Raw genomic sequence first — 133,939 nt, 5'->3', positions numbered from 1 at the left:
ATAGGATTATTCCACGCAAATACTGACAAACAATTCAGAAAATATCAATCGTCTTTTTGACAACAAGAACAGCTACACAAATCAATTCCATGTCGCCTGCTTCGTAGTTGTCCGCTTCGACACTTTCCATTTCCTCATCGGAAATTTTTCGGCGGAATCGCACCCTGTTCTTATTTTGGTAGTCATCTGGAAACAGTCCAGGTAAAAGGTGAGAATCACTATTGCTTGTGTGCTCCCTGACACAAAACAATGTAGTACAACGTCTTAAATGTACAATAAGATTAAAGTGGTGCATTATTTTTATAAATTAGTTTGTTCATATGTTACAGGATGGGTTTACTAGGAATTTACAATATAGGTAATTAGGCAGGTAGATAGGCAGGTAAGTATGCATGCATCGGTATACACAGGTAAATAGGGTAAATAAAAAACGATAAAATATTTGACGGACTGTAGTATCTGACAGCTCGGTAGTGCATAAAAATAAAAAGGTGACTTACATTTGCGAAGGTCGTCTATGAGGGACTGTATTGATAGAATAATCAATGTAACAGAGAGCAATCTTTCGTAAGTCTTATCTTCGTGTGTCTCGTATGCTGTCGCTGATTGGTAATCCATCTTGTCGATTTGCGGTATCGCTTAATTGCCTGTTGTTATAGATGGTGCAAGAAGTGGAAGTTTTTTGTTTAAATCGAAAAACTGTAGGTACTGGAAATTTAAAAGGAAAGGTATTACGAAAGAAATAAACAATCAAAAGCGACTCCGGCAACTCGATGTACGATTTTGGAATCTGAGCCCGGCAAAGCACGTTTAATAATTAGGAACCACCGATTTAGGAAACCGTTTTTCTTCATTGATTTAAAATTAAAGGAAGAACTTACGGCATTTTCCAGCTTTCTGCGCCAAGGAGCTGAGCGAGCGCGGAACGGGTCTTGTCTATACACCGGAAATAGTCCTGCTACTCATCTAACTACCTAATGAGCAGCCTAGTCTTTCTCAACCCAAACTGTGGGCAAATGCCTTTGAGCTGTTATTTCTTCGCAAATCTCCGTTTGGCAAACGGTCTTCTCGGTTTGGAGGTACGATTGTCATCCTTTGAACCTCTAAATGGTCTACTGTTGATGTGTTTTGGTGACCGTCATACGTACCGCCCACATGCTTTGCTACGTTTGTCAAACTGGTCAAAGCTTGAGTACATTGTATTTTGCCAATGACTGAGCGTGTACTACGCTGAGTCTTAGCCCCATCGGTGGGCACCCACCGGACGATGTATTTTCATGTGTCGCCATTGAGTTTCTTCTCTTTCATCTGTAGAACATCTTGAACGATTGGTTCAAAGCGGGCACACTACATATACCCGATACCGGCTATGTTGACGTGGTTCATCACGCAGAACTCACAGGCCTTGGTATGCGAGTACGCATGTGCTTGTGCATAGCCCACTAACTACGCACTCTCACGATGGTAGTTCCAGAGACGAAATTCTTAAAAACTTGCCTTTCCCTGGTAGAAGCATTCGGCTTGCTTCAGGATGTTTGTTAAAAAAGTTATAAGGCATTGATAATTATCATTTAAATTTTATGATCAGCTTCCTAAGTAGGTACTTTTGATCGATGGCAGTGAAATATTATGTGAGATCAAGTGAACATTCAGTTATCTACTTCATGTGACTCAATGTAGGAAACTATAGGTTTACCGACTGTATTCACATTATTACAAGCGGTCAGAAAGAATGTAGATGGCAAATTATGTTTCTTGCCTATAATCAAACCGCACTGATTTGTTGATCAGCAATCGTAATTAATCAGGATTATTTTAGGATCTTTATGACCCGGGTCTTCACCGATTTAACCACTAACAAGCAGTAGGTTCGCATACGGCTCGGAACAATTTTTCCTATCGTTAACTGCAAACATGGCAGACCATCACTTTTTTACATTCCGCGTCCTTGTCGCCAAACTAATCCCGGCTGTTTTCCTGACTGCGGTCAATCGAACACGTTTTGGGGACGGGCCTGGCGCTCTATTGGCGGAGCGCCGAGGGGGCGGAGTCTGCGATGCCACGAGTGTGGCGGCTTAGGGCGCAGATAAGGCGACTCCCGTTTAATACGACACGGGCCGAGTGATAGGGCCATCACTCAAATCCCACCGGGCGCGCCGGCGCCGAGCGGCGGGCCTCGGCTGCGGTCGCTGAGACTGACAGCTGAATCGGCGGCGGCCGCCCGCACCGGCCGGATAATACCCCCCCCCTACCAGACCCCCCCTGCACCACGGCTCGGACAGATCCATCACATGGAGCCGCGGCCGGGCCGCTAGCGTCGGCTCTTTTCGCCGGCAGCCCGTCGGCTTTTCGCCCCCAGCCGGCGCAATTTGTCAGCGCGCCGGATAATCGACCATTGATGCGTTGTCGCAGTGTCTCGGGTGCTTACAAGTGCCCTCGCCGCTACACAGATCGACGTCCAAACTAAGAATGAAGGTTTATTTTGCGCATGATGAAAGACAGAGGATATCTTTGGCTGTCCTCATAAGCATGCGTTGTTTGCTGCAGACCGATGTCATGAAAGACGTAATTTATTAGAATATTTTTGTTTTTGCAATGACTGCAGTCATTTATGTGGGCCCAGCCTATTGCAGCACCCTAAAAAAGTCCCTTTCCGACCTGAATGCCTCCGACTGTAGCGATATGTCCGTCATTATTTAGTCTTCCTGCTGCACTTCTATTTCTCGTCTAACTTAGGTATGTACCGGCTCGGTGCACCCGGTACAGTCGTGTACAGGTTGATGGTCCCCTACTCTTTATCCACCGGGTTCCTATGGCTCAGCATTGGCAGCAGCCGCCTGGTACCGGTAGGCTGTGCCGCATGACCCGAGAGTGAAGCGGCACAGTCTACCCACGCTGTTTGACATCGGCTCGGGTCGCCGGGTGGAGCGCTTTGTAGACCAGCTGTCGCGTCAGACCAGCGCGGGGGAGGGGCTCGTCTCGGTGGTTGGTGTGGGCTGGCGAGTGGTGTGGGGCGTGTTGGTGGACCATGGGGGCTGGGCGGGTGTGTGTGGTCACTTGCTGCATTGCACATTTTGCGTCGCTTAACAATTGCATTCCTGTTTTTGCTAAGCACAATGCACGGAAGACCCAGCTAATATAATTTACTTGTGCATTGTGCAAAACGTGATTTGGAACGGTATCAAGGCAACCATAGGTCTTGTGCCACATGCATGATATTTAGGCATACGCTTATGAAAATGGTAGATTGATCGGATTGATCCTGGATGTCAATTCGTATGCTAAATGTCGACATGTATTAAATGAACGAATGAATGAATCAATCAATCAATCGACAATCGACATGTAGATATAACACCGTATAAATGGCTCGCAACCACTAAAATCAAACCAGATCCTAACTCGGAAAAGTAGCCGGAGCCCCGATGAGGCTCGAACCGGGACTCCACGTTGAAAGTTTTGCCAATGATCCATCATCATTCCACCAAGCTAGAGCGACCGGCACCCGAAACCACAAAAAAAACATTCATTGACTTTGCTGCCGACCTCCCGGCCCCGCCGCCCGCCCGGCCAGACTTTGCCCCGGCCGTGGCCACCATCCGGTGTAGCTCAGCGTAGGAGTGCTAGACTGGCAAACTGACTGGTAGTGAGAGGCCCGGTTCGAGACGCTTCGCATGCTGGATGTTTATTTCTGTGTCCGAGGCTATGCGATTAGTCCACTTTTCAGAAAGATTATCTGCTGACAGGTCTGTTTTCTTTCTTTGCTGCAATTCATGAGGAGACCGTATGGACCCTTACCTGTCCTTCCGCACCCCACTTGGGAGATGGGTGTTTGAACCCCCCCCCCCTGGGTTTTGTGAATATCTCTAAAGCGAATTTTTGGAGGGTGGATTACGATCGGTTCTACGCGACAAGTGACCACTCACACCCAGCCCCAGGTCCGCTCACTCCCTCCCCACATCACCCCCGCCCCACACCACACTCCCAGCCCGCCTCATCCACCGAGCCGAGCCAAATAGACAGGCCTGACCCTTACCCCCCCCCCCCCCCCCCCCAGCCGGTGTAACGCAGCGTCCGGTCAAATCGCTCTACCAGGCGACCCGAGCCGGTGTCATACAGTGTGGGTAGGCTGTGCCGCTTCACTCTCGGGTCATGCGGCACAGCCTACCGGTACCAGGCGGCTGCTGCCAATGCTGAGCCATAGGAACCCGTGGATAAAGAGTAGGGACCATCAACCTGTACACGACTGTACCCGGTCAGATAGTGCACTAGCAGACCGGGTGCGCCGAGCCACAATGACCCAACTATAGTGCCGTTGGGGAGCCTTATAGCCCCCAAGGTCAAATGGATTCGTGTACTTAGGACTGTCTTCTGTCTTCTGCCTTCAATTGTCTTCTTCTGAATGAAAACGAGGAACTCTGTCGGGAATACACGCTTGCAATCACAGCAAACCCGAAACTGTGGCCGAAGACTGTTACGGTGGCGGAGAAGAGCGGAGCACTGGGGATACTGCCTAGGACATCTTGCCTAGGACGACTCGTCAGGACCGCGACCTGTATGTGCCCTGGTCACGTGCCGAAAGGGGTAAAGCGTCCCTTGTTATTCCTAAGAATAAAAATGTTAATGGCCGTTTAACGATTCCCTGGAAACTGTGATTCAGGGGGTTCAGGGGGTGCCGAAGAGAAACCTTTAGTTGGTCCTGATTGCATTTGCTAAGATAATGGATGTTTGCATGATATTTATTTAAATAATGATGCATGCACTATGCATTGAATGAGCGAAACCGCCCTAATATACCAGCGTTCAGCCGGTTAGGGTGGGCCCCGCCCAACATGATAGGTAGTGCTTCCAATTCCATCAGATAACTGAAGCAGACATGACTTGTGACAGAGCAGGCGTTTTATTGATAAGCACTCGCAAAAACAAGCCATGACAGGATAAGAGACGGCTAACAAAAAGCGCTAATTAAACAGAGGCTGGCGCGACGCGTCTTATCAGCTGATGGCACCGGTTATGCCTCAGTGGTGACGGGCAGTCGACCGGCAACGGTGACCTTGCCTGAAAGGTGACCTCCCCCAGTTGGATGGTGGTGAGTAATAGGTGGAAATGTCCGCCGATCGAGGTGAAAAAATTATTCAACGCAAACGTCAAACGAAATCAAACTTAAAACAATTTTGATTTGTATGCCATCAGAACCGCTTTTTGCTGCAGAACACAGCGACCACAGGGAAGTCGTCAGCCAGAGCTGGGAATGTTGAACGACAGTTAGGCAATGAGATTTCAAGCTTTACATAGTGTTTCACACATACATTCGCGCTGTCTTTCTCCCTGTCTAGTCTTTCCCTTTTTCTATTTTTGTCTGGCTTCCTCTGGGTCACCAAATTATTAGCTTAGCTGTTAGCTCAGCTGCTCCATAAGTCGTCTTTTTATCTAACGGTGAACACTGAATGCCTCGGAAACCGTGGATGGTGAGTAAAACCATCCACAACAGTCTGCCTTTGTGACACACTCATAGAAGAACACGCTCTCAGTCGTGCCATTTCGCCATTTTTCCATCCGCTCGGCAGCCTGTTTACATCCAATCCGACAGGGCTCTCGGCACCGGTCAACATTCTTATGCTAATCAAATTATGCATATTTCCGATTAACTACGTCCGTATAGGCAGTGGATGTGCACATGTGCCTGCTAAGGGCGCGTTTACGCCTATGGACGGGGTAGTTGGTCAGCCGTACGTCGTCCGGCACTGCAGTCGGGCTTTCTTCAGGTTTACTTAATGACGTCATTGGCCCATTAGTTACGGGCGTCGCCTTCTGAACGAGATGGAGAATGGGTCCTTTGGGCTTTTCAATTACCTGGCTCCTACCGGCGTAAATTGTCGATATGGTCCCCGGCACACACTCTGCTTAATTATGATGCCCTCCAACGGAGCGGTCCCGCTGCACATGCATGGATATCTAGCCAGGCTGCCGCTGCCGCCGCCGCCGCCGCTGCTGGTGAGCTGCTGCTGCTGCTGCTGCTGGTGCTGCTGCTGGTGCTGGTGCTGCTGCTGGTGCTGGTGCTGCTGCTGCCAGGGCATATTTTAACAAATTTTTACTGCGTCCCAAAGTTGAGCAGAGTGCAGGTGCTACGACTAAGGGCACAGGGCAAGGAACAGAGTAGGGCACTGAGGAGGGCAGAAAGTAGGGTACGGCAGGTTACAGGGCATGGCACAGGACATTTTAGAGGGAAGGGTACAGGTCAGGGCACAGCAGGGCACAGGTCAGGGAACCGGATAGGGCACTGGGCAGGGATGCAGTGGGTCAGATCAGCAGGGGGTTACGTCCCAAGGCGAGGGGCTGTGTCCCAGAATGGGACGCAGTAAGTGCCTTAAAATATGCCCTGGCTGCTGCTGCTGGTGCTGGTGCTGCTGGAGTTTCCGTTGGTGGATATCAAACGTATCACTGTTGAATACAGATCAACTTTTGAGCTCTGAAAAAGTATATAAGAAGTCTGCTTTAGACTAAGCAAAGTTTTCAAATAATTGCGAATGAAGCATATAGGCTCAATTAACATGCTTAAACCTTAATCATACGCAGGCACCGCATACCAATGCTGCTTAATTTTAATGGTATCCCAGGCACACAGGATCTGTGGCTAAGCATTATTTGTGTATGAGACTATTTATTTCCCACGCTGCCATTCAACATCATAAGGTATCCACTACCCAGTACCCACACTGTCAACTGACCTAAGCTATGGCTAAACCATACTATACTTTCACCGAATCCAGCACTACATACATTCATACTCGCAAAGTGCAGCTGGGGTGCTAGTGTCTTGTGCGGGAACGCAGTCACCGGTATCCGCCTGCGGTGGTATGTTGTACCGCCGTACACGAGACTGCGTGAAAAGCACGGGAGACTGCATTACAGCGTAGGACACTATCCCTTCTTTACCGCCCTTGATCCCAAACTGGTGATATACGTACAGGAAGTTCGACGTTATTTGTCATCATGGGAGGAGGATGAAAGGTGAATTTGTAAAACCATGCCCAAAGTAACCTTATTCTTAGGCGTTTTTACGGTTCAGATAGCACATTTGTCGAGGCACGGCAACATATCTGGAAGTGGAGACGAATCTTTGCCCGTATTTATGTGGCTCTGGTGTCCACTTATCAGACTTGGATGGCCAGTTCATTACTTCCATGTGCCCTGGGAGGCTAAGTAATCGCAAGTACTGTGTCTAACAAGGTACTCAGTGAGGTACTACCAGCAACTGCGGGCGACATCGACACTGGCCGTGTAATGTTCTCCCACGAACACCAACAGCACACCCTATCTCCCATATCCGATGAACCTCGCCAGAGCTATGCACGTTTGCGGTGCATAATTAATTGCGATCTCTCACAAAACACGGTGACGTCATCGCCTTTGGGATGCGGACCATGCGGACAATGAAGCCATCAGGCGGTCGGATGGTGCACTCTGGTACACTCGCTGACAAAGTGCCCCGTGATCGGGACGGCGCATTTTGTTGTAACCCGGTACGCTCTTCTATGTCAGAGGTTGTACCTTATCATCAGTGTTATTGGCTACCAAACGTCTGGTGATAGCTTCTGTTGCACTGCAAGCCCGGATGAGTCGGTATATTCAATGGAAAATATCATGGAGCTTGACCGGACGTTATGCTTAGGGCCCTGCCATGCACAACGTAATTCGCCTGCATCGCTGCTGTCCATAAGGCGGCTTGCTAAAAGACGAACATTTGTCACCAGAATAAAAGGCAGACACGAGTGTCGAGTCGTGAAGGAGCTTCGTTTTACGATCGCGACTTCATATGCCACGAATATCCTTCCCTCGCCTGATCTCTGAAGCATCATTTGTCACTTATTTAAAGCCGGCTATCGCTGCGACTTCTGAGCACTCGTCCTGTCTGCTGGCGCCGGCAATGGAGCCACCGTTTGATCATAGTGTTTAATGGCCGCGGCCTCTGGGTGCATATAGGGACCAGTGTGGCGACGGCAGTCGCAGCGGGGGTGTCACCGCATCGGGGTTTTATGACACGGTGATTTTTGCCTCCTTATGCCGTTTGATGGCACGCGATGAATAGGATTCCTGTTAAAGATAGTCATAACATAAAATTCACTCAAAGTTTACTGTTGCAATAAATTGAAATCAAAGAAGTGCACATAACCCAACAATAAAACGCATCGGAGCTTGTCACGGAGTTCATTTTAGCCTGCAATTTGACAAGAGCCGGTCGGCCGGTTAACAAACAATCATACGTGAATGAGATTAAAGGTGTGATGTGGCATGCGGCACTGTCCACCCAGGCATCAACAACTCTTTGGTCGAAGGCAGCGTCAGTCGCAGGACAGTCGACAGTGCCGACAGTGCCGACAGTGCAGTGGTAGTCGACAATGCGACAGTGCCGGTCCTGGCAAACCTGGCTGTCCCAAATCCAAACACCAGATGCAGACGTCAGATAGTGAAGCTGGTACTTAAAATATTTCCTAGGACAGTTTCATCCATCCAGGGAAATAATAGAAGGCGAAACCATTCCGATCAAGAGATGTTTGAAAATATTTTTGTTGTTCGTGTTGTTACTGATGTTCGTCACTAATGTGTAACTGTAAACAGTACATTTTCCCACTATTGTTTAGCGTCAAAGTACACATATTTATTTGATGGTGTAACGAGGCGCCAGGAAAAAATGACTCTGTGCGCTCTTTTGCCATGTGTTACATTAAGGATAACAGTTTCATGCAAATATTAAAGCACACATTATCGCCCATGCAAGAGTTTTGAAAAGTGGCAAGCTCATAACTGTGCAGCGTGCACCAATCACAACAGACAATTTGCTAGTTGACAGGATAGAAAAAAGTTGGAGGAGTAACTTTCCGGTGTTTTTTTCAGTTTCGTAAAGCACATATTACTACTGTACATTACTGAACCATGCGCTGCTTTAAATGCATTATTAAATTTTCCAGCTCTTTTCAATTTCCATATAATGCCTTAGTTTATTAAATTTATCGCGTGCAAACTTCATACAACAAGCTAGAGTGTTGGTACCAAATTGAATAAAGTCGGTATTAAAAATGGAAGTGTCTAAACGTTGCTTATATTCCTTCCGATACTGGAGCACTATTCTAACAATCTGTTAAATGCCTTATGTTACCTTTAGTGGAATTTTGTCCTTCCCTCACGACACCTGACACATACCTAGATAGTCCATAACCGTCTGACAAATTGTGATTATTGTAAACGTATGTCAGCATGATAAGGAATCTACCAAATTAACGTTGCACCACCATCAGCACGCGAACGTGCTGATACAAATGCCAAGCAAACATATCAGGCCTGTAACAGTTAGATGCTAATGTGTCCTGGTGTGCTGTTGATGCATCGCTCAAACATTTCAACATCTTTCGTTGAATTAGCCAGAAACAAGTGTACCGATAGCTGTCCCTGGCACCAAATGTCTAGCCATCGACCCATCTGAGACCCTTTTTTTAGGGATCTCGCTTACTGCCGCCCCCATCTCCTCACGCTATATGAACGGATGTGTCCCCACCTCGGACACCGATACGCCAACTGTGGACGGCCGGCCGTTGAATCATTCATACTAGCCTATCGCCGTTTCATTAGGCGCCAACAGGTGCTCACGCCGGGGCCGGACAGGTAGGCTCCTGTCGCGTCCGTCGCGTGAGACCGGCGCGACGATAGGCTCATTTACACGGTCCCGCTCCGCGCCGGCGACCGGCCGAAAAACGCCTGTCGCCGCGCGGCGTCAGCGGTTATGTCGGATGGCGCGGCCATTGTGGCTGGCGTGCTGTCTTTCCTGGTGTGCATGCATGCTGAATAGGTGTTCTTACCTGTGTCAGATCTCGACCTTGGGATGCATTAGGGGTGGCGTCTGATCGACGACACGCAACTGCTTCGAACACGGTCCGGCCATAGCGTGGACATTGACGATTAATGTCGGCTGAAATTTTGAAGAGGTGACTACATAATAATCGTTTGTCAAACTTGCGTGAGACAAATCTGTTCACGGTCTTGTTTTCTGTTCTCGTGCATGTGAGTTCTATTGGTTCCATGTAGTTGCAGACCTTGATAACATTGTCTTTAGTTCAGAAAGGGTGTTGGCAGCCGGGCAATGAAGTGTCGCTGTGCTGATCGTTCAAGCGACGTTGTTGAGCTTGCAGCCTAACTACCTGCTACCCTGTGTATCAATGAGGTAGTGACTAATGCCCACCAATCTAATAAACACTTTAAAAACATGGTATACCGGCATGGAAGTCATGCAATTTGATTTTAAAATGATCTGTAATGCTGTGCTGTTATTCACTTTTGAATAAAAACCTAGCTATTGGCGCCTTTATTTATCAGGATCGGGTTATCGTAGCCCGTGTTTGCGCTTGATCCGTCTTCACGCCTATAAAATATAATTTGATCAATGAATTGCGCCCGGGAATATCTTTTAACCCTCACGTCAGCAGTTCTATGGATTTATTCAATTTTTGCAGAACATTATACCTATGCATCTTGGTGATCAATGATATTGATCACCAATTGATCAATGTCATTGATCTCACCCCAGTCATCCCAGATGATGACTTCAGGTATATAAGGAGAGAGAGAGAGAGAGAGAGAGAGAGAGAGAGAGAGAGAGAGAGAGAGAGAGAGAGAGAGAGAGAGAGAGAGAGAGAGAGAGAGAGAGAGAGAGAGAGAGAGAGAGAGAGAGAGAAATGTTTTTTTTAATTAACATTCGCATTGGTAGGTACAGCATAACACACACGCAATGACGTAAAAGCGCGTTGAGTGCTTAACATGCGCCGTGCTGGTGGCAAAAATTGACCTCAGGTCCGGCAAGGTTCATGCTGCATATCAGTCGATCCGTATCGTCGAGCTGAATACATCTGACATGTTTTCGCCGCTCTAGCACGTCTCTATCAAAAGTTATAGTAACAAAAACTGCTGGTGACCTTTCATGACCTGAGATGACCTCAGGGGCACACAGAGGAGTCACAGATGATATTTTATGATTCAGTGTGTCATATTTACCCATGAACCGACGTTTGAGAGGGTTTAGAACGACATTTGTCCAAAAGAGGTGGATTTCAATTTTCACACATTGATTTGGAGAGGTCGCAAATATGACCTGACCTTAGGTCACAGATATCAAAAATGTGAGGTAAACATTTTATGCATACTCTTACCAATCGCTGAAAGTTTCAAAGTGATCATTCAGTCGGTGTAGCTACAGCCAGCCTTTGAACTTTTTCTGAGGTAAAGTTACCTGACATGATTTGGTGACCTGACCTTGAACGACCCGGGTCTGATATTACGACATGTGCGGAAAAAATGCATAAACAGGTAACCAAAACGGTGGTGCTGCGCTCCGCCGTTTTTTTCCCCCCAGCACGGCGCGGGCGAATATAAGACGCCGTTTGCTACCCTATAGGCAGAGGCACACATTATAACACAAACTATAAACTACGCTTCACACACCAAAAGACGCACCACCGTGACATAGGTGTCAAACAAAGTTAATCGGACTCTCACCTCTTACCACTTGAAGACATTTTTAAGAAGGAATCGAAATTTATGAAGCTTCGACATAAGCACGACTGCAACATACCAATCAACATAGCTATAAGGAAGTTTCCAAAATTTCCAAAATTAAATGTTTGATGTCAGAAGCAGCAAGCCGCATAATTTGTCACGATAACCACTAACCAGGCATCATTCCGGCATGCAGATCATGTCATAAACATTTGGTAAATGACTCGCTGTTACACCATTCCTGCACATTCGTTTCCTTCGTGACATGAACCACGAGCATTCTTCCACTGTCCGTGCGGTTTGACATTTACTGCTGAGCTTGTGTTTGTGCTAATGCTGGTTCATCAATGTCGCTTAAAATGCTCTCGGAGCAGGAACATTTTCCTTTACAAAACGTTTTTACGGCTGTAAGTTCGCTTAAGCATAGGCACTCCATAGTCTCCTAAAGTATGCATGCTTGGAAAGCAGCAATAAATTATGGGAAGACCACGACTTTGCCGGATGAGTGTTTCGTTGGTACCTACAGTTACCATGAATAGCAAAGGATACCTACTCGTTATATAACACAATATACTGAACTAATTGCTTTAATTAACTGTTTATGATTTCGACAAAAACAGAGCATACTCGTATGCCCGTCTAGACAGCCTCTACTCCATACTAACTCAATTTCGAAAGTAAATACATCAAATGGATACGCCTCGGGTTTGGTAACTGATGACTGCTAGCAACTTGTTTGCTCGATACCGTATTTCTCCGCTACCGTGCGCACCAATGCTACGAATACGCCCCATACCACAGACACCGTTAACGGCGCTCCCTGTCGGCCATCTTCACCGACTATCAAATCTCCAGCATCTCAACCCATTCCTAAATCCGTGCGTGCCGCCGACGGCCGTCCCACCGTCCCTGTTGGCTCACACCGGAGCGACTGGGGAGCGGGTTTTGCAGGGACTACCCGGCTCGGAATGTCAGTCGGCCCGCCGTCTGCCGGGGATCCGCCGACGGACGAGCCGTCGCCTCCGCCGCGCGGCGGCCGGTGACTTTTTACCTGCCTGGCGGTGCTGCCACCTGTAGACCGCCGCCGCCGCCGAGCCGGGCCGGTCGGCAGTGGGGCGGCGGGACCTGCAGTCTGCCGGCGATCAGCGGTGGGGAGGTGCAGGTGTGCAGTGACCGGCAGTAGCGTGGAGTGACCGACCCGGTGACTGAGAGAGCGAGACAGGGCCGCGGGGAGGGGAGTGAGGTGACAGTGGGAGCCGACATGCGAAGGCTGCGGCTGTGATGCGTTCATCACGGAGACACAGGATCCTGGCAATGGTGAGTGACCGTACGAGCTGACCCGTCGAGCGCGGCAGGGGGTGGGCGGGCGGCAGCGGCACGAAAGGCCGGCGCATCGGGACTAGCGGCCACCGGCCGGGCCGTGGCCGGGCGCCCTGTTGCTCGCTCTATTGGGGGTCAGATTTGTTCGCGTGCCGTGTCAACTTTAAACAATCATAATTTTCACTTGTTTATTTGTTTTTAGTTTTTGTCCGAAAAGTCAAATTGTTACACAAATAGTATGAGTGACTATCAGGAGTCAACTTCTTATAGCTTCTGACTGACTTGGAAAAGGCAATAGCGAAATTTCTCAGTGAAATTCGCGACTTGTCTAGTGAAGAAGCGCGGAGGCGACACGGATACCTCGCCGACTGTGCTCTTACCCCATAGCCGTTATCGAATGCTCGGCACGAAGGAAGGGATTAAAAATGCATTAATTTGAAACATAAAACCCAACTTTCAGAGTCCCACTATGTCGGAACCCGGATGTCGTTAAATGCCGCGATCATTTGCTTGTCCATAACGGTATGTAAATGCAACATCACCGGCTTGTTTTTGCTGAAGCGTTGTTGGACCTGCGATACGCAAGGTCAGCTACATTCACAACGATATACCTACCCCGGCTGAGTATGTTAATGGGCATAGTACTTTCCCACGGATGCTTGAAGACAAATTAAGTAAACCGTTCATAATACGCGTAAAAATTTCAAGCAGTGCGACTAATGAGAATATCTACAATATACATTCAAGAAAAATATCAATCTTATTCAAGGAGGCATGTAACGACTTTCTCTGGTAATGGGAGGAAATCAGAACAAATTATTCAGCTTTTTATGCAATCAACAGCATGACTAGAGAGCCGACAAATGGCGATGGCCGGCATGTCACCGCGCACCATAACCGCATCCAAACTCTGGCTTGCTGACAGGTTGCAATTATATTTCGCTACATTACCGGTGTTTCTTAGTAAGTAAACATGCCATGCAAACAAAAGAATACAGCCTCCTTGAAAATAGGTGGAAACTCTGACACATTGGACAGCTGAATACTGCTATGGATGTTGCAATATGTTACACCTCTCTTGTTTGTCAGCAGCGATAGAAGTACACCCGCCATGGGAGTATTTTCTGCTGCAGTATATCCGGGACACTGGCGGTCGCTCGGGCCGGACCGGCTGTCTGTCCGTGAGACGTCAGACGGCTGTAATTATTTATCGCCACGGCATGACTGCAGCCGGCACCGGTGGAGGGAGCACGACCCTCGTCGGCCGAGAGGCGGCCGGTCGAGACACGGTCCCGATACGGGGCGGGGGGCTAGCAGACCACAGCGGCCGATCGGTGGATCAGAGCGGCCGATCAGAGGATCACAGCAGCGGATCAGAGCGAACGATTAACGGATCAGCGGATCACAACGGCTGATCAGTGGATCGAAGCGGCTAATCAGAGGCTCACAGCGGCCGATTAGCAAATCGGTGGATCTCAGCTGTAGCGCAGGGCGCAGCGTGCAATACGGCATATCCCAGCTGCCGGGTTCGGTTGAGCTGACAGTGCTCGCCCGGGCATATAGGGCCTTGCTCGCCTGGGTGGGTGGCTCGGCAGTTCGGCTCGGATGACCGAATAGATGGTTGGTATCATCACATTAGTTAACAGCCCACTGCATCAGGCCTAAGATGGAAAGTTGGGAAGGTCGGCCGAAGTTTGTCTCTTACATGGTGATTGTTGGTGCTATAAAAAGCTGCCGCGACGAACAGAGTGGCTGTTCCTGACCAGCTGATGTGAGCCCACCATCCGCAGACCGCCCCCTGCCGATCCATGTTGTCAGGGACGGCTCGGCAGAGCGTCCGCACGACCTTCACAGCCTGCAGAGGCGGCAGATCTCCGCGGCCGGGGGATGGAGGGGAACGTCAGCCGGTATCGGCTCCGTCTGAGCCGAGAATAGCATCTCTGGGCACTACCGATATGGTCACTGAATGACAGAAAAGCTTGGTAGTGGGTACGAAGAACTAAAAAGCTTGATTTGGGGCTCGAATAGAGTGAGCGGAGGATGGCCAGCACGAGGAGGGAGGGAGGGGCAGAGGGGTGGGAGGAGACCCGAGTCGTGGCGCGCGGTTTGACGGCCCGGGTCCAGGGACGGGGAGGGGACCGGGCCGCGGCCGAGGCGAGATAAGGCACACACAGTAGGTACACACGGGGAGGGAGGGATCTGCCGCAAAACAGGTCAGGCAGTCAAAGACGCGAGCTCAGAGGCGGCGGACAGTGCAGAAGGGTGGAAACCAAGCGACAGGCTGTGGAAAATGGTCGTGGTCTCGGAGGCAACGGGCAGTCGAGAGAGTGGAAATCGAGCGAATGACTGTGTGATATGAGCGAGCAGTGGGCGAGGACGGGAGACAGGTTTGTGGCACGACAAAGTAGCTGGTGCTCAGCAGAGGGAGCACAAGGGAAACATACATGGCCGGTAAGTCAGGCTAGCGTGCTAGCGAGACTAGTGATAAGGGACCTGCATGGTTGACCCGCTCAAGAGTCAAACGAATGGAATATGCCGTGAACGAACCCAGACCATTGTGCAGAGACGCACTTGGCAAGTGAGTGTACGTATGTATGTATATGTTAACAGGAAAGCCGCAAGGCACATACGAGACTCTAGGCATCAGGAAAATAACGAATCGGCTCGGCTGATATGACATGTGCAGCGATGATACGCACTCTGGCTGGCAGAGTGCGCCGGGGTAGAGCGAGCTCAGCTGGCTATGTGTGCCGAGTTGATCGTATTTTAAGTGTCGAGAGAGAGAGAGAGAGAGAGAGAGAGAGAGAGAGAGAGAGAGAGAGAGAGAGAGAGAGAGAGAGAGAGAGAGGGAGAGAGAGAGAGAAAACATAGTGGCCCTCGGCTGGGTGTGTTCGCCGGGGTAGGATCGCGATCGGCTGGCTAGGTGAGCCGAGTAGATTGACATGGTATCCCGGCTAGCTGTGTTCGCCGGGTGGTCCCGCTCGGCTGGATGTGTTCGCCGAGTGGTTAGATTTCGTGGGTTTCCCGGCTTGCTGTGTGCGCCGGGTGGTCCCGCTCGGCTGGATGTGTTCGCTGAGTGGTTATTTCTCGTGGGTCTCCCGGCTAGCTGTGTGCGCCGGGTGATCCCGCTCGGCTGGATGTGTTCGCCGAGTAGTTAGATCTCGTGAGTACCCAGGCTGGCTGTGTGCGCCGGGTGGTCCCGCTCGGCTGGATGTGTTCGCTGAGTGGTTAGATTTCGTGGGTTTCCCGGCTTGCTGTGTGCGCCGGGTGGTCCCGCTCGGCTGGATGTGTTCGCCGAGTGGTTAGATTTCGTGGGTTTCCCGGCTAGCTGTGTGCGCCGGGTGGTCCCGCTCGGCTGGATGTGTTCGCTGAGTGGTTAGTTCTCGTGGGTCTCCCGGCTGGATGTGTTCGCCGGGTGGTCCCGCTCGGCTGGATGTGTTCGCCGAGTGGTTAGATTTCGTGGGTTTCCCGGCTTGCTGTGTGCGCCGGGTGGTCCCGCTCGGCTGGATGTGTTCGCTGAGTGGTAAGTTTTCGTGGGTTTCCCGGCTAGCTGTGTGCGCCGGGTGATCCCGCTCGGCTGGATGTGTTCGCCGAGTAGTTAGACCTCGTGAGTACCCAGGCTGGCTGTGTGCGCCGGGTGGTCCCGCTCGGCTGGATGTGTTCGCCGAATGGTTAGATTTCGTGGGTTTCCCGGCTTGCTGTGTGCGCCGGGTGGTCCCGCTCGGCTGGATGTGTTCGCTGAGTGGTAAGTTTTCGTGGGTTTCCCGGCTTGCTGTGTGCGCCGGGTGGTCCGGCTCGGCTGGATGTGTTCGCTGAGTGGTAAGTTTTCGTGGGTTTCCCGGCTAGCTGTGTGCGCCGGGTGGTCCCGCTCGGCTGGATGTGTTCGCTGAGTGGTAAGTTTTCGTGGGTTTCCCGGCTTGCTGTGTGCGCCGGGTGGTCCCGCTCGGCTGGATGTGTTCGCTGAGTGGTAAGTTTTCGTGGGTTTCCCGGCTAGCTGTGTGCGCCGGGTGGTCCCGCTCGGCTGGATGTGTTCGCCGAGTAGTTAGATCGCGTGAGTACCCAGGCTGGCTGTGTGCGCCGGGTGGTCCCGCTCGGCTGGATGTGTTCGCCGAGTGGTTAGATTTCGTGGGTTTCCCGGCTTGCTGTGTGCGCCGGGTGGTCCCGCTCGGCTGGATGTGTTCGCTGAGTGGTTATTTCTCGTGGGTTTCCCGGCTAGCTGTGTGCGCCGGGTGGTCCCGCTCGGCTGGATGTGTTCGCCGAGTAGTTAGATCGCGTGAGTACCCAGGCTGGCTGTGTGCGCCGGGTGGTCCCGCTCGGTTGGATGTGTTCGCCGAGTGGTTAGATTTCGTGGGTTTTCCGGCTTGCCGTGTGCGCCGAATTCCGGTCGGCTGAATGTGTTCGCTGAGTGGTTATTTCTCGTGGGTCTCCCGGCTAGCTGTGTGCGCCGGGTGATCCCGCTCGGCTGGATGTGTTCGCCGAGTAGTTAGATCTCGTGAGTACCCAGGCTGGCTGTGTGCGCCAGGTGGTCCCGCTCGGCTGGATGTGTTCGCTGAGTGGTTAGATTTCGTGGGTTTCCCGGCTTGCTGTGTGCGCCGGGTGGTCCCGCTCGGCTGGATGTGTTCGCTGAGTGGTAAGTATTCGTGGGTTTCCCGGCTAGCTGTGTGCGCCGGGTGGTCCCGCTCGGCTGGCTGTGGGCGCCGAGTAGATAGATCTCGTGGGTATCCCGGCCGGTTGTGTGCGCCGGCCGGGTGGTTCCGCTCGGCTGGATGTGTTCGCCGAGTGGTTAGATCTCGTGGGTCTCCCGGCTAGCTGTGTGCGCCAGGTGGTCCCGCTCGGCTGGATGTGTTAGCCGAGTGATTAGTTCTCGTGGGTACCTCGGCCGGCTGTGTGGTTCAGGTAGTCCCGCTCGGCTGGATGTGTTCGCCGAGTGGTTAGACCTCGTGGATCACCCGGCTAGCTGTGTGCGCCGGGTGAGGGAAGCACATCTGCTTTCGGCTGGTTGTGTGCGCCGGGGTAGATCGAGCTCGGCTGGCTATGTGTGCCGAATAGATAAAGCTAGCAAGTGTCACACTGTCGTGCGGCTATGGTATCCCGGCTGGTTGTGTGCGCCGGGTTGATCGAGCTCGGCTGGCTATGGGTGCCGAATAGAAAAAGCTAGTAAGTGTCACACTGTCGTACCGTGCGGCGATGGTATCCCGGCTGGTTGTGTGCGCCGGGGTAGATCGGATAGTCAGCGTCACGCTGATGTGAAGCCGGAAGCGTCATAGTTCATTAACTAAGTTCAATAAGTTTATCGTTAGTTCATCAAATGCATCATACTGCAAACCCTCCGACTCGGCTGATCGCAGGGAGCGCTGTGGCACCATTTTGAAGCCATTTTGAAGCGCACACACAGTCTTATTGCGTGCAAAGTTATTGGTTGAAAAAAAAAATGTAGTCTGACCTCATTTGACCCGACCTTAGTGGTTGAAGCATAGGTACAAATCACGTGTTGATGTAACTGAGGTGGTGCAACATAGAAGAGCTGAATTGGAACATATATCTTTCATATGTATAATTTGCAACATTCTTGCAAAATTTCTTCGAATGCGTCAGGTCGCTGGATGACCTCAGGTCAACCGAATTTGGAAAGTGGAATGCATGTAACGGCACTCGAGGAATTTAGTGTGTCCTGGGAGTTTGAATCAAATCGATGAACAACTCTGGTTTTCATGGAAATGGTGTTTTCAGTGCCATTTTGACGATGTACCGTTTTGTGAACTGAGGCCTCTTGCACCAAAATCCTCTTGCACCAATGCTTGGATTATTTTGCATCGTATACCCAGTCCAAGTCTCAAATGTAACAATTAGCGTGCAAAATTTAGCAAGCACATGTAGGATTATGTATTGGGCTATTTCAAACAAATTTAACACCGTTAGATTAGCTTATTCGGAAACCGGTTTTTCGATTTTACCTAGCTAGGTAGTTTGGTGCAAGAGGCCTCTGGTGACCTGACCTGAGGCCAGCGGAACTCAAACTCCCAGGGCAAATGGCAAATGAATGCCCCTGAGTTGAGTCTCAATTTGGTGGCGCTGCGTGCCACGGCACTCGCGCTATTAACGGAAACTCTGTTATGCCGTTGCCGCTAAAACAGTCCAATTTTACCCTGAGTCCGGTTTTGGGACCGGGTGAGCTGACATGGATGACGGAGACCTGAATTTTCAGGAAGGGTGCCGGGAGGTGGCCACGGAGGATATGCAAATTTGGCGGCGCCTTTTTTGCGCTATTCGCAAAAGAAAACCCTTGGGGATGTATCAACCCCTTCTCCGGTCGAGGTCTAAGAATGGCTGACTGTGTACGACGAGTAATTCGACCAAGAAAGTGTCACGCTGCTGTGCAGAGACGTTTGCCGGCTGGCCGTGCGCTCTGGGCGTTTCGACCTGGGCTGGCAGATAGCGGGCTGTGAGCGCCAGGTAGTCGAACTTGGCTGGACATGTGCGTCGGGTAGATCGAAATAGTCAGTGTCACGCTGCGGTGCAGTGATGGATTCCAGGCTGGGTGTGTGCGCAGAACAGACCGCCCCAGTCAGTGTCACGCCGCTGTGCAGAGATGTATTGTATGCCGGCTAGCCGGGTGCGCTGGGCGCCCCGAGTTCGGCTGGCTTTGAGCGCTGGGCGGATTGACATGGTGAGTGTCACGCTGACGTGCCGCTGTGGTTCCCGGCTGGCTGTGTCGACTGCGGTCTTCCCCAGGACACGTATCAACAAGACGGTTCAGGTTAGACCGTTTCCAACGCTAAGTCGGAATGTATAACTGCACAACTGCAGGTCGTCACTGTCCCGTCGCGGCGGCGGCCGCCGCTTGTGATCCTGATGGGTCAGGCTTTCGAATGAGCCTGATCCGTCCACCTATCATATCCCTCGCCCGTGTGCGGCGTTCTGTTGTGTCTAACGTGTGGGTAGGGGGCCGGTTGGACCCCCTCCCCCTGCCGTTCGGCTCCTGATTGGGCTGGATATTTGCGGAGGGAGAGAGCGTGCTGCCCGTAACGAGAGACACCGATGACGTCATCAGAGTCCGTTAATGGTTAAGAGATAGGGACTAAGCTAGTCCCACTCTGCACCTGAAGGGAATAAATTTCTTCAACACCGAAGATGCGGGGGTTGCGACCATGATAGATGGTGGTTTCTTAACCTGGCCGCAAACTTGGCTAATTCAACTCAAACTAATGCTAAAGTGGGATGGTCATTTCAAAACTGCTTCGTGACTGTTCTTATTGATGCAAAATTCGACATCAGCTCCAAAACTACCCTGGAAGCATGTAAAACTCGTAAAGCGAACCCAGGTCATCAGACCAGTTTCGGTCGCCAATGGGACGTCATTAGGCTCCGCCCACGCGAGCCTCAGGGACGTCACCCCAAACGGCCGACTCGTCTCGTCTCGTCTCGGCCGACGCCGGCTCTCCCCCAGCAAGACATTGAACGCGACGGTTAGTGTATGCATAGGTTGGACCACCGGCTGGTTTGACTGGATCCGGTTATACTTTGACCACGTGGTGTGGGCGTCACATTTCTGTTGGTTTAGACCCGGCGTCGGCAAGGCGGTCTAGAGGACGTTAACAGGGTCAACATGTCGCCAACTGGTCGGTGCGTGTGCATGTCAGCGCGGCCTCGGTATGGTATCGATATATAACTGGCGCAATAGCGGCGCCTGCCAGTCATGCCAAGTTCCACACGTATAGCCCAGCAGAAAAGCAGCGCGGCAAACTCGCTGACTAGTGCTCGCGTCAAACGCGAAAGCCGGAGATGAGGGGAATCTGTGGACACAGTGGTGCTATTTGCTTACGGCCTGGACGGCCGTAGCGGTGAAACAAGCTACACCGCCGACAAACCGACAAACAAGGGACTAGGGAGGGACCATGGCCTGGGACGGACGGAGAGGAGAGGAGAAGAGAGGAGAGGACAGGAGAGGGAGACAGAGAGGAGAGGGAGGAAGAGAGAGAGAGAGAGAGGAGGGAGAGGAAGAGAGAGAGAGAGAGAAAGAGAGAGAAAGAGAGAGAGAGAGAGAGAGAGAGAGAGAGAGAGAGAGAGAGAGAGAGAGAGAGAGAGAGAGAGAGAGAGAGAGAGAGAGAGAGAGAGAGAGAGAGAGAGAGAGAGAGAGAGAGAGAGAGAGAGAGAAAGAGAGAGAGAGAGGGGGGTGCGGCGACATGGATAAGGGAACGTGCGGCCGAGCGGGCGGACGCGCGAAAAAAACGACCTGGCGTGGCTCATAACGCACACCGCGGCGCCGGCGCGGCGGCCCGGTCAGGCAAGTGCAAACAGCAGATAGCCCGGCACGGCAGGCTGTGGTACTGCGATTAAACAATCTTAGGCGTGACTTCGGGGGCGTATTCATAACTAGACTCGTACATGATCTTACGCAGTCATAGGCTCGAAACACCTATATAACCACATGTACGTACATTCTGCTCCGTTGGCGAGTTTGGCGTCTTGTTATCGATCGTGATATGAACGATAACACGATTTGGGTGCAGACGGCCATTAACAGCCAATACTGGACAACAGATTTGGGGAGCGAACGGTATGAGACACTCAAATCAGTAATAGGGTCCACCTATAAGCTTGATTTGGGGCTCGAATAGAGTGAGCGGAGGATGGCCAGCACGAGGAGGGAGGGAGGGGCAGAGGGGTGGGAGGAGACCCGAGTCGTGGCGCGCGGTTTGACGGCCCGGGTCCAGGGACGGGGAGGGGACCGGGCCGCGAGTTTCCTAAGTGTAGAACTATTCATACCGTCGCCCGTTCGAGTGACGTCATCACTCGGCGCTGGCGGCTAGGTGCATGGATTGGCGGGTCCTTAACTTGGCGAAGAGGCGGAGCCAGTTATCCTGCGTAAATATTTAGTCAGTCTTAATTTTAGCGAGTTCCCTAGCTAGAGAAGTAACTTGTTCTACGTGAATATATAACCGGTGTTATTTCAGTTATCGTTCGTGCATTCGCCCACCTTGGAAGCATATCTCCTACGAGGTGCTTGAGTTTTGACGGTGTGGTTTGTGCACTGCGTTCCGCTTCAGCATTGAGCAAATGTCTTCAGTATTACGGCTGGTGATACTGCCTATCGGCGTTGAATGATGTTTGACACCAATAGGACATAATTTAGCAGGTAGTGCGAATTTATTATTAGCATATTTATTAGCGAGATTATTAGCAGATTTATTAGCGGATTTATTATTTATTTTATTAGCAGGTAGTGCGGAACTATAGTGCGGATAGTGAGTGACGCCATCTGGACCGATGCTGGAGATGGTAGCGCCACCTGCCGCCACTTAACTGCTCGCTACTTGTAACAGTGCCTGGCTGGTGCTTTGTGTTGATTGTTTGAAGCGTAGTGTAGTACCTTATGACGCATAATATAAGGTCACTTTGCAAAATGTGAGGAGCATGGACGAATTAATTTTTGAGACGTTGACGCCTTAGTAATACATAATTGTTCCCAACACAAGCTATGCATTAGATTTTAATGTAATTGCTCAACTTCCCATAATAACACCAGGGGCGCTAGTGCCGCGCGCCGCTAGCCTATCATCGTGCAGCGATTGGTCAGCCGACTGTGAGCCATGACGTCACAGCCTGTAACGTCATCTCGGCGAAGCTTGCGCCAATCATGGACCTTAGGTATGGGCAGTTCCACACTTAGGAAACTCGCGACCGGGCCGCGGCCGAGGCGAGATAAGGCACACACAGTAGGTACACACGGGGAGGGAGGGATCTGCCGCAAAACAGGTCAGGCAGTCAAAGACGCGAGCTCAGAGGCGGCGGACAGTGCAGAAGGGTGGAAACCAAGCGACAGGCTGTGGAAAATGAGACCGCCCCCTGCCGATCCATGTTGTCAGGGACGGCTCGGCAGAGCGTCCGCACGACCTTCACAGCCTGCAGAGGCGGCAGATCTCCGCGGCCGGGGGATGGAGGGGAACGTCAGCCGGTATCGGCTCCGTCTGAGCCGAGAATAGCATCTCTGGGCACTACCGATATGGTCACTGAATGACAGAAAAGCTTGGTAGTGGGTACGAAGAACTAAAACAACCAACACGGAATGGGTAGCAACTGTAAATTATTTAAATGGAACGGCGGCATTGAAGCTGATCCATCACCCCTCGCGACGTCGACAGTTCATTCATCACGGCGCATTGCACCACAGCTGCGTCCTTTGCATGAATTCCTCCGGTGACGTCATTCGCCACTCATCCCCACCAGTGACGTCGGTTGCCGGCACTCGGGTCCGAGATCGAACATCGCACTGCTTTGCATTATCCGCGGCCGACCACAGGGCTCTCCTTCCGGGCGGGCGCTGCAGTCAGGAACGGTTCCCGGGCAACCGCGCGGCGACGCCCGCCATTGCATGCCGGCGGCGAGTTTGCAGGAACGAGGCGGTATCTTCTGCGGAAAGTCCAGGGCAGAGTGTACCATGTGAGAGCGCTAAGAGCCGCAGCGGCCGGCCGGATGAGGCGCCGTCTCATGGCGTGTGTATGTGTGTCTGTCTGTCGGGCAGGGAATTATCTTGCCGGCCTGTTTAGCTACCGCTCGCTCCCGCAGCGCCGAGGGAATTAGCAAACCAGGTCATCATGACAGATTGAGAGAGGAAGACCGACGCAAGCCTGCCTGTCCGAAAACACCAATTAGTAAACCAATTAGCGCGCTATTAGACACCAAATAGCCACCACCAGGGTGCCTTATGTCCGTCACATTAACCAACACGTTAGAGGCGCACTAAAGCATCAATCACCGTCGTTACCACACCCAATCAAGGGCCAGATGGCTGAGCCCCAGTGAGATTCAGATTCCAGACCCCGGCGCGGTGGTTTGGGACAGCTTTGCTTCCTCTCAAACCAAACACGGCAGACACGCTGTCGTTGACTGTCTATGGGTAGAGCCCTACACAGTAGCGGCGGAACACCTTCAATTAAGGGGTGGGGGGGGGGGGCACCGCCGACTTTTGGTCCCATTCTTTCCATGCAACGCCCATAGGGCTAATGTTAAAATGCCGAAATCAAAGGGGGCACGGTACCCCGGTGCCCTCTCCGTTCCGCCGCCTATGGCCCTACATCCCTTTCTAACGCGTGTGTCTATTCTGTTTCCGTCAGTTCTGTCCAGTCACGTTGTATGTGTCTCGTGGAGCGGAGGCCAATGTTTTCAGATAAGCCCTTGTCCTATTGCTGAAGGAATGATGTGGGAATAATGAAGAGCCAGAGCGACACATCACATGGGTGAGAGACGCCGTTGTGTGGCTAGCGGAACGGCGATGGCGTGCATGTGGTATGTCTAACTGAGGCGCTTTTAGTCAATGGTTGTGTCTGAAAGTGTTCTGAAAGAAATGACCTTCATAGCTCATTGAGCAGGCAACCGGTTTTCGTCCGACGGACGTCTCAATGTCGGACAGACACTCGGCCTAGCTGAGGGCCAGATGCGGCCACTGGGACAGTGTGCTGCAGTCAGAGCAGTCGAGATGGCGCTCTCCCGATACAGTGTCGTCATTCTGACGTCACTTGATCGGTGTAATTGTCCGTATTGCGCCAGTCACGATGCAAACAGACGGAAACTAAGGAACTTTTCCCTTGCTCTCGGGCTAAGCAGCGAGTGTTTCTGAAGACAGCACCTATGTAGAAAAGGTGAAATTTGTTGCCTCCTATTGTTCGGATATTGTCGACTAGGTCCACCAAATTGATAACTGTGCGAAATGATATCAAACCACTTGCGTCCGTCGGTCGCATTTAATGGCTTAATGATGCGTTAACTCGCGACAGATGACCGGGAAGGAACAATGCAGCACCCTGGCGCTGCAACCGTTGTTCGCATGCATGTTCGCATGCACTATATGACTTGCATGCGCGCGTATACCGGGCTGTTGCATACATCAGCATGGACACCCCGTCATGAGGCCCTTACACCGAGCTCCGCGCATGTAAACAAGCTTTTCATGCACCTCATAAACAATGTATTAGAATGCAGACCGCGTTTGATATCGGCCTTCAGTGTTTTGGCGATTTTATTGCACGGAATTTGAATTGGTAAGCGCGGCATTGGTCTTCACGAACCGGCGAGCACCGTTCGAGAAGATATACAGCCATCGGCAGACCAGCGGTCCGGGGCAGCGGGGTGGGGCGGGGCTGAGACGGGCGGCGGGGCGCAGGCCGAGGGGTGCAGGCAGCGGGCAGCGGACGCCGACCGGCCGGCCGGGCGGTGGCTGCTCGTCCCTCCCCTAAATATCGAGCCTGGCCGAGCACCTGCCGAACAGACAATGGGTGACACGACCGCCGCGGAGACGTCGCCTGCCGTAACTCCGGCCCGAGGCCGTCATATGACGCTCTCTGATCCGGTTGGAGGCTGCCGCTCCCTGCCTTCCGCCCTCCGCCTTCAACTGCACCACCCGCCGCTCCCTCCCGCCCGCTACCCTCCGTGGCCTGCTGCCGGACGTCCCAGCCAGCCCGACCCGGCCCGGCCCGCTGGGCTGCTCTCCAGCACTGTGCAGCGCGCCGCCCGGCCGAGCCGACTGGCTGAGCGGAGGTGGGGTCCGTCTACTGACCGCTGACCTGTGATTGACGACCGAGCCTCCCCAGCGCGGCGGGAGCAGAGCACGCGGATAAGCTGAACTGGGACGCCGGCTTACAGAGTGACCGCGGTCGAGACTGACACAGATGTTTGTTAACCAGAGCTGTCGATGGCATGTGATGGTTAGAGACGGTCCAATCACTGACTACAAAACATTACAATAAATGAATTTTCTGCTGCCCAAATGGGGTCCAGATGAGATCACTCCTTAGTTCACAGTTCAGCTACTCTTTGATAAAAAGTAGATGAAAAACGGCACCTGATACAGAGCCACTTCAGTTCAAGACATCGAAAGTGACAGTAAAGATTACACCTAACCGGTATTTCACATTTACACTTTTAACTTTGGCACTCCGTTAACTGTTCGAGTGGCATGTCCCGACCCAGCCGTGCAGGCCAGCCCGTCTTGGTGCCAAGGACGCGGCCCAAATCCTCCCCGATATATTGTGGCAGCCGGCTAGAAAGTCCGCGCAGTCCGGAGGTCCGAGAAAAGCTGACACTATTCTTTTTACACCTGACACCGGACAGCACTGCGGCGGGCGAAAAAGTTATTTTGCTGATGGGGCGGCAGCGACCAAGGGCAGCGGGTGTCTTTGGAAGGTGCCGCCGCTCACACAAACAATGCGGCAATAAAAATTGGCGGACATCTTTGTTCCTGTGTGCTCTTCTGAAGTTGGCCGTCATTATCTGGTGAGTCTTGGCGCAGCCGAGAAGCTAACTAGTCTTATTTATAGATCTCCGGTACAATTAGGTACAGGAAGAAGTTAATATGCAAAATACATTGTGTAATGCCATGGTGGAATATAACGTACGGTATGATTTGACCGCGGAACAAGCTAGTAGGACGCATAAATGATGCAACCAAATCGTCACAATCAAGAATGCGTGACATTTTATGTGGCCATTGTTTTGAAGGAAGACAGTTTTTTCTTTTATATAGCAAAGTTTATTCATCTACCATCAATAAACTAACAACACTTTTTTCATGAAAACAGCGTCGCAGTGTCGTTCCGTTGAATAATAGTTACTCCTCTTCATTCATTAAGCCCTGGATTTTGACCTACCACATTGCATAAACACATGTAAGAGCCAGCACCTGAGCATCTCGTGCTCAAAGGCCTGGTTATTTCTGCCAGTTTCGCCTTCAATGCTATCCCACTCCCACCAAACCACGGACAAGCCTGCATGGTGACACGGTCTCTCTTGTAATCTGACTCCGGGGTGAGCCCTAAGCCGCCGAGCAGGCCGCCCCGTCTCAGACCGTGAACAGAGCTGCGAACACAAGTGCCGCCACCATTGTCGGCGTGTAAACGGTGCCGACGACAGCGGGATCACGGACAGGCCGACTGGAGAGGCCTGTCACACGGGTCGCCGGTACCCCGAGCAGCACTCACGAGCCGAGGACGCGTGTTCCGGGAACGGTGACGCGTGAGCCGGGGCCGCCGCTCCGTCATGTAGCATTTATGTCGGCGGTGACAGCGCCGAGGGCGCAGTGAGCCTGCAATGGAAGGAAAACCGCGTGCTTCACACAGTTTTACATTGTTCTCGAGGGTGTCGGTTGACGGTTGTCACGTTGTTAGACCGTAAAGATGACAGTGACACAGAGGAATTCTAGAAGCGAACCGGACCCTTGAACTCTGCTGCTCGCGTGTTCACGTAGCCTCATCAAATTAGCACGGTTGGCCGGGCTCACCTTTTTTCTATAGCCCCGAGATCCCTGAGGAATAATTATCTGAAGCTGAATTTTTCACAAAACATGAAAGATATGTGGTGGATTCGTCTTCGTTATGATGAGTTTCTCGGATCAGCTGTATACTTTCAACTAGTCTAGATAGCTCCTATTTGGTCAGCATGAAATAACCAAACCATTTTCCATGTTTATTTCTGCACGGCATATTTCTCTAAGCCTAGCTGTTCCCTGAGGGCAAAACGTCAACGTATATTTTCAGTTTCTGATTGACAATGTGATCTTGTCGACCACCTCAGGGTTTGCAACTTTCACTAGTCACCACAAACGTCTTAGGTTGCACTTCACCTGCCCCTTCACTGTGGTCAGAACATCTTGCTTCTGCTGTTACACTGACAGAACTGTAAACAGCTTTCACCTGATATCTCAAAATATTTTGGCCACAGATTTCACTAGATTTTATCCAATATTTTCAACCCAACTTCTATGGAACTCACTGCGGAGCCACTTAACATATTTATGTAAAAAGCTCAACAGATATCAACGCTGGGTTGAAATATTTTGTCGGACATTCCCTTTCTCAGCTTAGCTGTCACGGGTTTGAAACTTTTATTGAGCCTAACGAGAGTTCCAAATCCTTATTTGTGTTGGATAAGGCTGGATTGAAGTGGATACTTTTGATATTGTTTCTGTATGAGTGGTAGCGACACTATTAGGGCCGCTGGAGCTTCGATCTAGACTTCGATCTAGACATAGATTGAGATTTTGTAGTTGACGAGCACTGCACAGTGCACATTCACACGAAGACATCCACTTCGGTCGTGAAGGAAACTGATAACAGCATAAGAATCGGATGGAATGCTGTTTACCCATTATAAACAACAATGACAACCGCAACAAAGGCAAATACTTATGTGTCACATTTAACCGAACAAAGAGAAGGACAATAGTTGTCATTTATTCATTATGTTTAGCAAGCTGTAAATTGCACTGAAGGGTCAAAAACGTGATTCCGTTTCTGTTTAATTATTGAGAGAACAAGTATTGTTCACATTTTTCGGCACAGACTATAAAGCACAGGTGCAGCAAACGACTACCCATCTACGTTCCATTCAAGTATTTGACCGGTTTGAATAATGAAGCTGAATCATTTGTTCTGTACGTGATGTGACCATGCTTGTGTGGTTTTATCCGCATAACTTTGGCTTGAAGCATGGCCGCGGCATGTTTGATCGCCAGACCAGCTAGATAAAACCGAGTGGAATTGCGAACGGATGAGAACAGGGATTATCATTGATACAAGCTCCCGCCAGGTTTCCGGCTGAAGGCGAGCGCAGCCAATGCTGCAGCGCGGTGCTATTCTACATCGTGATCTAGTTCTTTCCATACGAGACGGAGTCTGATTTTACCGGCGCTGGAACGCCACCGAACCCATCAACAGAGGCTTATGGAGAATACCGCGGCTCGCCGCGGAATGGGACGTGCTGGGGCCAGGCGCGGTCCGCGGCGCGGCGGTATTCTGTTCAGGTCAGACGAGGACCAGACAGCGGGGTTGGCCTGGATGGTTTCAGGTCCTTTTCCGACAGATCGACTCAGCTGAATATCCTCATCAGATAGACCTCGCTTAGTTTTTCAGTAGGGGGCAGTGAAAATTACGACATTGTGTTTATCAATGATTGTAACAATTTATATCAAGATGAGTAGGTACTCATTTCCTATGGGAAAGCTCATTTTGCTTCTTTTATCGATTTTCGTACATCTATAAACCTTTTACGAATATTAGTCATCAGCTGAAACAGCCCTTTTACCCAGGTTACGCACGCAGATGATTGCTGATAACCATCTTTTTATCTGTGTGTTATCTTTTATTGTTATTAGTGTTATCTTTTTTACGCTTTTTCTTATATAAACACACACTGGCAACCATTCTAATACGAATAAACGGCAGCATAGATAACATGATTCATGTTATCTATGACGGTAGTAATGCCATGCAGCTAATGAAATGCGGTACACCGGCTCACACGACCGAACTAATATTTCCACACGCTTTCAATGTCACATGGCATACAAACTGTCAAACGTTAGATACCTATTTGCGCATCACACATATCCACAGTGATGTTGCCATCATACATATCCCCAGTCATGTATATCCCCAGTGGTGTTGCCTGAGTAACAAACAATGCTCATAATCTACCGGCACGATATAACCTTTCCTGATCAGGCTGTCTGCTATGCGGAAAGTTGTATGCACCAGGGATAAAGCAAATCCTATTTAGGATGACTCCGTGCACGTGTTTAGAGACAAAGCATCAAATGCCCCTAGCAAATGATTTCTTGTGATGATCTGAACAAGTCAAATAGGCGGTATGGACGTTTTTATTTCTTTTCATCATCCACACCTGTCCTTATTTAGGCGCAGCGTCGGGCCCATGGACCCAAGACAATTTTCAACTCTGGGCGCCTTCCATGTCAATCGAAAGTCCGGTTCAAAATCATTCTATTCAAAACGGTCGAATTCGTCGGTATCAGCTGAACAAAACACGAGTAAAACAGGCGTCAGCTCCGTTTGGGCTGTCAGCAAACTGTCCCCACGAGCTGGCGTCACTGATCGGCGCCCCGGCGGGACTTTTTGACCGGACTGCTGTCGCATTATCGCCCCAGCGCATCTGTTTTCCTTGTGTTCTGGGCCTTACGGTATACCCTCAGTGCACGACGGCTGTTCGATACATTCCTGCTAGGGTTTGGGTAGGGGCTGTGGCTAGAGCACGGGTCTGTGATGGGTAATGGCTGGGGCGTGGGTCAGAGATGGGCTGATGATAAATTGACTGGCTTTGGTCAGACAGGGCTCAGGCAGGGACTTAGGGAGGGTTTTGCCTTGAAATGCCTAAAGACTGCAGCGTCAACCTTATAACCCCGCTTCACCGAATCAGCTGTGATTGACTGAGAAGTGCATAATATCCTGGCGTGTAGCTTATGTTTGTTTTGATTATTTTCGCTCAGAGTTGTGGTTGGTCTCCCCAGCCGCAGAGCTGTCGGCTCCAGATTCTCCTGTCGCTTAGTCGGTCTGAGCTCGGAGAAGCTGCGGCTCAGACCGCTACTGAGAGCAGCTCTCTGTGAGCTGGCTCAGTGCAGCTCTGTGAGCTGGCTCAGCACAGCTCTGTGTGCTGTCTCAGCCCGGCGCTCCCAGATCACTGCCGTTTTCCGGTGCAGTACCAGTAGCGGATGTGATCGCCCCAGTCACTGAGGGGTGCTCCGATACAGAGAACCAACGGCAGCCACGTGTGGTGCGCCGACCGACATAACGGTATCATCAACAGTGCACACGACTTCCTTATGTCGATTGGTGGTATATCGGGCCGGCGCCCTGCTCCGGGCGTCGCCGTTTGATTGGGTCTACACCCTGATCGCGTGCATCAAACATGTGTTCGATGTGCATTAAGTGCTGATTCTGACAGGCGAAGGCATGCCAAGGTTAAACAAGGGACTTGCCGATAAATTTGTCGCGATGACTGTGCTACATGGGCAACATGACCGCATTGCACGATTGGCATAGGCTTGCAAATGTCACACAATAATTTCAACTGGCAGCCGACTTGACACATCAAGCAACATTCCCACTCGAGTAGAGGACAAAGCTCCCACCAGAACGACACGCTTCCATGCCATCCTGTTAACCATTCCACCAAATAGACCAGCCACTGCACGATCCCCAATCTGCGATTTTTCGCCTCCAGATCGATATCACTGGCGTTCGCCGGCAGGACAACCGGTCATCGAGTTCTGTGGAAGAACTGCTGGAAGTCGCCCGCTCCATGGAGCCGATCATCCGCGGATCAGCCGTCCGAGGAATGCTGGCCCTCAGACCGCTTTTCCCCGTATATCGATGGGCGACTGAGCGCCGGACAATTTTTGGCGGCGTCACCGCACGTGAGCGTCGAGGAGGATTCGCAAACGATTCCCCACTTCCGGTTTGATAAGGGAGAGTCTCACAAGAAGAATACAGCTCAAGCCATTACCCTAAACGACTTGTGCTAAAAATATATAGAAAAATTATCCACATGCACTGAAGGTTATGTGCAAATTACGATGGTCAACTATCGGAATCTGCACAATGAGCTCCAAGTCTGCAAAAGCACATATCCAATTTGAAAACACTATTAGGTTTCGGTGTCTACATTTTGCTACATCATTACTGTATTTGACGACCTTGAATTCACCTCGTCACTGGATATTTCGACTCATCCTCAAAGGGTAGCTCGTACTGAGACTTGAGAGCCAGCAAATCGACTTTCACACTTCGGCTAGGCGTTCGGCAGGTGTGGTCAATGGTCATATCTAGCAGTTTTGGCAAAAATAAAAACACCGTGTGCCGTCGGACGCCCTGAGTGACCAATCGAACAGTGATGCTCCGATGAATGTTATCTTCGCTAGCACGCTGCACTGTTCGACCGGTCAGCAAAAATTGTCCGCGAACGTCTGATTTTGCAACTGTCTGTGTCTGTGTGCAGAAGCGCGGCTCGGCAGCCGGCCGGGTGGCGTGTTTTGACGCCGACTTTATAAATGCCGCCGCTCTAATCCGCCGTAACAAGGACTGCCCTACCGAGATGGCCGGCGAGATATCTCGGCAGACGCTGGGACTGAGGGCCGGACAGACTGCGGTCGCAGACTGCAGACTGAACAGACTGCGGTCACAGAATGCAGGCCGCTCAGACTGTGGTCAGACGGATAGACTGCGGTCTCAGACTGTAGACTGGTCAGACTGCAGCCTGAACAGACGGCAGACTGGACAGACTGCCAAATGCCAATACAAGATGTGCGTGCAATGTGTAACTGTACGTACAGAACGAATACCACTGCGGCTCGTCTCCTGACCCCTCACGTAGGCCTGAGGGTCCAACCGTGCCGTGACTCCCTCTCTGACCTGACCCCTCCCCTCCCCTCCCCCTCAGGGTCCGGCCGCGCTGTGGCTCGGCTCGCTGGCCGCCGCAGCCGCCGATGACGTCACCGGTGACCCCGATGACGTCACGGGCGGGTCGGCGGCGGCGGCGGCGTGCGCGGGCGACTGGAGCTGCGAGCCGCCGCCCGACTTCCGTCTGCTGGTACCGCCGCCGCCGGTACCGGAGTACATGCAGGAGTACGTGGAGCGGCTGCACCAGGCCAGTGGCGAGTGTCTGCTCTGCACGTGGGCGGCCGCCAACGACTCGGACCCGCTCACAGGACCCGGTGAGTCGCCCAGCTCAGCTCAGCGGGCGGGGATAGTAACACAACTAGTGAGTCGGAATGTGAGAAGGGAGCTAGTTATAGGATTTGGTGTTCAAAGTGTGTGGTGGCCCATGGAAGCATTACAAACCCAGCAGAATCGGCCTCACGTGACCATCGAACTAGTAGTCACAGAGTTGGTTCAGGGGGCCACGGAGTCAGTGAGTCATTTCCAGAACAAGACGGGTTTCCTTAGCTCGCCTTAAAGTATTCTAGATAATTCTCTCCAAATCAGTCAGGAGGATCATACCTCTCGTAATATGGAAGCTTTACTGCAGAACTCGCTTTCATGCCATATAAGCTACGTTTACCAAGCTCAGACCAGTGAAGATTCCTTTCTTTTTGTAGGAGGGGGAGTAGGATAAGCCGCTGACTCATTCGGATCTGGTGCTTTGCTGCTATTTTCATCTTTGGTCGTCTAGTGAGGTTTGTCCGTCCATTCGTGTCCGTAGGTCTAATCCGTACAACTGTCCAGCCGGGTCCAATCCGTCCAGCTGCCCAGCTGTGTCTAATCCGTCCAACTGTCCAGCCTTTCCAGCCATGCAGCTGTGTTTGCCGATCCGGCCGTCCAGCATAGTCTTTAGTTCAGGTATCCAGCCAAGTCCCACCGTGCTCGTCGGTACAGTCTTTTCAGCTACGTGGCCACCAGACCAACCTTCGAGCCTTGTCTGCGCCTTCGAGCCAGTGCCTGTGCTGAGTGTGCGGTCTGAGCTCTGGGCCGTCGTGCTGCCGTGTAGCGGCCCTCCAGTGCAGGGTTTGTCAGTCCAGCCGCCCGTCTACCGTGGGCCGTGTGCTGCCGTGTGACGGCCCTCCAGCGGGCAGGCTGCAGCACCATCGATCCTATCGGTGGCTACCAGGCAGCCGGCGGGCGGCTCCACCCCGGCGCGGCGCTGCCCCGACATGCACACCGCGCCGTCCCGACATGCACCCAGAAAACAGGCGAAAAATAGGCACCGCGCCGTGCCAGGTCCACCACCGGCCCACGCCCGCGCGGTAGCATGCCTCGCGTCGCCCCGGTAGGCACCTCGCGCCGCCCGCACAGCGCAGCGGGGCAGCTCACCGAACCCGACAGTGTCTCTGTGACAGTTTCGACGGCTGATGGCGATTGCGGTACGCCACTGTCGCTACTAACGGCTGCCGTTCAGATCGCAGCGCCAGATTGGCCGCGCGCCGCGACACTGCGGCGTGCATGGCGCTCTGGCGGCGGAGGTGGCAGGGCGCGCGTTGCACGGCGGGCGGCGGGCGGCGGGCGGCGGGCGGCAGGGCGGCGGGCGGCGGACTGCGGCTACTGTGCAGCTGGCCAGTGCGGTGCAGCACTGCCAGGTCAGACCGGCAGATGCCATCTGTGGCGGCCAGCGGTGGCACCGATCGAAATGCTGCTGCATTGCGACACATCGCCCGAGATGAGGGCCCGGCTCCCTATTAGATCTGGAGAATTTCGCACAAGTATACTGCCGCATCAATAGGGAAGGATATAAATTAAAGATAAAAATTCTAACCAGCTATTCAACTATTGTGTCACACCTCCTAATACTTCTCCCAAGGGTAAAAGTCGCATCATATTTGCGACCAGGCGAGGGCCCGGTGAGTTCTACCCGCTCACCAGTGCCTCCCTCGGCGGAGCGGGCCGCCGGGCCTCCATCCGCAGACACTGAGAGCTAGCCGGCTCCCCGCGCCTCCTGGCGCCGCCGGCCCTCGCCAGTCGTCGACAATTGCCGTGTAATTGTGCCGCTCGGCCATTGTTCATACATGCAGCCGGGCTCAAATGGTGGCGTTATTACAGCGCTGCATGCCGTGTCACAGTCTGACGGGACGCCCGGCTCGTCGGTGATGAAATGCTCATCTGGTGACGATTACACACCCCCGGCCGGGCCGCCAGCGGATCAGCCAGTGCGTGCGCGCCGGCACGCGCGCTACAAGACGGATGACGCTGCTTGATGCAGTCCTTAGAGGAAAGTGGGCGTCCACTACGGCGACAATTTGAATATTTATTTCAGCCGGGGATTAGCCGGACATGAGACTGATGTCATTGCACTACCAACACCGGAGCCTTTTAGTGGTGTTCCGCCTACAGGGCCCGGTCGGATTAGCGGCCTAGGTGAGAGCGAGCGTCCTCGCGTGTTGTGCAAGCATTCCTCCGACACCGCCGCGGCAGCTCGGCAGGCCGGCAGTCCGGTCCTCGTGAGGGTGAGACTGGCCCGCTGTGGTCTGTTCTGAGCTCACTCTCGGACCGGACCAGGCCACTGCTGGTCTTGAAATCCCCGGTCTAGAGAGACCAGCTGCTGTGGTCTGTTCTACCTCCATCTCTGGCCCCGGTTAAATCAGCCCGCTGGGGTCTGTTGGAACCGCGGTTTAGCCACGCTCCAGTCCAACACGGCGTGTCATACCACCCGACCACGCTGGCGTCGGCCCTGTGGACTGGTCCGTGCCGTATCAGCCTCAGACGACACTTTATTTGGACGGCGAGGAAAGTGAAAAGACACCGGTCCGGCTGGTCGGACGGTGACGAGCCGGGCCCGTCCGAGCGGTGGTGGTGTCGGTGGTAGTGGCACACTGTCCAGCATGGACGGTGGCTGACAGGTCTGGGGATGACTGTGGTTCTGGAGAAGGAGGAAGCTCTCGTTTTCACCCGAAAAAGCTGCAGATTGATGCTAGAACTCCGAGTCAAAGACTCAAATGTACTGTATACCGTTGTTATCTGTTGCTATCGCAAACGACCCAGGGTAACCTGGTAACATGCCTTACGGTGGACAAGACAAGATGGAAACTGAACAGTTCTTTAAAAGGATTGGCCACGGCCTGGTCCAATACCAAATTACCTCCCGTTCCAAACCCTTCAAAACGTGACCGGTGTCAGTCTTCTTCCTCAGCCCATCCGCTCCTCTGCGAGAATAAGCCACAGACAGACAGCGCCCACCTCAAAACAGGAAAACGACCACACATTTTTGGTGGCGGATTTTCGCCGAACCGCGGATGAATTCAAAGCGGACGCCTGTGGTGGCTTTCCGTGCCTCACCACCCAGTCCTACACCGGCACATCCGCGAAGGCCCGCCGGTGATTGGCAGCGGAGGAAAGACAGGCGACATCCCGGCGTCGGAGTCGACACCTCTGTCAGGAAAGTGACGGTGACGGCGCTCCGATGACTGTCCGACCGCCGGGGGTGCCGCCCCGCCCTCTGTGACGTCATACCTGTCACCGGGCGGACCAGGTGGTCATCCGCAGACGGGGACGGCACAGTGGAGGGGGGGGGGGGGAGGGGCAGTCGGTACGGATGACGAATCTGACCAGAGCAACCACAGCCAGCTCGTTAAATTTAATGACATATTTGTCCGGTTAGGCACCGTCTGGTGGACAGATTTTTGACAGTCCGACGCTGGAACATGTACTGATTGCTACTAAAAGGCACAAAGCACATGTGGTATTTTCTCACGAGTTTGTTTTAAAAAGAGAAAGCAAATTGTGTGATGTGCTTACACGGAGGCTGCCGTGGAAATGGCAGCAAAGTGGCACTACTTCAGGAGTATGGTGTCATGAATTTCATCTTAAGTTCGTCAGCGGAGCCTAATCCGATCAGGGGCCGGTAGATGCTGCAGCGATGGGCCATTCGTTTGAGAGTTATTACTGTCTGAAGGATGGCTTAACATTTTCTGATCCGCAGAAACGTGCATACAAAAGTGTTTGCAGCGTTCACTACTCAAAATAAATGTTCGTTTGTCCAATTAAGCGGCATTTAAATCTGACGGGAAAAGTGTAAGCTCCATTGATTACATTTTTCCCCAGATGCTATCAAAGGTGATTTATTGGGAAATTCTGGTGATTGATTATCCAAAACATCTTGAGACCCTCTCGGCCACACTGTTACGATGCAGCACGAGATAAGGAACTGACATCTTTACACCTGTACTGTCACGCACACAGCGTCACTGTCAGAATTACATTTCAATGCTCCTCTGCCGGCTGCACGTGTGCGGTGGGCGCGTGTTGCAGCGCTGGTCGCACGTTCCGCCCATCAATCAGGACTGGGGCCGATGGCCCGGTGTCTCGGGTCCTCGGTAAGACGCTGGAGACGGTGGGAGGTCCGGACGACCCGTGCTGGCGGCTCCCGCCCCCGACACCGTCCCCCGGACACCCACTGTCGTATGGGACATGGAGTGATCAGAGACTCACTACCAAGATACCGACCGGTGGCTAGGCTTGAACCACTATCATCTCAGTTTGATGGAACTGGTCAGATTTCGGGGCAGGTGACACTGCTGAAATCGGCTGGTCTTGTCTTGCGAAAGGAATATGCTGGGATCTGGAGAAATCACACTGATGGCTAATTTGAAACTCAGTTGAGTGAGACTACTCAAAATCCTGTCCAAGCGCAAACAGAAACAGTAAATGTACAGATTTGTGACGAAGACATCGCATCATCGCCAGCGTCTGAAGTAGCATCGTCAAGAAAACCGACTAGGGAGAGGTACGCTGCCTGCGCGTAACTCCAGACTCCAAAACAGTCGGCGTATCAGCTCCATCCTGCCGCAGATCTGCCTGTCTGTCACCACAGGCCGTCACACTGCGAGCAGCACCTCAGCTGTGTCCCACTGTGTGACAATGGCCGCCCGCCCGGCCGGAACTCGCTGCCACAAACCTGTATCGGGCGTCCCCGCAGCCGGTCCGGCGGCACAGATATGGCGGGCAGACTCTGTGCAGGGCAAACAGAGTGACACATTCCTTCGTAATAGGGTTTAGAATACAGCAGAGAGGTGTTGCACGTTGTCACAATGTGGCAAAGAGGCTGAGATGGACAGCAATGAGGGGATGGCGAGCTCTTCAGATGAATTTGGTTCGAAGCTACTCATCTTTCCATTTTTCCCGCACACAGAGAGGCATACGCGTGAATCAAGAAAGCTGGAAATCAACACAAAAGTTTAATAGGAACGATGGTATTAAGGGCACTATGTTTATTGATGGTCCCAACAGTACTCACCAAGTCCTGTTGCACAGTTTTGCACTATGCAATGCTTAAGTGAAATGGCTTACACACAGTTATGGTCCGGAGACTGCAATTTCGCATAACATCTAACACCAGAATCGGACAAAATTTGATCGTCCAACGATGGATTAATAGTTATAAGCACGGCGGAACGACGCTGAAAAACTAGAGTAGAAGATCTATCTCGTCAACTCAAGACATTTCTAAGCTCCTTTTATTACATGCTTCCGTATTTTGCTCCGCTCCCACCCACGGATCCTGGTGCAGCTGCAGCCCGCTCCTCCGCCGTCCGACCGATCGTCCGACCCCAGCGACCGGCCCGGCCCGGCCCGGCCCGGCCCGGCCCGGTCAGAACCGGCCCAATCGGCGGCCATCATCGGTCGCCGGGCCGATTTACCGACCGGCTGCTAACGAGCCGCGGTCACGTGACCCGCGGGTCAGGGGTCAACGATGCGCGGCGCACGGATTATAAACATCTTCATCAATACGGTGCGGGTCCGGAGCCGGGCTGGAGTCGGCGGCCGGGCGGCGGGGGGAGGGCGGCGGGCGGCGGTGTCTGTATCGTTAGCAAGGGGAGGCGGTTCGGACTTCTCTCGGAGTCTGTGATCGACATTCCGTGCTGCTATCGTTCCCACGGAATACTGGCACGATTTAACTTTCAGGCCCGTGCCGGTCTCTCTCGCAATGAGAAAACGACAATCGAGAGAAATGTTTTCGGGCCTCTCATTTGTCTCTGCTTGTAAGACCATTCGTCTGGTTGGCCTCTAATGTATTCAAACTTCGGTTAAGGATAATCATGTGATTTGATCTTACCGGCACACATGCTTGGCAATGCAATTTTGAAGCCGAGATTGCCGATGTTTACAAATTTTAAAAGCATATTAATATTATGTCTTAACCCTATTCCTGGCGGGCTCCGCCGGGACAAGAAACTGGCGGGGGGGGCCGATTCGGCCCCCCCCTGAGATCTCGAGAACGAAGCAAGATAGCGACAAGCGGTAAACGGCATCGGATACGCACGGCCAAGATCTACAATTTTTACTAAGGTCATTTTCAGGTCAGGTCAAAGATGACGTCACAGGGGTCGAAAAAGTCAAAATGGCGGCACTAGATATGGAGAGAGTTTTTTCTCGAATAACTTTCGAATTAGTCAAGATAGGAACAAACTAAGGGCATCATCGTGATCCTCTCGTCAATCCGCATCGAATGATATATATGTTGACCTCGAAAGGTCAAGGTCAAAGGTTGACCTCAGGTCACGTGACCTCGAGGTCATCATGTATATCATTCGATGCGTCTTGACGAGCTGAACACAATGAGACCATCCACGCGTCTGTATCTTGTTCCTGTACGGAGTTATTGGCCAAAACCCTTTGGTGACCTTTGATGACGTCACATGACCTCACAGCTGCCCAACAGCAAAACAGACCTCAAGGTAGTGAAGGTTGATCGTATATGAAGTCATGTATGGTATATGGGGCCATTCCGACCCGTTTTAGTGGTAAAAACAGGGAGTTGATTTTTCCCCCATTGACTTATAATGGGGAGGTCGCGAAATTGACCTGACCTTAGGTCACCGATATCAAAATTCCGAGATATATAAATTGCACATACTGGTACCCTAACTAAACCCTGAAGAGAAGAAATTGATCGGTCAAAAACTCTAGCTCTGGCGTGATTGCAAACTTTTCTGAGGTAGCGTCACCAAACCGCCTCTGGTGACCTGACCTGAGGTCAGATCAACTCAAAATTTTCAGACATGTTGCGTAGAAGCCTTTTAGGAAAAGTCAGAAAATTTGAGCTTCCTAGCTCAACGCGTTTGGGAGATATAACCAAAAAACCTCAGGGGGGGCTCCTGAGGCCCCCCCCCGCCAGGAATAGGGTTAAACAAAAGGAAATTTCATGTCTCGTATTTGGCTAGCTGAATTATCAACAAGCTGAAATATTTGGCGCTGTAATGGCCAATGTGCTTGGGAATCTCTTCACTTTGATATTTACATTGCTGGCTAGTGAACTCTGGGCAACCCACATGGGCGCAATAATAGATAATGGTATTGCTCTAATGCATTGCTAAGGAAGCCATATCACGTTTTATAGCCAATAGCTGAAATGTGTTCGCGCCCAGCTTGATCGCTCTCTGGCTGTTTTCCGGTCACTGGTTCCCTTTGCAATAGGTGCAATTTCATGGTTGATTGGTTTGATATTCGTATTTGTGGATAAAAGTTACACGAGACACGGCATCTAGGCACTTCGTCACGTCTGAGCAGAACACTGACATGAGGTAGTGTAGAATAGCTTCCGTAGTTAATCGTTCTTTACCCCCTCCACTTGACCCAAGGTGAGGTTGTTGGGTTCGGCCATCGAACTGCGAACAAGAGAATGCTCACCTGATTCCTGTGATAGCTTGCCTATTGTAAATTATTTTTGATCATTTATCATATACGTGCTTATCCCTTTTAGGGGATATTGTTGCATAGTGTTTTGCCCTGCAATCTTTGCAGATAAAACAAGAAATATCAGCCAAATCAAGTAAAACATTTTTGAGCGTTTTGTCATTTTGGCATTAGATGTAGGATAAAGGTAATAAAAAATGTCGGGCCAAGATTCGACAAACTGCTATCTGTTCCTAAGAAGCATATCATATTTCACATCACAAGAAACTAGCCTTCAAGTTGATTTTAATTCCAATCATATAATAATTTTTTATTTATGTTCACCTATGTTTTATTTGAGCAGATATTTCACTGTCCTATGTTACTTACACATGTGCGCAATAAAAAATAATAGAATTGTTGACAGTGTACCAAACATGCTCTTTTTGGCAATCGTATGTCAACCTTAACCATCTACTCTGCACACTTCTTGTACCACCACATCTCCCCGTTTCCAGCACACCACGAGACATCTCTATCCTCCTCAATTGCCCTGCCCGCGATCCGTGACCCGCCGGTCTCTCTGACAGATCCATTGGCCGCTCGCCGGACCGCTGACAGCCGCGGCGGCCCGCCGGACTCGGCGACACCCATCCTCTCATTGATGCCCGTTTTATCGTGTCGTTCGGCCGTCTGAGACGAGCCAGGTGCCAGCTGTGACCAGCCTGGCGGCCGTTCGCCAGCCTGCCAGCCGTTCGCTGCGCTCCAGCTGCTCCAGAGCTGACTGGTTAACTCACAGTAGCTCCAGGCAGTCTCCTATACCAGCTGTTCAGTGCTGAGTGTCTCTGAGGCCACAGCTCAATTCGCAACTCGGTGACAGGGCCGCTGGGGAGATTTTCACACCCTCGCTGCCCCGCGGGCAAAGTCATTCCACCGAGCTGGCTCAATGGACGGCTTAGCCGGCTGCCAGGCCGCACAATGGACCGCCTTGTCCGACCAAACGATGTGGCTCTTTACGAGGCCGTTTTTGGTCCTGAAGCGCCAGTAAAAACGGTAATCACTCGCTCTGCGGATGTGGAAATTACTCAATCTGTGTGTGCGCGCGCGCGGCGCCGGGTCGTAAAACACCGACTGTCTGCTCGGGGCTGTACTGACGGGCCGAGCCGCGTCTGAGCAGTGCGTGCTGTCGCCGGTGGCGATGGGGTCGGAGCGGGGGAGGTTTTTCTGCCGGCCGCCCGCCACCGCTGGCGTGTGACGCGCGTGCCACCGTGACCGCCGTGACCGTGACGTCTGCCACGACTGTCACACGTGACAGTCACGCGCCCACTGTTCCCACTCCTCCCATGTGTCAGATGCCAGTGTGACGCCCATCGTGTGGTGTGTGATGTCACATAACCTAACCACAGTCAGTGCTTGATGATGACCCCCAATGACCGCACATGCCACGTCACAATGCAGTCCCGGTATTCGGTTAATATTCGTGATAGCACTTGAATAATGCACATTATTCGTCCCATTACCGAGTCGGTATCGCTGATAGCTGTCCAGCTCGGACAGGAACATGGCGTACTCCACCGCCAAAGCGCTGGACAGACGATCGATTATTCAACGAGGTAAATTGATGAAAAATTCAGAAATGGTTCCTGTCAGAGGGGAGACGCATCCTGGATCGGAGGCCGGCGTCTGCTGTATCAGCATGGAGGCCAGCGTTTTTATTAGGTCTAACGTATACGTTCGTCTTGTGGGTCTGAGAAAGGGACACAACTTTATGCTCAATGACTCAAGCGTGTATTTCTTGTGGCCGTCACGAGCAAGTTACCATGGCAGCGCTACACTGAAAACTTTTTTACCATTTCCCGAAGGGTAAACCCGCCATAGCATGGTAGCTTGACACACAGACGTTTTTTACCACCTTCCAGATGGTAAATTTTACTCTTTCATGAAGAGTAAACTCGCCAGGGATGGGTAACATGACACACAGACGTTTTTTACCATCTTCTGAATGGTAAACTCTTTTGATTTACTCTTGTCTAGAGTGTAACATTTGTTGGGTTACACTCTTTGAAAGGGTAAATCTTTAACGGAACCCTTTTCTAGGGAGTATCGCATCATCTACTCTGTGCTTTACCCTCCTACAGAGAGTATATTATTGTGGCCTACCCTTTGTCACATGGTAATGTTTACTCTTTCCTTTAGTGTAAACCCCCCAGAGGATGGTAACAGACTCACAGACGCTTCCTTCAGAAGCTTCACGAAGCTTCTGTTAATCGGAGCTCACCAACTAAAAAAAAAAAACGTGCTTCAAGAGCAACAATGTATATTTGGCTTCCGTACAAACAATACGAGGGGCACACCAGCCATGAACGTTGTGAGACTCTTCACTTATTTATACGAATTTATACAAAGCGTTCAGCAATGCACAAGCGATAAATAAACACCACGATACAACTTGAATGCAATTTGAATATGAATACAAGACATTCAGCGCCCTCATATTGGATAAGGCACAGCGCACAATATTTGAAGTGAGCGACGGCATTCCTGGGTGGTCGTCCGTCTGCGTGAGATAATGAGACTGGATCACTACCTACAGTGCAAGGCTTTTTCAAAGTCATCAACAAAATGCATAAGCTTGTATACTTGTATAGCATCACAACAAAATTAATGTACGTACAACACTAGGCCACGTGGCCGTGCACGGGGTCCTGTTAACCAGGTCAAATTAGCACCACTCAACGGCACGCAATGCTCTAGCACATCGGTACTTACAATAAAATGTCCACAGAGGCTCTACAGGCGATGAACAACACACAAGCACAATCACCAACGGCCACGCCGCGCGGCACCGACACTGCTCACATCCTCTCTCGGAGACCAACGGCCGAAAACTGACAGATGCGCGCGGCCTTCAAACCGCAAACGGCCGATCTCGTTTCTGATTGGCTGATTGATTTCATTTCAAATATCATCTTCACGAGGGTAAACAAGATCCACGCATGAAGCGACTATCTGTACACGAGTCACGATACCCAGAAGGAAAGAGTTTTCGTGATGTTCTGGATCGCGAGAGTAATATTGATATTTACATGGTAATAATACTCTTCGCTGGCGAATAAGTTCATATTAACTACGTACCGTTACTATGCACATAATGGTAGCAGCGAGTTACCCTTTCAATATACTCTTATCTTGCGGGTTTGATGAAAATGAACCCTCCAGGAGGTAGTAAAAAAGTTTTGAGTGTAAATACAACTGAAAACTCCAGCTTCCTTTGAAGACTCTCAAGTGTAACACAACCGTCAGTTTGTTGCCAAGGCGACAGTGGCAGACAGTGGGCGCTGGACAATCACTCAGGCGTATGACCGGTGACAGTTATGGCCCGTTTCGGACGCGTCTGTCTCGTTCCGAGCAGATCACCTACATCACTTATACCACCGCTCCTCCCTCAGTATCGCACGACGGAGACGCCCCGGCCCTCTGAACTACGGCCACTTAATGCAAACGTGCGCGCCGGTTACACGCATATATTTCATGGCCGTGCTTTATTGCCGATAAGCGCGCCGCTGCGGCAGTTTTGACAACACTGCGCCGCTTAAATCACAGAGTTGGATGTTCCGTGGCGGAGGGACCGGGCCGAGGCCAAATCAGATGCAAGACGTCATCGGCTGTGCGCCGCGTCCGTGTGCAAAATGTAAATAGCCGCGGTACTAATCCATCGCAGTGTCCGGGTGACGCCGATAGTGTCTGGTCGACCGGGGCTCGTGCTTCAATTGACCAGAGAGAAGGGGCCGACCGCGGCACAGTGTGGCCGAAGACCAGTTTAGCGCGAATTTAATCCCAACGCCGCTCGGATCCACTGAAAATGGTTCTCTGGTTCCAAAACTGACATTTACCCCTCGCCGGACCTATTGGTTTTCAAAATACGCGCCGGCCGAAGGGGGGGGGGGGGTACGACCCCCGTCGCTGTTTCGCCCCTGATGAAACTAGAGCCTCGCGGAAAAAAACGAGCGTGTGTGCCGTTACGAGACGCAGCAACTGGTATCCGATTTTAAGGTCTCTGGTTAACATGTGACCTCTGAGGTCAGGTCAAGTGGCCCAAGGCATGGATTCGTTTTTTATTAATAACTTCGCAAAAAAATGCCGCAGAGCCGCAATTTTGGTATCATCGTGTTCGCCTCGCTCAGGTGCGTCGAATGGTATACTTTTTGTTCGGCTTAAGTCAACTTAAGGTGTTGACCTCGGGTCAAGGCCAGGTTAGATATCATATCCCCAGATCACGAAGTTGGTCGAAGCAGGTCATGGTGCATATCATTCGATTCGGCAGGTCTTCCTGAGTCCATTGGTGGCTTTCCCGACTCGCTAGCTCAATTTGATCGGGAGTTATTGACGAAAAACTCTTATTACCCTAGTGACGTCATAAATGACGTCACGTAAGGCCAATAATGCAAAAGTGAAGCATCGGACCTTGCAAGGAGTGCATGAAATCACGATTCCGTGTGCTTGAGATAGTTAATTAGACTGGAGCCTGTTCGGCCGCGCCGCCCCCGACCTTGGTCAGGTCACGCCGGGCGACCGACTAGACATGTTCAAAGCTGAATTGACGGCAAATAGGCAAAAAGTGGCAGCTGAAACTTGCTCGCTTATGTTCAGAAATGTGCGGAGAGTTCAGCCATGCCCTATTCGTCATATCCATTTTTATCCATTTTGACATTTTCCAACTTCTTTATGAAATACTATCGTGAGAACGATACACATGCAAGGCTCCTGTTCTAACTCATTAAACTCAGAAACCATTCTTTGAAAAGCTACCTTGATAGCAGAAACATCTTCATCATGAATTGTGCCATCCGGTGATATGCTATTTTCTCATATATCTTCTCGAAGCTTCCGTAAAATTTACATTAAAAACTGGACATATTTCTCAGTACCATAGCCCGATTTCAGTAACCGGAGCGTGGGTCTACTTTCGGCAGGGATATAAGTCCTCAAATGATAAAGTGGCTTAAAAATAAGGTTCAATCCGATAACTTTGGACAATTTCCTACCCATTGATAGGTATAAATAACGGTTTATCGAAAGTCGGGTTTTTGATTAAATTCGCGCTAATCTGGTATTCGGCAAGACCGTGCGCGGGGCTGGGGCTGATTAGTGGGTCCAAAATGTGCATCTCGACAACTTCCTGCGACACTCTGACGGCTGTGTAAATATACGGTCCGTTTTTATGGCCGACCCGACTCCAAATAAGCCGTGTGCCGCTGACGATCTAATAGTTCATGGCGACAAATGTGGAGACCGTTTACGATGCGTTGGTTTTATTATTCAAATTCAGCGCTTTTATGACTTATGATTCACAATTTAGCACACATCTAAATGGGACATGGATGTGTGCATTTCTCTATTTTGCATTTTCCTGATGTAAAATATTGTCAGAACAAAACCGGAATCACAACTATTTTTACTTGCAAAATAACATTTTAAAATTAAACTTTGATTTTATTGCAAAGTAATCGCGAAGGAAATGACACAATGAATTCATGTCCTACATACATGGCACCTTTCGATGGTGAACTGCTCGTTTCGTGTCAAGGACCAGGTACCAGGATCGCATGATTTTGTGCTATTTTACGATAAGTTCGTGATTATTGATTGATTTTTTTTTATGATAATCGATACCGATTTACCTGTTGACCTGGACTCTACCTACTGGATCAGTAAGGTCAAGACTGGAGTGATCTATGCTGTTGGGTCTGCGCAATTCCTTCATCCTGTTGGCACTTAAAAAGTTTCGCGCTGTCCCCAAGGAGTCTGACCATTATCTATTCGCTGGACGCTGAACTTGGTGCGCGGCAAGTTCGTAAAGTTCGCCAAAGTTTGCTCAAGTTTGCACCCCGTGCACCGGTTGCGGAAGCTGTGGTTGAGTGGTGGTTCTACGCAACACGCTTTGGATTGCAGATACCGCTGCAAACCATGCATTGGGCCGTTTTGGTAAAATGTCTTAAAATACTCGTATCTGCCACAATATGTACTCGCTTCTAGATTTTGTCATCTATTCATCAACATCATAAACTGTGGTTATTTTTGGAAGTGGTTCTACGTTCTGCAATCGTTTGGAGAGTTTGAGGGATTAAATTTCACCCAACCATAAACCACAAACAAACGACTAATTGGATTATGTCATTTTCCAAACACAATAGGTTCTTAACCTTTGTACTAAACAGGGCGATTGGTTTTCCTCATACCTACTGTTTTTTTTGTCAGCGATGCAATATGACATTCTGAAATTGGTACAAGGATAATAGCACTTATTTAGTATCATATCATATTGCTTAGATTACGTCATCAGTTTACGTACCTGACGGTAGACATACCTTCTGACTTTCTCAGCAGCATCATAGAGATCTTTACGACCGTCATGCCTTCATGTTATATGACCCTGGTCCTACCTCATCTAACATCCGTGACGTGCCCCTTGTCCTACCTCAGCCTTAACATCCAATATCGACTACCGATCTTACCTCACCTCTCATGTCCATCCCCCCACCCCAACTCTCCCCACATCATCCCTCTCTCCCCTTGTACTCGTATATAGGAGCTGCACCCAGTACCCACCCGATGCTGGACCATCTCTCCCAGTCCTGTGCAGCTTTGTACTGCTTCCAATGGCGCCTGGGCGGCGGCGGACGCGCTGTGGCGGTGAGAGGAAACCACACCTCGCCGATCCGTGAGCCTCTCAGCTGAACCTAGCCTTTCTCCTAACCGTCTCACGCTGGCGATACACTATGTCCTCCTGGATATCTCCCGCCGCTGTGCTGTCCCTCAGAGTTTCGCTGTGAACTGTTGTCTGAATTGTCTCACCTGCATTATACCTTCGATTCCAAGACTCTCTAAATCCTCGGTTATGCTTGTCCAAGAGTATCTTTCTGGATCCCAGGCTATGACCGTCCAAGACTGTCTGTCTGGGAGTCCTTAGCGACTGGCGCGTCGCTGGCGTCGCCGAGCTGCCGCTGAACCTGCCCGGCCACCTGAACCGGGCTGGACCGGGTCGAACAAACATGACCGCATCAATCGTCCGTCCCCGGCGCCCTTTGATGCGCCGCTGCGGCTCTGCGGCCCGCCGCTGCACCATCCACACGGCACTTCCACGTGTGCAGCACACAAGGGCACATAGCGCCGGCCGCTTTTTACCCGCAACTGCCGATGCCGAGAAATTAATCACGGAGCTCAATAGGCGGAGATGCCATCCGGAAAGTATGTGAATCTACTGCGGGACATAGTCCAGCCGGATGCTTGTCCCAGCGACCGGCTCACGGCGAGCCGGAGACTCCGCACAACTATTTATGTGAGCGTATTATTATTGAGGGAGATGCATTGCAAATATCGGCTGGGTCCGCGGCTCGCGGCGCGGCCTTGGAGCGCGGCGCTGCTCGATGACAGCCGGTCCGGAGCGCAGCGCGCGGCGCCCGGATGCCATCTATTAGCCGTGATATCGACATTCCCCGATGACCGGTGCCGACCAGCTGAGTAGCCGGGCTTATGCAGCCGAGGCGGACCGGCTCCGGCCGGCCGGTCGGGCGGGCGGGCGGGAGGGAGAGTGGGGTGCAGGGAACGAAGGGGCTGTAGCTCTGAACTACGAGCCGAGGGGCTGTGGATGGTAGGGCAGGATGGCCGATCGGTGGATGCGTCCAGCGGCTAGAGTTTTCGTGGGCGTCATGCTTCTTTTTCTTGCTGGTCGTTATTCGCTTAAATAGCTGGAAAACTTCAAAAGCTAAAGGGCCCATGCTGAGCCACTGGGCAATTGGCATCGCGATCTCTTGGAGTGACTCAACCACTTTCAAGAACGCATATGATCCGTAGGTCACCGCACGACCTGTCCAGTGTCCATCCCTGTCACCCGGTGACCAGGTGCGCCGTTCGGACTGCACCTCACCATGCGACCTCCCCCGCGGAGCGCAGTGGACTGTTCCGACCGGTCGGACGGCCGACCGCCTGCAAAACCCGGCAACAAGCCGACCGCATCCAGCCGGGCCCGTCCAGCGCCGCGGCGCGCGGGGCAGACGGCTCGCCTCGCGCCGCGCGGGCGTTGCGCAATGCACGGTGCAAAATCGTCCCCGTCTCTGTCCGGAAAGGCCGCCAGGTACGAGGCCCAGTGCGTTATGACGAAGGGCGTTATGACGAAAGGCGAGTGGTGAATGGCAGGGTCCGTCTGAGGCGCGGAGTCAGTCAAAGATCAGTCCGTGCCGCCAGGGGAAACCTGAAGGAAAGGTGACAGATGGCTTGTAATTTCATAGAAAGTGTCACCGATTGTCATTTGCTAGCATACGATACCTGCGCCACTCAACGACCATGTTTTATTCAAATATGTAGTAGTTAGGCTGCTCACTCACAACATTTAACAAATCATTGCAAGTGGACCGGACCAGCTTACATTCAATGTGGCGTGCGGCTGCGGCGGCCGGTCCAGACTACAATTAACCGCACACATCGTATTTTTGACGTTCACAGTAACAACAACCAATTCATTCCAAGTATCCGAAGCCATCCAACAATGCCCACTTCCTTCAATGCTGCCAACATACATGCAATTCGTGGACGGACGGCGTTCAAAAGAAGTTCGCGCTTGGCCTACACACACTCCGCTCTTGACAAGGTCGTTTCGTTGAAACCACACGGAACAGTTGGTGTTTGGTCGTACTTTGCTGTCAGGCCACGCCACGCAACGTCCCTTGTCGAACTGCCGTGTATCGTGGCCACTTCTGCCCAGATTTACGAGTTCTCACGAAGACACATCGTGACAACCTTGCTCGGACGTGTTTTGATGTTCAAGCTATCGCTGCTTTACGTACTTTTGTTTGGAACGATTGACGTTGGTCTTCCATGAAATGTTTCAAGTGTGTACACACTTCCGACATAGCACACTAAACTGAAAGCGGTACAAAATCGCAGCACGACATCTGTGTCTCATTGGTCATTTGTTAACCATCAACTAGCTTGTCTTGGTAAAGGAAACATTTACCTGTGGGAAGCCAGGTCGATAAACAGGCAAAGGCGCATAGGGCAGAGGGCTCACTTGTCGTGAGATCTCGTCCACCTGACCAAATTTAATGGTCGCGTCCTCTCAGTCCCAATGTGCGGTTAGTACCGGATCAAGGTTATTAGCGCACTATCACCCTTGAATAGAAAGTTGGCCCACTGCAGTCTCAGCGGCGGCTCTTGGTTTCAATGCTTTACGATCTGAGGTGTCGTTAAATTGAAGGTCGTGCTAATTTGCGGTGAAGATAACACGGCTTTTCAATAATTGCTGTTGGTAGTAACTACCTGCATTGTTACAGGTGGAATCTAAAAATGCGTAACGTCTTATATTCCTATGGTATTTACCCACAAGCGGCTGGAAATGACTGCAAGATATCTTTGTGAGTTGAAGATGCGACTTTGACTTCCTAGTCAAGGGGCAACTTGCATAAATACTCGTAGATTGCTCTTTTTGATAGCAGTACATTTTTTAAGAATAGATAACTTCTGGAAATTGCTAGTAAGCTGCTTTTTCAAAAGCTCCGAGCAACGCAAGGAATGTGTAGAAGCAAGTGAGTGGCATCCGTTTGATAGGTACAACCTTTGACAGACGTTAATGGCTATCCTCAGTCAGAATGCCGCCCACAATCGCCTGTTATTGCAGCGTGTAACGCACATAAGATTGATAGATGGAAGGTAGGCCGTACCAAATCCTTGTGACGCTTAGATGTTCTCCCCGTCAGCAAGCTGGCATTTAAATTAGACTTAAGCTATAAAATTATCTTAATTCGTTTAGCTATCAGTTTAGGTATATATTGGAACAATCTCTCTCTCTCTCTCTCTCTCTCTCTCTCTCTCTCTCTCTCTCTCTCTCTCTCTCTCTCTCTCTCTCTCTCTCTCTCTCTCTCTCTCTCTCTCTCTCTCTCTCTCTCTCTCTCTCTCTATCTATCTCTCTCTCTCTCTCTCACTCTCTCTCACTCTCTCTCTCTACCATATCCGGTTTCACACCGTCCTTATATCATTTATTATCATATGGGTTGTGGCTGCCTCCACATTCGCGATGAAAGCTTTAGGAAACATCTGCAACCATATAAGTTATCAAGATGTCACAGGAAAAGAGAAATCACCACCCAACTCCTTATTTAAAGCCACAGCTCAGTGTCTGCTGGGTCTTCAATCACTCCCCAAAAGGCAGCAGCCGCCAGGCATTTTTCACAGGTCGATTCCGTAAAGATGCCACAAGCGTCGGCCAGTCTATTGTTTACCACCGAGATGTTGGAGGAATACTGTTTCATGGCAATTTGTAGCCCCGTCCCGTCTGTTGTCTGGTGTGGTCGATTTGTTTCACCTCTGTTCATCTCGGTCCCAGAACCTGACTGGTGAATCCGCTGAAACTCGTCCGTTCATCCAGAGGAGATGAGATCTGTTGGCTTCCGTTCATCAATAACCCTGCCTTCTTAACTAGAATGCAACATCTTCGAGGGCACCTACCCGCTCCCAGAACGTGGAACTTCCAGAGCAGTATCCCCCCCTCCCACCGATCCTTATTTGAGATAGCATCACCGTGGGGCGTCAGTTCCTGCACTCCGACAGCTGTTGTCGGCGTCTCCGACACCCACCGCAGCATTTCTCGAGTAACGGGACCGCGGGGCGCGTCCCGAGCCACCGTCGGCTCCTAACAGCTGAACATGCCTCGGTGGCTGCGACCACTACCCACCGGAAGGGTTTGTTTACTGTGCGTTATTTGTTGGCGATTACCAGACGGGCGGCGCCGGCCGAGGCCTTGTAATGCGAGATAAGCTGCAAGTCTAATGAACGTACGGGACCGCTGCATCGTAAATAGGCCGTCCGGCTCCGGGAGAGGCTATGACTGGCCGGAGCGTTCCGAGGAGTCCTTGTGGGGTACATAGCTGTGGTCGGGATGCCCCTTTGACAGCAGCCGCGGACCGCGGTTGGACACTGGACAGTTCCTCTGTTGTCCTTGTTTATCGCACCATAGACAGCGGTTGTTTCCGGTTAAGTTGAGGTAATCTCTCGTCCTAGGAATGGGTAGGCGGTTAGAAGAATCGCTGTCTGCCTGCACTAATTTATTGGACACGCCAGCAGACGTAGCAGCCCCCGTAACAGTGCTCACAGAACAAACCACGCCGGGAGTTCCGACCGTCTCGAATACACGTCTCACTGGCTATCTTTATGTTATGGGTCACCACCACGTCATCGTTGAGTATCACCATCTGTTTGTGCATCGTGCTATTTCTGTGACCCACTCCTGCCCTCCGTCCCGCATGACATACACCCTGTAGCCCATCTCTCAATAGTTTGTCCCGCACTCAGTCCCTGCAACTCATCCCGTTGACTCAGCACTACGTCCCGGTCTGGTCCAGGACCCCTATAGCGTATACCATCCGCTACCGCCGGAATACAGCACGGGCCTATCGACGGCTGATCGGACGGCGCGGCGGCCCGGTCGGCCGCGCCGTCCCGGATCTGGGACTTAGGCGGTACACCACTTCACCCGCCGCTGACCGCAGCTCGCTGCCCGGGGTGGGGGACTGACCGAGACAGCCAAAGCAGCGCTGTCCGGGCTAGGGGACCGAGGCAGGACGGCATCCAGGCAGCGCTGACTAGGATGAGGGAGTGGGGATCGAGACGGAGGCGGTATCTACAGAAGCGCTGTCTTGCACAATAATTTACACTTGGACAAGAAAAGTACCCATTGACCGATGACTGATAAAACCGCGCTTGTATGCAGCCTTTGAGCCTATGTGTCACTCCTCAGATCCCCAGATCTACCCTCACATGACCCCACGTGGCCCCACGATCTCATCCCGTCCCCTGCCCACGGTCACCAGCTCGTCTGAGACGGTCTGTCAGAGCCGGGGACCCTATCTATCCCAGAGATCGCAGCCGGCTGGGCGGCGAGGTGTCACATTACGCCCCGTCAGGTCCCGGCGGCTGACCGTCTCAGACACCGTCAGAGGGCTCCGGAGATAAGCGGAGGGATGACGCGTGGCTGGATGACTCCTCGATGGTTCTAGCTAATGACCGGAACAGCGCCGGGAAAACGACAATCAGGACGATGCGTAATGAACAAGGAATTAATCGATAAACCTGTGGTCGTGCTTAGAAAGACTGACGGTGATGTAATGGCACCATCTCGTTGATAGTGACGAGTTGAATGATGCGAGGTCAGTTACGTCATGTGTTGCGCAGTTACAGTTCAGCGCAGCAGACGGTCCGACTGCATGGAGCCCAGCCGCTAACCCATGTCTGCAGCGGACAGCCCTGTCGGCGGCCCTCTGAGCCGTCCTGGCATCTCGCGGGATCCGCCGGCATTGTTCGATCGGTGACAGACAGGCGCGTGGCGGCTCGGCGCCGTCCGCGCGGCCCGACCTCTCTGTCCTGTCGGCGGGGACAGGTCCCAGACAGGCGCGTGGCCGTCTGACCCCGGCCGCGCCGTGCTGACAGCAGCAGCGGGCGGCTGCAGCTGGAGAGACGGCGCCGCGGGGTCAGCCGGCGGCCGCCGCGGTGACGGTGTCAGCAGCCGGGTCAGCGGTCTGCTGCACTGTCAGCGGCCGGTCAGCGCGCCGCGCCGCCAGGTGGGACGACTGACCGGCCGGCCGACCGGCCGCGTCAGCCATTGGCCGCGCTTTATGGCACATCTCGGAACCGATTCGGCCCCGGCAGACGAGGAACAGGTGATGTACAGCCACTGCAGCAGGGTGGCGATTGGTCCCGGTTTTACATCGGCACAGAATGGAGCCGCGGCACTGTGTATTTAGTCCATTCTCCTTTCAGCGATAGCATACATCAATAGCTCGATAATTGCAGTTGGCCTGCAGCACTGTCTGCAAGAGTTGAACCACATCTCGGCGCGGCACTGCACCGCTGCTTCTCCCCCACATCCGCCGCTGAGAGCCGGCCGAAGCCGGGCTCCGGGGGAAGGTGGGGGCGGGGGCGGGGCCGGACGGGGACCCAGCCGCGCCACTCCTCAGCAGTGAGGGGCCAGCGGCTCTCTCCAACAGATACACGTCTGCTGCACTTCGATGATTTGTTGCACGACGCTGCAGTTTAGCATGGATTGAGTGCTAATTATACCGATCGTCTTGCATGTCGGCGCCTCCTCACTCTTCTAACTAGACGGTTATTGTCTGAAAATTTGGCATCGGCCTGCACACGGTGTTGCATGTCCTTCGCCACTTTCGCTTGCTCTGAGTGAGCGCGGATTCATCACGCCTTTGTTTGAGGTGACCGCAGGATGGTCGGTTTGGGCCGCCGTTTACTCGTGCGTACCCGCCTGGGGCGCCGTCAGTTTCCGGAGGAGTTGCGGCGCCGCCTGGCACCTGTTGGGCTGTTACATCCAGTTAGTGGCCAACAGAGGATGTTACAGAGATAATGCCGTGAGTCACATGGGTAAAGTCGGCCGCGGGTTGTCTGAGACGAGGCTCAACAGAGCTTGTCCAGGTGCTGCCCTCACTGAGGACATTCCAATGTGATCATCGCCGAGAAATCGCAGCTGGTCGGTCTCTCTCTCTCTCTCTCTCTCTCTCTCTCTCTCTCTCTCTCTCTCTCTCTCTCTCTCTCTCTCTCTCTCTCTCTCTCTCTCTCTCTCTCTCTCTCGAAGAGTGCCTCGCTTAGCCCTGATCATCTCAGTCTTACGTACCGACATCAGCCGCTACCCGTGCACCATCAGCCCATCAGCCTCACGTCAGGCGCTGACCAGAGCGGGCTCAGTCATGGATCGTGTGATGGTCCGCACGGCAAGGGGCGGCACCGGCGGCATTCCCTCCGTCACGGCAGGCGCTATCGAGCTGAAATCCACCGTGCTGGCCCGCCCAAACAGTCGGATGCCCCCGCGTACCGCTGCGCCGGCTTGCAGAGCCGCGGCCTTATCACCGGCACAGGGTCAAGAGTCCACAGCGCAAGGGCAGTGACATGCATTTCCGCCATCGTTCCACCATCACATCATGACACCTCAGCCGACTGAGTGACATTGGCTGATGCTCCTCATCGCAGAACAGATGTATGTACTGTGATGTATGTACTGTGATACGTGAAGCTGCTCCCGAAGAGGAAGAATCAGTGACTGGCGATGTCTGACTAAGAGTGCCTAGCACTGCAGTCGCGTTCAGACGGTGTTTAGTCTATGTTCCCGTATTTTGCACCAATATTATTTATTGTTAATGTTGGCGAGGATTAGAAGATTTTAACATTGCTTTTCCCGTCTATCGGACATGACTGGGTCGTTAGTCACAGATGCTGTAAAAAATAATCGCTGATGTTAACATTCTGCACTGTGGAATGTCAATGGTCTAAAAGAAATGCATATAAACATGTTATATCAATGCACTAATGAACCTGACTGACGATCCCTGAAACGAGCAGATCGGCATGCCTTAGTAAAACCCAAGACATCACCGATATTGAGCTTATTGTCCTGGATAAGGCCGTGGCTAAAACAACCATTGCATACCCACTTAATTAAAAAAAATCTCGGTGTCAACCGCGGCCAAATTCATGACAGAATCGGACAGAAACTTGCTTGATCAAAAGTTTCAGCCTTTCGATGAAGTCTGAGCTGTGATAAGCTGCCAGCATATGCCGTTCCAATCAATCCTCGTCAGTATCGGCCTGGTGTGACCTTGTCTCATTAGGAACAGGAGACATTTTGCAGCACTCTGTGGGTGGGCGATCTATGAGTCTTATCGTGCTGACCGCCGCTGACCGCAGCTCTCGTCAACGAGTGTTCAGCGTCCGCGCCCCGTACCGATAATATCGGCTAATCGTTACCAGAGTCCGGCCACTAGCGCCGCGCAAATAGCGCTCCCGTCTCACACATGGGCGCAGACATTTTTGATGGTCCTCTATTACATTTTTAGGGACGGCTAAGTGTTTAGTTGATGGTGGTAATCTGCCGATCTGACAGGTCTGTGAACGGACGGCATATCTGGTGTCGCTGACGCATTAGGTGCACCGGCAGCGGTTTTTGAAGGGCCCCGTTCGTGACATGTCGCATCTTCTAATGACGAACGGCATACTTGCACGGTCGTTGGGCGGCTGGTTGGACTGTGCGCTTTGCCGCTCGTCATTTGCGACAGCTGTGATACCAAGCTACAATTTTAGCCTGATCTACTATCATGGTGACGACAGGGCGTCACCGTTGGCCTCTCAGTCATGAAGAAATGCCATTTGTGAGATAATAGGGTTCATTCATTCTTAGCGGAAGGTGATGGTTGTGTGGGCAGCCGACAAGACCGATCATTTCCCGCATCCTTGACAAAGAGCGCCAATACCACTAATTATAAATTGAAACTGAAATTTCATTTCGGGTGTGCTGAGGTCCACCTTTTACTCAAGCTCTCCAGTCCGCTACGACCAGCCAGCATGCCTCACGCCTTCTCTCAGAACCCTTTCTCTCGCCATTGACACCCAAGTCTCCGATCGTGGTCCCTTCTCCCTCTCTCGCCTCATCAGTCGAAGCGGTCCGTGCTGCGCATGAGAAGTCGACGGCAGCTCCGTGCCGGTGCCGGAGCGTTCCACCGATCACCGAGCAGCCGACAGTGCGGCACTATTAATCACACTCACACCGGTGCGGGACGGTCACCACCCGGCGGGGTACTTACCACGGGGTACCGAGGGGGTACGAAGGGTACCGCGAGGTACGGAGGGTACCGCGGGGTACTACAGAGGGTGGGTACTGTGGAGGGTACAGGGGGTACCGTGGGGCAAGAAAGGTGCCGCGGGGGTACAAAACACATTTTCAGCCTTACAGTATCCTCACGCATTATACGCTTACTTTGTGCTCACAAGTCACAGGTAAATAAAGTGAGTGAGGAAAGTGAGTGAGTCCCAAATGCGCTGGTAGAGTGTATAAGTCCCATCATGAAGTAGTGACTGACCATGCTGCGAATCTCACAGCAACGAAGATCGGACTTCAAATGCAATGCTAAAATAGTGCCTCAGACACGTGAGTTAATTCGCCAGTAGCGCAGGTGTTGCAGATAAGCGAGATTTATCAGTCCGGGTATAAGCCGTGACAGCCCTGTCGTTATGATCAAACAATGCAATATGCAGGTATCCATAGCCCGCTGCATGCATGATGAGGATTGTTATCATGCGCTGGGGGAATAGGCAGCCGTTTGAGTTACGTACCCGGCCGTTCAACCGTTATGCACGCGGGTCTGAACTGGCACGTGTCTGTCCCGGTCGTCTGTCCCGTTTGGGGAGCGGTGAGTCCATTGTCTGGCGACAGTAGCCGGCCCGGAGTCGTGCCGTCTCTGGAGAGCCATGGCTCTCGACACCGGCCGCCGCCGGGGTCATCCGTTTCACGGTCGTCGCGCCCTGAGAGCGGTGTGAAGTCGGTGCACGTGGCGGATCGTCTCACCGGCGGAGACAGCTGTGACCGAGCTGGCAGTGACCTCAGCGCAGGGGCGCAGGGGCGCAGGAGGACACACACCTGACGTGAGACGTGTCGGTTCTACCCCGGTGGCCACCCAGGCAGCGGCCCGGTCTGACCCACCGGCCGGGGTCGGACCAGTCGGCAGGGCCGCCGAACGACAGCGCTCACTGCTCAGACAGGCACACATTTGAATTTTCGACACTATCAGATATCGCGCTCCCTGGAATTCATCCAAGAGATCTGCCCGCCAGAAAAGGCAGCGAATGGGTTGTCACGGATGAATAGTGGAATCTTAACGTATCAGATTGGTCAAATAATGTGTGTCATCAATTTCAATGGCTTCTATCCAAAACGGCTTATCTTGGAGTTAATACTGTAAGATATAACTTTGATCGTTTCAAGAATTCTGTCTAAACTTACTGAATTTTGCGGAGACTCAGTATTATACAAACCTGCAACTGAGTATTTTCATCCAGGACAGCTGAGATCAAACGGACATCGGTAAGCTCGCAGTTGGCAAATGAGGTCCGCAACAGAGCTCCGAACGTATGTAGATGAACTACCGAGCTGAACCATATAAATCGACCGCTGTCTCGCCCAGACCCTACCCTGCATGAAAGAACGTGTTTATTTCGGGGGAACCGGGAACGCGGGCGGGGTGAACGCTCCCGCTCAAGGTAAACATGTGCAACCGCCCGGTATTCCGGAGCGGAGCGGCGCGCGCAGTGGCCCGACCCGGCGCTCGGGGAGCCTGTTCTTCTGCCGCTCGGTCAGAGGCCGGCATCAGTCACTGTCGCCGCTCGCTGCCAATCGCGGTCGGCATCGGAAGTCGGACACAATTAGCGTCACTCGGGGGCTCGGGCCAGTGTTCGTCTTTGGAGTCCCGCTCATTAGTGGATGCAGCGGACAGCGGCGGCAGCGGACAGCGGGACACAATAGCGGACAGCAAGCAGAGAGCAGCAGCGAGTGGAGTTTGACACCATTTGCCGGACATACAACAGCGCACAGTGGAGGATGGAAAACAGAGCCTGCTTTCAGCATGAAGGAATAGCGGCAGCGGCAGAGCTGGGTCGCCAGCCCCCTGACTTTATGTCCCAGCCCACTGACTGCATCCTCCAGCCCCCTGACTGTATCCTCCAGCCCCCTGACTTTATGTCCCAGCCCACTGACTGCATCCTCCAGCCCCCTGACTGTATCCTCCAGCCCCCTGACTGTATGCCACAGCCCACTGACTGCATTCTCCAGCCCCGTACTGTATTCTCCAGCCCACTGACATTGCGTTTCCCCCCTATGTCCCACAGAGGAGGCGGCCGGCGGCTCGTCCTCGTGGATCCCCGTGCTGGTGGCCGTGGCGCTCCTCTCGGCTCTAGTCGGCGCCGTGGTCATGGTAGTACTCATCCGGTGTCGCAGGTGAGGTCAAAGGTCAGGGCGGGGTCAGGGGTCGCCGGGTGACGGCAAGGGCCAGACCTGGAGATGGTCGAGAGGTCAGGATCCAGGGGTAGAGGTTAGATGACCAGTGATAGTCACGTCAGAAGCTAGGTTCGGGGTCAGCCGGTCAGATAAGCTTGTAAACTTATGATGTAAGGTCAACACTAGCTTTCATATTGCGGGATCTGCTGAACTGATAGGTACGATTTTTGAATAGGATGACATATTTCTGCTAGTTCGTTCCGCTCACCTTTGATAGTGCAATAATTATTTATTTCGTACATCATTGTAGTTATATCCAATCCCATGCCTGAGTCTCACTTTAAACCTCGCTTTCTAAACTAATGTCATGGCAATGTTCACTGCAAAACATTAATCAACAGCCATTGAATGTGCTGGGACTATTCTTAGACGAATTGAACTGCTTCAAGCCTGCAAAAACATGAATGAAACCATATTTAAGGATTGGAGGTAGATGGAGGCAGCTTTGCATAGATTCTACCCGACATGTTTCCCATACTGCCCAAACACAGCCTTTGGTAGGTACAGTGCCGGCACCACACCAGGCAAATCGGAGGCACACCGGGCACCGCTCTGCCTCCCAAACATGTAACCACACTTTAGCGTTGTCACGGCGGGAGGCCGCTACAACCCGATACATCACAGGAACTGGTGGGGCGGGCCTAATCAGAGAGACGGCCACACAGGCCGAGGGAGCAGCTGGGGGAGGGAATGCAGTGTGGGGTCGAGTCTGGGCCGATTTTGGGGCACGTCTGAGCTAAATTTGAGTCAAATATGAGATCTAATCTGAGTTGAATCAGGGCTGAGTTTGGTGACGATGCTGGGTTAGGTAGTGCTTGTGATAGCATTCGCTCACCACTGCAACAAATTCCCAGGGCGCCTGGTTCAGCTGTATTCCCGATTGACAGAAGCGACAGAATCGCCGATGTATCAACGCTTCCAGTCCCTGTTGGTGACAGGAGTTGCTGAGCTGCTTGGCCTGTTCTACACCGCTGACAGCATGGCTCAGCGCTGTTAGATGGCCCAGATTGGAAATTTACAACTGAAAACGGTTGGAGAACTCGGCTCACCGGTGTTCGAAGTGATACGTCTGCTCACTATGATCGGCAGAGTTAGGCCATCTGGCTACACTCATGCATGACCTACCGGGCTGCTTGGTGCAGGCGATGTACATACAGCTGAAGAGTTGAACACCATTTTAAGAAAAGTACGTTATTGTCAATAAGGCAGAACGTTGCTGTTTGGTGCCAAACAAATAAGTGCCTAGTGGATATAATTTCCACTCTTCCCAATTTTGCACAGAATGTTCAAAGTAAACCGGACTCTATAAAGGAAAATTAATTGGCTTCATTTTTGAATCCGAGTTCCGATTGACACCTACACCAGCATCATCTGAAGGTAGCCCTTCAGCACCGAACAAAGCCCGCTGTGAGCTGCCGTCAGCTCTCGGCACCCCTCGGAATGCGCCGATGATAGCGGTATCCGGCTGGTGGCTGGCCATTTTTACGCCGGCGGTGATCGCTCCTCAGCCTCTCGGCCAGCTTTGACGAGGGTTCCTTTCCCTGTGGGTGGGGTGGCGTCTCACACACACCATACAGACAAACGTCAGCGGTCTGGCCTTGTCGGGAAACAACAATACACCACTACCGCAGCTTATCGCGAATTCCCGAATGCTGCCTCCTCCGCTGAGTAGGATTAGAGGTCTGAGTCAGCCGGAGCCGGAGCTGCCGAATGGCGACAGGGTGTCCGGCAAATTAAATGATTTCAAGGCTGACCGTAAATAACCGGCTGGCAGTAGGACAATCCGATATCCCGTCTACATGTTGGCTGCGGTATTTTGCACGTCCACACTGATGATATATTTTGACCGGTCTTCTGTTCCAGATGGCGGGTACTTCCATCAAAAGGTAAGCGTATTTCAACAAAGGACCGTCTTCACTGCAGATATTTTGTGGTGCCTAATGAATGAGCAAAGCCTACATGTGTAACTCCATGCATAGTTAACCAGCTTTTTCTTCGATTGGAATCGATTTTGCATTGTCATTTCACTTAATGAATGCAGCCTGTAATTCAATACTGGTATTGCAGACATGGGTGGAGAATGTTTGAAAAAGTTACCCCGGCCGGCGACCAATAGTCGCGGGAAGACGATATACTCACGTTGTTCTCAACGGTCATCATCAAACCCCTATTCTGACGCATGGAATAGGATGCTGTGTTTGCTCAAGGATGAGCGTTGTATCCGACACCGTATTATTCATAACATTTTTGGAATGATCGAAAAGGCAATTTCCTTTTAAATTATTATTTCTTTTTACTTAAACTTCCAATTTGACACCGAACCCAAACCAAACCATATGCCATTTTGAGTACCTAAATGTTGCGTTTTCAGCTTTTTATTGTGTCTCAAAATAGCTACAAAAAGACAACTCACCATAGTAGAAGCTTTACAGAGAAATTGACAGATCGAACCAAGCAAAGCACTAAAATAGGTCACTGACATCCACGGGCGTAGGTAGCCTTTTTCAATGTTGGGCGGCTCTTATAATACAAACAGGGAGTCGATCCAGGAATATCGACCGGTCCCGGTCTCGTAGCTCAGTTGCTAGAGCGTTGGATTCCGCGTGGCGAGAGCACGCGGCCCGGTTACAACAGTCCGAGTTCGAAGCATGATGGCCGCTCGGTGTTTATGAGCACCCTGACGGGTACGCTCATAAACGGGTGTGGTTGCGGTTAGTGGCAGGTCAGTTGAAGGCAATGAGGTCAAGCAGTAGTTTTGAAAAAGTGCGCCGAAGGCGCGCCAAAATTTCGAAACTGAACAGGATGTGAGAGCAATCTTGGCATTGGCGACCACACGCGGGTCTTAGGGTTGGAGATTATGGCAAGTTAAGTAAATGGTAAATACCTACCTGATTTGCAATATTACGCCCATGGAAGTCAACATTCGAAGAGCGTGAGTTTTCTTTTCTCGTATGGAGACAGCTTTTAGGATTTACAAGAGTAGAAAAGTTACCCCGGCCGCGCCGGGGTAGGCTGAAAGTTACCCCGGCCACGGCCGGGGTGGCCGGGGCAGGTTCTCCACCCATGATTGCAGAGTCTTTTTAGGCAATGGAATACCTGACCGTTGTAGTAATTTGTAACTGTATAGCTCGCATTCCTTCACTGGCCTCTGAGATTTCACCGACAGACATGACGACCCGCGGGTGGCTCAGCAAACCAGACTGTTGTAGCTCAGTGAGGTCGGGTAAGGGACGAGGGACTGTGCTGGCGGAAGCACCTACCCACGGCGCCAGTAGCGGTTACAGTCGGCAATTTAATTCGGTAAACAATCGAGGCGGTAGGCCATTGATGCCCAGTTCCATGTGGGTGTTCTAAAACAACGGAAAGGGTATCATCAGACATTTTCCCGTTAACAAATAGGATGTCGGCCGGCAATGCTCCCACATTTTCAGTAGCGGCCCTGCAGGGTTAGCCCGGATGCTATTGGGACATTTTTATTGGACCGCGAGGTCATTTGATGACTCATGACCAGGCGTGGCAGAGGGTGGCCGGCCCGGGTTCTCTAGATGATCCAAAGAACTCGATGTGCCGTCAAAAAAACCTCCGCCAATCTACGCCGTTAGTCCCTTACTTTGTCAGTATCCTCTGTCGGTCAGTATGCGGTAACAGTGAGCGGACCTGTTCGGGCTGTTCTGGCCAGGTGTGTGGGACGCTCACCCCTGGACCGGCGCCCGCTCGCGTGCCGATGTGTCTTCCAGTGCCGCCGCCGCCCCCGCCCCCCGGGGCCGGCCAGGCGGCGTCCGTACCGAGTGCAACTCACCAGCACCAGAGCTGCTCGCATTCGTCAGCTGAAAACGAGCGGCAGCTAAATTGGGTGTCGCGCCGCGCCGGCCAGCTTATCCCAGTCGGCTCATAAATACTCTGATTTAGTGTCGATTCGGCCATTTTTATGCTAATTCGAGCGGGCGGCTCGTCGGCCGGACGGCCCGCTGCGCGGAGCCAGAGCTGCGGCTCGTAATGCGGCTCGGGCGCGCTGCAAACCGCTGGACGGCCGCAGTCCGGGGACACAGTGTCCCGGCCCTCTCCGGCAGTCCATCAGCGGCTCATGGACGGTCCGGCCCGTCCCCTCCTCCGCCAGCCGGACCTCTGACATACAGCTACCGAGTGGAGACTCGGAGCTGCTCAGTGGCGAGTGCTGTAATAGGGGGGCTGCTGCAAACGACTCGGGACTGTCATATGGAGCTTCACCGAGCTCCCGCGCCGCTGTTGGACCGTTTGACCTCGTCCTGTGACCGCATTCCACGCTTCACTTACTCGCACCCTGTGACTGCACCCGTGTCTTTGTTCTGCACCAAGGTTCTGTATCTGTCTCCCATGGCTTCGTCCCTCACCTCGTCATACATTCCGTCCTTGAGTTCATGGCTGTGAGTTACCATCGATGCCTACGCCTGGCTCTGCTGTCCCCTCCATCCTTGTTCCATGTCATTGGCATGGGACACTGGGTGGCGACTTTTCGTTCTTTGTTGGTGACTCCCTGTTGCTCGTTCCCTGCTGCCCGTTCTTTTTCTGCTGCCCTTCGACTGTTGTCCGTCCCCGTTCGGTCGTTCCACGCCGTCTGTCCACCCTTGACCTGGAATATTAGGCTCCTGGCCGTTCCCTGCCAGTGGCTCCCTATTTTTATTCCACACCGAGCGTTCCCTACCGACTGCCTTCTCCTAACCATCCAGCTCTGACTGTTCTCTGCCGTCCGTCTACCCCTGACCGTCCTCTCGCTGGCCGTTCGGTGCCGTCTTTGGCGGCCACTGAGCCGGCCGAAATCGCCACTCTCGGCGGGCGACCGACACAAACACGGGTGTGCCGGACGGTAACTCAGGCGCTCCGGCCGGCGCCTCCCTGACCCCGCCGAGGTCAGACGACGCTCAGAACGACCGAGCTGACCTCAGAGGACGTCTGGGGACGTCTGGGGACCGAAATGTCCTCGTGAGACGTTCAACGGGATCACGGTGTCCTAAAAAGTTTGTAAGAGGGTCATGCCCTCCGGTTGTCCTTGTTCTCGGGAAATGTAGAAAAGTAATAGGTAAACTTAATCTTCATCTCCAGCCTCAGCGTGTAACTGTCAGAGGAAGGGCCTCAAAGGATTGTCAGAAACATAATCAATAATGGAAGAAGTGAGTGACTGGGATGACTCGACTCGACTCCATGCGATGACCCTCGGCTCCACCGGTCCCATCCCTCCTTTGCACCGCCTCGACCAGTGGCGGATCCAAGGGGGGGGGGGGTCACATGGGTCATGGCCCCCCCCCCTTGAAGCCCGGGGGCCCAAAGACCTGCCAGGGGCACCACCGGCCTATCAGGGGTATCACAGTCCTAACAGGGGCACCACAGGACCGCCAGGGGCACCACAGGCCTAGCAGGGACACCACGGGCCTGGTGCCCCTGGGCCCTGACAGGACTGTAACGCCCCTGACAAGCCTGAAGTGTCCCCGGCAGGCACGTGGTGCCCCTGACAGGCCTGAGGCGCCCCTGCGAGGCCGGTGGTGCCCCTGGCAGGCCTGTGGTGTCCATGGCAGGCCTGTAGTGCCCTTGCTAGGCCTCTGGTGCCCCTGACAGGCTTGTAATGCCCCTGGAAGGACTGTGGTGGCCCTGACAAGCCTGAGGTGCCCCTGACAGGCCAGTGGTGCCCTTGAAAGGACTGTGGTGTCCCTGGGCCCTGACAAGCCTGAGGTGCCCCTGACAGGCCCGTGGTGCCCTTGTTAGGCCTGTGGTGCCCCTGGCAGGCCTCTGGTGCCCTTACTAGGCCGCTGGTGCCCCTGACAGGCCTCTGGTGCCCTTGCTAGGCCGCTGGTACCCCTGCGCCCGGAGAGGACTGGTGCCCCTGAAAAGTCTGAAGTGCCCCTCGGCAGGCCCGTGGTGCCCCTGACAGACCCAAGGTGCCCCTGCGAGGCCGGTGGTGCCCCTGGCAGACCTCTGGTGCCCCTGGCAGGTCTGTGGTGCCCCTGGCAGGTCTGTGGCGCCCCTGGCAGACCTGTGTTGACTGGTGCCCCTGCTAGGTCGCTGGTGCCCCTCACATACCTTTGGTGCCCCTGGGCCTTGACAAGCCTGAGATGCCTGGCTATGACAGGCTCGTGGTGCCCCTGATAGACCAGTGGTGCCCTTGCTAGGCCTGTAGTGCCCCTGGCAGGCCTCTGGTGCCCCTGCTACCCCTGCGCCCGGAGAGGACTATGGTGCCCCTGAAAAGCCTGAAGTGCCTCTCGACAGGCCCGTGGTGCCCCTGGGCCCTGACAGGCCCAAGTTACCCCTGCGAGGTCGGTGGTGCTCCTGGCAGGCCTCTGGTGCCCCTGGCAGGTCTGTGGTGCCCCTGGCAGGCCTGTGTTGACTGGTGCCCCTGCTAGGCCGCTGGTGCCCCTCACAGGCCTGCGGTGCCCCTGGAAGGACTGTGGTGCTCCTGCCCCTAGGGGTGCTCATGGGCCCAACAGGCCCGTTGTGCCCCTGACAGGCCTGTCGTGTATACTTGCTAGACCTGTGGTGCCCCTGCTTCCTGGCGGGCCTGTGGCGCCCCTACAAGGCCGTAGGTGCCCCTGACAGGTTTGTGGTGTCCCTGGAAGGACTTTGGTGCCCCTGACAAGCCTGAAGTGTCAAGGACAGACCCTTTAGACGCCAGGGTCAAGTTCGTCGGACTGACAAAGATTTTCTTACCTGATAACGTTCCTGGTAATTACTCACTACTCAGCTTCCACAACATATATACACATAGCACATTCATATATACTTGCTTACAATTGGTAAATGTGGTTGTGGCTAAGAGTTAAGATACTGACTAAAAATAAAAAAGAAAAAGAAAAAAACTGAAAATGGGGGCACCATCAAAATGAAGTGGACGAAATCCGTTGAGTTTTTAATTTTGGGTATAGGTAGGGGCACCACTTCGATTCATGACCCTCCCCTTGGAGTTTTCCTGGATCCGCCCCTGGCCTCGACTCTGTCCTATCTCGACCCGTCTCAGCTCTGTCTCGGTAATCCGGTGCGACGAATTGACGCCACTGGCGGCCGGTCGAACGCAGGTGACGTCTTTATTGCCGCGCTCTGGGAGTGCCCTGGACCGCCCTCTGTCCCGTGCATACCGCGCGGAAGGACCGCTCCTAGCGACCTGTCACGGGGATGGAGGGGGGGGGGGAGGGGACGTGCGGCGGGGTCACACGGTGAAATGCATAGCTGAGAATATTACTTGGAGACTGGTGATGTTTTTATTACATTTTTGATGTAGCGTTGGTTAGACTTTGCGTTTTTTTTCGATACCAACACGATTCATTCATTTGATTAACGTTCTTGGAAACTGAAACGGAAGCCCGAGTAGTTTTTTTTTCGTTTAAATAGACACGCCCTGCCAAATCAGTCATCCACAATGGAAACATAAGACCTAAAAGCGATCGTCATCGAAGACTGGACCATCTAAATCATACCAATCCCGAGTGCGGGCCGTCCTAGTCTGTAAATACCTCAGTTCGGCCGTCCGAAACCCGTCCGGACCGGCCGGCTGCGGCCGGTGCCGGCTCGGGAGCGGGTCCCGGCCGGACCAAATATCGTGTCCGCCGGCCGATAACCGGCCACGAATACAGCCGCCTAATTAAACGATGATTAACTCCGGGAGACAAAATGGCCGGGTGATTAGGGACTGGTTTGGTGCGGCCGGGGAGGCGCGGACCGCTCCCTCCCTGCCCGGCGCGGCCGTCCGATCAGACACCGATCGTTGATCAATGTCCGATGATCGCCAGCTGCGCCGCGCTGTGCACTCCGTGGCCGAGGTGCGGGCTCCTTTCCCCTCCCTCCCCGGCGGCTGCAGCCCCGGCCGCCCACGAGCGGCTCTCTGCAGCGCCGCGCGCCAGTAATCGTCTCTGTTTCGGCAGGTCTGTGCCCGCTGGACTCTACCGACCAGGCCAAGGAGAGCCCGCCGCCGCCGCCCGCCTCCAAGCCGCCCGACGACGGCTCGGCGGTGGCCGGGGCGGGGGCGGGGGCGGCGCCGGGCGGCTGGGCGATGCCCTGGCGGCGCTCCGAGCGGCGGCCGCCGGCGCCCGGTGAGCACGGCTTCGGCGGCGGCCCGTACTCGATGCCCGACCAGGACAGTGTGGTGTACGCCGAGCTGAACAGTGTGGGCGCCAGCCGCGCCGCCGCCCAGCAGCCCTACCTGCTCAACACGTATAGCGAGATCGGCGAGCCGCGCCGGCTGATGCCCGACGGCACGTACGAGAACGCCGGCTACCTGGTGGACGGGCCGGCCGGCGGCGAGTCGGCCGGCTCCGACCCCAGCAGCGCCTACTACTCAGATGCCTCGGGCGGAGAGCCGACGCGCCTCAGCCGACGGGGCCGACCGCGCGCCGGCGCCGCGCCCCCGGCGGCCGTGCGCCGGCGGCTGCCGCTGGCCACGCGACCGGCCGAGCCGCCGCTGCAGCCGCTGCCGCCCGACGACCCACGTCTCCTACACGCGGCCATCGTCGAGCCGATGTGCAGCTACGACCTGCCGGCCGAGGCGGCGCCGGACGCCGACTCCGGACCGCGCTCTGGGGACTCCGGGAACCGCTCCGGCTCGGAGCCGGCCAGCCCCGAGCGGCGGCGGCCGCCGCGGCTACCGCTGCCCCGGCTGCCCGGCCGGCGGCCGCGGCCCGCCCCCAAGCGCACCTCTCCGGACCGCCCGCCGCCGCCGCCGCCGCAGCTCTACTGCTCCGAGTACGTGTGACGCCGCCAGGGCTGCAATAGGAGGACGGGACACCGTGGTGCGGACGCCCAGACGCCCCCAAGGACCGTCTGAGGCGCGTGATACGGACGTGATAGGCCGGCGGCGCGCCCCGTCCGCCGGCCGGGCTGTGATGGTGTCTCTAGTCAACCGTCTGTGTCGGCCGGGCTCAGAGCCAGCGCCGTGGTCCCGCGGACCGTCCCACCAGCGGGACCACCCACCCGCGGGTCACAGACGGCTGGAAGGCGCAGACCGACCCAGTGGGGAGGAGAGCGGACCCAGGATACCCTGAGAGCGGACCCAGGAGCCCCAGGAATCGGACTCTGACTGCACCAGGACGCAGCCCGATCAACCAGGTAAGGGTTAGCTGCGCCACTAAAACTAAACTGGTCATACCTTGCCTCAAACATCTCATCTCTCGCGTACATAACCAATTTGTTGATAAACAGTCTCAAGAACAAGTTAATAAAAAGCAAAGTTTTGGTCGTTTCATTGAACTGCTTCTCAACGCATTAGTTGTGTTCTTTATTGGCATTTTTGTGTGAACCTAGTAAGAAGTTGAAGTTGCGATTGAGTTCCGGCTACGCATTGAAGAAATGGATTCCTTTGTAATAGTCTCGCGAAGACAGCATTCCTATTGGCTACTGCCGAACATCCCGTATCCAGCCTACATACTTTTGGCGCGCATTACTCGAGTGCTTAAGGATTCTTCTCTTCGAGTTAGATTTATTGGGTGTGCTGGTAGCAATGTGCTTCCTTGATTGAAGAATTTCTATGATGAAGGGAGTTATTGATTTTGATAGGATCAAATGTCAAAAATATGTTTGATGAATCTGTGCCAGGAAAATCGCTTGTCATGTCATACCTTATTGATAGGGATAACGAGACGTATGCAATTACGTCAAGACTTAGAGAAAAGACAGGGCTTATAGAATCTAAGCCAACAATATACATGAATACTACCCGCCAGACAGAACATCCGTAAGTGGTTGCTCTCATAGTTCGAACTTCGACAGCTGCATGAATATCAATTGGAGAGGGAGGGTAGGTTATAACGCGTATGCGTTACCGCCTACCTCCTACGTTTATAGAAGGACATGGCTACGTGGAAAAGACGTGACTGGGCGTTGAGGAAAGATGCTGGAGCATGGAGTGGAGATGTCCATGTCAGGCTTCAGGCAAGTTCTCATTTAACCCGCGCCCTGCTGGGGGTCCTGGATTTCCACGCCCTGCTGGGGGGGGGGGTGTTTGAACACCCCCCCTTGTAACTCGGCTCCTGGGCCACGTAGCGATACGCGGAAGGCGGCGTTCGAAAGAGCGTAAAAAATAATGACGAAATCACTTCGGTCAATTTTTTGGTCAGGTCAAAGGTCAGGTCACCAGAGGTCATTGAAGGCAAAATTTCGACGATTTCCAGGTCGAATGTCGAAAATTTCCAAGAAGCCAACGCATAACTCGAACGAATAGAGCTACAGCGCCGCGGAAAAGCGCATTCGATAGCCCTATTAACGCCCTTTCTGAGTAATTCTCTCAGATTTGACCTAAGGTCAACGGTTTTGCCTGCAGGGGGCAAAAACTGCAAAAATAGCCGATATTTTCGAAAACAGTTTTTCTGCAATAACTTTTGACCCAAGCCTTGTACGAGCTTACTTTTACCGGCATCGTGTTCCTCTCGTCAAGACGCATCGAATGAACTATAACTTGACCTTGAAAGGTCAACTTGAAAATTTGACCTCAGGTCAAGGTCATGACCTGACCGGAAAGGGTCATGTTGCATATCAGTCGATCCGTATCGTCGAGCTGAACACATCTAAGGCGTTTTCATCGCTCTAGCATGCCTCTATCAAAAGTTATTTGCGAAAAACTGTTAGATACCATTCGTGACCTAAGATGACCTCAGGGCATAAACAAGGGTCACGGACACCATTTTCATGTTCAGTGTGTCTAAACCACTTGTAATTCGGTGTTTGGGAGTGTGTATAATGTCTTTCATCCAAAAGAGGCGCATTTCAATTTTCTCCCATTGACTTATAATGGGGAGGTCGCAAAATTGACCTGACCTTAGGTCATCGATATCAAAATTCTGAGATATACATTTTGTACATGCTATTGCTCTTAGCAATCGCTGAAAGTTTCAAAGCGATCGGTCACTCGGTGTAGCTATGACAGACATTGAAAGTTTTTATGAGGTGAGGTCACTTCAAGTGACCTGGTGACCTGACCTTGAATGACCTTGGTCTGAAATTTTCACAACATGTGTAGAATTGATGTATGATAAGGTGTACCAAAAACGGCGGCGCTCCGCGCCGCCGTTTTTGAGATATTCGCGAAAAACCACAAGGGGGGTGTTCAAACACCCCCCCCCCCAGCAGGGCGCGGGTTAAACTAAGTATTTAGATTTGCTTGAACATCGGACAACCAATGCACGGAACCAGCTAACCGAAGAAGTGCGCATCAACACAACCTCTCCTTTCTTGTTCCCCAGGCATGACAATGACAACGTTTAGATGACTTCAAGGACAGTTGACAAGTTAATCCTTATCTCTGAGCGGCTGAGTCGAGATAGCCTAACCTTAAACGCGATTATTTCAGCTGCAGACAATTTAATTAGGTAAAAATTAAAGAATGCCATGCCTCCCGGAAGTTGAGCAGTTCGTAAAACCAATACCAAACGAATAGTGGTTGCTTATTTCAAACAACCTGCGGTTACACAACAACTTGTAACCGTTTCCTTCTAGCGCACCAATATATTTCCAACCTGTTTATTGCTTTTGATTTAAACTAATTACTCAATGACCCTAAAAAACAGGCATTACTGATTCCAGCTCTACATGTTGTAAGCAAATAACACGATCCTCGACACAACATATCGGAGTCAAATTAGTCATCACCGTCAGTGTCCCGGTTTCGCCCACATGACTTGCACTGTCCGCCGCTGGGGCCGTGTCCTACCTCCCGGATGTCACACCCTGTGGCCTCTAACGACCCTCTGGGCTCCGCTCACGGTCCGCTAACAAGCCGCCGCCGGGCAGCGGCCACAAACGGCGCCCTAATCCCGTGTCGCGGGTCGTGAGTGCCGGCCGGCCGTCCCACGATTAGCGCACCCGGCCGTGATGGATGTGCCGGCTCGCCGACGCGTCTGTCAATAGCGCAACCGTAGCCGGTCGAGTGGGAGGGCGGCGCCCGCCCGGCGCCGCCGCTACATGTTACGCCGGTGAACCCTCTCATTTGACCGGCCACCCGCGGCCCACAGCCGCTGTAAGTGGCGAGGAAGGCATTCCCGGGATGAAAAGGTACTCTGGCAGGTCATTTGAAATAAAATGTAGTCGTTGAACAGTAGCTATTTGAGGTGTTTTACGAATGGAACCGTTGTCCGTGGTGAGTTTGGTAGGCGTGAAGCTGTGACCCGGAACATTCGGAGTAAATTTGCCATATATCATTACTGAGCTACTGGTATGCCAGTAAATTTTCACCATCACCGCTGCAAATATGCGGTATGCACATTATCCATGTGGTTTGTAAAGTACAAGTCATGCAAATGACGGTAACAAATCCGTCTCGATAATGAGTTTTGCGTTGAACCCGTTCCATTTTTCTTTATTCCTCTCAGTGCCTATAAGGGCTGCCCGTATTGATAAGTATTTTATAAAAAAAAATCATTCAAGTAGGTATCGACAGATACTCTGCGAATATCAAACACATCATAGTATCACGCAGCTGCAGATAAAACTTCAGCATGCAAATCCTGTTTTACACGTGCTTCAACGTCTCTCGGCTCTGTTTGGGTCTGTCTCGAGCGCGACTCGAAGGTCTTACTTCTGACACGCTGACAGCGGGAAGTGTTTGGATTCCTGAACCTCACACAAACAGGTCTCGCTGTCTGCCGGCCCACTCAGCTGCCCGAGGCACGTGCCACGCGGTGGTGCTGTATTTGCAGTTGGCTAGCTATCTTGCTGAGTGATGGGCAAGAAAAACACACTCTGTGTTGTCATAAGGTTTTGCTGTAGACGAGGAAGGATGAGACTGCCTATTTGACGGTGGCCTTTGTGTAGGGCTGTTGTTACAAAGTGACGAATTCTGCATCGTACTGCTCCTAAATAAAGATTTCTATAGCGATGTGGCTTGGCTTCTCTTAGGACTTGCTATTGAATCACTGCATCTGTTTTTGGTATGCACGAAATGACAGCAGCTTAAAACACTGCTTGAGTGATCCGTGTTCAGGCCCTATGCATCCACGTTTCAATGAAACGCGAATTTCGGCACGATTTACATGGCAAGCAACGGAGCTAAAGGCCTTTTGCGCTGGTGGTCTGTCATAAACAAATTGCAACTCTATGACACAATGCCAGTTTCATAAAAGCCACTCTTAACATCTACTTTACGCATTGTTTGACACTCGAGCTACATGGCCCGAATATGACACTTTCCTTTGTCGAGATAAACAATTAGCAAACCTATTGTCCAACGTATACAATGTTGTGTTGAACACCCGTGCTTAAGCACGATCAGTGATCACATTTCGGATACGGACTTAAAAGCGTCACGTTCAACACGTCTTCGGTCAGGAGCGGTTTGGTGTGACGGTGTCAGCCCCCGGTCCCGGTAACCAGGGAGTCACGAATCAGGCCCACTCACGGCCGGGGCTCGTGGGTGCCCGCTGAGGTCACGAGTGCCCTGTTCGTCACGGTGTAGGACCTCTTTATTTCAGACCCCGGGCCCCTGAGGCTCGCAGACCTCTAGACCGCGGGAAGAGCTGATATGATTTGTCAGATAATTTAAGCGTCGGCCGCAGCTGTTGCCTTGAACTTGTGATGACAAAGCCATACGTTTATCTACGATCACGAAGGAAACTGTACGCTTGATTCGTTCCTTCGCTTACATACTTTCTTCGTTCTTGTGTTATGATTTACAAACAGATTAATGCACACTCATTGATTTATTCAACTGTGATGGGATCAACAAGAATGATCAGTGATCGTTTCTTCAAAGGGCTTAAAACTATGCGTGCATAACACACTTTTCATGCCATGCGTCGCTCCCGTCACCTATCGCAGGCTGTTGGCCACGCGTGCCCAGTAGTTGGTGGCCAGTGGCTGCGCCCCCGACCGGCACCGGAGCTCGTTTGTGGTACCGCGCGCTGTTACACACCATTCCTTACCACAACACTATACTTTGTTGAATAAACTGCCCCCGCTGCGGCGCCGGGCATTGAATTTAGAGCCGCGGTGAGTAAAGGGTGCTTCCAGTGCCCACTGTCGCACAATTACCGATAATTGCGCCCGGCCCGCTGGGTGGCCCAAGTGTTAATGGCCCGCGCCCGGACCCCGGCGACCTTATCGTGTTATATTCACGTTTGCAGGCAGTTATTTCCATGTCATTTATGTCACATCCTTGCAAATGATGTGGCCGGTGTGCAATTTAAAGCTCGTATTGGCGAATGTCGGGCAGTTTGATCGGCGACCGCAGTAGTTCGGCAGCGGGTTGGTGGTTGAGGTGCTTCCAGATTGAAAAAAGAAATAATCGAAATGCAGTGTAGCGTAAATTATTTTGCCCCTAGCTTTGTGATTGTTATGAGTGATTCACATTCGGGAACTTCTCTTCATAACTATTCATGCGGGCCTAGGTACATACAATACGTAAGTGTGCGATGATTTCGGGGCAATGGGCTTAAAGTGCCCGAGAGTCGGCTTCCGTAACTGGCCCTGGGACATCAGGTCAATTACTGCAGAGGATAAGCGCTTCTGACTCGAACATACTTCATACTTGTGATGCATGCACATCGACACTTTGTTTTGAATTTAGCTCTGTTTTTGACAGTTCGGGATTTTAAGCATTATATCAGTGATAAATGGGCGAAATTCGCGTCCATGCTATCTTGTTGTTTTGTCGCGACAGGAGTATTTGTTGACCAGTTTTTGTCAGCACTTGATTTCGCCACACAGTTGTCAGCGTTTTTGCTGACAGTTCTTTCCCTTTCGACGATGATTTATGTCTCAGTTCTGCGAATGTGGAACATGAACTTTTGAAGACATACGATATTCATGTGCACGAGTGATCAAGCTCTAAAAGATTTAGGGATGCCTAATGCCTTATCATGTTGATATACACTACAGTACCTATATGCCTAATAAAGATAAAGCACTGCGCACTAGTGATATAAACTGTGATGCTGATAGCATACCTAATATTCTCACCGAATATCTCTGAAAGTTAGACCAAAATGACACTAATTTCCATAGCACGGAGCTACAAGATACAGTAACACCAAATCCTGTTAATTGTCTACGATAGTTCAGACTCCTGTGAGTAGGGGCGCTACCCCAGCCCACCCCGTGACCTGCCCTCCATCTCCGGTCCGTCCGGCCGCTCGGAGCGACGCTCCTACCGAGCGACCCGCCCGTATCAGCTGAGGCCGGTCACCCGATCTCCGCATAACAGGCCACTACATTAAAACGCGCCCATTAGAGACGCTCACATTTCCATAATGAATGACCCGGGCCGTATTTTAACCGGCTCACAAACGTATGCACATTGTACAAGACATCCCGGATAAGCTCGGACCCGGTTAATGAAATTGTGGTTCGCTGGCGTCATATGTTCGAAACATACATTCTGACCGGCCTACTGACTCCCACGAACTGTAGATCCACCCATTGCCCCAGCTGGTCGAAGTGAGCTAATCGTTTAGTCATGAACGCTAACAAACAGTTCGGACTCTGTTGGTACAGCTAAAGTGGCATTGAAACCCAACTGAACAGTCTTTTCATTTATTTAAGCCACTGGACCATTCGTTACGTTGGACATTAAAGATCTCCGTGGTGTTATCACTTGAATAATGATCAACAAATCACGATTAAAATAAATATTAAAACAATCATGAGTGGAGACCTCCAGTTTTGTGGCCCTCGCTCTATCTTCATTTCAGGCGGGTAATCGGGTCCGGGTGCATACTGCCCAACTATGAGTATGTCAAAACTGTTCTTATGTAGGTACTCGGAATACGCGCTGCACCTACAGTGTCAAGGGAAACACCAGGTCACTCTGTATAGTACATGTAATCACAATACCTGCGTGCAAAACCGCCGCTCGTGGACGGGAGCACACTGTGTGGTATAAGTCTGTCACTACACATGCTGCAGGGCGCTCCAGCACGGGCAGCGCCGGCTACAACGCCCGGGCGACTTTCCCGGCCCGGCTAACGGTAAACCACTGCCTTGTCCTCCATCGCCGCTCGATTCGGCCGAACCGCGCCGAGCGCGACATGTCTTGCCGTCCGGCTTCCCCCGCTATCTGCCGGTGGCATCGCATTCTGACGGCACCTCGCGGCCATCATAGGCGGGCCGCTGTCACTGGCGCGCGCTGGGTGCCGCACGCTCCCCGTGTACCGCGCCGTGCTGGCGTGTGTACCGCTCGCTATCGCCGACATCACGCATGGTAACTAGCATATATCTCGCCAGCAAGTGATTCGTCACCGCCGACGCTGAGCGCGGCTCGGCTGATCATTCGGCGGCAGCTGCGGCGCGGACATGGCGCTCCGCGAGCCGCGGAGGTCCAGCCGATCGGCGCCGCTGTCCCGACGACCCCCGATGGGGCGATAGGTACACCGGTGGAAGGCGCTGTGGCGTACTGTCGAGCACCGCTCGGCACGGGTGGTCTGCCAGACGACATCAGTGACATCCTGTCACCGGCGGACTGACAGAGCAGCCGCTGTAGGACCGAGAGCGGAGTCGGCGACATGGACTCCGTTCCTGGAGATGACGAGCGCGGCGGGCTGGACGTGACACGTCACTGACCAGGTGGTGGTGATGTGAGGATGCTGGCGTCACCGTGCCGGCGCAGGTGGTCTCTGAAGGTGCCGCGTCTTCGGAAAAAGCGCAGCCTGCCCGTGTTTTGGTCCGCGTGGGTAGTTAGTAGTTACATCCATCGAATACAGTACAAATGGCCTGTTTCAAACAGATCAGCTCAACGTTTTCCTTTTAATTTCTAAGTCACGAATCATGGTCTGGAGCCTGGAGGTGCAGTAGGTATTTTATGCCAGGATTTGTGAACTGATTATGCAGCAATGAGTGAAGAAAGTGCCGACCTCAATAGGCAATAATTGGTCAATTATTGTCACGAGAAATGCTTTATTAGGACACCTCATGGGACCATCTTTGAACCATTTCTGGTCGCTTGCGATCATCATTCTTACCCTCGGCGAGCTTGCCTGTGACAGCTGAGCCCACTGTGCTGCTGAGGACTTCCGTTGTCATCTCGTGTGTCAGTGTCACCTCCAGAGTGACACACGGTCACCGGAAGCTCCCCATGTTACGCCGTGCATCAGTGTCACCTCCGCAATGACAGTTGACACACGACCGCCGGAAGCTGCCTGCATACGGATACCCGCCGGACCGGAGGACCGTCTTCCGACGTGAATGAATGGTCCGAGAGACACCCGTCCGACCCGGCCCCCACCTGCACAGGCGTCTGACGGGTGTCGGGCCGTCCCGAGACGACCGTCCTTCCGGAACCCGCAGCTCCGCGCGACACGGCGGGGCTCAAACGAGCTTACCCGTGTCGTGCATGAAAATCGGCATTCCACGGATGACACCCGACTTTTCATGTGCCGGATCGCCGGCCGGATCGTGTTGTTTCCATGTATGAAGTGAGATGCAAATGCTAAACAAATATGTAACAGCCGGTAGACAAATAAGTCGGCGAAGTAGAAAGAGGAACGTGAGCCGGCCAACACGATCCGAACCTGCTGGAAGTCCTGCTGAACCATTGATTCGGTTGCTGAACTTGATGATTTCGTTGTCATCTTCCCCAAGCAGGTATAGCGACTGAAGTGATTGCCACCTGGCATCCGGTGCATTGTCATTCTGTCACCCTCTCGTCCGACTGTCTTTCCTTGGAGAGTCTTCAACGTCAAGACCTGCGACTTCAGTCGCACCTCAGTACAGGAGTGACGCGACAGCGGGGGCGGGGCGGCCGGGGACCGAGCTCCGGCTAACCCTGGCCACGGCCGGCGCTCCATCCGTCTCTGTTTGCCGACCGCGGGCACCACGTGACGGCGGCGGCCAATGATTTATACCGTCCGTCCGCCCATCTAAACTGCCATCTCCCGTACGGTGCATATGTGACCGGCGCTCCCAGCCGCGCCGCCGCCGCCGCCGCCGCAGCCGCCGTTCGGCAGAAAACTCGACCCGGTCCGGTCCTGTGTCCCCATCGGTGCAGGCTCACGTCTGGCTCATGCAGATGCGCCGGCTGACCGGCAGGTAGCGCGGCACAGAGCAGCCCGTCTAGTTCGCGACTCTGCCGCCAGGGTGCGGGAGGGCTCCTAATTCACACACTCGCCGCTAGACGGCCGGGCACGTCAGACAGACAGACAGACTGGGAGCTGCTCCGATGATGGTGTCTGCTACCTCGAGAACTGCAGGGCGGTGGAACTATGGCCAGCCCCTCTGGGCATCTCTCGATACGTCTGTGGCAGGTCGGACCCGGAGAGGTCTGCGAGAGTCCCCGGCGAGATCCACTCTCCCACGGAGTCCAGTGTCGCCGGGACCTGCACCGGTCACCGGTGACGGCGCGGAGCGACCCGTGGGCGGGGTGTCGGACACGCGGCAAATGGGCCCATCCATCGCCGGCCAGCGTGCGCCGATCGTATCTGCGTTAATAAAGTCCCACGGCCGGGCCGGCTTCATTCAGAGCGGGGCCGCCGACCGATAGCTGGGACACAGCCGAGACTAATTTGATCGCCGCGCGATGGATTTGTACGGCCGTTTCTGACACATTCAGTGTTCTCTGTGAAATATATTCCGACCTGAGCGGCTACTGTTTGGCATGCACACTAATTAGATAGCCTTTGCACGATACTTGAGAACTGGAAACATGAGAACCGAGCATCGGATGCAACGAGTGAGTGAGAGCCAGTGAATACATTAAAAAGCACCGTGCAACACTCAGTACACTCACTACAAGAGTCCAGGAATACTTCTAGAGCCCTCTCAGAATCCCCTCAAACCCTCGATTATGGGCCATCTTTACTCGATTCTCGCGCTGGCTGAGTGGCAGACAGACTGATGACCACGTCTGACCTCTGTGACCGAGGACGAACAGCGGCCATTCCACCGCCTGTCTCGGCATTCATATCTGGTAAAATACGACAGCAGCAGCTCCCGGTGGCGGCAGGCTCAGAACGTCCGTCCCTCAGCGCTGTACCACGCGACCCGGCTGCAGAGCCACACTCGCTGGCCGCTGTTCATGCAGGAATTAGTCGCCCTTTGTGTGGCTATCGTGTATTGTATTTTCTTTTCCTAGTCTCATGCATATTATCGTGACAGGTAACGTGTCAATGGTGGTTGTATTTGCACTATCGTGAACACATTCATACTGGCAGTCCTCATTTCAATTTGACTACAACAAAAATACGAGCTCTTGGGTCGTAAACTATGATCAGTACCCTCCAAGCACGGATCAAAGTGTACTTATTCTCCATCTCTATATCTAATAGAGCCCCTTGGTCCCATGTCACAACTCATTGGAACTGAATGATTCTGCTCTGGGCGCACCTAATGTTCCTGGTCTGCGGCCACTCAGATTAGGACACCGGTTACGTCTGCCGACACCTATCACGCCCTCTCCATCATATTTCGGTCCCATCTTGACATCCCTCCCCCTCCCAATCCCCGCCCGCCCCACGAGCCTCCCACACAACACACATGTCGCGGGCGTCCCATCACGGATGGCACATTACTCTGTGTCTGGCGCCCTGGGTTCGGAGGCCGGTGGTCTGGAGATGATCCGACCGCACCTGGCTCACCTGCTCTGTGACCCTCGCGAGGACGAGACCGGACGACATTTGTCAATTCAATCAGTGTAGCGGGCTGGTGGGACAGTGGGCTGCACAGCAACGAAAGGACTCACTCCCATGTAGTGCCGGGGCTGGCTGAGAGAGAGACCCGTGATCAGTCTGTTTTGATTTCATGAACTAGTTTTCTGAACATGATAATCGGAGCGGCTTTTCAATGTCGACGCAGCGGTTACGCAAATATAGATTACGCATTACGCATGATGTTGAGCGCAATAAACTAATCAAAATACTATTCTTACGGGCACATTCTGCGTTAGTCATGTCATCTCCTATAATTATGAAATTACGAAAGCACACAAGGCATGATGTATTATCTTCATTATTTTACTTTATGTATGTTTAGCTGCAGCACATATACTACCCAAACTAAGCACATGCGAAATAAAGCATGTCCTTAACTACATAACTATTACCCAGCTCGAGCGTAAGGTCGCTTTCCATAACCGAATCTGGATATGTCAGTTTAAGCAAAGGTCAGGATATGATCATACACTTACAGCATTCGCTGCTGTATTCCGAATACCAATGGCAGACAAATAATAAAACGGCAGTCTGAAATTAAACAGACGTTATACTGTTCCGTGAGGCATAACGAGCACAAACCCAGCCTGAATTTCATTGTGGTGCTCTCGACTGACTGTTGATTTCTGTCTCTTTCTGTTTCAGGGTTCCGGAGGATGCAGCTGAGCTGTGTCTGTCTGAGGCTGTGGGCGGCAGACAGCTGGTTCACTACCGTCGAGCGCACAGATACGCCAGTCGCAGTGACCCCACGGGTGACCTGTGACCTGCACCGGAGGGTCATCAGCAAGGAGCCGCCTCCCAATCCGATCCGGGGTTATATGAAATTCTGGCCAGCCGCGAGAACAGAGGACACAGTCCAAGGTGCTAGGGAGATCCGGGAGCAGTCCTGGAACAGGAGAGGCCTCATGGGGGAGCCTCAGAGTCTAGGATTCCGATATCCTGAGGGAGAGTTCTTTCAATGCAGTCCCCTTAGCTGGTGGCTGCACACCCGTTCTGATGCAATCGTATTTCAGAAGAGATAGCCGTGCCAAACACCTTTGTAAACAGCCTCTGGCAGCTGACCTTTTCTGGGCAAGGCGATCAGAATAAGTGAAAACCTTGGCCAATTCCTATCGCGCTCAAAACCGTCTGTTTTTGACCAATCGCTCCATTCCCAAACCTATTCCGCTGCATTCCACGCCATATCAAAATGTTGTGCTGAGCTGTGAATTGGTAGGGGAGAGTGGTGCAGGAGGCCCCCCCTTAAGCTCAGTTGCTATTTTTAGACAACTGATAATATTTAAGAGCTAACGTGTGCATGCGCTGTGAGCATGCATCATTTTCCCATACATATTTGCATTCAAAATGAATCTAGGGGGTACACAAACCGTAAACTTTAACATTTTGGAAAAAGTTGCAAAAGGGCCTCTTACACTATGGGTATGGTAAGACGCCCCCCCCCCTCGGGCGTTTAACAAGGCAAGTCGACTTGTAAAAGACGTTTTGCGAACACAGCTGCAAGGCCTTTTATTTCGAAAAGCTAAGCAAATACGGTGTTATCGAAACCAATAACACTTCCAAAGCGCTCGAACAATGCGAAAACTAGCACAACCAAACGCTGATGACCAACGAAAATTGTACCTATTACCTCTAGAAAAAGAAACAGAAAAAAAGAAACAAAAACAAACTCCTTGAAAAAAAGAATGCCACGCCTGCCGCAGGTGCAGGCGTTTTAGCATCGGGGGCGTTTTTTATCGGGGGGGCGTTTTATAATCCTCGAAGGGAGGGCCTCTTAACAAAATGCAGTGTTTTAACGTCACAATATTTATGGTTTATGAGACATTTGCAGCGCACCAGAACATGGTCTATTCTGAAGCTAACATGTGACAATTTCGATGAGATAAGATTGCATTTGATAGTCATTGTTTTTTCAGATGTATAAGGGTGATAAAGATGCATATATCTAGCAAGTAAAGGGGCAAAAACAGAAACAGGCTTACCAAAAGTCGCTGCGACGCACCTAATACCTCAGGTTTCGTGAGTTGTTGTTTCAAGAGGGCTTCTGCTTTACAAGAACATTAAAAAATAAATAACATTATTGGTTTGGTAAAAAAAGCGATGGGGCCTCTTACCGACCCTGGGCGTCTTACACGGATCTCCCCTATGCCAGCTCTGGTTATGTGATAATATGTGATTGTGTCAAATGAATGTATGTATATATAGTAATACTGAATGTTTCTATTTTGAGAGTGAGAGTCTGAAATAAATCCAAGTGACGTCATAGAACTGTCTATGTGTTGGGATGAAATGTGTGTTTCAACAGCAATGTAACGGCAGGAACAGACGAAATTTCACATACCATCGGGAGGTTCATATTTTTTTTTCAATTCGCTGTTCGTGACATCATAATCTAAATTAGATAAATTGGGACATTACCATCAAAGTTACGAAAATTGCTAGCTTCATTATCCAGAACACTGATGGACGACTTTAACCTCGTTATGATTGCTAGTCTACGCACTAATATCATCAGAGGCACTATGAGCAACTCGAGAACACCATTTTTTTTTTTTATCTAACGATTCATTGGAAAATTCCATTACGTGACGAAACTAATTTACAATTGTAAAACCTTCCCAATAATAAGGTAGATCAGTGGATTGCTGTAATGACTTACTTGTCTCTAGAGGAATGCAGGCTGTAGTCATTAAACGTCTTACATTTTGTTCTGTTTCATGTCGTATTACAAACAGCACAGCATAAAGTTTGCATGTCAGCTAGCTATTCGTTCCTACTGGATCATGCTTAACATTCGTGTGGATAAAACAGCTCTCCGGACATATAAACAAAACTTTTCAAGCCTTTCTCCATCACAGCGGGTGGCTAAGCAAGCATTTGACATTGTCACGGCAGATAACGCAAAACTATTCAAACAGTATGTATGCCGGATACATTCCGCCGCTGTGTCGTCTTCGAGTAGGGACCGACGGCTGTACACACCCGGAGCTGAGCCGTCACAGACGCCATGTCTGCCGCGGGGCCCGTCTGACGCTGCTGTGACATTTGTGGCGTGTGCGCAACACCTCGCCGCGGCGCGGTGCCATGTCCACATTATTGATGGCTCATCAGTGACGGTGGCGGAGACGGCGGCGGTGGTGGCGGCGGCGGCGGCGGCGCTTGGGGATGGTCCTCCGACACACGGGGCCTACGGCATCAAAGTGCGGCCTGCCGAGCTTGCAGGAGGTGCAGGATGTGTACATATGAGGATGCAGGATGCTGATGATGCCTCGCGAGGCGCGATCCTCTATGTCCGCATGCCTAACCGTTTACGATAGACACGTGATTTTGCACACATAACCCACAGCCCGGTCGGGGAGCCTTCAGTGCCATAAGCTGTTTGTGTTGGCAGTTGGCACTGACTGTCAGATCCTTTGCATCGGCATCGTTCGAGGCTTCTGAGAAAAATCAGATACGAGTAATGTTCTTGTCATTGGTTAATGGACCCATTCGTCAAACATCTAAACATATTCCGCTTTAACTGCTGTTTCCAGTCACCACCATTTTCTCCGAAGCATGCACTTATATGGAAGATGCAGCTGTGTACATTAGATGCCAGATGCTTGATGCAGCCAATAGCGGCTAGCGCCCATGTTTATGCAATGCACTGTAACTTCTGGCTACATTTCAAATAAATGCACGCACGGGACCATACCTCCTATACATAGAAACCGTGAGAGCACAGTAGGTACACACCGTCCAGTCCACTTCACCCATTCCGAGCACGCGTGACGCACTGACGAGACTAATTCAATCGTCGTGGTGTGCGCGTGTTCTCCAGTGTGCGAGCACCCTGCTATCGCAGCGCATCCCCCAGTACAGCGACGAACAGCGCAGCGGTCGGCCGCAAACACTGCATAAATGTATGAGTCGTGCCTGGTCCTGCGTGCGTGGTGTGTTTCAATGGCCACCAGAGCGGACTGTCTCAGTCATCGGCGGATCCAAAAGGGAACATTTTTTAAATTTCTCCTCATGCAGCGATAAAAATTGACGAAAATCCGCGGCTTTCCTCGCATAAGAAATAAAGCCTTAATGCGAAAATTGTTAATGCGAAATGGTTTGTTTTTCATTGTACAGCAACTTGTAAGAAAGCATGCATTCTGACGAGTTTTCACAAATTGGAGAACCTCGAGTATTTAAAGCGTTATGCTGCCGGGCTCCCCCCGGCCCCGCAGCGCTCCATATCACCTTTTTGGATCCGCCAATGGTCTCAATTGGCTTAACTGGAAAAAGGAGTGGGTTAGAAGGAACTGAGAACATATCGTCATTCCGTTCACCACCAGCCTATCTCTGCAGACCGCATTCCTGCAGATTCGACTTCTCTGAGAGCGTGGTCTGGCCGCCGACCGGCTCCCAATCGGAGAAATAAAACAGAAACGATTTCCCTGCTATCGGCACCGATCACGGGCCCGGCTCTACTGCCGCCGCCGGTTGCATGAATAATGTAACTGGGATGGTGAACGAGACCGACAATAAAGTGAGCCGAGCGGCGGTCAGACGCCTTATAGGACGATACCCTCTGGGTGGGGTGGGTGGGGCAGGGTTTGGGAGCTGCAGGTGGGGAAGGTTACGTGCCTAGTCTGTAACGGGCCCCGCCATACAACAGACTCCGCGGTCAGTGACAAGAATTTCTCGACGGTTAGGTCCTGAAACAATCTCCCTCTTTTTCATATTGTCCCAGTACCTAAATTCTCCCACGACTAGTTACTCTCGATGAACCACCTTATAAAATGCAGCACTGCCGGTCGATGCATTTGCGGCTATTCGTGTCGGTCCCTATCATCAAACGCTGATGGGTCGGCCGGCGTCCTGCAGAAATGAGGGGTCTGTTTCAGGTCTAGACACAAAGGGACGCAAGGAGGGCGCTGGCCGCTGCCATAAACCATCTAACCGGCTTCCCAGTGCCGACGATCGCTGTCGGAGGCTCCCGGTAGCTACAAACGGACGTCCGGCAGGGCCGCCGAAGGCTGATCTGGACCCTTCCTCCTCCTCCTCCTCCTCCTCCTCCTCCTCCTCCTCCTCCTCCTCCTCTCTCTCTCTCTCTTTCTCTCTCTCTCTCTCTTCTCTCTCTCTCTCTCTCTCTCTCTCTCTCTCTCTCTCTCTCTCTCTCTCTCTCTCTCTCTCTCTCTCTCTCTCTCTCTCTCTCTCTCTCTCTCTCTCTCTCTCTCTCTCTCTCTCTCTTCAGCTACTGCATCTCCCCTGGCGACCCTCCTCGGCCCTCCAGTTGGAGTCCCTTGGTGTATTTTTGGCAACGACAAGAGGAATGTTGACGATGCGACAGCCATGCGGCGTTGTGCTTACAATGTCGGTATCTGATCGGCAGATCAGTTTTCGGCATTTCTGGTCGTCTCTGTCATACGGATAATGATTGCTGAACATGGTCGTGAATGTTTAACCTGATCATCGACGTTCCCGGCTCATTTTAATGATAAATCGTTTTGAAAGGGCTGGACAGACGCTACACATTCTTTTTCTTATCGGTATTTACGTTCCGTGAAATCTTTGGCCGACGTTCATGGCTGCCACAATATTTCTTGTAGTAGGTAGGTATTCTGAGCGGGCGTGATTAAGGAATAAAATGGATAAAATAACTAATAACAATGACATGTTTTATTCGTATGAATGATTTAGACCCTAAAATCTGGCCAGTTTATAGTTGAAACTGAAATGTTGCTTAGCGTAAGTGTCCTCCATCCACCTTTTCCCCTCCGATGCGCTGAACGACTAAAGAAGCAGTGCGACTGCAGTCCCGGCGGAGGATGCGTTTCTACTCAGCATTGCAGTCTCTCACGGCACTGGTTAGGACCGATCTGACTCGATCGGTGTCAGCTATCGCATTTCCAGATGTAAAAATATATTTTTACGATAAGTTCAACATTTGCAGTGCTTAGATTCTATTACCTTTCTGTAAGTTAGCTTAGCGCAGGTTTTACTGAATTCATCCTCATGGTTTTGAAAATGAGCATCGGTGTATGTAGGACAGGTATTCACTTTCATTGATTGCCTATCTGAACGCACCAAAGAACACCCACATTGCTAAAACGTGCAGATGCTAATCTGGTGTGAAACCGGTGTCTTACACGTTCTATATTACCTTACGCAACACAATGAATTCATGCATGCAACTCTTAAGAACGTCGTTGCGGCGAGTTTTCCCTTTGTGAAAATGTTGAGCACGGACCGGCCTGGACTGGAATGTGGGACTGGTTAGCAGAGAGTGTAGCTTCTTACCACCGCGTATGTAGAAGATGTATGATCGGCCGCTTTATAGGCTGTTCTGCTGGGTCGGGCTGGGCGGCTGGGGGTTTATTTGGCAGCTGATGGATGTCCGTGTCATACGTAGACACCATATATGAGCGACGCATGGGTCAGCACTGACTTCAGAGCATACAATCAGTAGCCACTGTCGCAATAAGCAAATTGCAGCATGCAAAGTCGAACCAGATTTAGATATTATCGCCATAAACGTGCGCATTTATCTCATAACACTTTCAAAGCAATTTGGAACCATGAATAGATACATGTGAATTACCATGCGCAAGTTACATTAAGATCGATAGGCATATTATCTTGTAGTTGACAGGACTTTGGGGTGGGTTGGGCCTTTGAAATATATAATCTACGCTGAAGGATAGCTAATCTGTTGCAAAGGCCCTACCTACAATTTTTGACAACATACGATATTATCAAAGGAGCTATTTTCCTATGACAAATGCTAACATCAAGATACGCGGATATCATAATTCAGAAGCAGGTCTGCATTTTCATGTAAGTCGGTTGATTTTTTTTTTTTTTTTAAAGACATTATTGCTGTTTTAGCATGCATTGGTTCGTGGAACCGTGTTTGTCAATTTGTTTTGATGAAATTGCGCGTCGCTGCTGCTACATCCTCCATCCTAACCGACCCGCGCCGTTCAGTATTCTAAACGATGACAGAAATGGCCCACCGTGGGGCGACTCCGATGCCGTTTGGCCGTTAATTCAGCGACAAAGCAGGATACAAAGCGCTTATTTCAGACGTCTCACCGACGCAACGGCAAATCTGCAAAATACGTTCGAAAATAGTTTGGGGTTTGCCGGTGATTTCAATATAAATGGTTCGTTGGTGCCATCCGGAGAGAATATGAAGTGTGCATGTGGATGAGAGCCGAGATTCGCCTCCGCTATTACCGTTATTGGCCATGTGTTCCCATCAACTCGACTTAGAGGATCGCTAAGCGCCAGCTGTGCGTTTCTGAGTCATATATCAGCACAGACTCGCACCAAACTCACATTAAAGCTCAACCACGCCTTTAATATCATAAAATATATTGCAAATGTTGGATATATTATTGATAACTACGCTGGGGATGACTGCGAGCGCTGGCTACGCCCTTTGGATATGCAATGTGAGGATCGTTCAGGATGAGTTATGACTCTGCGACTGCCATTCACAATGGCACATGTTCATCGTGGGCCTTCTTGGTGCTCATTCAGGGAGGTTTAAAATAAACAAACGAAATCTCGAAAACGCTAAAAATTACACATTTCGTTTGAAATACTCCTACGGATGTTTAATGTTTTTCGTTTCTGACCAAATACATCCATTTTGGCAAACCCAATAAAACATTTTTTTTTTTACATTAGATGTCATAGAGGGAAGCTGAAGCATGTTTAGCAAAACGTAATATTTGACCCCATATTTTAGGTTTAGCCTTCTCGACGTTCATGATCATTTTATATCTCGTACAAGGACCATGTTTTGCATACCAAACTGTCTAAACATATCACACTCATTGATTTTAAGCAGATGAGTAGTTAGATGGTTCAGCGCTTCTATCCCATCCGATATCGCATTGAAAGCGCACTTCATCATATGTATTGTCCTTACGAGGCCATCCTATTACCGTATCTTATGTCAGGACATGGTTACAGCCCCTCACGCTGGATGAAACCCGGCCTTATCCCAGACGGTTTGACTTCTCTGAGCTGTTTGAATGATAAAGTCGCCTTCCGAATCTCATGAGTGCCGCTCTGTACGGGCTATCATGCCATCTGTGTCCCGCTTTAGTGCTCCCCGTGTGCTATACTGGGCTATGTATAAGAGTCTTAGCGCTTGGACATCGTACCGTCAAGGGCGAGGTACGCCCCTCACAGGACGACCCGCTGAGAGCAGCGACTAGGCCGAAAAATGGAATTGGAGAAATGAGATGTTCACTGCTCAGCCCTACTAGCCCAAATAACGAACGTCGAATTAGAATGGAGTTCCAGGTGTGAGAAGCGTGAAACATGATATCCAGAGGAATGAAGGGACCCGATATAATATTCACCGGAAAGGTAGAAGTAGATGGGATATAGGAAGGAAAACTCACTATCTGAGACATTTGGCTGAGGCAACGAATTAAAGTGATCATCCCACATGAAAAAAGTCGTCTAATCAGCTCAAAAGTGCTGTTAACGGAAACTGAAAGAGCATCGATCACACTGGATTAGTTTTTTTGCAGGGAATATCCTCACATTTTTCAACCATTTAAGAATACATGAGTCTGAATGGAAGCCTACGCTGCCATCTGATCCACCAGTTTATGGCCAGGATGATTTATGTAGCGATCAACATACATTTTGTCGATCTGTTTGGGTCTAAAAGAGATCGCATAGATAAAGAGAACTTATCCTTGCAAAGAGACTCGATTGCTATGTCAAACAGTTGGAACTGCAGTGGTCATACCATTTGCTCCCTAGAATCCTATTATGAAGATCCATAAACAAACGTAAGAAAATACCTAAATGAATATAACAATAATTTATGTCATTAAAAGAGATTAGGACACATACACATGTGTAGATGTGTATATGTAATAACTAATATTTTAATATTGTATGATAATATAAATCGCTGCTGTGCTCCGTTGTCAGGTACCCCACCGTACTCCTCCAGCGGTGCTGGACGCGCCCTGTCTCGGGAGCTGCTCCGACCACTGGGACGTCATAGCGGCATGTTGCTGCGCTGTTTGCAGCCCTGTGCCGACCGGCCGGCCGCGGTGGTCCGACCAGCACTAACTCCGCCATCGACGCGGCCCCTCTGACAGGTTTTACTGGTGCTGGGAGGGGAGCCATGCCAAGACGGCGGGAGACGGCGGACCGGAGTGAAACATGCCCGGTGCTGGTGGGTCATGGGTGAGGCTGGGTCCCGAGTCCCGACTTCTGACGGCTCCTCTAATCTGCCGAGCTATGTCAGTTATTGAGTTATTGTGTTTCGCTTCTGAGCTGTATAGTCCAATCGTAAGGCCCCAATACTCCCCAGGGAGCGTTTTCGTGTCTCCCTTTCAGTCGATCCGGAGCTACGTAGCCGCCAGTGTACAGTTTATCTAATCGTGATTGCTGATGAACACATCTCAAACCTGGACCTGGTTTCAGCCTCAAGGAAATGAATCGCCGGGAAATGAATAAGCGAGAGCCTACTTGTCTCTCACATCTCACCGATCGGCACCCCCGAGGTCGACTTCACCGACCGGAGTCCAGAGACTCCGGCAATCGGCAATATACTACCACGACCCGAGGAGGTCCGGCACAGTGGTGCCGTGGCGGCCCTGGTGACCGCGTTCAGGGCCCTCCAGAGCCAATAGCTACGTCGCTGGGACTACCAGTGACCGGAGGGAAACAACAACAACAACAACAACAACAACAACAGGTCGGCTTACCTGCACAGGAAGGGTAAACTTTCCGTCCACCATTGACAGTGCCTTGACGAGTCTTCGCTCGATGCCGAGCCACCGACTGTGGATCGGATACACACAGCGCCACCTGGCAGAAGAAGCATACACTAGCCGTCAGGTGGCAGCACAGTCTGAAGTTCCAGTGATCACAGATGGCGTCCTGGTCAGATGACCGTCACGAAGCGACTCTTCAGGAGGCAGGAGGCTCAACATCAGGAGGCACGGTTTATGTGGCTTCACTCTATAGCATCAGCTAGGACAACTTGTCAACATACTTTTTACTGCTTACTCAGATTGATGTCTGAAACGGTCAACACGCAATGTTCCGTTCAGAGCGACTAGTCGACAATCCTCGCAGTAGGTACCTATTCTGCTCCAACGTTGACATGCTCGTTGTTTCTGCTCCAACGTCGACATGCTCCTTTTCTCGGCCAAAGCCCAAAATATACGCAATTGGATTCCTAAGAATTCAAATACTTCCATCTGTCTAATGCAGCGATGGCCAAAAACTACGCAAAAAAACATCATAGGTATTGGGTAGGAAGAGCAACTCACAACTGCAGTCAGGAAGAAGAAAGTCATAAAACATCAACTACAAAAGCAATGCTGATAAAAAGCAGGCTTGATAATGATAAAGCCTACCTTGACCTACCTGCAAAACCAACGTCGTGTTCCATGGCCCTGCGCTCCAATCTCCAACTCTCACTGCTCACCGCCGATGCACTTCCCGAAACACCTCAACACCGTACACTCCCACATCACAGTTACATCGTTATCTCTATGGTTATCTCATACATCACAGCACTGTGACAGTCCCCGCACCACTCCCCCTCCCCCTCCGCCACCGACTGACAGCCGTTCTGCGCTACATGCCCCGCGGCGGTTGACCCATGTGACCTTGACCGACTCGGCCTGGAGTGTGATCTCGTAGCCAATCAGGGGAGCGCGTCGTCCGCCCAGCAACAGGACACTGCGAGGAGGTGAAACATATCAGCTGTGGAGAGGGTATTGGCGGGGACAGGGGCTGCCGCTGGAATATTCGGAACGCAGTTTGGTGACCCGCCTTATGTTCTCTATGCGGTCTAATGTGACAATAAAATATTGTCCATCATCGAAAGGCCTGAGGTCACCTTTACTCATAACAAGGAGCAAAGAGCTGTATTTAAACAACTTAGTCAGATTAATGTTTCAATCCTCCGTTCCGTCGTTTCCATTATCAGGATACTGAAATCCTTTTCCTCCACGCCGCAGCCCCCACTCCGGGCTGGAAGTGGACAGGCACCTTCATCGCATGCAGGCTGCTCCCTTGGAGCGGCACCGCTGCTCCCGAGGGAGCGCACCCCGTAGCCGGGTGGAGAGCGAGAGCTTGGGGGGCTGGTCGACCTGTCCATTACCAATGTCTCCTCCTAATTCCTATCATCCTTCCGGCTCTGAAATGATCTTGTCAGACCGAAAGGGCCTAACCCAACAAAATAAATAAATAGAAATAAATAAAAATGTTTCAATACCTACAGAGATGAGAGCGTACCCACAAATCGGAAAATGCAATAAACGTAGGTATTGTGCTATGCACACATCCAGGGGACATTTTTTATTTATTTATTCAGGCATGCACAAACATTGCTGTGCTTTGTTATGTTCAACACTAGGTGGTGCTAGTGCTCCTTCACAGGGGGCGCTGAGGTCAGGGAGGTGTGGGATCCCTGTTCGAGATCGGCTGATGTCAATTGTCATCCACCCACAGCTGGCACAGCTCCCTGTTTCAATAGAGACTCTGGGTCATTTGCTTCGAATGGCTTCATATAGTTTCGAACTGCATCGAATTTATATCGTGAGGTGGCAAGGGTCATAAGTATGAGCTTGAGGATGTGTCGTATCTATACCGACCTCCGTCATTTCCCTGTTGACGGTGGCGAATGTCGCAGGTGGCGCTTCACTGGATTATAAGTGAGTACACTGACTCACCTCATGAAGGGGTTGGCACTGCCACTGACGACGACTTTCCATATCACCCGAACACGGTCCACAACGGGACGAAACTTGAATAGCTACCTATGTGATTTGCATGGTGAAGACCCTGTCCCCACCACCGGTTTTGTAAGATTATGAACGTTCGCCACCGGTAGGTAACACACCGATTACGTACCTATGTGGTCTGACCTCAAACAATTGCGATATTTGTATCAAACGGAAGATCAGATTTGGACTATTCACTCAGTGCCGTTCTATCGGATTATGCTGAAAAGAAGGGAAATCCTTAAATGATAAAAGCGAATCACGTCAAAAGCTGAATTTTCACAACATTTTTAGATTGTTTGGGTTCCCTTCATCATTTCGTAACTCTTATTATATTTCTACAACAATTCTTGGGTGTGCGGGAATCAGCATCAATTCAAATCACCTAAAAGCATAATAATTATGTGCCCTTACCCGGCCTATCTGACCCGACACTGACCTGACCTGAGCAGTGACGTCACCGTAGACTAGCCGACGCCCAGTCCCGAGTCCCTTAGCTGTGACGTATTAAATCTCACATTCAAGGGTCTCAGGGAAGGGGAGACGGTTTTGTGACGTAAGTGACACAGGGCAAATCATTGAATTGGTTCTACAGTCAATTATGTAGCTCTTCACGACTAAGTGACAGACAGCTACAGCTCTAACCAGTTAAGTACCTAAAACTATCATCTTTATGCCCTCGTCATGATTTTTAACAGCTAACTGAATCATTTAATATCGAGATAGACTTCTGCCGCGATGCTGGGCAATGCTACGGTGTTTCGTGGCACGGTGTCGGCTGGCGTTCCTGGCGCGGTGCGGCAATTTGCGGCGTCGGCTGGCGTTCCGTAGCGCAGTGTGGCGTTCTGTAGTGCGATGCGGCGTTCCGTGGCGCACCGTGGCGCGCTGTGGCGATCGGCGGCGCGGCCGCCGGGGCGCTGACCGTCCCGCTCCGCTCAGCTGTTGCCACGGCCGCCGGGTTTTTCCTCCTGCGGCAAAAACAGAGGATCGATGCTCGGAGCCGGGAGAGTTTTTGGCGGCGGCGTGCCGACCGAGGCCGACGCGCCGCTCCGGGGCACCTGCGACCAGATCTGGGTCCTCGAGCGGACCGGCCCGGCCCGGGTCATACCAGACAGATCCCGGCGAGGGCAGATCGGCGGGATGGTTGGGGTTAGAGGGGTTTAGGGGCCACGAGACCATCGAACCGGAGAACAGGCGAGGCTTTCAGCTCGATACATCACGAGTAGAAATAGACATTTGCCTAACAATGGGACTGAACAAATGGAATCGACAAGAAGCCAAAGGGTAACACATAAATAGAGGTTTATGAAATCATGCAGGCCATTCTCTATCCCAAATCATGTCGCTGTCTCCCCACGATGGATTTTGTTAGGCTGCACTGGTTCAATTCGAACAGCTCCTAACGTGCCATAACCCCCTGCTGTAGTTAACCATTCAAATCCGATAAAATACGACAGCTGCGTCTTAATTAGCCTTCCTCCATGCTACAGACGCACTCTGCCCAGAATCACACGGCGCCTTTCTCACCCTTTCGTGATCAAACTCACCAGTTGGATATTTTTCTCACACGGCACGACGTGAGCGAACTTTTGAGGTGGCGCAGCTGCGACGAGGCCGGCGCGGCGCTCCGGGGACGGTTTCGGCTCGGATGCGACAGTGGCGCGAAGGCTGTGGCTCATTCAACTCAACGTCAACAAAAACAAGGCACGCATACCAACCGCATTTAAAACGTTTTCGCAAAAACGCCGTCGACGCTGTAGCCGGAGAGCCGGGGCGCGGGGGAACAAGGCGGAACGAACACAACAAATGGGGAGAGGGCACACATGGAGCATCTGCTGGGAAGGAGGTTGGAGGGGTCTACGTCAAAGCAAGGGTTAGTGTCGGCCGGTGGAATTGCCGACTTACTTGGTTCGGTGTGCCGATGCGTCCCCAAAGCCGGTCTCGAGCACTCTGTGTATTTGATAATTCACGCACGCTTTTATACAGGATCTTTCACGCACAGCGCGATCATATAAGGAGCGTCATGCGGCAAGCGCATAAGCTTATTCGAGGAACGACGCGGAAACCTCTGCAGAACCGGTCAGTCGTTGAATTAATAACCCGGATCTGCAGCGGGCCGCACGCACCTGAACAAGGCCATACGCGCTTGTAGCAATAGTCCTTTGAGCAAAGCCTTGCGACATTACCTCCCCTCCCCCATGAGCCGACAATAGGAGGCGTCAGAACAACACACGACCGAGTGAAGAAGTAGACGTCCCGAGCTGGTGGGTGACTTGCTCGCAGCGCGGAGATGTGTAGGTCCTCCGGATCTTGATGTCCGAGGTCCCGACCCATGACAGAGCCGCGCTGATGAGATCACCGTCAGTGGACAGTGACAGAAGGCGCGGCCGGCTGGAGCGGGCGGTACTGTCGACTGCTGGCGGCCAGTGATTGTGGTGGCAACTGGCTGGAGTCGACAGCGACGGCCGTTGGTGGAGGGGACCTCTGGATGGTGCGCGAGCAGAAGTCGACGGGGACGTCTCGAGTCGATGCACTGGTACCGGACCATGGTTGTGTGGCGATTGTACTTGTAGGGCGATTTTGACCGCACTCGGGTAATGTGGTCCCGTGAATGCGACGCCGGATAATCGCCATGGAGTCAGGTACCAGTGGCGGTGTGGTTGACTCGGCGGGTACTCGACGTCCCGGCTGCCGGCCGGGCCCTTGGCCAGGCAGCGGAGACGTGAAGATCGGTCAGCCGTGTGTATTTGACAGTCCATTGTGGCCCATGAGGAGTGAGTCGGCATGCAGCAACAGGCGATGCGAGTATGATCGGCTGTCTGCAACATACAAAATCTTTCGTCAATGGCACATACGTACACGAGACAAACGAACAGACATATACAATTCTTAAAAACTATACATGATTTTTTTATGGCGATCTGGCTGAAGTGGATGCAAGTAGGTATGCATATGAAACATGTGGGGCAACACATCAAGATAGTTGCCGCCAGACCGCCATGACATTAGCCGTAAGTACATGGTGATACAACCGAAAATGAAGGTCTTGACGAGCAGCCGAAGAAATGATATAGCCAAGATGTATGTATAGGGGCTATCGACGGCATAGATTGATTACCATCGAAAAGATGAAGATAGCGGCGATAATAGCGAAGAACCAGTAGAGACCCTGCTGTAGTGTAGTTCCCAATGAAGAAGTGGTCGAAAGAAAAGAATCAAAGAGACCACTAGAGTGAATAACGGCTGTGGACTGGGCGACCGTCTCATTGCGCTGGGTGAGGGAAAGAGTCGGGGTATCTAAACAGAAAGAGACGGGTTCACAGCTTTTAATTTCGTTATAGTAAAGACACAGTCTTTCCTCGTGACAGGGGACCGACGTAACGAACTGAATTGTCACGAGGGAGCTGTCAGTGAATAAGGCCACTGCACGGGATGAAAGTGGGATATTATTGAAGGATACGGATACCGTACCTGGAGAGCAGATGGATTTGGCTCGTATGATAATTTTGGCAGCCACTGGACATGAATGACACCCAGTGACTGAATCAATCGATTCAATACGAGGACAAATTTTGTAATGGGATATGGCAAGGGACATGTCATTGAAGCGTATGTGAATATTTACTGGGGCACTCCGAAGTAGTTATATGGAAGAAGGGAATCGGTCCCACACTTACCTATCTAAAAGCACATGTCACTCATTGCAACTAGGTCATCCCGTCGGCATTATGTAACAATCCGGATGGCTTACCGCGAATGTTTAGACAAAAAGTAGGCATGTAAAAACTTCGCCATGGCAACGAGCGTCACCGTTGATCGACTGAACAATCCTACTTTTTTTTTGTCCTCATTGACATACCTATCGATGGATGCCTAAACTTTACTTAAAGTTGGCCAAACGTGACTGCAAAAATATGGACGCGAGAATGTCTTATATGAAACCGTAGGTACATGCTTAAAAGTTACGTTTTCGTAAAAAAAAAACATCGTTCGGTGTGCAGATGATAAGGGAGCATTGATTTGCCATGTCATTGAATTTACTAATTAAGAATGTTTTACCGTTATTCTAGTTAAAAAGGAAACCGCTGACGATGAAGCGATGCTGTATGATCAGTTCTAGATATGATAAACAAGCGGTAGAAAACTATCAACCTCACCGAATATCTTATGAAATATGACCGTAAAATAAAGGAGTAAAAGGTTACAATTTCTGCAAAAAAAAAATGTGTTACATTTGAATATATTAACTAATTTAACTATCCAGAGGGTGACGTTGCTCCAATAAGTGCCCGTTTATACGGCAGTTTCACGTGCTATGGCTCGCTCTAGAACATAACCTGCGCCCTACTGTCACAGCTCTCTGAGCCTGGCCGCCGTGTTTTCCGGCGTTATCCGTCGGTTCCCGGTGGCTCGTTCGGACCGTGCCCGCCTCCCAGCGCGGTCCGATGAACCCCTCTCCAGGTGGACACCCCTCCGAAAACCCGCCGTTTTTGTCAGTGAATCGGTCCGTTTTTGCAGCCCCAGTCCAGCGGCGACGGTTGGGGCGCGGTCAGCCCTCCCCTGCCTTCCTCTGTTATTCTGTGTTTTGTGTATGGGTCAGCTGCATCTAGCGATAAAGCCTACCACTGCTAAAGTCCATCGTCATCGCAATCGCGGTAACCTCTAAGAAATGTGTTAAACTTCTGGGAAGTCCAGCTACATGCTACTCCCGCTCTTTTCTATGTTAGGTGGTCCCACTCTTTTCTAGACAGCTGGCACGCTTCCCTCATGTGCTCTAGGATTCGATCCCGAGTGCTACGATTGCTACGCTATCTGCATTCGTATGCTGGCTGCTTTTACACATCCATCAAGATTCCAAGAGACGGGAAAAACCTTTTCCTGCATTCTTTAGCTGATTGATCCGTTGTGTTGTTAGAAGTAGTGAACAACGGAGCAGCCCTCGAAACGTATTGCTCAGTTAAGCTCCCTTAAAACCGTTCAACGGTCACATCGCGCCCAACCGTCAGCCCTCCAATCTCATGAGCCTTTGCCGGGCCATCCGTTCCCGCCAAAATGCTCTCCTCTCTAATGTCGCAAGGCTTTGCTCAAAGGACTATTGCTACAAGCGCGTATGGCCTTGTTCAGGTGCGTGCGGCCCGCTGCAGATCCGGGTTATTAATTCAACGACTGACCGGTTCTGCAGAGGTTTCCGCGTCGTTCCTCGAATAAGCTTATGCGCTTGCCGCATGACGCTCCTTATATGATCGCGCTGTGCGTGAAAGATCCTGTATAAAAGCGTGCGTGAATTATCAAATACACAGAGTGCTCGAGACCGGCTTTGGGGACGCATCGGCACACCGAACCTCCAGTAAGTCGGCGATTCCACCGGCCGACACAATGGTGGCAGCGGCGGTCGAGGGGACTTGTGCCCCTCACCACGGACCCCAGCCTCTACATCTGCACTGACATCGCAGACTGGTTAGTCCGTGCTCCGTGACGGTGTATCGCCCCTACGTCACGTCATCGACTAGGGAGCTGACCATCCTGGACTCGTCATCGTCCGACATCACCGTCTCCAGTGAGTAGCTCTGCCCGGCAATACCATCTGCCCTGCGGTAACGTCATCAGCTGCCCTGGACTCGCTACGGAGCCCGCCGACAGCGCACGGCTCATCAGCCCGCGCCGTCCTCCTCAGCATCATCGAGTGATGGACACCACCTCGCTGAAGGACTCAAGCTCGAAGGAGAGAAGATAAAACAAAAACTTCAACGCTAAATTCAAGACAAATTGGCACCGAAATCAAGAAAATTCACCCATCATGAACTTTTGCTGTATTTTCGTCAAAAAGTGACAGTGAAATTGTGCTGTGAAATTTGTTTTAACTTCATTGTGTTTCAAAACCATACTGTTTCATTATCCGTTTTCGTCAGTGTTTTGTCGTTTGTTGCGCTTCATTGTGGTTGCTCACCCCAAAATTTACGGAGAAATTGCAAGTGCATTTAAATTTTGCCTGCACTTTGCCGTGTCATTTTGACACTAGTAAACGTAGAAAGAGCATACTCTGAACGGTATGAACATTCAAATACGTTAATCGTTGTCAATTCACTGAAATTATATTGTATTGATATTCGGCCAGAGATGCCGAGGGCCATGGAGATGCCCAGGGACGGTCCCCGCCAAGAGTGCGGAGGGATCGCCCGGTAGTAGGTGTAATTGTCACGAAACTTACTTATCTGTTCATACCATTTTGTGATACGCTCATATGGAAATTTCTTTCTCCGTCAGCTAAACGTTTCCTCTCTTTGTTATGATCGCTTCGGTTCCCTACGCTTCCCTGGGGGAGGGAAGATAATGTGGGACCGATTCCCTTCTTCCATATCATGATAAAGAGAGTACACGTGCAAGCTTTGTTACATAGAAATAGCCGTCACTTTCCCCACGTGTCGGCACCGTCCACCGACCCGGCGGGTCGGCGGACCGGTCCTTGATTGTGCAACCACTTTGTATATAACGCACAGGCACTGGCGAATCAGAATCAGAACCACAGTTACAATACAAGTCTCGGCCCGCTCAGTCTCTCTCTCCTTCCGCGCCTCCGCGACATAAGTGTGTGCCTACTGGGAATAACGAAATGAAGCATGCAATCTGCGCATTTGGAAAACAAGGATCGTCAGTCCACTCCGCATATCATAAGGTTCAACGTAAGCAACCACAATGGAATAAACACGCCTTTCAATGCTGGAGTGTAATTAACAATAGTTAAAGTTATATATTATCTGTTGATTCACCTATAACTTTGACTGAGATCTATCTTTTGGACCGGCGGTAGGAAGAATGGAACTTGGTCTGCACGGTCTGGGGACGTATTTACTCAGATGATGGGCAGTCAGGTCTTTTATCGAGAAGAGTCGAGCTTCGCTGCCACAACTGCATTTACTTTCCATAAAATATCGTAATAGCTGGCGATGTTTCAGGTATAGGATGAACAAAAATCAATTTGCATGTTGGACTATGAGCAGCATTTTATAGAGCCTCATTTTGGATTACGTACTGTGAGCGTAACTGGTGTAGGTATGCCATTTAACCCTCGCCGGCCGAGGGGGGGGGGCGGGTGCCGCCCCCCCATAGGGTTTTTTTCGCGATAGCTCCGAACACGCTGGCGATAGAGAGCTGAAACTTGGCATACCTGACCTTTGATCCAAGCCGCATCTTTTGACACCAACCGCATTTTTGGGTCAGGTCAGGTCACTGACCTATGACGTCATAAGTGAACCTCTGCACGGTCTTCAGATGTCGCAACTTCGCAACGCCCTCACTGCCAGAGGAGATGTCACAGGGAAATGAAACTTGCAGGATCTAGTATCCATTATGAGTCTCACAATTTGTATATCTCGGATTTTTCCTAAAGGTCATATGAGGTCAGGTCATTTTCGTGACCTCACCATTATAAGTCAATGGGGAAAAATTCAAACTGCTATTCTGGCGCCGGGAACGATCTCCAACTATCTCAAGCACACAGAATCGTGATTTGATGCACTCCTTGCAAGGTTAGATGCGTCACTTTTGCAATGTTGACCTTGCGTGACGTCATTTATGACGTCATCAAGGTCATATTAGTTTTTCGTCCATAACTCTTGATCAAATTGAGCTAGCGAGTCGGGAAAGCCACCAATGGACTCAGGAAGACCTGCCGAATCGAATGATATGCGACATGACCTCTTTTGACCAACTTCGTGACCTGGGGGTGCTGACCTGACCTTGACCTGAGGTCAACACCCCAAGTTGACCTGACCCAGACAAAAAGTATATCATTCGACGCGCCTGAGCGAGGCGAACACGATGCTGCCAAAATCGCGGCTCTGCGGCCGTTTTTTGCGAAGTTATTCACCAAAAACTGAACCGTACCCTGGGGCACTTGACCTGACCTCAGAGGTCACCGGTTGACCTAGGACCTTAAAATCGGGTACCAATCTCTGCGTCTCGTAACGGCGCACACGCTCGTTTTTTCCGCGACGCGCTAGCTCCACCAGGGGCGAAACGGCGAGGGGGGGGGTCGTACCCGCCCCCCCCCCCTCGGCCGGCGCGTATGTAGAAAACCAATAGGTCCGGCGAGGGTTAACAAAAAAAATGCTTTTTAAAACAACCCGAAAACTATTGCGAATGTTTGAAGATATGGTATGCGCGTTGCCAGGTTTATGTGGCTTTAGCGCCAAAAAGTTAGTTATACGGGAGTAATGGGTAGTATACGGGAGTATGGGTAATAACTTGAGGTCATTTTTGGACGAGCCTAATGTCCAAGGACGATTATTTTGAGTTCATGGCTTCTTTATATCCAAATTTGCCAGTGTGCATCCATAATCACAAATGTAGGTACAGGTATGTATCGTTTGCTGATAGTTTGATCTTCAATTCTGTTTTCATTTACTTGGTATGTTCGAAAAGACGGACTAAAAGAGCCGGAGCTCACGCTAATCAAATCGGGCGGTTCAGGCACCAATGTCCTCCGCTGCCGTCTGATCGGGCAGTGCCGATTGCAGGGGGGTAATCGCGGGTGTTTGGCGTGACGATCAAAATCGGACCGTCTGCCTGTTAATGGTTATCAGACATCTGTAGTTTCCTGTCCGGTTTATGGGCTGGTGCACTTTGCAGTGTGCACCTCTCCAAACAGTGCCAACTCCCCCATTTGTTCCACGAAAATAATGCAAACACAAATGCTGTTGATTTTAAATGATGCTTTTCGCAAGACGCCTTCCAACAATTCAAACCTTTTACTCTGAGCAGAAAGTTGCCTTGACCAACACCAATCTTGAGTGAAATTCATAAATGTCAAAAATCAGCGAAAGTAAAAACGTCGGTCAAAATCGTCGCCCTGTCAAGCAATCATTGAGCACATGACTCACCCGTTACCGTCCTGTGATGAGGTCGCGTCATGTTCCCATCGGCACCAAATCTTCAACCACGAGGCTCTCGCCGTCACAGACCTGGCGCTCACGAGGGACGGTCACCGCGCAGCCGCCGACGGCGCCTCGCCCCCGGCCCTGGTGACCCCGCCGGCGTCAAAACAGCTCTGCCGCTTCCCGACCTCGGCCGCCCGGTCAGTTCGCGCTGCCGCCGCAGAGTGGCGCTGCAGTCGCGCCGCCGCGCTCCCAATACGGCCGGCAGTTTTTGCGATGCCGTCGAACCTTGCAATATAGGGAACTGGGTCAGTTTTTGTTGGCGTCACTGTTATTGATTTCAATGACAGCGTGCAGAACGGTTAGTCTGCTCCAGCGATAATAAATAGCCGGCAAACAAAGTCCAGAGGAACGTATGACTTATACGAGTATAAAAGGTAATGGGATAAAGTCCACAAAGGTCGTTCGGTGACTACCTACGGTCAACAGACAACAGTCAACACACTAAAAATACATGATGATATTGTCAATCGTCCTTCAGGTATAAGCAGACGTCACAGAGGTAGAAAACACAATGTTAAATTTAATAGTTCTATAAATGTCCAGCTAGAACAACGTGAAATTCTTCCACATTTCTAAACATTCATAGCTGTGTCCACGAGACAGTCAAACCCAAAACAAGGTTATTATTTTTTTCTAATGGGCGAGAACATTTTTTTACACAATTGAAACAGTTATTTTGCTCTGAAACAAATGTATTTCACTGACAACAGCCAAGCCATTCCTATGGCCGCAATGGTTCTTTTCTAGAAGACCGATTTTTCACGTAACGCATTTTACGGTGCATGACATGCATGGAATGGACACCAACGTTCGCATTCTGCTTATCTCAACATTGGTTGATCGTCCTCACTGCTGAAACTCCCTGCTGGAGCCTCCTGTAAATGATGGAGCGTATTCATTTCCTCTTATGCATAACTTTGTACCGATATAGGTATTACACATACTGGCGATTCCAGGGGAGGGGTGGATTTGGGGCAAATACTTCCCCTCCCCGCAGCTCCGGAAATCGACAAAAATTTGTATTTTATCGAGGATAAAATGAAAACTATACAATTTTCATAAGGAAAAGTTTGCTTTAAACTGCACAGAGCAGTGCGTGAGGAGTCGAAATCCGGTGAGTTGGTATTTGGATTAAGATTTTTTTTAGGGGCATGCCCCTTCGTAGCGTCTAAGACGGTTTTTCTGGATCCGCCAGTGGTCCTACATAGGTCTTTTTTATACGGTTTTGTGGCCAAAAAATGATAGGTACTTTATTGGGAAACAATTCCAAATTGGCACTAGTTGTCTGAATTTAACAGTATATCTTTTCCAAACAAACATGTGGCCTCTAGTCCACTTCCTCTGTCAATAACAAAAATGGTATTTAATTGAGAGTTCAGAGCTAGGTCACCGGCTAAAATTTTATTGATTTCTTTTATCGTAGCGTGGTCCGAGGAGCAGCCTGACTCGCCGATAAATATAGCCGTTTTCCCGGCGGGCTATCTGGCGAATGCACCTAATTTGACCAATTTTGCATCAATTCTCCAACAACAGATATCTTGATATCCTGAATTTATCTCTGTGTTTCAATCGAACATAATGTCTGATAATTTGAAAAATGAGGCATATAAGCATCTGTGGAACACAAACTGACAACATTTAAGAAATGCAATAAACCTAATTTGACCAACTATGCACCAAATCTACAACCGTATCTGCACCAAATGTGTACCAGATGACCGTCGTAAAACGGCTATTAGTTCGTATCCAACAAAAGACGATAAACGTGCGAAACTAGAAATTAATATTTTGGAATGACGTCTGTAAAACAATGCCAGCTACACTGACGTGCTTATTGCGTATTGTATCTCAGTCGCTGTTACGTTAACTCTAAGGATATGCGATTTTATCGATATATTTGGACATTACTACAAGCGTCCTACCATGTATACGTTTACAAATGACTCAAAGTATAATAGTATAAACAACTAATCGAAGTTAACGTGAATTTACTGAAATTCGTCCGACAGAACCATCACACGGACGGGAACAGAAAACAGATTGTGCTATTTATCGCTACAGTGTCGCCGTCTTTTGTATGCAGCATTGCAGAGATTTAACATTTGCGCATCGGTGTTACCTTCAGACAACGTCTGTCACATAACGTATGGGTGCATGAATATTTCCATGACTTATTCAGTTCCGCGGATGTCTTCATCACTGAGAGCAACCCCCACCGTCACCGTCTCCGTCTCCGTCTCGGTTTGGGTCTCGGTCTCGGTCTCGGTCTCCGCCTCCGTCTCCATCACCGCTCTCGTGACCACCACCACCGTCACCGACTGTTACCGTCACCGACTGGCACTGTCACTGTCCCACCGCTACTGTCACCTTCACTGTGGTCGTCACCACCACTGTCACAACAACGTTCCCTACAATCCCGAGTATGTAACTATATGTCCCTCCAGCCCTCACTCAGCGTTCAGTGCCGTCCGATGCGACCGGCGGTACGGAGCTCACGGATCTGTCCAAAACTGGCCGGGGACCTGGGGTGGCCAGTACGGGGAGGGGGGGGGGGGCTGAGCAAGATGGCCGCCCCTGCACCAGTCAGTCACGGGATCGAGACAAGCGACAGTCCCAGTCAGCCGGTCACTCGGCCGGAGGACGTTATGTTAAGTCGGGATAACGTTACAAAGTTTGTTTGGGTGAGAGGTGTTGCGTGGTGTAGCAAATATGGTTGCAACATTATTTCGATGGGTGTGGACTGTAGGGAAATAGGTTCAGCTCGTATTGAGATTAACCTGAAATAGTTCTTCCATAATATAACGATACGCCCTGAGTTGCATGATGAATTTGATGCGAATTTGTGATACCGAAGAACAGAAGCCCCCATTCTCGCATCTGCCGGTGCGGCCCAGTGGCCTCCCCTCCCCTGTGAAGGTTAGCAGGGGGAGGAGCATCGCCGCGCCGGTCCATACGTCATCGCACCGCGTCCAGCACGGCACTGTGCAACACCAAGGTCACCGTGGCCCGGTCGGCGGCAGACTTTTCGAAATTCAAACGTGCAACGGCAGCTCGGTGTGACCGGTACCGGGCGGAACGGCGGCTCCGGGAGGGAGCCGTTGCGAGGTGCGGTCTGATGGTGATCAGGGAGCGGCACTGACGGACAGACGGGCAGACGGGTAGCGGGCAGACGGGAGGGCGGGAAGACGGGAGGGCAGACGGACAGGAGGACGACGGACAAACGGACAGACGGACGGACGGACGGACGGACGGACGAACGGACAGACGGACGGACGGACAAACAGGAGGTTATACGGACAAACGGACAGACGGACGGACGAACGGTCAGAAAGACGTACGGAGGGGCAGACAGACAGTAAACGGGAGGGCGAACTGCTTAGAGTATTTAGAACTGGAGGACCCTTTGTGTCAACACCGCACAAACGAGGTCGTTTAGGAGAACCTCGCGATAACAAGTAACAACCTTTAGGGAAGCTGGTCAGCCAGCTGGACGGCGAAAAGGCTATCTGTAAACACATCATTTTCGTCGTCTAAGGAATTACGTAGAGATACCTGCATTTCCCTTTAGAGACTGTTGGCATGTAAGGAAGCATACACGTAAACGGTCGGCTAAAACAAATTTGAGTAGTCTATTTCAACGCTACTTTTTTACCACCTCAGCGATTACATAGTGAAGGTCTTGATAGACAAAGGTGCGCTCTCACCTACATTCTTGACGTTACGTTTAAACGATCATGTATTTGGACAACACATTGCGGTGCCGATGGAGAGCTCAGCATTTGCTTTCCAAGCTTGCCTTATCGCTACTTGACATGAGATATGCTTTAACACACCAGCATTTTCCACAATTACAAAAATGAGATAAGTTGGATTACAAACTGTCGTTGATGAAGCGCTCAGCATAGCGAGCCTGAGCGCCACCTAGGTGGGAGGTACCGCCGGTGAAGGACGCCCTCTGCCGGAGAGGGACTGAACCAATGGTGAGCGCTGCTGCCGCGCTCAGGGTGGCTTTCCTGGCTCTGTGACGGGAGTTCGTAGTTTTCTGTCGCTTGAGCATGTCATATTTACCGTATGAGTTGGTCGGTCATCGCTTAGAGATAGCGAGCTTTGCACATCATACCAGTTTCAGAAGCTCTTGGCATCCAGATGTCATCGAAGCGCAGCCTTTTTCTATCACTTTATTACTAGGAATCTATTATCTAATGGTGCTTCGACAGTTATAGTCTCATCGGGAAGGGCTCAGCTGCTTCCCGGTGGTCGACTCAGTTTTATGCATCCATTCATTCCCTTTATCTTCTTATCCTATGTGGTCCTGTTATGGTTTTGACTATTGAGTACAAACTTAAAATGGAACAGAAAGCAGCCCAATCAACTCATGGAGTGGGCATGTGGATACGAGTGATATGACGACAGTGTTAGTTTCCAACTGATTTCGGTAGCAGGTGATGGTGATTCAGGTGCTATACAATAAGCAGAGCTTAATGCAGATACTGCTCCGTAGTTAGGAGTTGCCATCCCGACCTCGTGCGCTCCCATTTACCGGTCGTGATTTAATCCGAACTTGTAACGTGTTGCAGGTGTCGATAAAAAGTGGACCGAAGCCCCATGGGCTTGGCGTGGCGGTCTTCGTTAGTTACCAGTTAACCCGCGACCGCCTGGGGGCGGGGGGTCGGATCCGACCCCCCTCCGTTTTTCTTGAATAACTCAAGAACCGCTTACGCTATCAACTTGAAACTTGGCATACCTTCTCCCCCATCAAGTTGACGTCATCTGTGTAATTTTTAAGAAAAAAATTTCAAAAACTTTTGAGATATATCGATTTTAGTGATGTAACTACATGGCGTTTTTAGTCAAAAAGTGGTAATTGTTTAAAAAATCACCAAAAATCAGGGTTTAAAGGAAATTGCAAATTAAGGACATGAACATACGCAACTCAACAAGTTCTTTAAAATGGCTATCTCGGATTTTCCATAAAATGCGTTTTTCACCCCTAAAAATTCAAAAAACTACATTTTTTGGAAAACAGCTAATAAAATCCAAAATTTTGAGAATTTCCAAAAAACCGGAATATATGTTATAGAGCTCTATTAGAACATTAGATGTCCCAAATTTCATCTTTCTATCTTGATTTTTGACCCCCAAATTGTAAAAAATAGCTCCAACATGCATAGGGCATGGTGACGTCATTAGCATTTTCGTGAATTAGAGGCACTTCTGAACATGGCATGTGAAAACAAATGGCACCACTAGATTCCTGGGACAAAGCTCGTCTAGAAAAGTGCATTTTTATGTCAAAAATAAAAAGTTGAAAAAATGACCCTTTTTCTCAGCCCTTGTTTAGTATAAACGATTTTTTATGCTTTCAATGCACACTTATCACCAGCAAAGTGAATTGGGGTCACATATAACCATTACCATCGGATTCGGCGTGAAAAATAAGCCATAAAACATGTGTTGCACGCCCATGTAGCAGAAAGTGAAAACCGTGACCTTTCGTGACCTGACCTGACCTTGACCCGTACTTAGTATGACCTCTATACTTACATGGTACCTTCACTAGGCCTTTGAGGTCATTTTTGGTGAGTTTCGAGCAGCAGCTATCGATTCCGCTGTCCGTAAGCCTAATCATGTAAAACCCCAGAATTTGACCTTTGACCTGACCTTGACCCGAAAGTTGACCTCAATCTCAAAATCTTAAGAGTGCTTTGGGAAGGTCTCGTAGAGACCTTTCGAACGCCGCCTCGCGGGGCTCGATGCGACCATTGGCTCTCGAGATAACAGGGGGGGTCGGATCCGACCCCCCCCCCCCCCAGGCTGTCGTGGGTACGGAAATAGCCCAGGCGGTGCCGGGTTAAAGCCCTGAGCTAAACGCCATGCTTAGACCACATAGACTACATGGAGGCTACACAGTGAGCTGTGATGCACTGAAATGTGAGCATTCTGTTAGGGACACTACTGGAGCCTGGCGCAAATCTCTATCAGGGTGGTGGTGCTCAGCGTCGCTTCCCCAGGGCCACCTCCAGGAAGAAGCTGACGGTGGCCAGTCCGGCGCCGGCCGCCAGCGCCAGGAAGGCGGCGCTGAGGTCGTCCACGGTCAGCGGCTGGGCCGTGGCGTGGTCGTCAGCAGCGTGCACGTCCTCGTACATCCAGTGCTGGACCAGGCCGGCCTGCAGCAGCCGCAGCACGGCGCGGTCCAGCAGCGGCCGGAAGCACGCCCCCGCACGGATCGGCCACGCCAGGCCCGTCAGGTAGAAGCGCGCTTTGGAGATGTAGTAGCGCTCGCCGTTGGGTCGGTCGGCCACCTCGCGGCGCAACATGGCCAGCTCCTCGATGTAGGCCGTGTCGGACCTGATGGGCAGACCCCGCAGGCGGTTCTCCACCCCGAAGAAGCTCAGTTTCTCGGGGATGCGCGCCATGACAGAGTTGGTGCCGCGGAACGTCTCCAGGTACTGGCTGACGGCGATTTTGTGCGCAGCCTGGGCACGGTACGGGGAGAGCGCCAGCTGCTTGAGGCTGTCGATGGGCGCCGGGTACTGCGGGACGGACAGCTGTGAGGTCAGCAGCGTCTGGTAGCAGATGGTCAGCGTCAGACAGAAGGCCAGCCAGGCACCCAGCAGGAGCCGGTGGGCCGAGCCGGTGCCCAGCGGCGGTCGCAGCTGTATCGTCTGCCGCATCAGGGCCGCCCAGGCGGCGCCCACAGCGCAGGAGGCGGTCACACCCAGCAGTCGCAGGGTGAAAACAACAGACAGCAGAGCCAGCAGCAGCAGCAGCCACGTGGAGGCGTCGAACGGCGCCGCGATCACCAGCCAGCGCGGCAGCGCCTCCGGGCGCAGCATGAAGAACGACACCGGCTCGATGTGGAACGGGTACGCGTAGTCGACGGCGGCGCTGCGCTCCAGCGTCACCGAGATATCCCCGACCGCCATATCTGCCTCGCCTTCAACAATCAGCCCAATAACGCCCGTCCACGACCCGTCCGGACGCTGAGAGCCGAACAGACCATCCGTACTGGCCGGCTTCAGCAGGGTGTAGCTGAAACCCAGAGCAGCCGACACAGTGCGCAGCATCTCAGCCTCGACTCCTATGAGATCGTCCGGGTTGTTGGGGTCGACAGTGATGTACGGGGTGTCAGAGTCCACTGTAGAGGCTACTCGTAGATGGTGGCCTTGCAGTAGAGCCCGGTTCCTCACGTACAACTGCCCCGCCGACTGCCGCGCCTGCCTCGAGTCGAACAGCACCCTCGGCTCCATCTGCTGACGCACACAGTCGATACTGTGCCCCAGCACCTGGACGTCGTCTGCTCCTCCCTCGCCTACCATCAGTGACGAGATCGTCTGCGCGTGGCTGTACCTCACCAGACGCGTCACGGCCGAGGCGTCCGGCTCGCGGCGACTCTCGACCACCACCAGCCGGCGGCAGCGGGTGCCCCAGCCGTCCACGAACGTCTCCGGGTCGTCCGGATCCAGGTGGCTCCAGGTGGCGTCCCGCAGCCAGAAGATGCAGACCCTGGCTGTGGCGTGTCGCACGGTGATGGCTTGGGCGTGTGGTGCCGATAATAGAATGTTGTCCTTCAGTTCCACCAGCTGTACAGAGCGGCTGTGGCTGCTCAGCAATGACCAGAGGCCGGCGGGCTCGGTCACCGCCGCAGAACTCTTATCCCCAGAAGCGTCAGGGGACAGAGGAGCGTCCTTCACGAAAACAACATCTTCATCATTGCAGATCTTCATCAGGATACGTGACAGCTGGCTGATGTTTGATTTTGAGTTCAACATGGAGTGCTCGTTGGTGGAGGGTTCGAGGGAACTATTATATGCTGATGCTAGGGCACAGCCAGGGGTCTGATTGGCGCTAGTGTCATCACAGACATCTGACGTAAGCTTCATTTGAGGTCTCTTGGCAATGTCCCACGAGATGAGTTCAGAGTCATTCCAAAAAGCTGTCCCACGAACCAGCGCCCCTCTGGGATTCGTAGCAACGCTCCCAGCAGCAATCTTCGGCAGCAAACTGTTTGACAGCAGCACCACCAGCAGCAGCAGCAGCAGCAGGAGGGATGTCTGCAGAGAAGCTAACAGCTGAGGGTGAGCGGCTCGGCACATGTTGTCTCGAAGAGTGTCAGCAGCAGTCTGACAGTCGTTACCTGCACAGGACTGACCAACTCTGTCGGCGACACAACTCATTTCTCCTCCGATGTCCGGATTGCATTTACCGCCCAGCATTGAAACGGCCATCGAGAGGTCGTTTCGGACCGCTGGGGTTGCAGTGTCATTGCGATGATCCCCCAACACTATCAAATAATAGCCCGGCCGGTCACCAGACTGATTACTGCTGTTGCATCAACGCACCTTACCAAACGCAGCGTTGCAGACCAACCGTTGAAATATGCACGGGTTGATTTGTGCGCCAACGTCCGTCAATAAAATTCAAGTCGTAAATGATATTCGGCTGGTGGCATGGATAAATTGATGCTTAGATTTGCATGGACTTTTGTGAAGCTTCGGTATGTTGGTTAGAAATGGCGGTTAACCTTCGAAACGTTCGATAGGGCTTGCAATATTTAATTTTGAATTGTCATAATCCACAGCAATGTGCAGCAACAGTCGCAGTAATACGAGCCATGGGCAACAATTTAGCAGGCTGACGCAGCCTGCTTTATTTGACAGTTATTTTATAATGATTTATTACTTACACTTTGTGCTTTTATTCAGGGGTGCGGAGCCGATGGATTTTCAGTGACTCCGGCCCCGACTCCAGCTTCCAAAAATCAACTCCCACTCTGACTCCTCTCTTTGAGTCTTTTTTGTCTATTGATGAATAGGCATCATTGCAGGGTTACGACATTTTATTAAATCCACCTCACACAGAGCAATGCTGCACACAATTTTGGTTTAATCTTATTTGGCTGCATATGTTTTTCAGGATAATCTTTTTGCAAGATGTCCTCAAATCAAGTGTAATCACACAACGGAACTAAACATTGGACTGAATCGCAGTTGACATGGATGGTCTAGGGTCCTATTTCTGCCTGGCAGATGGACACCATTGACCCGGTGACCCCTTCCGGCCGTCGGCGGTGACCTTTCCGATTGTGACGGCTCGGCTATAGTTGGAAAGGTCGCGACTCGGCCACCACCAATGGACGTTCACTCTTCTCTGGTGACCATATATATAGCATAGCTTAAGAGTCAGTTGGGGTTGCAATGGCTACCTAGGTCACGTGGCATCTGGCATAGCAAATGTAATTCAGCACCGGGGCTGTCAAACCCAGGGTATATTGAATTGTCAAACCAGTCTCAGTCAGCTGTCGTTTTGTTGTCTTTTGCTTCTGAGGGCGGATACACTCCCCTGTCGTCCGTATCGACAGCTGTTAACATGTAAGATTTATGACTGAAGATACCTACTACCTAGACCACGTCAGATAGGTACTAAGCGTGACAATATATAATTATATATGCATGCATGCTATGCACCAACAGAAAGTCGATATAGAACCATTTGCATGCTGTTTTAGACAACGCTTTTTTTCGTGCCAAGGATTTGCAAACATAACAAAAGAGAACTTGTTGTCTTATGCTTCAGTATGTTATGATTCATTCTTATATTCCACAGCAGTTAGAAATAGTGTCTATTTGTGATGCAAATATCCGACCCGGGGCCAGCCAGGTGGCCCCAGTACGGGCCCTCTGGGCTGCTCGCGTGTTTGCTCACTGGCGTGGTGAATTTATTCCCGGCTCAGAAGACTCAGGTCACGTGTAGAGATGAGACGCCAAAGCTTCAAATGAACGGCTCTCGGCACTATTTGAACGTCAGACTTCCAACTTGTTCAACTGAATCGTCGGTAATGCGCGGCTCTTCAACGTTTAATTTGATAAAATACCCGGCCGTAACCTTCATGTGGTATTCAATATGAGCAATGAACTCAGGAAAGCTTTGATAGCCCTGTAAACGTTCATGACATGTATGCGAATCCTTCAAATGTACATTTCAAAATAAACTTGTAAAACATGCTCTACTTTCCTAAAGCGAGACACAAAGATGCCCCACTCAGTCTCCCTTTATGAGCTATTCTGACATTGTTTATTTGTTTCGTTGGGTAACGTCCTTCAGGTCTAAGGAGACCAGTTTTCAGTGTCGAAAGGACGATATGAATTAGGGGGAGACATTGTGCTGGATGGCCACTCTGGGGCCTGGTGCTCCGCCTTGACTGAGCTTATCACATGGACAGGCCACACGGCCCGAGGGCTGCGGAGTGGGAGTCGGAGTCGGAATCGGAGTGGGTCGAGTTGATAGCTCTGACCGGAGTCGGAGTCATCGAAGTTCCATCGAGTTCGCACCCCTGCGAGGTCCGCGGAGTTAGATTCGGAGTTGGAGTCGGTCGGAGTCGACAGTTCTGCCCGGAGTCGGAGTCGGAGCTGGTTTTTTAAAGCCGGAATCGGAGTCAGAGTTTGAGTCGGAGTCACCAAAAATCCATCAACTCCGCATCCCTGCCCAGTCCCGTTAACAGTCACTCCACCGCCCGGGAGCATACCTCTTGGAAGCTGGTAGTACTCATGTCGGATGAGGGTTCAGGTTCTAAAGGTATGTGACCAAAGCAAAACTTTGGTACTTATGAAAGCAGTGGTTTCCCACGTCGAGCTAGGTTTTCAGCCAATCCCAATTTCATCACCGTGTTCAGTGTTCACTGCTCAGTCGCCAGTCTATGTAGGTGACGCCGCAGTCGGCGTAGTTCCGAATATCGGCACCAGGTGGCAGTGCCAATGCCACACGGCGCCGGACAGGCAGCGCCTGAGCGAGGGACGGGACGACCAGGGGGGGGGGGGGGGGTGATCAGATCATGAGGTCATCATCGGGTCGGTTCATGAGGGGAGAAATACCTAGGTGATAGAACGAGGCATCCATCCTTGCCTTCCTCAAGACAAATCGATTCGTAAACCCCTCTCACGTCTCCCTTTCCGGGCTGGCGGTCACCCCTGCACCAGACAACCAGTAATGAGGGCAAATCAACGTCAGGATGGCATACACCTTCCTCGGGGTGACCGTTTGGCCGCAGGGCTGGCTGTCCCATCATAACACTCACGTCTCACAGGGGCTGTCTCTGCTGCTGCGGCGTAACGTCGCGTCGCTGGTCCATACCGGCCAATGTCTACACCCTGCCCTATCATTCCATAACTCTGAGTCTGCAATGATGTTTTCAGGCCGAATTGGGCTTTTTCTCCCAACAAAACAAAAACTTCAGCAGATGTAGCGAGGACATGATCTCGTAAAGAGGAATAAAATCGGAAATGAAACCCTGGCCAAACCACGGTTGGGTGGTAAACATTATGCCAGCATTTGTCATCATGCAGTCTTCCATGACCTGGGGGTCTCACAAAGTTTCAATTATTTAAAGACATTCTAGCTATGGAAAGTGTTGCAGGTTTTGTAAATGTAATCCGTTGGTTTCACTACACACTAAAATGTAAGTTAGCATTTTTAAAGAAACAAAAGTGCCGTGTCTCCAAATTAAAGCCTAAAATGAGCGTGCGGCAGCTAGCTGCCGCACTACTGCATCCCTATAGGGATGCAGTAAACAGATGGGAATGACAGCCCGCAAACAGACGACTCCGGAGATCGGCTTTGCTCTTTCCAGCTCGTTGTTTTTCGCTATTCGCTGTATTTGATGAGTCCCCATTGAATTCCAATCCGAGTTTTGTACCAAACTGCTGCGACTCTCACGCATTGGCATCAGACATACGCTGCTGCTGCCATCTGTGGGACGGGATGGGAAACGGCTGTCGTGCGGCACAGTCTAGCTTCAGGCGTCTACTACTAACGCCATCTAGGAAAGGAAATGAAAGCTTCTGCTACGGACTAGGACTACAAGTAGCTAACGCTGCCGGCGTGCTAAGAGGAAACAGGCGGAAGGTATAAATGCGGTATAGGTAATTTAGAAATAACGTTGGATAAGATATTTATTCACCTGGCCCTTCACAAACATGCGTTGGTATTTCAACAGTTTCATGCACGCACAGAACGCACAAAACTGAGCTAGGGCTATTTGTGTGTTATCTCGTGGCCAATTTAGTACCTAATCCATGCGTTTTCAGGGACATTGTCTTGTTGAAGCTGAATCGGAAGCGGAAGAGGACCGACATCAGGTAACATTCAGTAATAGGAATACTCTGAAGGCCACCATCCATTTACCCTTAGTTCTGGTGAGACCGAAGCACATGAACCATGTATGCCAGACGTCTGGCTATGCTGTCTGACTAGGCGATGTCTTTCCAGACCCGTCTGTCGGTAACCGAACAATGTAGCCCCGCCGGTACTGTATGTAAAATGTATGACAGCCACGCTGAGCGGACCCATACCAGGGAGGGAGCTCTGTCTCATACGCACTGCGGTCACTAAATAAGGGGTCACTTTGCAGGGCTGCAGAGTCAGAGTCGGAGCCGGAGTCGGTCGGGGTCGTCAGTTCTGCCCGGAGTCGGAGTCGGAGTCAGAATCGCAAAAATCTTACCGACACCGACTCCGGAGTCGGAGTTAACGCTGCATGGCTCAGCGTCATGCTCTGCACCTGTTGGCGGCGATAAAAGCATCTCCACTATGAGCTTTATTATCACGGAATAGATTTTAAGACAAACGTCCGGAGATAGAGCTGCAGTCGGAGTCGGAGTCGGAGTCGATCTCTTAAGCCGGAGTCGGGGTTGGAGTCGGAGTCACCCGAGAATCCATCGACTCAGCAGCCCTGTCACTTGGATCATCAGAGCAGCAAACGATCATTGCTACGGCCATCGGGTGAATGACGACCGATTCGGTCATTTGACAGACATCAGTCACAGTGCGACAATGGTCATCACCACTGTCATACCATGTAGGCGCACAACGGTCACACGACGGTTAATCGTCACCACTGGACGGTGGTCATGCGGACGGTGATGGCTATCTATCGGTCAGACACCATGGACTCTGCACAGTGCACAGGATGGTCACCATACGGTAGTAACTACGGATTGCCAGTGAACGCCGGCGATCATCAAAAGTCTGTGTTGCGTACAACACCCACGGGGTACTACGATAGTTGCGCCAGCTGAGCTCTCGCTGAGACGATCATCCACGGCGAATGTAGGGCTAGGCTGATCGTTCAGCGATCTTCTTAGATTGTTGAGGGATATTGGTCAGGCTATTCAGGGCACACGGCGTACGCAATTTGTTCAGCCTCTCAGAAATAGGCACACGTTGCAACGCTCACCGGAGTCCACCAGTCTAGACCCTAAGGTAGTTTCAGGGCACAAAACACCCACGTCTCAAAACTCATTAGGGTAGGGAGACATGCCTCCTTTACAAATAACATATTTCATAAAGCAAAACAAGAACGGTAAAATAAATGTAGCAATAAATTAGTGTCCAATTATATGACTACGTAATACGTGGGCAGCACTATTCGTGCCAAAAATAAAACTGCACTCGCACTCTACCACCAGAAATCGTTGCATGTAGTATGGCAACACGTTTGCTCCTCGATGCGCACAAAATGCACACACAAAAGCGGCGCTCTCTCGGCAAGTACACACTCCACTGTCACTTTCAAGGTAAAGTCCTCTCGCCATTCAGCGCCGAGTCGTGTAGGTATTCTCCCGTTACCAATCCCTCGAGACGGCCGCGCAGTTACGACAGTCGAGCTGATGTCCGTCACCTCTCGTAGCTGTTTCTTGACGTACGACCCTCCGACTCTCCGATCCTGGCCGCAGTCGACGGAGACGCTGTGCTCCAGCGGACGATAACACGGGAGGTGAGGCAGCCGAGTGTACAGTTTGTTCAGATCACAACTATACAACCTACTACCTCACCTCCGAGACGACACTATAGTAAGGCTCTATATGACACGAGCTGCGACGAACTGAGCCAGGCTGGTGGTATTCAAATGGAGCCATATATCTATGCGTGTCACTAATGCATAGTTACCTACAGTCTACAGGCTAAGCGTTCCCGGCTTCATTTCAAGCTTCGTCTTTACATACAACAGAGTGGGGGAGGACGAAGGGCTGCTTGATGATGGTAGCACTGTGGTAGCGTATACCCTGCTTATGGTAGCCATTTGCTGCAATTAATGAAGTCCTGCGATGTTCACCTGATCAGGTGACGTGCTTTGAAGGATCAGGAGCAAGGCATCATAAAAAAATCAATTTTAACTATGCAAGATTGTCATAGAAAGGTATCAGTCATGGACAAAAAATGCCTATGTAGTTGCATGTAACTTGTTTCCATAATGATAATCAAATAGTTTGCTTATCTAAGAAAAACATATCATTTAGGCACCGATAAACTTTTCAAGCATCAAAAGCCACAGACACATCAGTGCTTAGGATTGAAGTGATTGGAAACCTCAAGTACATTACTTGGTCAACCATAATGCGTCGAAACTCTGGGTGGAGGACATAACCATTTGTATTACCTTAAAAAGTGACCCCCTTACTTGTCAATACATGATTGGTGACACTCGCCTGGAAATCGTGCACACAATTAGGGACTTGGGGGTGGTTTTAGACAGACGACTCACGTTTTGTAATCATGTTGACTTTATTGTGTCTAGGGCAAACAAAATGAACGGCATTCTTATGAGGGCGATGCAGTCTGAATCAAAAATTGGCATAGTAAACTGGAAGTCAATTTTGACCGCCTTCTATGGAAATGTTCGTGCGATATTAGAATATTGTTGTGTCATATGGGGTGGTGCGGCAAAATCGCACTTAGATAGAGTAGAAAAGATACAGTATCACTTTCTCAGATGGCTATACTTTTATGTAAATCGAAGCGCGATACCATCCGATATTGATTATTCTCGTTTGCTCCAAATGTTTAACGTAACTGAATTAGAGAAAAGACGCCATCAATACGATATCATGTTTGTGGAAAAACTGTACAAAGGTGTCCTCGGCTCACATGTACTATTGGCACGGTTTCCGCTGTATGCTGCTCCAAGAATTACAAGGAGGATTGAAGGAGCTCGTGGTGTCATGAATGTACCATTTGCGCGGGTCGACACTATGAAAGGTTCGCTTTTTGTTAGGGCACCCACTATCATAAATGAATTTATGTTCGAGATAACAGATTTGGATTTGTTTCACGACTCAATGCGGGATGTTCGGGCTAAAGTAAGACGACATATACAAAACATGTGAGTCCTGGTGTGAACCGCGTGACTGTATTTATTGTGTTATGCATGTACTGTATGGACTGTGTGATAGATATGGTTGGTATATCGAGGGATTGTATGTGTAAGAGACGAAAGACTAAAGGCAATGTTTACACTGCTCCGAACGTATAACTGCTATGGACTGTTACTGGGCGTCAATTCGCCTGTTGTTCCATGACATCGAATAAATAAAAAAAAAAAATAAACAAATAACATAATTGAGAATTATGTAGAGACATGTTGTCCATTTCGCAACATGATACCAAGGCCACAGATAAAAACGGGGTCTCGTGTATGTGCGATGATGATCTTATGAGAAAGAAAAGGCATCGTATTTGAAATGAGGAATTTTTGCTCTGTTTGTTGACGACTAGAGGTGGCAAAACTGGAAAATTTTGGGACCCGGACCCGGACCCGGTCTGACTGGCACATTTCTGGAACCGGTCAGACCCGGTCTAAGTCAGCGTTGGAACCAGATGGACCCGTTCCCGAAATTCATTATGAAAATTGTGTACAGTTGTAGGTATAGCAAGAAGAAAATAGGTTCTATCCAATTGGGCAAACTTGTGTTGCAAAGTAAAAAACGCATGCCATGGTCATTTCACTTCGCTTCACAGCTTGTATTTTAGAACCAGATTCAGATCATATTTAAGAATATAAGAAGCAAGTAAACCAATGAATTTCATGCTAACCTAAGCCACTTTTACTACAGCTGCTAAAAATGATGTGAACTGGGGATCCATGGTGATGGAGCAGTGCTGGTGCCTTCACCAGGGTCAGAACTCAGAACCTGACATCAACATGGAACAGGATAACCATACTGATACATGCCTTTTCTAATATTCTTGGTAAAAGATATTCGTTTTTAGAATTAAATTCATTAGTCCTTACAAATATTATCAACTATACAAGGCCCCAAACGAGAAAACATTCAAAATCAAAATAGAAACATCAAAACTTTGTGAGGTCCGCCAGAAATGTCGACACGATAGCAATGCAAGGACAAAACAGGCGTTAAATCACTGCAAAATTTTGTTGGGGTTAAAGTAGTACAAAATCGTAATGGCAATAAACTTTTAAGCACTGCAACTTGCAAGGTTCCGATCATGACTTAAGTGCCAATTTATTAACGTAGAAAACAAACTACATTTTGTTGTTAGTACCTAGATATAGAATAAATACCAAGGGTTCTGAGACTTACCTGATTTCTTCCCAAACGTGTTCCAAAATTGTAACCTTTTGCAGTAGATTAGCGTGCGTAAGGCATAGCATATATGACGCTCAAATGCGCCATTTTCACGTCAACACGGAATCATTGGCCTTGGAGAAGGGCATTGGTAATGACTCAGTTTTTTTGCCAGCTGCTGCCGTATGGTGGCGCTAGTAAAGCGCTAAATGTATAATGCACTCTGCTAGCGCCACCATGCGGCGCCAGTTGGCTAAAAATCTGATCAATACTACGGTTTCTGGAGAATGCCTTGGATTCATTTTTAGCTTTATGGATTTATGCAAGGGCATGTTGGTTTTATGAGTTGTCTTCTGGCCGTGATAGAAATAATTTCAAAGCTGTTTGAGTTATGAAATGCTTTTGAATATCAAACATGAACTCCGATTTCTGGTGGGCATAGTGACTTTGGTATGTCAATGTCATTGAAATGGCAGGTAAGAACTAAGAATGCCACTGGTCAGCCTTGCTACAATTGGATTTGTGTCCATTTATAAATGGATTTCAATCATACCTACTTACCTACATATGTCATTGGTATTTGATTTCTACAGCTCAAAATATTGTTAGGTGTGGTACAGCAAACTGAATGGAAGTGATGCGTACAAACATTTGGTGAAATATTTTCTGGATTGCCAGCACTTAGAACTTGTATATTTTGTTGTAGGTGACAAGATAAGAAATTGAAGCAAGACTGACCAGTACGCTACAGAATAGGTAGCCCAATCTGCAGGAATATTAAAATTCAAAAGTGGAATTGGGACTTATGGACTGGAAACTGCATCAATTATGTTTTCCAAAGCATAAAAGATATTAACATTTACCATAAAGCACAGGGGAATGATAGGACCCGGTTGGACCCGGCCAAAAATTTTGGGGGACCCGGTCTGGACCCATCCGGGTCCAGACCGGGTCCATAGACCGGGTCCCCGGGTCCACATTTTGCCACCTCTATTGACGACGTGGAAGATAAACTAAAACATGGAGTCCTCGCTTCAAATGTCATTATTGACCTTAACCCTAGAACGCCTAGGGGGGGGGTTGTATCAACCCCCCCCCTGAGGTTTTTCGGAAATAGTGCAAAAACGGCGGCGCGCAGCGCCGCCAAATTTTGGGTACCTTATGGGGCAACCTTTGCGCATCTTTTGCCGAAAAAAAATTGATCGGGTCATGTCAGGTCACGGAGTTATGACGTCATAAGAGGTACAGCCTCCGGCCGGATTTTCACAAACTGAGTGCCAACGCCCGAGGTTTCCTGCCGGTGGTACGGACATCGGTTGATGGATCGTGATGAAACTTCCCATGCATGTTGGGGCAAGTATTGGCTATCATATGGTATAAGAAATTTGACCGGGTCAGGTCAGGTCACGGAGCTATGACGTCACAAGAGGAACAGCGTCCGGTACTATTTTTGAAAAGCGCCCGAACCACTATTTTGCTAATTCTTGTCACCTCAATGGGAATATGCAGCAATATTAGCTTCTACAGGGAGCAAATAGACCTCCCAAATCCAAAAATACAATCAGATTTCAAAAATTTAAATTTTGATTTTTCGAATTTCTGCCGCCGACTGTGACCTTGCCGACTTCCGGCGCTCCCAACGCGCCATTTTTAGAGCTAGGGAAACGAAATACATACCAAACGATAGAGAATTGATCAAGGAACACGATAGTGAAGGTTTCAAGTCGATATCTCCCACCGTTTTGCCGCAATCGCCGCCGAAAGTTGAAAAAAGTCTATTTTTCCGAAAATTTGACTTTTGACCGGTCAAAAGTAGGTCAAATGTTGACCTAGGACCAAAAAATATACCACCAATCGCGAGATCTCGTTGAGAGCAATCCGTTGGTCTTTTCCGCTAAGCTCTACGACCTTCCGTTTCGAAACGCCAGGGGGGGGGTCGTAACAACCCCCCCCCTGGTCGTTCGTGTTATGAGAAATGGCCTGGTCGTGCGAGGGTTAAAAGATGGCAGATTGGTAGGTTATACCTATATGTATACTATGTCGATAAATGTATCAGCAACTCACAACAAAAGAACGTGACTGAAATGTCTCGCGATGAGGCGACAGACCACACTCGAGGTATCAGCTGTTATTTGTTATTTTGTTATTGTGCGGCTTTCAGAGCAACTTGCAAGACATGCAGTCAGGGCATCCTGACAGGGGAAATAAAAATACTCCCCTCAAAATAAAGCTATATGTGGAAAAGCTGGGTCAACAATACCCAACAGTATCTTGCTTGTGCTATCTACATTAAATGCACACATTTTTAATACAATGCACACGTTAGATAATGTGCTTCTGTTTTTTTTTTTTTAATAAGCTTGAATGTTTAATGAAAGGGTTTTTCAGGGCTGCCGCCCTGAACCCACACATAGGCAGAGCTCATTGCGCAGGCTCGGACCCCTATCGGCCAGTCCCTATCGTCAGCGCTCCCAGAACGCATGAGCGCATTCTTTTTATAGCGTGCTATCAGTTAGGAGGGAATGGAAATAGCTGGGTGGTAAGTTCGGATATCTCAGCATGACAATGCTGTTGATAAAAATAAGAGCAAACAGTTATCCAAAAGCTGTAAAACTATGCTATGCATGGACTATGTCTAAAGCTATGAGCGCAGCTGAGCGGCCATAGCAGCCACTGGACTCGTCTCTCGTTCATTCTCTTCGGCTTCCTAGCTTATCCGGTGTCTGTTCCGTTCAAAAGCGGGCGAGAACGATCCATGTCGTCACATTCACCGCCGAGCTTCACTCATCCGACCCAGATTCACTTTTTGCTCTCGTTCGCTTTGTGCGTGACATGCATATTCATTATTCATATATATTTTTCACTTTCACAGCAACGAACGGTATCTATAGTTGAAACGATTTTTATGCGATTTTTTTGTGTAAGGGTTCGTCTGAAGACCGGCGTAAGGAATACCTATAGTGACTATACACATAATTTGACATTAGTTGCATCGACTGTTTTTATTTGATGATGCAGTAGGTTCTCATTCCGGCCCGAGGGTGATGCATGCATTACATCTCTATAGCGGATGTGGTAGATCGAATGACAGGCCGCACGGTGCGGGTTCCGAGAGTCGAGAGGCACGAGCAGTGTGTATTTTATCACGCCTGCGCGAGCCCGCCCAGCCGTGCCTGTGGCGGAGGGCGGACACTGGAAACTGTCAGCGTGGCGTCCGGTTCCCCGCCGTCGGCACCTCTGTTTTGAAAACACCACAAATGGTAACAAAGTCGGGACTTTGAGAGCGTACCAATACGTGCCCCAAACGGACAGGCACTAGGCAGCCATCAATAGCTGCAGTTATTTTCATTGTTAAAATGATTCATTTTTATATAATAACCCATATAGATACGTAAAAAAAATGGATGGGCAAATAACATCACTGACAGTGCACAGTTACAGAACCAAAACAAATTTAATGGTAACACCGAGCTGTTATAGGTTTCACATGTCGCAGCAGACACATAAATGCTAATAAGACTCTGGCTTTCATAAAACAGAAACCGTCGCATATGACATGGCCTGCAGGCAACTACCACTGCTATGGTCTGGTAGGTACCCGTTACACTGGTTTGATGAGGATCACGGATACGACTCAATTTTCAATCACCAAATGGAGCTTAACGGAACATTTGGAACACATCAGGATGTCGATATGAACACCGCCTCAGCATTTAGACAGTTAGGACCTATTTTTGTTGCTGTTGCATGCTTTTACGGAACGGTTAAGCTCGTTGTTTTGCGATATTGATGGAAATGATCCGGTAATGGCCCTGAATAGACGCACATTTGTAATGCATTTGTTGCGATCCAAACGCAGCGTCTTCGTTTTAGTTTAGCCCTAAAGAGATGGAATATTTTTATTTACTTATTTATTTACAAAAAAAGCCGACGGGAAAATGGTGGATGAAGTCAAAAGATAAAGCGCGCTACAATAAATGACAAAACACAGGCAACATTGTACACTTACATCACAAAACAGTATATAACATTAGATAGGGAATACGAATGTAAAAGGAGAAGGAAAATAATCATTACAGAAGTGCTTGTGGGTGTGTCTGTGAATCCTTCCATTCAATAGGTTCGGACGAAACATTTATAAGACGTAAATTAAAAGTAAATATAAAGGTTAATATAAACAGATCGAACGCTTGATGATGGGACGAATTGACAGAGCCGGAGCCCACGCTAAGCAGAGCTTGTTGCGTAGACCCCGACCCTTACCGTTCGATCGCGCAATTCCGGGAAACAGGAGAATTTCGATGCCCAAAAGTTAAACGTTCCCATCTAAGCCGGACACGGCCTGTCCCACTCAACTGACTTCAACTGGCTGCGGCTGCTCCCACCAACCGCAGAAAAAGTCAGGAGTCTCAAATAACGAGCGCCAGAGCGACTCGAACCCGGGTTCTCACTACCGGGAGTGCAACGCTCTACTAACTGAGCTACCGCACGATGGAAACCGGTAGAAGTAAACACTTTTATGGTATTTTACCATTGAAAACGTTACAGAGGATCATGAGATCATAAGTTCTACGAGCTAAGACAGATGAAAGCTTTAAATGAAAGAAAAGGTCTGTATATGCCATGGATTGTGAGCGCGAGCCCCGGTAACCATTTTTTTTTTAAATTCCATCCAACGGGCTGAGTCCCCATTTACAGGATGGCTCCTGTTCCTCCTTTCCTGTGCCCTCCCCTGGGTTACGGCTTAGGGTTACGGGGGACGGCGCGAGAGCCCACCTCCTGCTGGTAACGCAGTTGGGTACGAACATTTAGCCACATTAGGACCTTGCGTTCTTTGCGGTCTAGCCTGTCAGTATAGGCTCGAGCTGCACCGCCCCATATCACACTGGCATGATACAGCGATGCTCCAGATTCGAGCGAACGCACTAAAAGTACGCTGTCAGTACTAATGCGGTTTTCACATACCCTTAGGGCTCGCGGGGCTCGCCCTCTGAAACGGCCTAAGCAGGACGCCCAGTGCTTTGTTTGCCTTTTTGACTGCTTGATCGATAGTTGGTTAAAAAATCAGCTTGCTGTCTAATATCGCACCCAAAACCCGAGTGCTGTCAAACTTTCCGAGTGACGTGTTACCAATCAAGTATGTTTTCATCGGGTTTTTCGTATTTAGTTCAGCACCAAATGATCCATAGGTTAGCCTCCTATTGTATGGAAAGAATCATTACATAAGTGCTTCTGGGAAGGTCAACTTTCGACGCTCACTCATTCACTCAGTGTTAAGGTATCTATTTATACATCTTTTTCTAGGGCTAGGTCTTTTTGGTCTAACGAGACCTCTTCAGAGCCGGAAGGATGAAAGGAATCAGTGGAGACACTGGTCAGCCTGGTGCACCGCCGGGCCTGAGCCCGTTACATGGACAGGCCACCCAGCCCCGCTAACAGTCACCCAACCTCACATCAGCCTGCTCCTGAGGAGCTACTCACGCCCGATGAAGGTGACCGTCCAGCCCGGATCGGAGGTTCGATACATGGAGGGCCTGGGGATGGAAAATGACTGAACGGTGCATTCACTCAACGAATCATTCTTTTTGACTACGCTTCACTGAAATGTCAGGACTAGTGCCAATGCAAGGATTGTTTATAAGGATGCGGTTTTGTTGTTGCATCTTTTGCTATCTCCATGACAAGCAAGTTACTCCTGTATGTACTTACTACTTACCCGTTCCTACATATAGAATCAAAATGAACGGAACGCACAAGTAATGACAAGGGAAGTGCGGAGTGGCGGATTACATGATGGGCGCCCAGATCAAAGGAATGACCGGCGCATCGTATCTCAGCTACATAACGGGGATTATATATCGAAACTAGCAGTGCCAAGCGGACAATCCGCATAAATCACGCTTCAGAGCACATACCGTGTTAGTCTCCGCAAAATTGCATCAGCTCGTGTGGTAACACAAAGGTCGGGAAGTAATTTTAGACATATCGGTCTTAGAGACATATCGGAACATCAAGAAACGTGTTTGAATCTTGGTATTCTATCATTTATGTAATCTTATATTGTTGTCTGTATGTATCATCGGTAGGTCTCAAATAATTTCACAGCAAGAGAAAAGCTTCCGTCTCCATGCAACGTGTCACTCCACCACGTGGCTAATGACATAGACTACTGTATTACTGACATATCGACTTCTGATATATAGACGTCTATGCCAATGCTAGTGCAAATCTGAACTTACAATGGCTAAACAATACTCAGCTCAGCGTAAAAATGAGTGAGCACTGAGCAGGCGTCTATAACTACATTCTGCTGACAGACTCAGTCGGGGCTCGACATGGGACTCTCGAACGTGACATTGGGTTTAGTTTTGTTTAAATGCTCAATTCCGATATAATAGGTTAGGCTTGGGTAGTGGGTGCACTTAGAGCTTTTCATCCTGATACGACGTTCGGAGTAACAAACACATTATTGACGCTACGATGCAGCTACTCTGCCCGGCTTGTTGCCCTTTCCTGGATATCTTTCGTTGCTCGGAAAAAGTGTGCCTCGGACATTCGGACATTCGTTAACACCGCTTGCCAAAGTCATCAAACGCGTGTCGCAATATTATAAAGAAAGACATTTAGAATAACTCATGCGTTTTCTGATATCATCTGCGTTTCCGCGAGGCACCCCACTCCCAGTGAGGACCTCACACCGGCTGAAATCCTCCGTCTCATTTCTCTCCACACCTACCCAATCCCGGCGACCGTTGCGGAGCGTCCCTCCCTCCCCTCCCCTCCCTCCCACCCGCTGTCGTGCAGCACGCAGCCAGTGGGGTAGGTCAGTCCGCCCCCCCCCCCCGCTGCAGACCGCCACTGCAGACGTGACGAGAGTGCGTGCGCAGGACGGCGGCGCACCACGCATATGCGTGAGGCAGGTCGGGGGCGGCCGGCCGGCGGCCGGTGGCGGGCGAAATCATGTCCGGTTCGACACCCGACGGTTATAGTGGCGAGAGGACGGCGCTGCTGAGTCCTCTCCAGTCCTCCTCAGTATTCTCGAGTCCTCGCGAGGAGAGTCCTCTTCAGATGGAAATAAGGGAGTGACTACGTGTGGTTGCATATCAAGTTTATTGTCACCTACGAACGAGGGAACATTAGAAAGGTTTTAACTGATTGACATGTGACACAACTTTTGCTGCATATTCCTGTGCCTACAAAGAACATGAAATCATCTCTGAAAACGTTTATACATATATTACGAATTACTCTTGCGGAATAACGCTCTTGACTGAATCAACAACAGTGTCACCGTCTGTCCAGGAAGATATCAAATCATATGAGGAAGAGTTGCGTTTTAGGCCGTTCATCAATTGTTCCGATGGACCGTATCACGAAGAAGCCCAGGCCTAGTAGGCGTTTACAATGAATTGACGCCAAACACATCAACGAATTCCTTTTTGTCCTACGTGTACCTGGGCTTTGGCCATAAAACAGCTTACTTTTATTTTCCCCTTTCCAATTTCTCGCTCAGCTTTTGAGACGATAGTCTAACTTAAACCTGCGAATCACGGACGGTCTCTCGAAGTCCATGATCGATATGAAGGGTCGGTGGGTGCCGGACAGCCGGTAGGGCTGCGGTGACGGTGTCTCAGCCCATCTGTGACCACGTGTCCGGCCAGGGCGCGCCCTTCCTCCGCGCGCGCGCGTCGGTCGGCCGACCGCGCCAGGCCGGCCCGGTGGCAAAAACTAGCGCGCGCCGCGCCGGCCGCCGCCTCGTCTAGACAGACGTCGGCAGGGGCGCACTGAGGACGCCAAAAACGGGCCACCCGTCACAGGGGCGACCCCAGGTAGCCCAGAAGGAAGGTGTGACGTCCGCTGTAGCCACGCAGAGCAGATAAACAGCTGCAAACAGTTTTAAGCCGCGTATGTTCAAATAATCTCCCGTCGGAAATCAATCCGGTTCGCTTCCCACGCCGTATGTGAGGCGTTATTAGCTCTCGGCAGGCGGCTCTCCCGGACCGTGGAGAGGAGAGGAGAGGAGAGGACAGGGAGAGGGGAGAGAGGACAGGGGAGAGGGGAGAGAGGTGAGCCGGGAGAACGGCGAGGGGAGCGCCGGCTGCCAGCGGGAGCGGGGAGCCGGCGCCGCAAAGATGGCCGCCGCACGTCCCCGGCACGTGATACGTGTGAGCGCCACGTCGCCACGGGCCGGCGTGGCTTCAGGAGACCACGACAGCATTCGGTGCGATCATTTTAAGAAATAATTCAGTTCGTGATAAACATAAAAAGAAAATAATATATGATGCCAAAATTATAACACAGAAGATCGTGACATTTGTGACCGATCTGTGGCTATGCGTACGGATAAATACGATCTAAGGAAAATGGCGAATGGGAAGGTTTCTTGGGAGAAACCGTTGACCTAAAATGGTGAATGGCGCCCCCCCCCCCTCCCAAAGGACTTACCACTACGAGTAGAAATCGTATATATTTCTGCTGTCTGCAATTCGTTTTTCTCTAGGACTAGCCACTAAATACGTTCTCTGATGGAAGTACGTTTTCTGGAAGTTTGTGCTCACACTGAGCCTGAAAAACAACATTTACAACAGGCTCTTCATAATGCCTTTTAAAACGCCTGTAATCAATAGCTATCCGGTCTGATGAGAAAGCCGTCATTCAAAAGAGCATGCTCTCTATAAGACCCGAATCTAGAGTAGCAATCATATGAAAATGGGAGATATATACGCACCGGCTCTTCTGAAATCACTGGCCGCAGAAAGAGCAAATAATACCTAATTCGTGCGTATGAAACAACACATGAATGCAATGAACGCTACTTGATTCTGGAACCTTAACAAATACAATTGTTTTAAATCATCCCCATCATCGCCTGAACTCAAATTCTGAACATTTTCGAATTTAACGTGTATTTGCAGTTATTAAACACAACAAGCTCGCTTTTTTGTAAATCAATGCTTGCACCCTTAGGTACAGGACACATTTACCACATAATACACCCACAACTTCTGCTCAACGCGAGAGTGAGCATTCGACAGGCAAACGATTTCAAATCGCCGAAATAATTTGAATGACAACCACTAAAAGTTACAAAATACCATCTAAAACACAAACATAGATAGAAAAAAGGTGCTCTTCACTCACTACAAACCAGTTCCAGGCTTACCAACAGCACACAGCACCGATTTTCGAGCACCACCAACGCCAACGAACCAGCACGTGCGTCTGCGAACAAAGGAGGCGGCGCACCGCCCTGAAGACAGCGACCCCCGGCCTACACCCATAGAATCAAACTTGAGACCAAAAACACCACAAGTTCGGATCTACGGGTTGAGTCCGGGGGCGGCCGATGACGGCGGGCGGGCGGTGGCGGGCGGCCTCCGGCATCCAGAGAAGGTGCGCGTCGGTCGCGGTGGCGCGCCGGCGACTGACGGTTCGGCCGGCCACACCGGGCGGCGTCGCCCGCGCCGCGCCGCCCACTTTTTGTCGAATTCCGCCGCAACCCTTTCGGCTTTTTGCTCGACAAAGGCGAGCGGAGACGGCGGGGCTCGGGCGCGTCCTCGCGCGGGCGGCGGCCGCGGCCCGACCGGCGCCGCGCCGCTCGAAAACGGCTCCGCCGACCGGCCGACGGCGCATGCGCGCCACGCCGCGCCGCTCCGCCGACGCTCGTCGTCCGCGGCCGGCGCGCGCGACGCTGCTCGGAGCGGCGCTTCGCCGAGCTATACAGGGACGGGCACGCAATACGCAACATAGCACAAATCGGACTCGATTAGTATAAAGCAAAAAAGACAAGCAAGAAACCAGCAATATTTTTAAAAGCGAAAAGAATCAGAAACTAAGTGTAAAAAATGACAAAAATCGATTTCTTGGTGATCTTTGAAAATCAGACAGCCGCTCTACTAAGTCTTGTCCATTTTCTTGGTTCTAAAACGCCACAACAAAACCAGGCGAGCCGTGCTGTCCGAGGCACAATTGGTCGGAGGTTCACATAAACACCGTCTGGGCACCACGACTCGCCAGCGGCGCTCCACAGGGCACGTCCCGCCGGCCACGTACCACCGCTCGCGCGCACGTGCCGCGTGGTGGCTGGCACGGGCTGACTGGCGCGGCGCCGGCCGGCGTGGCGGCCACGTCCCCTCTCCCCGACCGCGGCACCCCTCCCAGGCCGTCTGTCGTGTTTCGATTGGTCAATTGCCGCGGCGAGCGGCCAATGGTTGAACCCTTCCCGGGGAGGGGTCGGGGCTGGCACGCCGGCTGGCCCGCCGCACCGCCAAGAGCGCGGGCCAGGGTCAGATTGGGGGCAGAGGAGGGACGGGGCAGGGGTTACACGGGAGGGGGACGGACCTGGTAACGGCGGAACAGCCTCATCAGCTGAGAGGTGGACCACCCTCCCCCTCTTCGGACGGAGGAGAGGGGCTGAAAATTTGACAGCTACCGCAGCAACAGAAGCGGCAACATACAAACCCTCCTAACTTTTTTGCATGGAGAGACGCCGTTGATATGTAAATGATATCGAAAAGCCGGACCAAGTCAATATCAGCCCATGGAAACTATAAATCGCTCGGCAAAAGATAGGTAGGAATTAGGTTCACTGAAACACCGAAAGCTGCAGAGTGGCTAGCTGGCACCAATGCAGATACGATAGATGTATGTAAAAAAGATGCATTGTTTTGGTTTAATTGTGATGAGAGCCTGTGTGATTTCCTACTTAACAATGATGCCTTCAAGATGAATTCCGTGATGATGTTACAATGATGCTACTTTCCGAATTCCGTGACTAATTAAGCTCTGAAAGCACAACTATGTGTGTGAATACCGCTGTGGCCATACTGAGTGCATCCCCTTCCAAGGTAGCGTACAGGTGCGGTAATACAAATTGGACCAATTACGCGGAGCTATGTGTTTAATTAGCTGACCTAGAATGACGGCAGCGGCATAATTTACGGCCATTTTCATCAATCTTCTTCATTTGTGGAGCCTCAAGGTCGGTGACCGATGGCGAGTGCTGTTTCCGACCGGGGTCGGACCAAAATGGCGCTCAGTGATGAGCGGAGGGGTCGGGATACCGATACACGGTACTGGTCCTAGAAAGTGGATCAGCCTACCATGGGCATACAAGTAGGTACACCATCAAATCTTGATCAGTGGCCACTGGCCAGCATAGCTAGATGCATTGCATACGCGCCGATTAGTTCAGAACTAAGTAAATTAATGGACTACAGGTAGCGTAAGAAAGTTAGTTTTTGTACTACAGCAGGACTGCAACTCCGTCTGTCTCTGTTCTATGAAAGCCTCAGAGGGCCGCAGGGGAAGCGGTAGCCAAGTGATCAGCCTCCTCGCAGGCCGCTCCTGGCCAAAATGGCCCAAAAATGTCAGGCCTAGCCAAGGCTATGTAAATGGCCTAACCCTTCGGGTTTCGGATATTCTACCTAGTCTATTGTTGTGGATTAGATTCAGTCAAAAATCGATGAAAAGCCTGGAATCTGATTCCAAGCCTATTTTGAACTTCAGTCCAAGAAATCCCCCATCGGACTCGAAGCCGCAGCTGATGCATCGTGCTTCGTACTTATAAAAGCCCAGTCATATAGCTTCAAACCACCGCACTCAAGACAGGCATTGGAATCCATCAATCATCAGTTAGGTATGTTGTGAATTATTCACTCAGGGCACATTAAAAAATATATATATATGAAAAGCAAGTCCCTCTTAAAGTCTAAGCTCTGAAACATCTCGTTGCCAAACGCAACGGCTCCACCCACCACGCTCTAAATACTTTGCTGTTAGCCCCAGCGCTGAGGTGGCGACAGGGTCCCAGAGACTCCCTGGCGGCTCTCTGGCTCCCCGGCGACTCCCCGGCGACTCCTCGGCGGCTCCCCGACGCTCCCCGGCTCCCCGGCTACTCCCGGCGCTCCCCGGCTCCCCGACGACTCCCCGGCTACTCCCGGCGCTCCCCGGCGACTTCCCGACGCTCCCCGGCGACTCCTCGACGCTCCCCGGCGACTCCCCGGCGACTCCCCGGCGCTCCCCGGCGGTCCCCGGCGACTCCCCGACGCTCCCCGGCCAGTCCCGGTGGCCAGTCGCCGCGCCCGGTAACCAGCTATTGATCGTAGCCCCTCACTCGGCCCACCGCCCGGCTGGCTGGCTGGCTGGCCAGGAGGGTCACAGGAGACAGCGGCCCGACGGAGACCAGGAGGGACTGGACCACTCGGGACCACGCGGGACCACGCGGAGACCAGGGACCGCTGGACCAGGGACCCCAGAACCAGTGGAGGTCGTGAGAGGACCACTAGAGATTGGGAGCTTCGGGAGCAGAAGAGACTGTGTGGAACACGAGAGGAGACAAAGAGGCGACTGACGGTCCAATCCGGACCACGCGGGGACCGCAGCGACTGAGCTGCGAGGGACCACCGGGACCAGGGACCGCTTGACTATTAGACATTGCACGGGGACACTGTTGACCATGGGAACACGGGTGCAGATGAGCCGGAAGGAGAGGAGAGGAGAGGAGAGGAGAGGAGAGGAGAGGAGAGGAGAGGAGAGGAGAGAGAGAGAGAGAGAGAGAGAGAGAGAGAGAGAGAGAGAGAGAGAGAGAGAGAGAGAGAGAGAGAGAGAGAGAGAGAGAGAGAGAGAGAAGGAGGAGGAGCGGATCACCATGGGGACTGATATAAAGCTGTGGTGGCATAAACTATAAGCTGGTCTAAATTCAGACCCAGGTGTGCCTTTGGAGTCTGAGCCCAGACAATAAGCCGGACTTATGCTGGAGTGCAATGGACACAGTATACAGGAATAGACTGTCAGATTCAGCAGACACCTCGAAATAGAATATGGTAGCAACGACGAATTTGATGGATGAATTTTACATAAACATTCCAAGATTTCGCATCTCTATTCTCAATTTGACAAGGAGAAGAGAGATATCCAGCATACACTTACGAGGCGAGATCTAAAGTAATCAACAATTAGATCATAAGGACTAATTGACCATGACTATACGACCATGCGCTTCAGGGTGTCATTCTGATCTGACCCAAAGGCAAATCTCCAGATAGTCGTCTATCATTCAGCGCTTGTAGCTCACCACACATCACCCAAATTTTACCCTCCTGACCACCTGGTCAGCAAGTGTCGCCTACTACTCAGTACTCATCACCGCTGTCTATCGCCAATCATCCACTAACCACCCTCGCCTACCATCACTCACCACCACCGACCCACCTAGCGCACACCTCACACCACCCACCGCTATTCATCTAACTCCCACCATCTACCATTTACCACCCACCACCTATCCGACAATCTTCCACCTCCCACCACCCATAATCCACCAAACACCACCCACCACCCATTTCCCACCACATATCTTCCACCGCCTCCCACCTACCATCCACCTCATACCACGAATCATCCACCTCCCATCAGTCCCATCACCCATCGTTACTTCCCGTGGTCATCGGGCAGCCCTGTGGATGCCGCCAGCCTTATGTTCGGCAGCACCCATTCCCTCGATCGGAGCAGCAAGTGCTGGGTGGTGGGGCACCGTTCAGTGGACAGTTGCGCTCGTTTGACCCTCCCCTCTCGTCGGTCCTGATTAGGCGAAGACTGTACGGACAGCCACAGAATATGCTGTAAGGCATTGATCAAACCCTAACAGCAAAGGGATAGTCGGACAGCCACAGACGCGTGAGACATTTGTCAAAGCCCGACCACAAATGGGTATTATCGTACGCTAGGATTGAAAACGGGGTGTGGCAGATGCCATGTATTCCTGTCATATTGATATGACCATATGATAATGCTGATAATACAGTGAACAGTTAATGTGCAGCAAAGAAGAGCTCAGGGATACAAAAAATAGGTGTACAGGTTTACTAATCTCTGTTCGAGTGAGTGAAATACAGCATATCCAGAAGTCCTGACGATTGTTTTGGACGTCATTTAACGCGCGCTATGATTAGTGGACAATCAGCCAATCACCGCATGAATGACCCTTCGTTGACCGTTCAGCTGAGGGTCGTGCAAATATGACCTTGAAATTGTGTTAACGTTCAGTGATGGGTTCGAAGGTGCGCCTTGTCACTGGCTGCCTGTGCGCAGCGGCCAGGTGCGACATGAACAAGTGCGAGTTGTAGCACGATGTGGCGTTTTTCGGTGAAAGGTTCAGGAGGTAAAGGTAATGATCCGACCGGGTAATTCCTGAGAAAATGTCCTCATGCCGTTACAGTCGCGGTAGGCCAAAATTGACGAAAACGCAGCAACATGTCAGTGGCAATGGAAGGATGTCCAGAGATCTGGTGGACAGAAAAGGTCATCTTCTTCGACACCAAAGAAATGAATAACGGGATCAACCCGGGGGTCAAGATTCCCTATCTGGAGGGTCACTTCCCATTTTAACAGCACGGAACACCCTCCAACATCACCGCTGCCGTCTAACCCAGACTGACAGGAGCTCGGTGGGCCAGATCACCTGTGGTGAGGCTGCTTTAGGCCCGAACTCAGCCCACTCGATTAAGGCGTGCCGAGCACTCTGCAGAATAAGCTCCGGGCCACCTCTCATTTCGAACATGAAGTTGCTGAAGACTTGCATCATGGCATAAGTATGGGAGGGTCTGGAAATGTCCTACATCGTCAAGACCCGCAGGCGCTTCCGTCCCCGCGTCGAGACCGTCGTCGGCGCAGACGGTGGCTACATTGAATGATCAGTTAGCGGAAGATGAATACATCTCACGAGATCCTGATCATCGTCAATGCCATATTATTGAGGACTTGTGTCACGCACGTGGGTACAGGAGCGTGTAACTGCCCTATCCCGCCTGACACCTGAGTGCCTGAGTGCTCCCGCTCTCAGGTGGAGGGGGGGGGGCTATTGTTCGCCCCTTCCAGACTTTTTTTATTATATCTCCCAAACCACTGCGCCGATCGTCTTCAAACTTTCAGTACCCTCCTGGGCATCAATTTTACACATTGCGACTAAAAATATTCCCAAAGGTTTTGATAGGCTAGCCACAAATGACCTCAGAATGTCATGTTCAGCCATTTCGACCCAAAAAAGGTTTCATGGGAAGAACTATCAGGCCAATATTTTCAAAGATACAGAAAAATGTCTAAAAAAATAAATGGTGTTTAATTACCAGGACTATAACACTGCTATCTCGAACTTTTAATTTGTTTTATTTCGACTATAAAATAAAATGTATTTTTTATGAAATAGCCAAAATACCTCCCCCCAAAAAAATTGGAACTTCGAAAAAAGAATACATGTGATAGAACCCAGCGTCTTCCATCCACATACCAAATTTTAGATTGATACCTCATCTTTTTGCCAAATTATAGCGTAGAAACGGCTCAAAATTGATGACGTAAAATTTTTAAACTCAAATTTTAGCAATTCTAAACCACGTAGCGCAAAACAAAGACCACTATTAGACTCCCCGTGACAAGCTGCATCGAATCGATACCCATTTTATGCCAAGTACTAATTTTGAAAGTTGACTTTCTTTGACCTGACCTCCACCAGAAAGTAGCCTAAACCGTTCCTGATGGTCGTGTAGCCAATACCATTGAGCTGGAAATGAACAAAATGTCCATAAAACATGCATCATACAGCCTTAACAACATTAGGTTCTTGTACTGACCCTTGGTGACCTGACCTCTGTGACCCTCACTCAAAACTTTTTACCACCTCCTGGAGGATTCATTTTTACCAAACCCGCAAGATAAGAGCATATTGAAAGGGTACCTCGCTGCTACCATTATGTGCATGGTAACGGTACGTGGTAAAATTGAAGTTATTCGCCAGCAAAGAGTATTATTACCATGTAAATATCAATATTACTCTCGCAATCCTGAACAGGACGAAAACTCTTTCCTCCTAGGTATTGTGACTCGTGTGCAGGTGGTCGTTCCATGCGTGGATCTTGTTTACCCTCGTGAATATAATATTTGAAAGAGTATCAATCAGCCAATCAGAAACGAGATCGGCCGTTTGCGGTTTGAAGGCCGCGCGCATCTGTCAGTTTTCGGCCGTTGGTCTCCGAGAGAGGATGTGGGCAGTGTCGGTGCCGCGCGGCATGGCCGTTGGTGATTGTGCTTGTGTGTTGTTCATCGCCTATAGAGCCTCTGTGGACATTTTATTGTAAGTACCGATGTGCTAGAGCATTGCGTGCCGTTGAGTGGTGCTAATTTGACCTGGTTAACAGGACCCCGTGCACGGCCACGTGGCAGAGTGTTGTGAGTAGGTGCGTAGCTTTGTTGTGATGCATTTTGTTGGTGACTTAGAAAAAGATATGTACTGTAGTGATGCAGTTTTATTATCCCATGCGTAGACGGGCGACCACCCAGGAACGTTGCCGTTCACTTCAAATGTTGTGCGCTGTGCCTTATCCAATTTGAGGGAGCTGAATTCTTATTCATATTCAAGTATTCATTTTGAGTATTCGTGTTCAAGTTGCATTCAAGTTGTATCGTGATGTTTGTTTACCGCGTCACGCGTGTGCATCGCTGAACGCGTATGAATAAGTGGAGTCTCACAATGTTCATGGCTGGTGAACCCCTCGTATTGTTTGTACGGAATGCCAAATAGATATTGTTGCTCTTGAAGCATGTTTTTTAGTTGATGAGCTCCGGTTAACAGAAGCTTCGCGAAGCTTCTGAAGAGCGTCTGTGGGTCCGTTACCATCCTCTGGGGGGGTTTACACTAAAGGAAAGAGTAAACATTACCATGTGACTAAGGGTAAGCCAGAAGAATATGCTCTCTGTAAGGGGGTAAATCACAGAGTAGATGGCATGCTACTCTTTAGAGGAGGATCACGTTAAAAAGTTACCCTTCCACAGCGTGTAACTTCGAAAATGTTAACCTCTAGACGAGAGTAAATCAAAAGAGTTTACCATACAGAAGATGGTAAAAAACGTCTGTGTGTCACGCTACCCCTCCCAGACGAGTTTACTCTCCATGAAAGAGTAAAATTTACCATCTGGAGGGTGGTAAAAAACGTCTGTGTGTCAAGCTACCATGCTATGGCGGGTTTACACTCCAGGAAATGGTAAAAAAGTTTTCAGTGTGGTATCAGTGACCTCTATTAGCAACACATATACTTGGCAACTGACGCTCTATCGATGATTTCCGATAAAATGCGTTTCACTGGATGTTATAGCGCATTCCCTAGAAGACCCGTGAGGTGTGAACGATGAAACATTTTATCTTTGACCTCACCTGTGACGTCATCAGTGACCCCGAACTCCGAAGTCACTGCGATTGAAGTTTCTTCAACTGACTTTTGACAGGACTATCGAACACCGTTTGAATTTTGCAAATCCGTCCACTAGTTTTGGAAATACGAGGGGGGCAAAAATAGCCCCCCCACATCAGGTCGCGTCATAAGCAGACCTCACCAGGGCCTCGTTTCATAAAGCGAGTCCGTAACTTACGCCGGTTTTTGGTCTTGTATTGCAAGTGCATGTGAAACGATAATTTTTTTCCCTTCTCCCTTCTGTTCTTGCTTGCAAGATGAATAAACTCAACGATTCAAACTAACTCATCGCTTCACATGCATTTGCAATACAAGACCAAAAACCGCCGTAAGCTACGGTCTCGCTTTTTGAAACGAGGCCCAGGACGCCGGTTAAAATGGGCTCTCTTAGCCACTGTAGATCGCACCTGTCCCCGTATACGAGCCTATCGCTCATGTACAGGAAAACAGCAATTAGCAAATGGTGCAATTGTGTCCCAAAACCAGAACAGGTGGTTAGACAATGGCCTCTCTCTCTCTCTCTCTCTCTCTCTCTCTCCTCTCTCTCTCTCTCTCTCTCTCTCTCTCTCTCCATCGTTCTCTTTCTCGCTCATTCACTCATTCACTCATTCCCTCCCTCACTCACTCACTCACTCACTCACTCACTCACTCACGCACTCACTCCCTACCTCACTCACTCCCTCACTCACTCACTCACACACTCACGCACTCACTCACTCACGCACTCACTCACTCATTCATTCACTTAATTAATCAATCAATCAATTGTTCACTTAGTCACTGGCTCACTCACTCATTCAATCATCCACACAACCAGTCAATCACTCATGCACACGTCACATGCTCCTTGTTCCTCTCTCTCTCTCTCTCTCTCTCTCTCTCTCTCTCTCTCTCTCTCTCTCTCTCTCTCTCTCTCTCTCTCTCTCTCTCTCCTCTCTCTCTCTCTCTCTCTCTCCTCTCCTCTCTCTCCCTCTCTCTCTCCCCCTCTCTCTCTCTCCCTCTCTCTCTCTCTCTCTATCTCTCCCTCACCTCTCTCTCTCATCTCTCCTTCTCTCATTCTCTCTCTCCTCTTTTTCTTTCCTTTTTGGTCTTTCTATCACACTTTCATCGCCCTTCATTCAAACGCAAATATTTACCAGAACTGAATCAGCAGAAAGAAGCAAAAGGTACGAGATCAAGTTGTATCCCGTCTAACACAAAATACCAATTAAAATACAATTTGTCCAAAATATTAAATATTGAATAATCAACATATTTGTAATAATTTGCGATCTTAAACATCATATACCTTCCCATGTCATTGTCAGAGAGTGTCTCCCAGTCAGAGCTCCCCGGGACTGAGGAGTGTGAGGGGGGGGGGGGGGGCGATCACGGGTCAGTCCAGGCCCCGGGGTAGTTTCGGCCACGGCCCACCAGGGGGCTCTGCCGACTCACCTGTTCGAGATCCCACGACGGCGCAACGACTCACACGGCGGAGTCACGGACGAATCCGCTGCACACCAAACTCAGTCTCACTCACACTCACTGCGGCGAAGCTCTACAGGTCTCACACTGCTGCATTTTCTCACCAAATCCAGTCTCATCTCGGCGTCAGCCGTGGCGCCGGCGTCGCGTCACTTTTCGCCACAGGCGCGTCACAATCGTCACCGCCGCGTCACCATCATCTTGACGGCTGCTGCGTCCTCGCCAGGTCGTCGTCGGCCCTGAAGTCGACAAAAACCACGTCAGACGGGGCCGAAAAACAGCCGGCCGCGGGCGCGTGCCAGTCGGTGCCGGCGAGCGGACGGGGTGACGGTGGCCGCGCCGCCGCCGGCCGCCTAGCAACAGCCCACTGCGTCGTAAAAACGCGGCGGGAAAATTCAAACGCAGAGACGAAGGGTTGAGAAGGCGACGGCGGCGGTCGTGACTGGGCGGCGGCGGCGGCGGGGGCGGCGGCGGCCAACGCTTCCGGGAGCGGCGGGCCGCCCGGGCGGCGGCGGCGGCGGCGCGCGGCCGGCCGCGGCAAACCCGGCTCGGCGGCCGCGCTGCTCCACGCAACAGCACTGCAGCGGCGCACCGCGAGCGGGACGGTCCCCGGCGACCGTATCGAGCGCACCACCCCCACCGCCGCCGCACTCTGCACACGCACACGCACCCAGTGATTGCGGTAGGCCGCGGGGCCGGCGGACGGGAGGGTCGGGCGGGAGCACGCCGTCGCGCCCGCCGCCGACCGCGCCGGCCCGGGTAATGAACGCCGCTCAGTCAGCTGAGCACAGGGCCGCCGGGGCGGAGGTGGAGCCTGTGCAACGCACCGACGGCAATCTGGCCATGAGGGCGGAGCCAGACGATCGGCCGGCCGGCCGCCGGCTGACCGGCGAGCGGGGCCGGCGCCAGTCGGGCCGCCGCCGCTGCACGGGAGGGGACGTCGCCGGCTGCGCCGCCCGACCGGCCGAAATCCGCCGCCCGCAACAA

The 133,939-nt window shown here is 51.1% G+C and overlaps 2 protein-coding genes across 3 annotated transcripts; one reads left to right on the top strand and one right to left on the bottom strand.

Moving 5' to 3' along the window:
- The first annotated feature begins 12,671 nt into the window (after positions 1-12,671).
- Positions 12,672-78,413, top strand: LOC122373409 (histone-lysine N-methyltransferase SETD1A-like). 2 transcript variants are annotated; one of them, XR_006255039.1, is made up of 6 exons: positions 12,672-12,861; positions 32,086-32,359; positions 57,456-57,564; positions 59,488-59,510; positions 65,508-66,687; positions 77,850-78,413. XR_006255039.1 is itself a non-coding variant. In XM_043351428.1 (5 exons), the coding sequence occupies exons 1-5, from the start codon at positions 12,826-12,828 to the stop codon at positions 66,332-66,334; spliced, it is 1,269 nt and encodes a 422-aa protein (XP_043207363.1). In that variant the 5' UTR covers positions 12,678-12,825; the 3' UTR covers positions 66,335-66,784. The 2 variants fall into 2 exon arrangements, 1 of the variants encoding a protein (XP_043207363.1); XM_043351428.1 differs by lacking the exon at positions 77,850-78,413 and having other exon boundaries at positions 12,678-12,861; positions 65,508-66,784.
- A 12,436-nt stretch (positions 78,414-90,849) lies between these two features.
- LOC122373408 lies at positions 90,850-92,585 on the bottom strand. The gene is made up of 2 exons (XM_043351426.1): positions 92,070-92,585; positions 90,850-91,770 (listed from the first exon to the last, which is right to left on the bottom strand). Exons 1-2 carry the CDS (start codon positions 92,547-92,549, stop codon positions 91,171-91,173), a joined length of 1,080 nt encoding a protein of 359 aa, XP_043207361.1. The 5' UTR covers positions 92,550-92,585; the 3' UTR covers positions 90,850-91,170.
- Between the last annotated feature and the right edge of the window lie 41,354 nt (positions 92,586-133,939).

The sequence above is a fragment of the Amphibalanus amphitrite genome, unplaced genomic scaffold (genome assembly GCF_019059575.1).
Source record: "Amphibalanus amphitrite isolate SeventyFive unplaced genomic scaffold, NRLGWU_Aamphi_draft 001489F_arrow, whole genome shotgun sequence".
In the NCBI taxonomy this organism is placed as follows: Eukaryota; Metazoa; Arthropoda; class Thecostraca; order Balanomorpha; family Balanidae; genus Amphibalanus; species Amphibalanus amphitrite.
Note: the sequence above shows the minus strand (reverse complement) of the source record. Positions and strands in the feature narration are given on the sequence as shown.

What these genes read in the sequence shown, in the direction of transcription:
- LOC122373409 (XM_043351428.1), top strand. Translation starts at nt 12,826, where the DNA reads ATGCGTTCATCACGGAGACACAGGATCCTGGCAATG. An exon ending in GACACAGGATCCTGGCAATG is followed by an intron (nt 12,862 to 32,085) that starts GTGAGTGACCGT and finishes CCTCCCCCTCAG; the next exon opens with GGTCCGGCCGCGCTGTGGCT. An exon ending in GTACTCATCCGGTGTCGCAG is followed by an intron (nt 57,565 to 59,487) that starts GTGAGGTCAAAG and finishes CTTCTGTTCCAG; the next exon opens with ATGGCGGGTACTTCCATCAA.
- LOC122373408 (XM_043351426.1), bottom strand. Translation starts at nt 92,549, where the DNA reads ATGTCCCTTGCCATATCCCATTACAAAATTTGTCCTCGTATTGAATCG. An exon ending in CTATCTTCATCTTTTCGATG is followed by an intron (nt 91,771 to 92,069) that starts GTAATCAATCTA and finishes TGTATGTTGCAG; the next exon opens with ACAGCCGATCATACTCGCAT.